Source organism: Patagioenas fasciata, unplaced genomic scaffold (assembly GCF_037038585.1).
Source record: "Patagioenas fasciata isolate bPatFas1 unplaced genomic scaffold, bPatFas1.hap1 Unplaced_17, whole genome shotgun sequence".
Classification (NCBI taxonomy): domain Eukaryota; kingdom Metazoa; phylum Chordata; class Aves; order Columbiformes; family Columbidae; genus Patagioenas; species Patagioenas fasciata.
This window is the reverse complement of record NW_027288588.1, coordinates 414,719-557,993: the sequence shown is the minus strand read 5'-3', so window position 1 is coordinate 557,993 and position 143,275 is coordinate 414,719. Positions and strand designations below refer to the sequence as shown.

At 51.9% G+C, this 143,275-nt stretch overlaps 1 pseudogene; it reads left to right on the top strand.

Moving 5' to 3' along the window:
• Window positions 1-38,824: 38,824 nt before the first annotated feature.
• On the top strand, window positions 38,825-115,000 carry LOC136113000 (dynein axonemal heavy chain 9-like; annotated as a pseudogene).
• The last annotated feature ends 28,275 nt before the right edge of the window (window positions 115,001-143,275 follow it).

Here is a 143,275-nt window from a genome sequence, read left to right as displayed (position 1 = left end):
AATTTCTGTTCAGCCATCCCTTCCTTGCCCTTCAGGTGCCTGGAGACATGGACTATCTCCTTCCCAGGGATGGAGGTAGGCTGACCAGCCCATAACTCTTCAAATTCTCCTTCCGGCCCTTCTTGAAGATGGGTTTGACATCTTCATTTCCACCAGAACTCAGAACTTCTCTGATTCTGCTGTCACATTTGAGAGCACAATCCAGAATCACAGGTAACCACTTGCAATGAGCCTGTCCCAGCAGCTGAGATGAATCTCACAGGGCCACTGAGCTTTGTTCCTGAAGTCACACACAGAAATGTCATCATTCCATCAAGCATCCATGTCTGAACGGGACTTGTGAACTTCTTCTGCACCCGGGGATGTTAAGAGACAGAATCTTTCCAATTTGCACATAGAGGCCATGGTCTCAGTTTCTCTTTGGCTTCCTATTGTTACTCCAAAGTGATAGGAGGCACTTCAGCCCTGTGGTGTGTCACCCTGCTCTGCGCTCATCTGAGATGTCCCACGTCATGAGGAATGGACATGGAGACATTGGTTAAAGGAAGCATTTAACAGTGGGCGGTTTCCCATGGGCTGTTACACCCAATGTGAAGTGACCTTGAGACACTGTCTGACCCAAAGGCCTTCATGGAACCCGCAGGAATAGCTGATGTTGTTTGTGCTAACTTGGGTTCATCTCACCTCACATACATGATGTGCGTACTCACATCTCACCTGTACAATGCAAACATGGATTGCTGACCAACTCATTCAGTGTCTCTCCATGGAGGGAAGAACAACCTCTGTGAGCTGGGGTGAGAGGTCAGGGCTGGGAATGGTGGTTGTGAGGGTCTACTCCATGACGATGCCCTTGGACAGCTTTTGAGGGGTGTCCAGTGCGCAGGGGCACAGCCCAGTCCCTGCATTGCTGGTCCTGCAGGTCTCTGGCAGGAGGCCTGGCTGTGAGAGGACACTGCTGTGTGCCAGCCCTGCACACACACACGGTTCAGCTGTACCCTGGGCTTTGCATCTGTGGCCACATTCATGGGCGTATTCTTTAGAGAATCTTTGGAAGAAGACCTAAAGCTTCACACCCTGCCCTGAGAAGATCACCCTTCTATCTGGAAAGGCTGTTTTGGGGCCAGTTCTGTCCCTGCCTGCGCTCACAGCACTGACACACAGCAGGACGGGGACCAAGCTGCCAGAGCACTCAGGCCTTGCACCAACACAAGGGATGAGAAGGACAGTGTGGGAGTGGACTGAGAACACCTCTGGAAGACCAAGCGCTGGTGCTCCCTGGCAGGGCTGCCAGGCTGGACTCTTTTCCCCTCCACCCATGCACAGGAACTGTCCCTGCAGCACTAAAAAGGCCTTGCAGGAAGGATAAAGTGAAAAACAAGTCACTACAGGACCATTTATTTTGTTTAGAGACAAGGAGAACACGGCTCCTCACACAGCCAGCGGTTGTAAAACAAAAGCAGACAGTGAATTAAAAAGGGGCTGATGACATTAACGCAATAAAAAAACCCAAAAATAAGAACAGAAAATCCAGCTGACAGGCTGGACTTGTAATTAGCTACATTAAAGCTCCTATGTAGAAGCAAATGGGCAGTTTATTGCTTCAGGAAACTATAAGATATGAGTTTCCACAGGGCATCCTTGAGCTCCTGGTTCCTCATGCTGTAGATGAGGGGGTTCAGTGCTGGAGGCACCACCGAGTACAGAACAGACACCACCAGGTCCAGGGATGGGGAGGAGATGGAGCGGGGCTTCAGGTGGGCAAACATGCCAGTGCTGATGAAAAGGGAGACCACGGCCAGGTGAGGGAGGCAGGTGGAAAAGGCTTTGTGCCGTCCCTGCTCAGAGGGGATCCTCAGCACGGCCCTGAAGATCTGCACATAGGACACCACGATGAACACAAAACACCCAAATGCCAAACAGACACCAACCACAAGAAGCCAAACTTCTCTGAGGTAGGAGTGTGAGCAGGAGAGCTTGAGGATGTGGGGGATTTCACAGAAGAACTGGTCCACAACATTGCCCTTGCAGAGTGGCAGTGAAAATGTATTGGCCGTGTGCAGCAGAGAATAGAGAAACCCAGTGGCCCAGGCAGCTGCTGCCATGTGGACACAAGCTCTGCTGCCCAGGAGGGTCCCGTAGTGCAGGGGTTTGCAGATGGCAACGTAGCGGTCGTAGGACATGATGGTCAGAAGAAAATATTCTGCTGTAGCACAGAAAACAAAAAAAAAGAGCTGTGCAGCACATCCTGTGTAGGAGATGGTCCTGCTGTCCCAGAGGGAATTGGCCATGGTCTTGGGGACAGTGGTGGAGATGGAGCCCAGGTCGAGGAGAGAGAGGTTGAGCAGGAAGAAGTACATGGGGGTGTGGAGGTGCTGGTCCCAGGCTATGGTGGTGATGATGAGGCCGTTGCCCAGCAGGGCAGCCAGGTAGATGCCCAGGAAGAGCCAGAAGTGCAAGAGCTGCAGCTTCCGTGTGTCTGTGAACGGCAGGAGGAGGAACTGGGTGGTGGAGCTGTCGTTGGCCATTTGCTACCTGTGGGCATGAGGACCTGTGCAAGGAGGAAAGGACAGTGACAATTAGGGGGAGACTTCTATGAGGAAAATAAACGTGCTGTTTCTCAGGGAAAACCCCCTCCCTGATGGAGGGATGTTTCAGCTCATACTGTTTCTATCATCTGAAAAAAAACAGTTCATCACAGCTTAAACTGCAGCTTGGACATCTAGTTTCCATGAACACAGCTCTGGGTCAGGACCCCCTGAGCTGGCGTCTGAAGAAAAACTGATCCACACTGCCACCCCAACCCCAGAGAGCAAGAGCTCCAGGGACAGGTGGAGAAACAGGGAAGGACACTGCAGTGCTACCAGAAAATAAAGCAAGGACAGGAAGGCAGACGGGCATGCTGTGGAACCTTCTCCTTACCCGGCTGTGCTGCTGCCACTCACATAATGACATAATGACACTGTAGAGCAAGTACTTTAAGCACCTTATTTGTGTAATACGTTCCAGGAACCCTTCCCCTGGAGGTCCAGCTTCTGAGGTGGAGACTCGTGACCTGGACCCCATGGTTTTGGGGCAGAGGCTCTGCTGGGGAGGAGAGGAGACCAGGGGTTGCACTGAGAATCATGTTTGCACTGCAGGGGATGGCAGGGGGGTCCTTAATCCCCTCCTCAGCATTTCTGGTCCATCTCCCTCTCCCTGCCCATGCCTGTGCTGCCTGCAGCTGTGTCTCTGTCCCTGGGTCTGCTCCCTGTCAGTGTCACAGACCCCGTCCCACCCGCTGTGTGCTCAGCTCTGTTCTGCTCACACCTCCTGGCACTGCCCAGGGGCAGCTCTGTGTGTGCAGGGGCTCAGGAGCAGCTCAGACACATCCTAACGAGAACTGGGGTCTCAGTGTCTTCTCCAAAGAGAGAAATAAATCCCCATCTCCCACTGCACACTCAGACAACCAAGAGCGGAAAACTGAAAGCACAGACTCCTTCCCTTGCAGCTGTTGCTGTCTTGATGTTGTTGTTCAGAAGGAGCCTCTGCCATGTCTGTAGGGTTGATCTGGAGCTCTGAGCAGCCCTGACCCACACAACACCCTCCAACCCCACAAGCTCCCTGCCTGCCCTGCCAGGGGTCGCTTCTTCCCCCCACAGCTGCTGCCATGGGATCTCCCCGGGCAGGCTGAGCGCTGACCCTGGCAGGCGGCAGAGTCCCTGCCCTGGCACAGCCCTGGGGTGCAGGGACCCTGCTCTGCAGGACAGCCCTGGGCACCCCTGGGTGTACAACTTGCTTCTCAGATTTTCAAAGCTGCTGAAAAAGATCCCTGCCCTGACAGATCCCACCAGCTGTGCCTGTGCCAGTTTTAGGAGATGCCTCCAGGAGCTACAGCTGCATTGCCCAGCACCCAGAGACTTACCATGGCAAGGGCTGCAAAGGTTTCTCCTCCAGTGAGCTCTCAGTCATCCTCCCAATCCTGACCACCTTTAATCTCTCTCTGCCTTGCTCGCATCCCTGAGATCCCCAGGCAGAGCCCTCAGCCCTGCTGCGTGTGCAGAGGAGCTGCTCCTGGGCAGAGCTGTCTCTCTGCAGCGCTGCCGCTTGCCAGGAGCTCCCTGTGTCCCAGGAGCCCAGCCCAGCTCAGCAGCACAGGAGCAGCCCAAGGCGCTTTAATGACCCCTCTGGTGGCTTTGGTGCTGAGCCCATGAACTTTAGACCCTGAGGAGAAGCTGAAGAAACTTCTCAAGAAGTCAAAGTCAAATTCAAACTCCAAAGTTTCTTGTAAAGCTAATGGATCCCATTGGGGAACACTACTGAGGAACTGTCCCCAGGGTTGGTTAGAGCAGAAAACTGGAAGCAGAGATGACAGGTCAGGTAGAGCAAAGCAAAGGTCTGTTGGAAAGTAAAATGTGGGAAAGCAAGATGTGCGGTTCCAACCACCTGGATGATAAAGGAAGATCAATACTAACATGATCATCCAGATGGTCGAAGACATAATAGTAACATAGTAAAATATAAAGGTCCTTGGACAGATTACTTTGAAGTACGTTTCTCGTAACTGTAAAAAGTTATAGCCCAGACTCGTGAGAATGGTATCTCGGGCCGGATAACCGCCCCCAAGTGCATGGGATGTGTGAATGTCCTTGGGCCTGGTCTGTGAATGAGTGGAAAAACAAGTGAGACAAATATCACTTGAGTTTAGTGTGTTCTTAATAACAATTAGGGGAAAAACACCTTTTTGTAAACATCTTAGTCCATGCCTGTATCTGTAAATCCTATAAATTGTCAATGGCGAATAAAGCAAGCAGCCTAAGCCTAGGCCTAGGTCAGCTCTCTGCTTGGCCAGGCTCTGCGCTCCTTCCTGAACAAGATCTCTGCCTCTGCATGAATTTCTGTCTGCGTCCCGGTATGTGTCGATCCTAATTGCCGCAAAGGTCTCTCTGATGCTGAGTAAACCTGGATGTGTTTCATTAACCAAGGAGCCAAGCCCAGACCTCCAGCCCCTGGGAAGTCAGATCTGTCCCTCACATGTTGCCCAGGGCCCTTCCTGGGACAGTGTGATGTGGGGCTGTGCAGGGCCAAGGGCAGGACTATGGTCCCACACCTCCCAGGTTCCTGGCTGGGGACAAGGAGACCATGAGGCCCCTGTGCTGGAAGGACAAGGTGTCTCCTCACAGGCATCAGAGGTGCAGACAACAGCCATAGCCAAGGGGAGAAGGAGCTCATGTCTGGTGGGGCTTTCAGCCTCTTTACATCCCTTGATCACCTCCACCACAGCCTGTCCTGTGCTGTGGCATCCCCTGCACCTCTTTCCCTGCAGGCTGCAGACATCCCCCCTGCTGCCCCACCTTGCTCTGGTCTGAGCATCTTCCTTCCTTTGCTGAGATCTCTGCATCCTCCCCAGCTGTTCCTTGGAGCACAAAGCCTTGGGCTGATGCAGACTCCCTGTGCTGACCTGCTCCACCACAGCACTGCCCTTCCAGTCACATTCCTTTCTGCTCATGTCCAGCCTGGACCTCCCCAGCTGCTCTTTGTGCCATTATTTCTTTCTCAAGCTCTTTCCCACTATGAAGAAAACCCCCACCACCTCTGAAACCACCCTTCAAGCACTCTCAGGCTACTCCTGCACTGCTGCAGCCTCCCCAGTGCTGCTGGGCCAAAGCAGCAGAGTAATGTTACAGTGCTTGGCAGATGGAAAGGTAGGGCTGAAACTGGGCAGCACGAGAGTGAGCAAGCCCTGCTGTCCCCAAGGACAGAGAGAAACAGGCTGGGAATGACAGACCCATAAGGAAATGTGTGTTTAGTCAGTGGTGTCTCTGCTGCCTCTGAGGTACTTGGGCAGACGTGTCACTGATCTGTGGGAATGACAAAGTGCTGCTGACAGGCCCAGTGTGACAATGGTTTGTCTGTGCCTTGATTGTGTTATCAAGACAGTGAGAACAGGGTTGTGAAAAGAATGAAAGGAAATTTGGAAATGTAGCTATACCCAAGGACACCCCGGTGTGATGCGCTTCCTATTCATGGGCTGCCCTACATCTACTGGACAGAGAAGGGGCAGATCTTGTGATGCTTCAGAGGTGGGAACGAGTTTCTCGCACAAAGGCACTGAATCTGTCTGCAGTGCTGTCTGTGTGTCTGTCCCACACTCACTGTGAATGGGGATTGCTACCCTGGACAGGACCATCGCTGTCCCTGCCTAATGCATGTAGGGGTGTGTGAGAGCCTTGGCAACTCATGTAACACTGCAGGCCTATAACTCACATTAAAGGGAATAACTGTCCTGAATTCCATTTGTCAATAGAATTATAGAATAATTTCAGCTCTAAGAGACTTTCAGGATCATCGAGTCCAACAATAACCCAACTCTAGCACTAACCCATGTCCCTAATAAATCCATCTAAACATCCTTTAAACCCCTCCAGGGATGGTGACTCCACCACTTCCCTGGGCAGCCTGTTCCACTGCTTCACAACCTTTTCCATGAACAAATGTCTCCTAATATCCAATCTGAACCTTCCCTGGCACAACTTGAGGCCATTTCCTCTTGTCCTATCACTTGCTACTTGGGAGAAGAGACCAACTCCCACCATGCTACCACCTCCTTTCATGTAGTTGTACAGACTGATAAGGACTCCCCTCAGTCACCTGGGCACACGTTGCCTCATGTTCAGTTGCTGTCAACCAACACCCCCAGATCGCTCTCTGCCATGCAGCTTTCCAGCCACTCTTCTTGAGCCTGTAGCGGTTGTTGTGACGCAAGTGAAGGACCTGGCACTTGGCCTTGTTAAACCTCAGACAACTGGCCTCAGCCCAACAATCCAGCTCATCTGGATCCCTCTGCATGACCTTCTCCCCTCCAGTGGATCAACACTCACACCCAACTCAGTGTCATCTGCAAAAGGTAAGTGCACTCAATCACCTCATCCAGATCATTGATAAACAGATTAAACAAAATTGACCCCAATACTGAGCCCTGGGGACACCACTCATGACCGGTCACCAACTGGATTTGGCTCCGTTCACCGCAACTCCTTGGACCCGGCCCTCCAGCCAGTTCTTTATCCATCGCAGATGCAGCATCCAGGCCATGAGCTGCAGCTTCTCCAGGAGATGCTGTGGGATACGGTGTCAAAGGCTTTACTGAAGTCTAAGGACACAACATCCCCGTCCTTTCCCTCATCTGCCAGGGGGTCACCTTGTCATAGAAGGAGATCAGGTTGGTCAATCAGGACCTGCCTTTCATAAACCCATGTTGACTTGGCCTGATGTCTTGGTTGTCTTGTATGCGCTGCCTGATGTCACTTGGGATGATCTGTCAGACTGACAATTCTGTAGTTCCCTGGATTGTCCTTCTGGCCCTTCTCGTAGACGGGTGTCACATTTTCCAACTTCCAGTCAACTGGGGCCTCCCCACTTAGCCAGGGCTGCAGCTGAATAATTTAAAGTGGCTCAGTGATCACCTCCGCCAGCTCCCTCAGCACCCTTGGGTGTATCCCATCTGGCCCCATAGACTTGTGGGTATCCAAGTGGTGTAGCAGGTCGCCAACCATTGTCCCTTGCACTATTGGGGCTTCATTCTGCTCCTTGTCCCTGTCTCCTGTCTCAGGGGGCTGGGTACCTGGAGCACAGCTGCTCTGACTCTTAAAGACTGAGCCAGAGAAGGCATTTAGCATCTCAGCCTTTCCCTCATAGCTGTCACTGTGTTTTTTCCCACACACCAGAGGATGGAGATGCTCTTAAATTATCCTTTTGTTGCTGATGGATTTATAGAAGTATTTTGTGTTGTCTTTTACCGCGGTAGCTGGGCTCAGGTCTGGTTGGGCTTCAGACCTCGTTTTGTTCCTGCATAACTTCACAGCATCCTTGCAGTCCCCTTGAGTTGTCTCCCAAAGGACTCGGCCAACCAGCCCCTTGAACAGGTCCAAGTCTGCCCTTGAAGGCCAAAGTACCAGTTCTGCTGAGCACCCTTCTAACTTCTCCAAGGATAATCAGCTCAATTATTTCATGATCACTACACCCAAGGTGACCTCCAATGAGTTCTTCTCTATTGACAAACAACAGATCCAGTGGGGCTCCTTCCCTGGTAGTCTCACTGACCAGCTGTGTCAGGAATTGTCTTCCGTACACTCCAGGAGCATCCTGGACTGTTTCCTCTCTGCTGGTTTGTACTTCCAGCAGACACCTTGTAGGGTGAAGTCCGCCATAAGAACAAGGGCTGGTGATCAGGAGACTTCTCCCAGCTTTCTGTAGAATATTTCATCTGCCTGTTCATCCTGGTTGGGTGGTCTGTAACAGTCTCCCACCAGGATATCTGCCTTGTTGCCCTTTGCCTTGATTCTTGCCCATAGACACTCAACCCTATCATCACCCTCATAAAGTTTCAATCAAAACCCCCTCTAACATACATGGCTACCCCACCTCCTCTCCTTCCTCGTCCGTCCTTCTGAACAGTTTATCACCATCCATTGCAGCGCTCCAGTTCTGAGAGTCATCCACCATGTTTCTGTGAAGACAATTAAATCACAGCTTTTGTACCTCACAAGGGCTTCCAGCTCCTCCTGTTTGTTGCCCGTGCTGCGTGCATTCGTACAGATGCACTTCAGCTGTACCATTGATTGCACTGGGTTGGCAGACCGAAGGCCCTCAGATGCCAGCATGTCGCCCTTGGCTGTGTCTCTGCCACATCTGGTTTTGTCTCCTCCCCCTTCAAATCTTGTTTAAAGCCCTCTCAATAAGTCCTACTAACTTAATATAGGGGGTCAATGGGGGTCAACGTGAGTCAACGGGGGTCAATTGGGGGCAAAGGGGATCAATGGGGGTCAATGGGAGTCAATAGGGATCAATGGGGGCTGATGGGGGTAAATGAGGGTCAATGGGGATCAATGGGAGTCAATGGGAGACAAAGGGAGTCAACGGGAATCAATGGGGGTCAATGGGGTCAATTGGGGGCAATGGGAGTCAATAGGGGTTAATGGGGGTCAATGGTAGTCAATGGCGGGCAATGGGGGGCAATGGGGATCAATGGGAGTCAACGGGGATCAACGGGAGTCAACGGGAGTCAATGGGGATCAAGAGAAGTCAATGGGGGTCAATGGGGGGCAATGGGGATCAATGGGAGTCAACGGGGATCAACGGGAGTCAACGGGAGTCAACGGGGATCAAGGGAAGTCAGTGGGGGTCAATGGGGTTCAATGGGAGTCAATGGGAGTCAATGGCGGTCAATGAGTGTCAATGGGAGTCAATGGTGGTCAATGGGAGTCAATGGGGTGGACAATGGTCCATAAAATAAGACTAAGAATCACTTTTTTGTGGTAGTTTTGTAACACCATCTGAATTTTGGTCAACAAGAGGAAGCGTGGTTGACAGAGTCTGTTTTCTGAGAGCAACGTGTTCCTGCACCTTTCCCGTCTTTCTGTGGTGAAGGATTCCTTCCCTTGCAGAGAGGACTGCGAGACCCGCTCCTGTCAGGTGGGACTTTGCCTCCAGACGTGGCGCAGCCTCTTCCATTGTGACATCACCCACTGCCGCTGATGTCACAAAGCAGCGTCAGCGCTGAGGTCGGCACAGCAGGGTATAAGACCAGGGGTCTCCCTGCGCCTTGGTCACTCTCGATCTTGAGGGAATCGAGATCGCAGAGTTTTTGGCTCACTCCTGAGCGAGCGAGATGCTTGTTATCTGCACCTCAGCAGGTACCAAGGGACACCCAGAGAAGGCTGAATTTCTGAACGGGTATGTTTGAAAAATCCTCCTCCCCTTTCCCCAGGTGTGTTTTCCACTTCGTCAGCTGGGGTGGGTGGAGGGTGGACAGGAGAGGAACACGAGGGCAGCCTGAGAGCTGGGTCTGGAGCTGCTGGAAGGCAGCAGCCGCCTTTCAGTCTCTTCATGAACGTAAGGGCTGGGCCCAGAAAGGCTTTGATCTCTGCAGAATGAGGGACAGGTCCATTTTGAATCGCACGGAGAGAGTCCCAGGGGGTGGCCCAAATATAGTCTGCCGTAGTATCACACACCCCCCGCCTGGCAGCTGTTGAAATGTAGGGGCACAGGATGAACCTTCTCTTGAGAGGGTGGAGAACAGGATCAGCACAAGTGCCAATTGGATGGTGGGCAGGAGAAGCAGGCGTTCATTGTGTCCCTTCCATTTCCAAAGGATCCCTCTCCATCCCCACAGATGTGAAGTGTGGCCAAAGCCCTTGTTGCAACTCCTGCCCTTAATCTGGACAGGTACCGCCAGCTTCACCAGCCTTTTCTTTATCTGCTCTGCAGGAAAATGAAGATGCTGAAGGCAATGATCCTGGTGCTTTTTCTCGGTCTATTCTCTTTCGGTGAGTCTCTGCAGAGCTCCCACCTGAGGATGGTGCTTTAGGAGGTACTCGGGGCTCCATCCTGCCCTGTTCCACTTCCCCCGCTGGAGCAGAGGAGCTCAGCTGAGAGCAGAAAGTCCCTGGCAGAGCTGTGCCAGTCCCTGCTCCAGCGGGACGGGTGTGGGTGAGGAAGGGCTGAGTTGCCTTCCCCAGGTTGGCTGAGCCAGGTCTCTTCAGCCCAGGGAGAGGCCGTGGCTGAGTTCTCCTGCCTCAGGGGCTGAGAATCTTCTGCAGGACAAGGAGCACAGTCCAGGGCAGGGAACGTCCATCTATTCTGGAGCCCGTATGCCATGATGGCCCCTGTCAAAGGCAACAAGAGGAGAGACAACTATGGCACTTGGGAGAGACACAGAAAGGGGAGTGGGCAGCCCGAGGCATAACCCAACGTTAGACCAGGTTCTAAGCTCTGGTGTGTGTCTGACAGGTGTTTACCACGTGGGACAACTTGGTGCAAAAAGACTCTGGAGCACCGCAGGAGAGTTAGAAGTGCTGAGAGAAACCCTGCCCCTGCCAGACCAGCTCCGTAAGCTCCAGGAACAGCTTTATCATCTGCGCTGGAGCACAAAGGATGTGGCTGAGCAGGCTCTGCAGGAAGGTGTGAAGCACGCAAAGGTCCCAGGCTTTACCGGATGGGTAAGGGCACAAGGCAGAAGGATCTGCTCAAGGGTTTTATCCTCCCTCCGGCACGTATCCTGCTCCATTCCCTGTCACAGCCAGCAGGCTGGTGCTGCTGGAACAAATGCTGTCATGGCCACACTTCCTTTTGGGGAAGAGAGAGCGTGACGGGAATGACAGCTGTCTGAGTCGAACCTTCCTCTGCGCCCAGATCTCAGGTCCTCCTCAAGGGAGGGTTGGAAAGAAGGAATGGTCTCAGAGGTCCAGAGTTAAGCCAGGCCTATCTCATGCCCAGAAGGCTTGTCTGTCCGTGCTGCCTGGCCTGGGGCCTCTCCACAGGAAAAGCCCCTTCCCACAGCTCCAGCACTCAGAGCAGTGGAGTGAGCAGCCCCCCCTTTCTGATCCCATCAATCACAGCAGAGCAAACCTGGGAGGCTTCCAGGCAATGTGGGCGTTCCTTCCATCTGAGATGGGCCTTGTCCCCTTCACCTTGGCCGGCCTTGCAGGGGAGCTGCTTGCCCCGTTCCTTTCCCTTCTAACAGGTGCTCTTCTTTGTGTTCCTTCCCAGGCTGTTCAGGAGATCATCAATCAAGCCCTGGAGAAGCTGGAGGAAATCCAGGTCCCGATGCCGGATTACGCCCTGAAATCAGCAGGTACAGTGGCACTGTACAAACAAACCAGTTCCAAAGCGCTTCCTGTCCAGATTGACAAGATGGGCATTGGAATGTGCCCAGGGGTAGGAGAGAAGGGGCGAGAAGTCAAGGGTCACCTCATGCCCTAAAAGTGTCCCCACTGACAGAGCCTGTAACGGGCCAGACCCCATGGGAAGAACAGAAAGGCTGGTTCATAGTCTTGCCTATTTCCACGGCCAGATATGACAGCTTGATGACTCACTACTGTGTGTTCCAGAGGGGTCGTGCAAAGGGGAACCCACTGTAGGACATGGATGACAACTGAGAAACCTTTTCCAAGTCAACAGTGCAATATTCCTCCTGACACTGCCTGGTGATCATGCTCATGTTTGAATTTCCAGGGGCAGCCGTCATTTGGTCCAAGACTTCTCCATCCCTCCGGGATGCTAAAGCAAAGGTGTTCTTGTACTCCCTGCCGGTGATGGATTACATGAGGTCCCCTGAGCTGATTCTGGAGGTAGGAGCACCAAGAAGCAGTAAAACAAAGGTCGGGAGAATGAACCACACACGCTGCTCAGAGTTGCCTTTCTCCCTGTCTTTGCTCCTGGAAGCTTCTTCTCCTGTCCCCTTCTCACATGGACCTGCTCTCCTCCTGTGTCTCCCTGCTGAGTATTTCTTGTCCTTTCAGGCAGAAAATCATCCTGGCAACTGCTGGCCCTTCCCAGGGAGTCAGGGACACGTGTTCATCAAGCTGTCCGTGCCAGTCGTTCCCAGAGCCGTCACCATGGACCATGTCTCAGGGACAGCGTTCCATGGAGAAAGTCTCTCCGGAGCTCCCAAGGACTTCGCTGTCTATGTAAGTGATTTCTCTAGAGTCAGGGGCAGGGGGTTGCACAGCATTTCTAAGCAGAGGATGAAGATGGGTCAAAGATTCTGGTGGCCCGAAGCTTCCTCCTGGCTCTCAGAACAAACAGGCTCCTTGGTGTTGCTTCCTTCCCATTGTATTCCTCTTTTATTCAACGTACCACTCGAAGTTTCTGGGGCAAGATGCTACTCCAGGAGCCACAGGGAAAAGGAGCTGGACAGTGCATGGTCCTAAACCACCTTGGCTTCCAACCCCAGTGGCATTTGTGATCCTCAGGTCACCTCCCTCTCACTGGGAGCATCTGCTCCTTTTCTGACTGCCAGCTTGGACTCGTCGAGTGGGCAAGTGTGACATGCTGCCCACCTGCAGCTTCTCATCTTGTCCTTGCCCTCATCATCCTTGGACTACGTAGCTGAAATAACCCTGTACTTCACCGGCTGAAGTTCAGTATTCCATGGTGCACCAGACGCTCTTGTTTTCTCCACCCATCTTTCTGTAGGGCTTCAAGGAAGAACACGAGGAGCAGGGAACGTTCCTGGGACAGTTCACTTTCCTGGCGGCGCTGAATCCCAGTCAGACCTTCCAGCTGAAGGTATGGGGACACAGAGGGAGGGGAACTGTAGGAGAGGAGGAGAAATGCAGCTGGATGGGGAGAGGCTTCCCTGCCAAAGGGAACAGGCAGCCCTGTCCTTGAGCGTGTGCCACGCTGGCCTTTCTTCTGCTCTAACTTCCTGGTGGTGGATGCCTGCGCTGCCGCTCTTCTCTTTCATTTTGGGTTTAAACTTCAGTACTTAGGAGCATTACAGTTGAAGCTGGAATCAGAAGGCAACAAGACATGTTGGGGCTGCCCATTGGGATAAAAGCCATTTTTGGAGCTCCGCATTGGGATTAAAAGGCATTTTGGGGCTCCCCATTGGGATTAAAGGCAGTTTTAAGGTTCTCCATTGATCCCCATTGAACCCCATTGACTCCAATTGACTCTCATTGACTCCCATTGATTCCCATTGACTCCCATTGACCCCCATTGACTCCCATTGACTACCACAGAACCCCATTGACCCCCATTGAGAAATTTGTTGGTTTCAAGTCTCCCCAGAGCAAAATTTGTCAAATGCGAGGTGAAATTTGTCAGTTTTGAGTCTCCCCAGAGAAAAAAAAATGTCAGTTTTGAGGTGAAATTGTACACCAGCACTGGGTCTTCTGACTGTGGAAGCCTGTGCCCCAAAGCAGGCGAGAACTTTCCAGCGTATTTGCTGAGGCATCTGGTCGCTGCTTCTTCCTGTGCTGTTCTCATGGCCCAATGGGATAGAGCAGGATAAGAACGTCTGCACCACGACAGGTCAAAAGCCCCCGCGGGGCAGCAGGAAGGAAACTGTTGATGGAGCCCATCGCCGCAGTGCTTCTGTCAGTGCTCACGGGCCAGAGAGGAAAAGGTGACTCATTTCTTCTTGTCATTGCAGAACGAGCTCCCTGGGGTCGTGAATTACATCAGGCTGGAAGTGCTGAGCAACTGGGGCCACCCGGACTACACCTGCCTGTATCGGTTCAGGGTGCACGGGGATCCGCCCAAAGACGGGGGAGACACCGCAGTTTCATCTGTCAATAAATTCCATTAATGTTCACCCAGTCGAGTTCCTGTCTGCTTTGCCTGTGATGCTGCCTGGTCCTCCCTGAGCTCACTGGAGCTCCCCATCCTTCTCTAAATCCACCAGCTTATGGGAGACTTCAGGAGTCCACAGCAAGATTGTCCTTGTTAGGGAAAACAGGAAAACTCAGTCACAAATCTGCAGAAAGCCTGACATCCACACACTTGCTGCGACACAGGAACATCAGCAAGGCCCTGCCTGTACACCAAAGATTAAATTAATGGACAGGTTTCCTGTGCAGGAAGCAACTAAGGATGAGCTGAGTGTCACCATCTTTTGTTACCTGTTTTCACAAGAGGCAGATGCTGCTTCAGCTGCCATCTTCCAGTCTGTTGCCAATAAGAAAATGGAAGTGTGGGTTTTTGTAAGAAGGAATCCTTAATTGGAAAGTTGGTTCATGGACTTATTTGCCTCTCTGGGCACATATAGAGTTAATACCCAGGAGCTGTTACAGAGTGATTAGCAAAGCAATCCCAGGACACTTAAGAGATCCCATACCCACACCAGTCTGTCTTTCCTTTTCACCCGAGTTCCCCAAGCCCCAAGGCCATAGAGACTCATAGGGACCCATAGAGACCCATGGAGACCATAGAGACCCCTAGAGACCCACAGAGATCATAGATGAATGAGACAGGTAAACTGAGGCAGTCTGTAAACCTTCCAGTACCCAACCACACGATCCAACACGTCCTCACCAACCACCGCTCCCCTTCCCGCCCGTTGATGTCACACACAGACAGTTCCCCTCAGTCCATGCGCAGCCCCTGTGAAACGTCCATGAAATGTCACAACAGCCCGTTGAGCTCCCGGTGTCCGTGGCTTTGGGCTCCGTCTGTTCCGTGGCCGCTCTGGACAGCACAGGTGTCGTTCTGTGGGGTCACAGGCACCAAACCCAGCTCGGGTGGGAGCCAAGAGGGTCCCCTCATGTGCAGGGCCCAAAGCGCCATCTGTAGCATCTGCCCGTCCTTTGAGTGCCCAGAGCCTCCTCCTTGGGGCCAAATCCTCATGTTTAGGGTCCCAACGTGTCTTTCACCACCCACGGCCTCTGTTCAGAGCCCACAGATTCATTTTTAGGTGGAGCTCGTTGCCTGGCAACAACCACCCAGAAGTCTATGGGGAGTCAGTGGACCCAGGACAGCCAATCACATTTGAGGAGGCGGGGCAAGTCAAGTGATTGATATGTAACCAGCCAATCAAGCTTTGAGGTCTGCAGGAAAGGTAGGAAGAGGTGAATGAACTGGGCAGCGTTTAGGGGCGGGTTGTGCTAGCTGCGCCAATCACGCGTGGCGGGAGTGAAGCACACGGATGATTGACAAGTGGCCTGACCAATCACTGGATGGGAGGAGCTGGGGGAAATCCTGGACAGCCAATCAGAGGAAACATCACCTCAGGGCAGCGTGGGCCCCAAACCAGGGCAGAGTGACAGCCCAGGCAGCCAATCCCAGGCAGTATCACCTCAGGGCAGGAGACTGACAGCCCTCCCAACCAATGGTGGTGAGGAGTGATGAGAGCAGAAGGTGGCTCCGCGGGCGCCCAGGCCGAGCTCTGACATGGCGCACGTCAGGCTGCCCCGAGCTCCAGCAGCCCCGGCCCAGCCCCGGGGCCCCTTCCTCTCTGCCACCCTCCCCGTCCCTCCCGTCCCCCCAGCCGCCCCCATGTTCCAGACCCCGCGTCTCCGTGGCACCACCCGCTCACACAGTCAGGATCCCGGGCCGTGCCGCTGGAACGCAGCCAGGGGCCATCCGGCTAATTGCCACCGCCGCCAACCACGTCCAACCATCGTGGCCCTGCTGTACCGTGGGCCACAGCCCCCGCCGTGGGGCAGAGGCCCCGCCAGACCCAGCACCTGCCATCCTGACAGGGCCTGAAGAGGGCCCAGCATCTAAGAAGCTCCATCTCTGCTCTCTCACGGATGGTGGGAAATGCCCCGTGGCGCTGGTTCCGGCAGTGGAAGCGGAGCCGCTGGCAGCGCAGAGCCCAACCCATCTGGGCTGCTGAATCATGGAGATATTGCTGCCCGCTGGAGAACCTGCCTGTGAGAGTTTGCCACGGAGAACCCATGTGCCCGAGAGTCCGTCCAGTGAAGAACCCGATCGAACAACCAGCAGGGGGATCGAGCTGCCCAGGTTAAAGTGGCTGAGATAGATTTGCATGGGCAAGATGAAGGTGAATTATTGGTGGCCCATTGGGCCCACGATGCCCCATGTCATCGAGGAAGGGATGCAACATATACATGGGCTCATGGTTGAGGGGTGGACTCGACCACAGATGCTGCTGTTCATGTTATTCACCACTGTGAAACATGCGCTACGATCAAGCAAGACAAGCGGTCAAAGCCTGTGTGGTATGGGGGCGACGACTGGAGTGTCTGTATCACAGCGCCACAAACCCGCCACGGCAAGCGCTCTGTGCTTACAATGGTGGAAGCCACCACTTGATGGCTGGAAACATGCACTGTGCCCCACGGCACCGCCCGCAGCACTGTCCTGGGCCTTGAACAGCAAGTTCTGTGGCGATGCGGTGTCGCTGGGGAGTAATTTAGGGTTCTGCTCAGTGCAGAACAACACTTAGATTTCTTAAAGACAAGTGAAACTTCAAGAATTCAGTGGCAGGTTCACTCTATTATTTACTGCATGGGGGAAATACGCCAAGCCAAATGCTGCTGGCCTTCTCTGCAGGTGCCTGTACCCGGTCACGGAGCAAACTGCCAGGATTCTTGCCTCCCTGAAAACCGTTCGCACTGGGGTCCATGCTTAAAGCTCCAGTGGCAAACTTCTCTGATTCCACGTGGGCTTTGTTGTGTTGAGCTGTAGACATCGTTTATTGTCCATAACCTTGCAGGTGCTGTTTTGCCTGGACGCAAATTCCTTTCTTCTCAGCAAAGTGCAATATAGGCCTTATCTTGAAAGTGTTCAGTGTAGTTTGTAGTTGCTTTTGGTAGATATGAGCAGAAGTTTCCAGCTTAAAATTTTAGCAAATCCAGCCTACCAAGTAACATGAAGCAAAGAGTATATTAAAAATCATACAACCTTATGTCCCTAAATAATTCATTATATTTAGTGTGCATCTACTTAAGGTAAATGATTACTATTAAACTTAAATTGGGCTCATCCATTGACCTCTGAGTAGTAAAACCCTTGCCACACAGCTCACTTATTTAGCTGGGAGAGCTCAAAGCGGGCTCCTCCAGGCTGTCGCATTTATGGAGTGAAGTGGTTGATTCGTAGTCAAATTGCACACAGCAGGAAAAGTCTGCATGAGACTCCCTGTGCTCACAAGTTCCCGGCGTTCAGTTGCCGTTCTGCTTCCTTGTGGGTCTCCTGGCAGGAGTTCTTGGCCTGGTTACAGCTCAGGCCCTTCCCTCCTCTGCAGCCTGGACCAAACTGCTGCGGGTTTGGCTGGGGGTGATTGGGGGGTCGAGTGCATCTGCCACACATGGCAACCCAGAGAGAACTGAGCCAGCCAACGGGATCCTTTCCGCAACATCCTCATAGACACCTGGAGCAAGGAGCGTGGCATTGAGTGTGTCTGTGACACCCCCATCGTGCACCAGCCGCTGGGAACATGGAGCGGTGCAGCAGACTGTTCAAGACTCTGCTCAGAGTGGGATGGGTGGTGAACTTTTAGAAACCGGGATGGAAATTTAGCAGCCAGGTGCCCAGGGCTGAGCTGGCCTGTGCCTCCCGAGGGACATCCTGACCCTCCCCACCCAGGTACAGGGTCACAGTGGGGCCCTTTGTGACCTCACTTGGTGACACCCACTGCCCCGCATGTGATCAGCGCAGCTGTGGCCCCAGCCCACACTGTCCGACAGGACAGTGACGGGACAGGGTGCGAGCACGGAGCTGGCGAGAGCCCTGAGCGTAGCCCACGTCTGTCAGAGAATCAGAGAATTTTTTGGGTTGGAAGAGACACTTGAGATCATCGAGTCCAACCACAACCCAGCTCTAGCTGCGCCGGCAGACTCTCTGCTGCCACTGGCAGACTCGGAGCAAGGAGCTCCTGAGCTCAGCTCACGTCTTTCCCCAACGAGGAGCACACGAGCGCAGCCCACACCTTTCACCGCTGCCTCTGGCAGAGCTGCAGCACCGAGGAGTTTTGAGGAAGCGTCCGCCTTCCCCATCCTTAGTCCTTCCGTTTGTCTGCAAAATGGCGGAGAGGCCCCCCATCCAACCTAGGCTGGCCTGGCAGGAGGAGGTTGGGGCTCCCCAGGAGGTCAGATCTCCACCAGAGCCCAACCAGGTGGATGTGGTCCAGCCACTGCAGATCGGTGAGTGAGGGGCCCTGATTGTCTGGGCGGGGTGGGGCCCAGCGATCGCTCTCTGCTCCACACCAGGATCACGCTTCCCCTCACGCTGGCAGGGGGTTCCATGGCTGGTGGGCATGATGCTGCCTGAAATCCAGGGCTGCTCCGAGCTGGGAGCCGGCCCCAGCACAGCTTCTGCGGGCAGAGGGGACACAGCTCCTGCTGCAGGGCACGGGCAGCGAGAGGCAGCTGGGCGGGCAGGAGGCACCGTGCTGCGGGACGGGGACCTTTCCTGCCCGTCTGAACCGAGTTCCTCACCCACTGCACTGGGGGCTTTCCCCATCCTGCCTGGCTCCAGCATCTCAGCCCGTCTGCCGGGCACCCTCCAGCCCCACACGCACGGGGAGACTGTGCCGGGGCAGCGGGCACCGGGATGGACGTGGGGCAGAGCTCCTTCCTCTGCTCTCTCCTGCCTGCAAACCCTCTCTGCAGCCCTCCCTGCTCTCCTCCTTTATTAGATGCTGGCTGGTTACCTGTCTACCAATTCGAAAGGAGACGCGTGGACTCCATCGTGTCCTTCGTCAGCAGCCCAGAAAAGGTAACCGTGGCCGTTTGGAGGGCGGCTGAGCCGGTGTCTGCTGACAGGGGCTCTGCTGCGGGGCTGCTGGAGGGAGCTGGCTGGGCAGAGCTGCTGCTCCCAGGTCTCCAGTTGTCACTGGATCCCCGTGCTGTGGTGCCACTGGCTCTGTGTCCCCATCTCACACTCCCTGTTTGTCTCTCTGTCCCCTGGCTGCCAGGAGGAGAGTCAGAAGATTCCATTTCTTCAGAACATTTGTGACCTGTGCTACAAAAGCAAGCGCCACGGCCTCCCACAGGGCCTAGATCTCTTCTGCCAGAGATACGAGCTGGCAGAGAATATCAAGGTGAGGGGACACCTGGCGTCTCTGGGGAAGGGGGCGATGCCCCCGGCACCCTGTGAGGACAGCGTTGGGCAGGGCCGGGGGCTGGTGGCACTGGGTGCTGGTGGCACTGGGCGCTGGTGGCGCTGGGTGCTGGTGGCACTGGGTGCTGGCAGCTGCCAGGTCCCATCCCGGCTGTGTTCTGCAGGTGCTGCTGGAAGAGGAGCCCAGAAACAAAGTGCGCACGGCGGTGCGGTGGAACGCCATGCTTGCCATTGCCGAATTGAGGTACCTGCCCATCCCTCCCGCGGACCCCTGCACAAGATCTCAAGGCACTGCTCCAAATACCAAAGTGTGACTGGCTCCCCTCTCTCTGCAGCGCGGTGGAGAGGGCGCTGGAGGGCAAGGAGGCAAGCCTCCTCCAAGCCTGCTTCTCTAGTGTCTTCTTGCTTCCTCCAGAAGAGAAAATGCAGGATATGGGCCGTTATCTCTTCTTAAAAGTAAGTGCTTGGTGAACTACGGGAGCCCACAGGCCCTCTGGCTGCTCCCTGTTCACCCCGTGCTGATATATAACCAGAGATACAAGGCAGGGTTGGTCTCAGCTCTGCTTTCACACCCTCGTGCCTTCGTCCGCTGCCAGTTGTCCTGGCCACATCCAGTGCCAATTGCTGCTCTGCCTGTAGCACATTATTTGCCCCTGAGTCTCTCCCAGGCACAGCAAATCAGCACAGGAGTTGCCTCTTGGCACTGGGAGTTCAGATCAGTCCCCCGTGTGTGAAACAGATGGCAGGAAACACGGCCAAAACTCGTTGTCTTCTTGCAGGCCATGGAAGCCATGGACAACATGCTGCAGGCATTGGTGCTCGGCTCTTCAGCCTCCAGAGTCAGCGAGCTGCTCCAGAATATCTTCCAGGTCTGGCGTGTGCAAAGAGTGCGCTTCACAAGGGCTGTTCCTCACTCTGGAGGTGACAGTGCCACCCGTGCCGTGCAGAGAGCGCTGCCGGGAGGGTGCCCACCTCCCCGGGGAGCCAGGGGCTGCCCGCCAGGCTCTTCCGCAGCGCAGTGGCCACGGAGGGTGGCATCTGCCTTCCTGCCTGGCCACGGGGCTGGCCCGGGGCGTTTGTCCCAAGCCTGCGAGGGGTCCGAGGGCAGGAACCCCACTACAGGCTTTGCTCGAGAACAGAGTCCAGCCCAGGAGTTGAGCGGTGCTGCTTCTGCTGAGTGCTGGCTGCTCCCAGGGCTCACCAGCAGCTTCTCTCTTCCCAGATGCTCTTGACATACACCAGCTCTGAGAGAGAATGTGTGCAGGAGAGGGCTGTGGGGAGGATAGAGAAGATGAGCTCTGCGCTATTCAGACATCCCACGCTGGCGGTAAGGAGCCAGGCACCCTCCAGCCGGGCCGTCTCCCCATCCCTGCAGCCCAGAGCGGCCTGCAGCTCTCCCCACGCGGGGCTGCTGCCCAGGCAGCTGCTTTGGGAGCTGTGGCCGGCACGGGCCTGCAGAGCCCTGACGGCCCACAGAGCCAGCCCTGGACACGCGCTTGGGTTCAGGGCTTTGGCACCAGTATCCCAGCAGCAGCCCCAGTCCCGCTGGCCGCCAGCAAGCCCTGGTTCACGGCAGGGCCAGCACCCTGTGCCCATGAGTCCAACCCTCCTCCCTCACCCCGGGCCTCTCTTCTCACCCTCCCCGTGCAGCCACTGCCGCCCCTGCTGCCAGTTTTGCTGCGGGCTCTGCCACCAGCACCGTCGGGCATCTCTGCAGGGCTGCTGGCACTGCCTGGCTAAGCAGCAGCACCAGGGCACTCGGTGTGACTTGGCTTCACTTCCTTCCTTCCTTTCCTTTCTCCCATAGTCCTGCGCAAGACACCTCAGAACTTCTGAGAGGACAGACATCGTCCTTGTGTTCATCGAGGCGATGAGAGACGCCAGCATCTTTGACAAGAAGCGGGCAACAGACTTGCTGGACATGGTCATGGAATTCCCTGACTTCTGGCTGGTGGATGTAAGTGGCCTGTGGCTGGATTGCCCTGCCAGGCTGGATTGCCCTGCCCTTCAGCCCTGTCAGGCCTTGTTCCTCCCTCCATCCCTCCCCCGCAAGCCCTGGTGTCTCAGGAATCTGAAGCCACACGAAGGTGGCAGAGAGGGATGGAAGGGGCAGCTGAGGAAGTGGCTGCACTCCAGTGGCAGTGCCATCCTCACCTGTGTCTCCTCCAGCTGCCAAAGATCATGAGATGCATCCACATAAACCTGGACAGCATCAGCACAGCACCAGCCCGGCAGAGCATGGCGTCCCTGCTTCTCCTCATGGCTGACAGGAGACCCGGGGAGGTGCTCACAACGCTGCTGAGGATCGCTCCACCAGGAGACAGGTACTGGCCCCAGAAGCCATGAGGGCTTGTTCACTGTGGGGACAGGGGCACAGAGCCAAGGAATCCTGCAGGACACCCCCAAGGAGCAGGACCCTCCATCCCACCACGCTTTCCAGCACTGGGGGTCAACCAGGCCCGCAGCAGCCACAGCTGAGCGAGCCAGCCCTGAGCCCCCCACGCTCTGCCAGCCCCACGGGAGCACCAGCTCAGCCTCTGCTGCTGCCCAGGGCATCCAACCATCCTGCAGCGCTGAGCCCGGACACGCTGCTGTGGCCCAGGCTGCCCTGCTGACAGCGCTCTCCTGCAGGACTGCCCTGGACATGTGGGACATGATGATCTCCACACCCCAGCCTCTGAAGAAGATCTTAAAGAACTTGCGCGAAAGACTCCTGGTCATAGACTCCACGTTTCCCGGAGGCGTCATCAGTGGGTCAGAAAGAGCTGACATGGTGAGCAGGGCAGCATCAAGAGGAGCAATGTTGGCAGCTGGGGCTGGGGCATTGGGGGAGGCGGTGGCTTGGCCTTGGCTGGGGGTCAGGCAGTGGCTGACAGCTCCAAATGCCCTCCCTGCCGTGCTGGGGCCTGATGGCTGCCTGGGGAGCTTTCCAGGCACGGAGTCTCTCCAAGACATCTGCCCACGGGGGCCTGTGGGAAAAGGGGCGGCTGAGCAGGGCACAGGGAGTCACTGCTTTTCTTCCCTCCCTGCCCTGGCCCTGCTCTCCTGTATCTCCGTGGCTGTGCCCATGGCCACCACCTGCCAGGAGGCTGCCACAGAGATTCCTGTGCCACCACCTGCCACGGAGCTGGACAGGAGGCTGGTGCTCAGTGACCGGCTTTTTTTGCCAGGGTGGTCTTTGACCCTTTCACAAAAATGAAACTGTTTTTCATACAGGCAAGAAAAATACAGTCCCTCCTGCCACAAGTTGTGGGGTTGCTCGACTACGGCAACACAGAAATGAAAAGGAAAGTCCTGGCGTTCTTCCGCAGCGTGATGGGACATCTGAAGAGGGAAGAGGCCAGACCCGCTGTCGAGCAGCTGGAGGAAAAGCTCCTGCCCCTCTTCGACGATGTAAGGCTGATGACGGAGCCTGAGCCCTGCGGGTGGGCAGCCTGCAGTGCCAGCTGCCCTTCGGCCCAGCCCCGTGGGCAGCACTGGGAGCAGGCTCTGCTCCCCGGGGCTCTCGTGGGATGGCTTCTGGGCTTTGCAGCCCAGCACAGCTCCCTGCTGCACAACCTGACCATGGAGCATCTCCCCTCATGTCAGCCCCGATACTGCCCCTGCTCACCATGGGCAGAGAGCTGCTGGGATTGAAGTCCGCCTTTCTTCCTTCCTCCCAGGAGTCCAGCCAGCTGCGAGAGCTCTCCATCCGCCTCTTCCGAGAGCGGGTGCAGTCCGTGATGGCGCACGACAAGAAGAGGATGAAGAGCTACGTGCACCGTGCGCTGCTCCCCCTCTTCTTTCGTTTGAGCGACCAGAGCAACAACGTGGCCAAGGTACAGATCTCCACGCTGAGCACTGAGGCACAGAAGGGTGTGCTGGCAGCACACGGGTGGCCTGGGCACCAGGGGACAGGGCTGCTGGCAACTGGCAGCTTCCTCCAGCCCATAGGAAGGGTCCCTACAGACCCAGCACGAGTAGCAGTAGAGAAGCTGCCATGGCCATTTCCACCACCTGCCATACCTGGTCCCACAGGGCTCAGCAGCAGCCCGTGGCCACCGAGGCCTAAACAGGCGCATCCCTACGGGCTCCTCAGCTGTCCCTGCAGGCGCTGGGTCTCGAGCTTTGAGCCTCAGTCCCTGTCCCCCAGGGCTGTGCACAAGAGAGCCCCAGATGTTTGGGCCAGGGCAAGTCGCTGGCCCCAAAGGGCAGGTGTTCCAGGAACAAAGCCAAGAACAGGGGGACACCAGGTCTCCTTCCGCAGATGGTGGGTGCCATGTCCCATCTTCTGCTGTCCCGCAGGCCGCCAGGGAAGCCCTCCTTGGCGCAGCAGAGCTCCTGGAATGGAAACAGCTCCAACACCTGGTGCGGACTCGGCAGACATGGAGGACTGGAGAGAGCTTGGTGAGAACAGCTAAGGCCCAGGCTGGCTGAGGGCTGCCCCACATGTCTGTGCTGTGGGCTCTGCAGATGTGCGTCGCCCGCCCTGCTGCAGCCCCGAGCTGCACCCTTGTTCCCTGTCCTCAAGAACAGAGCCCCCAAGGGCTCTCCCCTCTGCCCCATGCCCGGCGGGAAGGAGGGCGCTCAGCACCCCTGGGACCACTCTGCCTGTGTCTGTCTCTCAGCCTCAGCCCCACAGGGCTCCTGGCTGGGGGGCAGGAGAGGCCTGCGGGGAAAGGGGAACCTGGGTTACTGGGAGGAGGGACTGGTCCAGCCAGCTTGGGGTGGGGTGCAGACAATGACATGCTCACACCTTTGTGCCCTCTCCAGGTGGAGCAGGACAGGAGCAGGGCTCAAGAATTCTTGAGTCAGAGCCTGCCATACTTGAGGGATGCTCAGGCCAGCTTGCGAGAGGCGGCCGTGAGGTTCATCGGTGAGTCACAGCCCCCGGGTCCCTCTTTCAGCAGCCTGACCCCAGTCCCCGCCGCTGCCCTGGCGCAAGGAGCAGCCCTGTGGCTGCCAGAGCCCCGGCCTCCCCGTGCATGGCCTTGGCCTCCCCTCCCAGCCCTGCCCACATGGGTGGCCTTGGTGGCCGCCTTGCTCGGTCCCGCTATGTCAGCTCTGGGCTATCCCCTGGGGCCAGCTCTGGTGAGGGGGAGGCAACAGGGGTCTGACGGAACTCTGTGCCCAGGGCTGGCTGCGCGGCCCCTGAGGGACCGAAGGGAGGAGGAGAAGCTGGCTGAGATCTGCAGTGGTGAGTAGGGAGCTTGCTCAGGAGGGGATGCCTGGGGGTCTCTGCAGATGCGGGAGATCATCTGGGCTCTGCTCCTTTCTGTTGCAGCCCTTCAGCCCTTGGAGAAGGACAGTAAACCCTCCACCCGCTCCCTCGCTACTCAGACCATCCTCATCCTGAGCAGCCCAAGGGAGCAGCCACGATCGCGATGGTCCCTGCAGGCCCTGTGCTGCTGGCGTCGCTGACCCAGGTGGAGGAGCAGCTCTCCTTGGGGAAAAACAGCTGCATTTTAATAAAGAGCCCTTCTTGAAGCTGGGTTGGATGTCTGCCTTTCCCAAGGACCCCAGAACCTCTCTGATTGCTGTGGCACTTTTGAGAGCACAGCCCGGCATCATGGGCAAGGGTGACAGAGCAGACAGGAGCACTTGCAATGAGGGCAGCTGAGACGAATCTCACTGGGCCAGTGGGGTTTGTTCCTGGAGTCACACACAGAAATGTCAGGGTCTGCCAGGCACCCACATCTGAGCTGGCATCCTGCACTCCTTCTGCACCCAGAGATGTGCAGAGACAGTCTGTCCCTTTTACACACGGAGGCACGAGTCGCAGTGTCCGTCTGGCCTCCTGTTGCCACTCCCAAGGGACGGGCGGCACCTCAGCCCTGTGGTGCGTCAACCCTGCTCTGCACCCATCTGACATGTCCCACATCATGAGGAGTGGACACGCAGACACTGCTTAAAGGAACCACAACCCAGCGCTGATTTTAGGCAGTTTGCATGGGATGTTACTCCCAGCGCCAAGCGACAGTCACCTTCCTTGTCTGGCTGGCAATGCTGTGCTGGATGCACCCAGGATACGGGTCCCTCTCTGCTGCCAGGACACACTGTTGGTTCATTGTCAAGGTTTAAGGCAAGGTGACAATAAACCATGGCAGACGCTCCCTGTTATCCCCTCGTTTCCCGCGACCCCTTCCTTTAGATCAGAAAGATGATTGGGAAGAGGAAAGGAAGAGAGACTTAGACTTCAAGTTGGAGAGTTTTAAAGGGTTAATACAAAATATACAAACCCAATGTCAAGTGCTGGATGTGGAGCTGGGTCACTCAGCAGAGCTGGGTGTGCGGGGCTGGCGGCTCCAGCAGCTGCAGGCCAGGCGCCCGGAAGTCATGGGTGGGACTGCACAGTAACCAGAACCTGGGTGCAGGGTGCCTGTAGATCTCAGGCAGACAGACAGACAGGGTCCTCTCCAGATGCCGGCCATGGCCGAAGAGAGCGTGACCCTCGTGATCACCCTCTGATATAGGGGGTATGACGATTACGGGATGGAATACTTCCATTGGTCAGTTCTAGTAAGCTGTTCATCCACCCCTCCTCAAACACACCCCTCTCACAACAGAACGTGGGAAAACTTATCAGTCTTTTCTAGCTACCACAGTAATAAATCTAAACACGAGCTTCTTCAGCATTCTGTTGCTCTCTTATCAGCACTGAGTGCAGCATCCTAGGAAAAATACGCAGGCTAAAACTCATAAAAGTGCAGCCACCTAGAAGAAGTGAGCTGAAAGAAAAAATCACTGAGAGAGAACCGGTCTGGTTTTTAATGAAACGAGGACACCTCCCTATCTGGTTATAGTCATCAATGTCCCATTGTCATAGCAGCCAAAACCCTTAGGACACCACCAGCCACAAAGCGTGGAGTTTATGTGCATTATACATCTATTTCACGGAATCACAGAATCCCAGAATGTCAGAGGTTGAAGGGACCTGGAAAGCTCATCCAGTGCAATCCCCCCATGGAGCAGGAACACCCAGCTGAGGTTCCACAGGAAGGGGTCCAGGCGGGTTTGAATGTCTGCAGAGAAGGAGACTCCACAACCCCCCTGGGCAGCCTGGGCCAGGCTCTGACACCCTCACTGGGAAGAAGTTTCTTCTCAAATTCAAGTGGAACCTCCTGTGTTCCAGTTTGCACCCACTGCCCCTTGTCCTGTCACTGGGTGTCACCCAGAAGAGCCTGGCTCCATCCTCCTGGCACTGCCCCTTTCCATATTGATCCCCAGGAATGAGTCCCCCCTCAGTCTCCTCTTCTCCACCTCCAGAGCCCCAGCTCCCTCAGCCTTTCCTCACACGGGAGATGCTCCACTCCCTTCAGCATCTTGGTGGCTGCGCTGGACTCTCTCCAGCAGTTCCCTGTCCTTCTGGAGCTGAGGGGCCACAACTGGACACAATATTCCAGGTGTGGTCTCCCCAGGGCAGAGCAGAGGGGCAGGAGAACCTCTCTGACCTACTGACCACCCCCTTCTAACCCACCTCAGGTACCATTGGCCTTCCTGGCCACAAGGGCCCAGTGCTGGCTCATGCTCACCCTGCTGTCCCCAGGACCCCCAGCTCCCTTTCCCCTACACTGCTCTCTAATAGCTCATTCCCCACTTACACTGGAACCTGGGGTTGTTCCTACCCAGATTCAAGACTCCACACTTGCCCTTGTTATATTTCAGTAAATATTTCCCGCCCAACTCTCCAGCCTGTCCAGGTCTCTGATGGCAGCACAGCTTCCAGTGTCACCACTGCTCTCAGCTTGGTGTCACCAACAAACTCGCTGACAGTCACTCTGTTCCCTCATCCAAGTCATTGATGAATACATTGAACAATACAGGCCCCAGCACTGACCCCTGGGGCACTGCACTGGATCCAGGTCTCAACTGGACTCTGCCCATTGACCACGACTCTCTGGCTTCTTCCCTTCAGCCAGTTCCCAGTCCACCTCACTGCCCGCTCATCCAGACCGCACTCCTCAGTTCAGCTGTGAGGATGCTGTGCAGACTGTGTCCAATGCCTCACTCAAGTCAAGGGAGATCACGTCCACCGCTCTGCCATCATCCATCCACCTCGTTACGTCTTCATAAAAGTCAGTGAGGTTGGTCAAGCACGATTTCCCCTTGGTGAAGCCATGTTGACTGCCCCTAATGACCCTCTTATCCCTTGTATGACTTGAGATGGCACCAAGGATAAGTTGTTCCATCGTCTTCCCAGGGGTGGAGGTGAGGCTGGCCGGTCTATAGATACCTGGATCCTCCTTCTTGCCCTTTTTGCAGACTGCAGTGACATTTGCTTTCCTCCAGGCCTCAGGCACCTCTCCTGTTTCCCACGACTTAGCAAAGATCATGGACAGTGGCCTAAAGTGACCTCAGCCAGCTCCCTCAGCACCCACAGGTGGATCCTATCTGGACCCATGGATTTATGGATGTCCAAATTGTTTAACTGGTCCATAACCCAGTCCTCATGAACCAGCCTCCTCCAGCCTCATGGGGGAACACTCCACTTTCCCCTAATCTGCCCGAATCTGGGGGCACATGGCAGGTGGGAAGGAGGTGTCGTTTACAGTGACACCCCAGGTGTCTGGGCTCCCTCAGTCACTCTGCTCATGGCCATGGTGTGGCCAGAGAGGACCCAGGTGTCCGAGTGCTGGCACAGCAGTGGGAGCATGGACACGGACACACACATCCACACGCAGGCGTAGCTTTGCTGAAGGGATTTACTGATTAGGAGAGGGAAATGGCCCAGGGCTCCCAGGGGATCAGATGGGGTCATCCAGGGATGCTCATCTCCTCATGCCGCTGGAGGGGGACAGGACACGGCTGTCGCCATCAGTTTCAGTTCTGAAATCAGAGCCCAAAATGAGACCTCCAGTGTCAGCTGGGACACGAGGGGAGGCTTCTCCCCACCGTCTCTCTCTGCAGAGACCCAGGGAAGGAGAGAAGAGTTGGAGCCCTCAATCAGCCCAGGACAAGACTTGGTTCTCCTGAGATCCACGTGGCACCCAGAGCTCCTTGGCCAGTGTGTCATTAGCCCCAGATGCCCCTACATCTCCCAGAACCCTGCCCAGCCCTCAGGGTGATCCTTGGGGTCTGTAAGGTCCCAGAGCCCCAGCCTGGCCTGCACGGTGACCCTCTGGGTCCGTAGAGCCCCACTGGGTGCAACAAAAGTCATGGGGGCAGCTCTGTCCAGCATGGCCTGGGACACAGGGCATGGACAGTCTCCTCTGTTTGCTTCTAGATCCACGTTCTGCCCACCCAGGACCCTTTGTGGGGCTGGAGATGCCCTGATGCTGCTCACCAGCAATGGAGGAGATGGGTGCACTAGCACTTCAGCATCTGGAAGATCTGGAACCTGGTGTTTCTGCTGCAAAACATCATCCACCCTGAGAGACAGAGGGAGCTGGGGAGAAAGGTTGGGTGAGGGACACACTTGGGTGCACTGGGAGGCAGGGGAAAGCGATGGGGTCCTTGGGAAGGTGACTCCAGGGAAAATGGGGTGCGTGAGCTTGTGTGGTGGGGCACAGAAAGCAGTGGAGGTCCTGGGGAAGGGGCTGTGTCCTGGGGTATCGTGGGGTGCACTGGGCTGTAGTGGGTTGTGATGGGATGGAAGGGAATGCAATGGGAGCCCTGGGCAATGGGGCATCCCTGGGAAAACACTGGGGAGCAGGGATGTTCTGTGGGGCTGCAGGGGGTGCATGGGAGTGTACTGGGGCACACTGGCATGTTCTGGGGAACACTGGGATGCCCTGGAGTTTCGTGGCCGTAGGAGGGAGGGTGTGGGGCAGCAGAACTTGTGACACCTACCGCAGCCCTCTTCACTCGCCCCAGTTTGAGTCCCTGCTGTAGAGAGACCATGAGACCTCACTGGTCACTGGGATGTCCCAGCCTGAGCAAGGGAGGGGAGGACCAAGGTGCCCTCCAGTTCCCAGACTGGATGTCCTCCAAGTCCGCCCCACTACTCACATGCAGGAGAGACCCTCCACTTGCTTCCAGCAGTGTTCCTGGAAATGCCTATGAAAGAAGAGAAAGGGGTTGCTCTGGGTTGGAGACAAATGGGGCTGTGGGTGGGGCACAGGTGTCCCCAGCCCCACCCAGGCCCCTGGATTCTCCCTCATCTGAGCGTGAAAATCCCTTCTGCTCCCCCCAACCTCATTCCTCCAAGTTTCACCTGGGATACCTGTTCATGGCGGACCAGGGCTTGGGTTGGAGAAAAGGATAACATGGGAATTTGGGGCCTCCAAGGAGGACGGTGGCTGGGGGGGACCCAGAGGCAGGGCACTGTTGTGAACTCGCAGAACCCAAGGGACCGGGCTGGGGGTGCTGGAGGGACAGGACTGCATGGGATGCAAGTGAGGGGTAAAGAATTCAAGGGGAGGGGACATGGGGAATTCAGGTGAGGTTGTTGGTGGGGGCAGGAGGAAGAGGACAGCAGAGGAACAAAACACGGGGATCGGGAAAGTGTTTGGGAGGGGGTGTTCAAGGAGGGGGATCTGGGGGCACTACCGCAGTGGACAGGGTGAAAGGCAAAGGACGGAGTGGAAAGATGGAAAGAAAGGCATTGGCATCCATCAAAGGGAGAGCATTTGGGGACCCTCTATAGGACACAGAGGAGATCCTGAGGAGGAGATACCTGAGGGGTCTTAAAGGATGGAATGGGGAGGCCCAAAGAAGAGGGGTGTGGGGGCACCAAGACAAGAAACCGGGAGGGGCCCTCACTGGAGCCTCACCTGCGCATCCTCTGGGGTGCACAGCAGGATGGTGAAGAGCAGGGCCACGCTGAGCACTGCGACCTTCATCTTCCTCTGCGGTGCAGCGAGTCCTGGGTGATGCCAGAAAAGGTGAGGGCACCTTTATCCCTCCCAGGACGACTCCTTGCCCCTCCCCACGCCTCCAGCCCCCAGGGCAAAGCTTGGCAGAGACACCCGCCCTGGCAACCCAGCCTTGGCACAGAGTCACTCCCGCCTTGAGCACTGATCCAGCTGCCTTCCCTGGCATCAGTGCCGCTTCCTGCATGGGGCAGCTGCACGGGGAAGGGCCCGGGCATCCACAGTGGTGAGGGGGGACAGCAGTGTGTCCCTGACAGCCAGACACCCTATGGTGATGACCCACTGCTCCAACTCGAAACCATCCTGCAACAACCCCAAAAGCCTGATCCCCCCACCTGCCAGTGCCCCTCACCTCCCAGCACCACCATCTCCCAGTGCCCCTCAACTCCCAGGCCAGTCTTTCCCTATGGAACCCCCCCTAGAGATGACACCAGCCTCAAATCTGGGGTCTCTAAGCACAATTATCTCTGAGCCCTTTCCAGCCCCTTAAATAAATGAGGGGCTGGGAGTCACTCCTCTTCTTGGGGCACCAGGGACCCCAGGATTAGGGAACTCTGGGAGGTGGGAGGACAGCTGGAGCAATGTGGACAGCTGGTGACCGGGATCCTCAGTCACTGGTGGCGCTGCCAATGGGGAGCACTGGTGAATCCTGGGCTCTGGGAGAGGAGGGCTGGGCTTGGGGGAAGTGCTGGGGTGGTGTCAGTGCCCAGCTCCAGCCCACCCCATTTCCCTTGCACCGCCAGCCCCCAACTGGTCCAGTCTGCAGCCACAGCTGAGAACAGAGCAGAGGGAACATCCCCTGCCCTGGCTCTCACCTGTCCCTGTCCGGGGTCACTGTGCCCTCCCAGACAACCCGGGTCCTGCCCTGTAGAGCTGATCCCACATGGTGGGTCCCAGTGTCCCTGTCCCCAACAAGGCTCTGGCTCCAGCCCTGTCCCTTCCTGGGACTTGGCCACAGCTCACCTGTAGTGGCAGAGCCCCCCCCGCCCCAGGGGGATGGGGTTGTCCCCAGCCTGGCTGAGAGGTGAAGCCAGAGACAAAAGAGACTGAAGGAGCACCATTAGAAGGTAATAATGAGTGAGCAATCGCCGGACACATGCGTGCAGAGCGCGTGGACGGTACATGCAGCCTATCGTGTTATTGTATAGCACGAGTTACAACCAATCACGTTGTTGTAAGGCGCGTGGACAGGGCAGCTTTGCTATAAAGCCAGCCCGGTCCGACAATAAAGCGAACTCTGTGAACATCACATTGGTGTGTAAGGTTCCGTGGCTCGCACGGATAAAGCAACACTTTGGTGACCCCGACGTGATACTTCGTATCGAAGCAAGATCGCCGGAAGTGAAGACGCGAGGACGCCACCTGGGGGCGACACCAGCCCAGCGCTCAATCATAGCGGAAAGTAGGCCTACGAAGAAGCAGGTGGCATGGGAAACACGGCATCCGTGGAAGAAAAAATAATAGTGAAAAGTATTCTGCAGATGGCTGCAAGAACAGGAAGAATTTTGGAAAAAGACGCGGTGGAGCGCCTTTTACTATTCGCCCAGCGTAAGGGCTGTGTTCGTTCGACGGACGAATTTTTTTCTCCCGGTACATGGGAGGACATAGGGACCGAACTATGGGAAGCGGTTACAAGGGGGAGCCGCGAGGCTTGCGATCTCGCCGGACCCTGGCGGGAGGTCAGGCAGCTGATGCAGGAAGTCTCAGAGGAGCCGGAGCTGTGTGCCGTCCCCTCGGAGCCGCCCGCTGCGAGCTGCCCACCCTCCGAGAACTCCGAAGAATCAACACCGCTGGTATGTCCCGTATCAGATCTGGAGTTCTGGGGCGGAGAGCAAATTCTACCCTCTGCGCCCGTTGAGCCATTGCCTGGCTCCGACAACGAATGGCAGCAACCGGCAAGTTTCAACAAGCCAGGACAAGTTAATCCAGCCGACGTGCCTTTGCCGGAGGACCCGATGGAACACCAGGACGGAGCACCGCAGAATCGCCCTGACTGCCAGGAGGAGAGCCACGTGCAGAGCCTGAAGGACTTACTGAGACGGCAGGAGAGCCAGATGCAAGAAGTTCTAGAAGCTATGAAACGACTAGATGGCGGTAACAGTAAAACTTCGCGGTTAATAGCATATAAAAAGGCGTCAGATGCAATTAAGGACGGGCTGGAGGCAATTGGCAGGGAATGTGAAAAACGGGGAAAACAGGAAAGGGAGGGGGTGGAATTAGACCTCACTCCGGAGGAGCTCCGTATCAAAAGGGAGCGAATACAAAAATGGGCTAGACAATGTGTTGAAGATGGGATGTGGTCTGTAAGAGAAGCAGATGAATATTTGAGAGCGCGATATGGAAAAGGGCTGGAGACTGGGTTAGCAGATCGGTTTGCAAATATGCGTCGACTTACTGATCCACAGGGAAACACAAGGGAATTGTATAGCAGTGATAATAATGATAATTTGGGTGCTGCCCCTGTGCATCAGGGTAGAGATATTCCTCGAGATCATTCTTATAATGCAGGGCAACGTTGGCAAGGGGTAATCAGAGATGCAACTATTGAAGGGATCATGTTACCTGGTAGTATTACAGCAATGCCAGTGCACATAGATAATAGAGGACAAAGGCAGTGGTCGCCTTTTGATTGGAAAACGGTTAAGCAATTGCAAAGTGCAGTTATGCAATATGGTATGGATAATAAGCATGTGATGCAGCTAATCAATTCATTTTTCAAGGGGCAAGTACTAACTCAAACAGATATTAGGGCATTGATGGAGTTATTGCTTCCTCCAACGGGGTATTTGCTGTTCTTGGACACGTGGCAGGGGAAAGTGGAATTGGCAGTATTAGAAAATGTTCGTTTACCAGCTGATGATCCGTTGCGGTTAGCGAGCATGGACCAGTTACTGGGTCGTGGGCAATATGCGGATGGTGCTACTCAGGCAGCACTTCATCCAAGGATTTTGCAGCAAACGCAAGGGCTTGCCTTGGCAGCAGTGAAAGAATTGCCAAATATAGGTAACCCTGTGCCACCCTATTCTACAATAAAGCAGGATCCTGGGGAACCATATATGAAGTTTGTAGATCGTTTGAAAGAAGCTATAGATGCCTGTCCTAACTTGACTCCAGAGGCAAAAGCTGCTGTGGGGAAAGATTTGGCTATGATGAATGCAAACACCCAATGCCAACAGATACTAGCCGGTTTGGGAAAAAGTGCTTCTTTAGCAGAGATGGTGGAAGCTTGCACACGGGTACCAATTATGCAACTGGAGGTAGAAAAAGCAAAAATACATGCTCAAGCCCACGCTGCGGCCTTGGCTGCAGCACTTAAGCCTGCAATGAAAGGTCGAAGCCCTTCTTCTCGCGGCCTAGCATGTTTTACTTGTGGACAAACAGGACATATTAGAAGAAATTGCCCTCAGTATACTCGGAGAGGGGGACCTAGTAATGGCACTAGTCAGTCACCAGCCCCTCTCAATAATTTGCGCTTTGATGGCACGTGCAGTCGGTGTGATAAGTATGGACACCGAGTAGTGGAGTGTCGATCAAGATTTAAAAAAGATGGGACACCGCTGCCGGGAAACGGGAGGACCAGCGCCAGGGGCTGGGGCGCGATGACACCACAATACCAGCCGAGAGGGGGAACAGCCATGGTTGCTTGTCCGAGCTCAGGGCAGCAACCTCAGGAAGCGCAGGCGTCGATCTGGCCGTGGGAACAGACGTCACAATAACAGACCGGTCTGTACATGTAGTTCCATCTACAGTAACAGGGCCCCTAGGGTATGGATTGAGTGCACTTTTAATAGGTCGTTCTTCTGCTTCAAGACAGGGGTTGTTTGTTTTGCCAGGATTAATAGACTCTGATTATGTTGGACCCATAGGTATTATGTTGCAAGTCTTAACACCCCCTGTGACTATTAAACAGGGGACCCGTATAGCACAATTGGTACCTTTTAACGCATGTGTTCCAAAGGCTTTAAATACAGAAAGAGGTCAGAAAGGTTTTGGTTCTACTGGAGCCCCTGTGGTTGCTTTCACGGAAAAACTGACTTTGGACAAACCATCTAGGGTAGTTTCCATTATTGGGCCTGGCAGTGAGATTAAGAGGAAAAGAATGCTTTTAGATTCAGGCGCAGATGTGACGATTATCTCTCGCACTGACTGGCCTTTGTGTTGGCCTTTAGAAGCAGTAAATACCATGGTAGTGGGGATAGGGGGGGCCACTCCCACCCACATCAGCACACATATGGTTAAGATAAGGGAGGAGGGCGAGGGCTTAGAGGCATGGGTACGACCTTATGTTCTAAACACAACAATTGCATTATTGGGAAGGGATGTGATGTCTCAGTGGGGAATAGTTATGCAGTCACCTTTTTAATAATGGCCATTGCAGCGAGCGACACCCGGCCATGTATGAAGCTGAGTTGGGAAACAAATGATCCTGTCTGGGTGGATCAATGGCCATTACCAAAAGAAAAGCTCGCACATTTAGAGGAGCTGGTTGAAGAGCAACTCAGTCTCCGACATTTGGTCCCTTCCACCAGCCCGTGGAATACACCTGTTTTTACTATCCAGAAGAAATCAGGGAAGTGGCGTTTGTTACAGGACCTCAGGGCAATTAATGCAGTAATGAAAGATATGGGGGCACTACAACCAGGTCTTCCTACCCCAACCATGCTTCCAAAAGATTGGGATATAACTGTCATTGATCTGAAGGATTGTTTTTTCACGATTCCTTTACACCCAGAGGATTGTGAAAAATTTGCCTTTACTGTTCCAGTGCTTAATCATCAAGCTCCCACAAAAAGATATCATTGGGTAGTGCTACCTCAGGGAATGAAAAATTCTCCTACTATTTGCCAATGGTATGTAGATTTGGCTTTAAAATCATTCAGGCAACAACACCCTCAGATGATCATCTATCATTATATGGATGATATCCTTTTGTGCAATAAAGAGAAAATTAGTAAGGACATAATAACTCAGTTGACAAAGCAATTAGGTCAATGGGGTCTGGTTGTGGCACCAGAAAAGGTACAGCAAACCGCACCATGGAAATATTTAGGATATGAACTAACTCAGGCCATGATTAGACCTCAGAAGCTTACTGTGAAAGCAAAGATAGCAACCCTTCACGATGCAATGAAGTTAGTAGGGGACTTACAGTGGATAAGAAATGTTGTGGGTATTACAAATACAGATTTGCAACCGCTGTTTAGTCTCCTCCGTGGGGGACGAGACCCCCAAGAACCACGGTGCCTCACACCAGAAGCACAGAAAGCGCTTGAGCAGATTGCAAGAAAAGTTTCACAGAATACTGCTCAGCGGGTAAGATCAGAATTGCCTGTTACTCTCTATGTCTATAATACCAATAAGGAAGTGGCAGGACTTTTGGCCCAGTGGAGCACGGAAGAAAAGGATCCATTGGTAATATTAGAATGGATATTTTTAAACAGCCAAAAACAAAAAACCATCATTCAGAGGTGGGAAGCCATTGCCCAAGTGATAGTGAAAGGACTAAGCAGATTTCTGACATTGTCTGGACTATATGTTGCTAAAATTGTGATCCCTATTTCCCTCAATTTGTTTGAACAGATCCTTCTCAAACATGACGATCTTGCCTCAGCTCTTGCCCGGATTCCGGTGCAGGTGGACAATCATTATCCACCACATCCTATATTTAAGACCAACCTCCCCTTAGAGCCTATGTCAATTTTTAGTGAGCATCCACTAGATGCTATAACCATTTTCACAGATGCGAGTAGTCGCTCATGCAAAGGAGGCTTTGTATGGTTTGAGAATGGTCAGTGGCATTCACAGATTGTCATAGCTGAAGGATCGGTTCAAATTTTAGAATTGCGAGCGGTGACAGCAGCATTGCAAAAATGGCATAACTCTCCAGTTAATCTGGTAACAGATTCTCTTTATGTTGTGGGAATTGTACAAAGAATACATAGAGCACTTTTGCAGCGAGTTTCCAATTCCTTATTGTTTGAAGCATTGTTAGATTTGTGGAACGTATTAGATTATAGGACAGCACCAGTATTTATCATGCATATAAAAAGCCATACTAACATACCAGGTGGTCTAGTAGAGGGAAACAGCACCATAGACAAACTTGTGGCAGTAGCAGATATATCCCCTTTTGAACAAGCCAGACAAGCTCACGAATTCTTTCATCAATCCTCAGCAGCACTCCGAAAGCAGTTTACAATTACAAAGGAACAAGCTCGAGCCATTATCGCAGCTTGTCCTGATTGTGCCCGCATAGTCCCTCTCCAACAAAAGGGAGTAAATCCTCGGGGCTTGCAGCCAGGTCAGTTATGGCAAACTGATATTACTGAATTTGCACCATTTGGCCGACAAAAGTACATTCATGTCTCCATAGATACCTGTTCAGGACCGCTGTGGGCTACAGCCTTGACCTCAGCAAATGCAAAGGCAGTAAAACGTCATTTACTACAAGCTTTTGCTGTCATGGGTGTCCCTACACAAATCAAAACAGATAATGGTCCTGCATACCACTCTGACAGACTTGCAGCCTTCCTCACCCAGTGGAAGGTACAGCACCTGTTTGGAATCCCTTATAATTCTACTGGCCAAGCAATTATTGAGCGTGCACACCGTACATTAAAAATCTCTTGTCTGTTTTGAAAAAACAAGGGGGAATTGGTGTGAGCCCAGAAGAGGTATTGATGAAGGCATTGTATGTGCTGAACTGGCTTAATCCTAAAAGTGAAACTGAAATGGAACCGGTTGTTATGCACCAAATCAAAAATGTCAAAGATTTTTCCGAAAATGTGCCTAAGGTTAGTGTGTTTAATCCGACAACACAACAATGGGAAGGTCCTATGTCACTAATAACCTGGGGAAGGGGATATGCTTGTGTTTCTACAGGTAACCACAAAAATTCATGGATCCCAGCAAAGTGGGTGAGACCTTGGCTAGCTAACAGAGAAGAAACCCATTGCAGTGATGACAACCCTTAACCTCAGACATGTTATCGCTTTAAGCAATGAATGTAGCCAATGTTGAGAATACCACTTTGTAAAACAGAGCAGCAATTAATTTTTTGTTATTGGACATGTTCACAGTTATGAAGAGTTTGATTGTATGTGTTGTTTGAACTTAAAAGTTAAAAAGATAGAAGATTTGCAGAACAAGAAAATAACAGAAGATACTGGGTTTTTTGGGGTGAATGCCTTGTTTGGTTAAAAGGAATATTGAAAACAGGTTTGTTCTTGTTAATTGTAATTGTATTAGCCTTAATGTTCTTACCCTGTATTTCACACTGTATTTAAAGCATGATATGGCGTATTGTTAATATTAAATAAAAGAGGGGGAGATGTAGTGGCAGAGCCCCCCCCGCCCCAGGGGGATGGGGTTGTCGCCAGCCTGGCTGAGAGGTGAAGCCAGAGACAAAAGAGACTAAAGGAGCACCATTAGAAGGTAATAATGAGTGAGCAATCGCCGGACACATGCGTGCAGAGCGCGTGGACAGCACATGCAGCCTATCATGTTATTGTATGACACGAGTTACAACCAATCACGTTGTTGTAAGGCGCGTGGACAGGGCAGCTTTGCTATAAAGCCAGCCCGGTCCGACAATAAAGCGAACTCTGTGAACATCATATTGGTGTGTCAGGTTCCGTGGCTCGCATGGATAAAGCAACACCTGGGCAGTGCCAGGCGGTGTGAGCAGGACAGAGCTGAGCACACAGCGGGTGGGACGGGGTCTGTGACACGGACAGGGAGCAGACCCAGGGACAGAGACACAGCTGCAGGCAGCACAGCCATGGGCAGGAAGAGTTAACTGCTACCAGAAATGCTGGGGATGGGATTTAGGAACCTCTCTCACATCCCCTGCAGTGCAGACACATTTCCCAGTGCAACCCCTGATCTCCTCTCCTCTCCATCAGAGCCTCTGCCCCGAAGCCATGGGGTCCAGGTCCTGAGTCTCCACCTCAGCAGCTGGACCTCCAGGGGAAGGGTTCCTGGAACGTGAAACACAAAAAAGGTGCTAAAAGTACTTGCTCTACAGTGTCATTTCATGTGTGGCAGCAGCACAGTCGGGTAAGGAGAAGGTTCCACAGCATGCCCGTCTGCCTTTCTGTCCTTGCTTTATTTCTCAGAAGCACTGCAGTGTCCTTCCCTGTTTCTCCACCTGTTCCTGGAGCTCTTGCTCTCTGGGGTTGGGGTGGGACATGCAGCTGAAATATTCCCATGGTATGCATGGTCTTAGGAGCAAAGCACCGTGACTCAGCCTAAGTAGATCTGCCGCTTATTCTTTTGTACTGCCAGCAGATTGTGGAAGTAGAGTATAAAACCCATCCTTATGGAGAGATCTGTGCATTTTAGGCTTACTCTAAGTAAGCGGGACCGGCGGGCAAGGACTGAACCGGACCGGACCGCACCGGACCAGCGGGAAAGGACTGAACTGAACCGGACTGCACCGGACTGGCGGGAAAGGCCTGAACTGAACCGAACCGAACCGAACCGGACCAGACCGCTGCGGGACAGTGTACGCGACTCTACGAGTCGAGCTTTTCGACCCTCGCGATCCGTGCACACGCTCGGCGAGTCCGTGTCTGGAGTTTCGGGGCTCGCGCGTGGCGTGGGGATGCGGGTTTCGTGGCGGTGTTTTTTTTTTTTTTTGGTGGGGGTTTATTTCGGCAGGGGCGGCGGGGTCGTGGTGGTGTCGTCGTGCCCCCCACCCGCACCTGCCGCCGCCGTATAATTTCACTTCGTGTTCCGGCTCAGACTGCACGGCGAGCACAAACACCCCCCCCCCCGCCCGCACCCCAAAGCGCGGTCTCTCCCGCCCTCGCCTTGCCCCCCGCCCCCTCCGGCCCACCCGCGGGAAGGGCCGGAGGGGGTCGGCAACTGCGCGCGCCGCGCATGCGCGCTTTCCCCGGCAACCGGCCCCCTGCCCCCCGCCAGGTGCCCAACGGTCAGTCGCTCGGAGTCAAGCCCGTCGGGCGGGCGGTCGCGGGGAGGCCAGCGCGGGAGCGTCTTGCCGATCGGCCGAGGAACCCCGCGCGCGGGTAGGCAGGGAGGCAGGCGGGCCGGGACGGGGAGACGGGGACGGGGACGCGGTGTCTCTATGCCTCCCCGGGGGGAGGCAAAGCCGCTGGCGGGGTCGGTTTCTTCTTCAGCCCGCGGCCGGGGCGGGCAGCGGGCCGAGGGACCGAGCGAGCGAGCCACCGAGGAAGAAGCGCGGGAGGCGGCAGCACGGGCAGGTGAGGGGGTTAGGCCTCCGACAGCGGGGCTGAGAAACCGCGGGACGCCCGCGTGCCCCCCCCCCCCCCCCCGTCCCCCCCCCCCCCCGCCGTCCACCCCCGTCCACCCCGGGCACGGAGCCGGCAGGGACGCCCCGGCTTCCCGGGGGGGAGGCGAACTCGCTGGCGAAAGGCCGGGGCGGGGGGTGGGGAGGAACTCTGGGCGGGGATGGGCGGCCGGGCTCGCTGCGGCGGACTGGGGCGGGCAGGCGGTGGTTGGGGCCGGGGAAGGCCGCCGGCTGTGCTCTCATTGCCCCTCCTGGTACAGTGTTATTTGGAGCACAGAGTTTAGGGGATGGACAGTGAGCAATGAACGGTTATAGAGTTGAAAAGAAAAATGACCCTATCTAAAGGACAGTCTCTCCCAGGATGTGAGTCTCTGCAGTGCAACCCTTTGCTAATTGCAAGGCAGAGAGCAGATGATTCAGTAAGTGGGGTTTATGGATCACAAATAGACATTAGTAGAAAAGATGCCCTGGGAAGGTTCAAAATATATGGAGGTACAAATGCCTGGGTAGAATGGATCAAATATATGGTGCAAAGCCTAAACGAGCAATTGCTATGCCTGTGCGGCAGGAAGGCCTGTGGCCCAAGTGGTACCCTTCCCTCTGGGGTGGAGCGAAGATTGACAGGGGATGGAGTGCGTCTTAGCCTTATGCCAAGACTCTACGGCGTGGAGAAATAAGTCGTGTCATACTCTCTCCCTACTGTTTCCAGCTTTGCAGGGAAAAATATCAAAATCCCCCTGGCATTTTCAGGAATAATTGAAAATCATACTGCCTGTCTCTCACGACGCGGCAGGAATGATACCAAGTTCCTAGGAACATGAGTAGGTGTGCAGAGACACGGGAAGTTGGTCCTCATATGTCCTCAAATGCTTCTTGAGTGGATCTTTGGTGGTACTGTGGGAAGATGACACTTCATTCCATTTTATCCCCCACTGGGAAGGTACCTGTGACGTCGTACAATTGGAAATTCCTTTTACCCTGGCATTTGAACACTGTGATCCATCAGGGCAACAGAAAAAGGAGTTGAGGGCTTTCCTCTGATGACAGGGTTTATTTCAATTAGATTGGGGTCCCCAGAGGAGTCCCCAAGGAACACAAAGCAAGAAGTCAAGTTAGCTGCGGGTTCTGAGTCCTTTTTGTTTTGGTAGGTAACTACAAACAAGAATGTAGACGGGATAAATAACATTTATTTATAAGTTATACTAGACAAGCAGTTAAATGAATCACCAAGCAATTAGATGCTACTAGTAGAATGGCATGGGAAAATAACATGGTCCCAGATACGATGTTGGCAGAAAAAGGTGATATATGTCTAACCACAGCTTCAGCAGAAGAATTGGCTGAGAATTCAGGTGTAGATAGTCCACTCATGGGATTGTTAGAATCTTGGTTTGGAATATTGAGAGAAATTACTTCTTTAATCGAAGTAACAGAAGCACTGATTTCTATAGCATGCTACATCATTCCGTGTCTGCGAGGACTTGTTCAACACCTTATTGGACAGCTCTATCAAAGCAAGTGCCTTTAGGGCCACTGCCATGCTCAGATAAAATGATCCTGCTAAAAGAAGGGGGGTGGTGCTGGCAGTGTGGGACAACAGCCTGCGTGCTTCAGGGTGGGGGCAGCAGCTGGTTCTGTAGTTAACAAAACAAGAAAAAGGCCCCTCCCGTCATGGGGTTGAAGTTTCTTCTGTCCAGGTTTTCATTAGTGTTGCCCCCATATCTACCAAAAATTCTACTTGTTTGTTCTTTTGGGTTTCTTCTTCCCAATGCGGGAAGCACCACCCAGGCTGGTCCCCCAGAAGGACCAAAAGGTGACTGTGAAAAACAGAGTTTTCCAGGTTGCGCCCGGGTTACCCTCCGTGGTGTTTCGCAGGCTTTCTTCACTCTAGAATGGCGAATCCAGGCATTCTGTTCTCTGATATTGGGAGCAGTCAGGGGGTCTTGAAATGGACCTTCCTGTTATGGTTTCAAAGTTTTCTGCAAAAGACTTCACATACTCGTCAGTAAAATGTGGCCCTCAATCAGAGGATCTAACAGCTGGGCCTCCAAGCCTTGGTATTATTTTGTGTATCAGTGTTGTAGTCACCTCCTAAGCTTTTGCTGTCCTGGTAGGGAACGCTTCTGGCCAACCTGAAAAAACATCAGTTAATACCAACAAATATCGGTACCCCCCTTTTCCTGGGAGTTCTGAACAATCAGTTTGCCGTTGTGGTCCAGGCCCATTCCCTTTCCCCATTTGACCCATTTCTAGCTTGGGCATATTTTTGGGATTAGTCTGGAGGCAAAGATCACACCGCTGTCACCTCTTCCACAGTGACAGACAAATCTCTAGCTCCTGTCTCCCTAATCAAATGTTTGCGTAGTGGTTCTAGTCCCCAAGGCCCCTTCTTCTGTTCTTCCCTTCCTAAAGGCCAAACCAGGTGGGAGAAAGCCCCACTGTGTTTGCTTTTTCAGGAGAAAAAAAAGTGCTAAAAAGCCACTTTGGGGGTGCCCAGGTGGATCCAGTGGTATCCAGACCCCCCCCAGAGGGAGCATCCCCCAGCACCCCCAAGTCCTTCGCAGGGCTGCTCTCAGGCCCTCCATCCCCAGCTTGTGTTGATACCCGTGGTTGCCCGGGGCAGCTGCGTCTCCCAGGCGAGCTGGGTCCCGCCCCGGCCCGCCCCCGGCTCCTCGCAGTGTCCCTTCCCCCGGGCAACGCGGCTCTTCCCCGCCAACACCCGCCGGTGCCGGCCGGATGGAGCAGGCGGTGGAGCCGGTGCCCGGCGCCGAGCGGCTGTGCCGGTGCGCGGCGCGGGGGCTGGGGGTGCCGGCGGAGCGCTGGGAGCGCTGGGCAGGCGGGGAGGCGGCGGGGCCGCTGCTGCGGAGCTTCCTGGCGGGGCCGGCGGGGCCGGCGCTGCTGCTCTGGCGGGGCCCGGCCGGGGAGCTGGAGCTGGGGCCGCCCCCGCCGCCCCCCGCCGCCCGCCGCAAGGGGCTGTTCTTCCTGCGGGCCCCCGGCGCCGGCCCCGGGGAGCTGCTCTGCGGGGACCTGCCCGCCGATGCCCTGCGGCACTTTGCCGCCCTCGTGGAGGAGGTGAGGATGAGGGGCCACGGGGGCAGGCTCAACATGAGGAGAAATTTGTTTGCTGGGAGATGGCAGAGCCTGGCCCAGGCTGCCCAGGGCGGGTGTGGAGTCTCCTTCTCTGAGACATTGAAACTCGCCTGGACCCACCTGTGTGATCTGCTCTGTGACCCTGCGTGAGCAGGGCTTGGACTGGGGGATCTGCAGAGATCCCTTCAACCTAACCAGGCTGGGATCCTGTGAGGCCTGGGCAGCCCCGGAGGTGCAGAGGGAGCCCTGGCACCCATGAGTACCGGGTGCCCCTCGCACATGGCAGCGGGGAAGGTGTCCCCTCCTACAGACAGGCTCCTTGGCCTCCCTCCCTTCTCTGCTGATGCACTTGTACCCTTAACTCTGCCCTTTGCAGTACCATGGACGGCTTTAGAACTCATATAAACCACCTGAATGCTGATCCACATCAGCTCTGTCTATCAGTGGGGTCCTTGTGGGACTGATGTACCCACAGGTGCTGGAGAGGACATCTGCAGGTCACCTACTCCAAACCCCTGCTCAAGCAGGGCCATCCAGAGCCAGTTGCCCAGGGCCATGTCCAGGTAGCTCTTCATTATCTCTAAGGATGGAGACTTCACAACCTCTTTGAGCAACCTGGGCCAGTGCTCGATTACTCTCATAGTGAAAAAGTGTTTTGTGATGTTCAGGAGCCTCCTGTAGCTCAGTGTCGGGTTATCTCAGGTGGGCTGATGTTTTCTTAAAGAGATCGTCAAGAGGTTCGAGTGCTTTTGCTTTGCTGTGTTATTAGCCTGAACTAGACAATGTTGTTTCGGTTTATTCCTGATGGCTCCTCACCTGGAGAAGTCTCAGGAATGAGGCTGTAATGGGAAAGCAGAGGAGCTGCTGGATTTGAGAAGCTCTGATCATGATGTTTGGTATATTAAGATGGTGACTGATAGATTGGATTCCCAAGAGCAGGCTGCCAGACTGGTTATCCTGGTTTTGTGAGAAAACACATTATTTATACGGGGAGCTTTTGTTTTGATGAGCCCCGTGGTCTTGCGAAGTCTGCACAAACAGTGGTTTTGCATCACGGCTGGCCAATAGCATTGCAAGCACCGTCTGCTATGGGTAGATGGTGGGGTAGGAACACTTTGGCAGATCCTGTTAAATCCTGTTTTCTGAATGCCTTTGGGAGCCGGGATTGTGCGTCCCAGCTGCGTGTTTGCAGGCTTTGCTCTCCCCTGTGCAGACATGCAGTATTTCTGCAGGGAGCAGATTGTGCCTGGTTTTCATCCTATTTTCCTCTCAAGCTTCACTTGAAGGCAAAAGCAGCGGTGGTGCTGGGTCAGGCAGATGGGGTGGGTCTGCGTGAAGGTGAAAAAGGTCTTGAATTTCCTGGGGTTGGGGTTGTGTGTTCCTCTGCCCACACTTTGTCTTTATTCAGTGAGGGGTCACAGCTGGTGACCTTGTCCACTTGTTGCTTCACTCCTGCGGTGCCGAAGGGAACACACCTGCTCTGTGGGCTGGGGCTTCATCCTGAGTCCAGTTATCATTTTAACAGTCAGAAAGAAAATGAACGGCTATCATTTGCCTGGTTACAACATCACTGGCATTAGCAGTCCACATGCTTTAAGTAATAGAGACACATCTTGCTAATAATGCAGCTAAAACTGCTGAAGGTGAACTCGTCAGCACCTGCCCGTGTGTTCCCTGGGGTTGTGCTCCCCCTTCCCACGGCTCCCTGGGCACGAAGGTGGCTGGTCGGGTCTTCTTCGGGTCTACAGAGCCAGCCACAGTTCCAAAGAGTCTTCAGCATCCTGGGACAGCACCATGGAGGTGCTGAGCTGCTTTATTCCGTTTCAATTTTATGTCCATTTGCAGCTATTTTTATGCCTTTAGTCACCTCCCCCCCCTCCCCTACCCCCACCCTGAGTCCAGTAACACAAAGGGCTGTTGTTTGTCACTAGGGACAACCTGGCTTTGTTAGGCTGTTGCCACAGGCTGGTCCCAGTGCAGAGCCAGCCAGGATAGGTGACAGACACGGTGTTGCTGTCACAGCTCAAACAAGCCAAAAGCAGCTCAAATCTGGGCAAACCCCGACCAGCCCCACAACCCCATGCTGCCGGGTCAGTAAAAGTGCTGATAAAGGCAAAGCTCCTGTTTGGTGGGCTGCAGCTGGGACCTGGGGGACCCTCACCACCAGTGTATCCCAGGGGGTACCAGCAGACCTTCCCTTGCAGCACACTGAGCTCAGCCCAGCCCTGGCAGGCTCAAAGGGCAGCCTGACGGCTGTGCCCATGGGCAGGGACATGGGGACCAAGCACCGGGGACAGTTGTGAGGGCAAGGGACAGCAGCCCATGGGGCCATCTCCAGTTGCGGGCTTGAAAGGCTGGGAGAGCCTGGGGATGGGGCTGCTCACTTTGCCTACTGGCTTCCACCCTCCTTGGCTGCTTGGATTTGGGGAAAAGGGTGTTCTGCTGTATAAAGTGGGCCTGTAGAGATGCCCATTCATCATCAGCTGCCTCTATTTCACATGGGAACTGCTTGAGACAGCAATGAATATGGGTCTCCAGGCTTGGCCAAGCACAGACCTCAGAGCCTGGTGGCCCGTCCGTCTCCTGCTGCACTTTTTTCTCCATTGGTCTTCCGTGACTCCCGCTGTAGGTGATCGTGCCCATCCTAACGAACAAGAAGAACCATCAGGGCTGGCCACAAGTGGTGTCACAAGACATCGTGCGTCATGTCCACAACCTCAAAAGTACCATTTTCACAGTTGTTGGCCAAGTAGACGGCAAGACCTTGCTGCCTCTCCCAGCTGGCTCAGAGGGAATTGAGGACATTGATCTGGAAAATGAGAAATCGTGAGTACCACCCCAAAATAACAGGTTCTGGAAGGTCCAGAGAAGCAGATGCGTTTGTACATCAAGTTGTCATCGTGTCTGGGCTGCGTGCGTGCCCCTGTGGAACCCCAGGAGATGTGTGGGTGCAGTGGAATGAATCACTCCTCAGACAGGACGTGGTGCGGGTGGGATTTTGTGAGAAGTTACTGCTTCCAAGGCAGTGGGGTGACCTGTCCTCAGCTTCCCAGCCCACTTGGTGGTGTTTCTTGCTGAATTAAGTGAGTTAATGACTGCAGGGATGTAGAATATTTTGAGGGAGAATGGTATGGGGAGAGAGAATCTTGCTGGATGTGTGAGTCTCCAGGTCAGATCCTGAACCTGAATGGATCTGATGTGACAATGACTGGCTGTGCAGAGAGGTGGCGACTGGCTCTTCATTTCCACCATTCACTTTATGAACAGTGTTGTTGCCCACACTGCTGCAGACATTCAGCCATTTTCTCCAGAGTGTAATTCCTATATTAAACCAGTGACAAAATCTTATGGGGTTTGATTGTTTTGTGGTTTTGAAATGTGAAACCCTGTAAAATCCAGCTGCCCACACGGCCATTGGAAGTAGATCCAACTGAGCAATGCACATCAACAAAGTTAATCACGTACTCTGTTTACTACAGCATGGAACGGATAGATAAATCTCTGGTGTATGCCATGGAGTCGGCCATCATAGACTGGAGCCACCAGATCCAGGAGGCACTGAAGAAAGAGTCTTCAGAGCCTCTCCTGCAAGGCAGCAATCCGAACCCGAAGGTGGAGCTGGAGTTCTGGAAGAACAGGTACCCAGAGCAGCCTGGCCAGTGCATGGTGCCCTGTGGTGCTGGTTTTGTGTAGAGGGAGAGTGCTGGTGGTGGAGCTGCTAATTCCATGAGTTGAGAAGAACAGGCCACCTGGGGTTCATGTAGGCTTCAACTAAGGAAAATTGCTCCCGCACAGAAAATCATCATGATCTGCAAAGTGCCTGGGAGGTCACTGGGCAGCTGGCTGTGTTTTAACTTAGCCCCACCACAGGGGCTACACCTCAAGGGACTTTTTTCAGAAATGCCCTTTACAGGATCCCAGGCTGGTTGGGCTGAAGGGCCCTCTGCAGATCCCCCAGTCCAAGCCCTGCTCACGCAGGGTCACAGAGCAGATCACACAGGTGGGTCCACGCGGGTTCGAATGTCTCAGAGAAGGAGACTCCACACCCGCTCTGGGCACTCTTTCGTCACTGTTCACTAGGAGCCATCCACAGGAGTAATTGCTGATGGACACCTGCTGGGGGCTGTCTGGAAATGGTGCATCTCAGCTGGCTGCTGTTCATCTGTCAGGGCCAGAGGGGCTTTGATGCTCAGGAGCCTGGGAGTGGTATTTCCTCCTGCCCTTTGAAAACCTTTGTGCTGTACTGGTTCAGGCTGACTCGGGGCAAAGCCCTGCTGGCTGGAGAGCTGTTGCTAATGCCTGCAGAAACACGATGGCTTTTTTTCAGCGATGTTCTGTCAGTAGCAGAGCTGCTGTCATGCTGAACTCAGCACTTTCTGTCCTGTAGGGTTTGTCTGTGCCTCATGCAGCTTTCTCCCATTTCCACAGTCCATGTGTAGCTGGAGGAAGCCCTGAATCAGGCCCAGGGGAAACAGATGATGTTGGGGGACAGCTGATGGCCCAGTGTAGGTGGGTAACATGGCCACCAGCATCCTGGTGTGCATCAAGAACAGTGTGGCCAGCAGGCCCAGGGCAATGACTGTCCCACTGTACTCAGCGCTGGGGAAGCCAAACCTCAAATCAGTTTTGGGCCCCTCAGGCCAAGAAAGACCTTGAGGTAGTGGAGTGAGTTGAGAGAAGGGAATGGAGCTGGTGAGGGGCTGGAGCACAAGTGTGATGGGAGCGGCTGAGGGACCTGGGGGGTTCAGCTGGAGAACAGGAGCTGAGGGGAGACCTTCTGATCTCTGAACTGCCTGAAAGGAGCTTGGAGCCAGGGGGGGTCGGGCTCTGCTCCCCAGGAACAAGCGCCAGGAGCAGAGGAAACGGCCTCAAGTTGCGCCAGGGGAGGCTGAGGTTGGATATTAGGAAACATTTCTTCCCAGAAGGGGTTGTGAAGCATTGGAACAGGCTGCCCAGGGCAGTGGTGGAGTCACCATTCCTGGAGGGGTTGAACAGTCACAGAGATGACATTCTCAGGGACACGGGGCAGTGCCAGGGGTTAGGTTATGGTTGGACTCGATGATCTTGAGGGTCTCTTCCAACCAACTGATTCTGTGATTCTGTGTCTCGGTTGCTGTAGGTGTGATGACCTGGAATGCATTTACAACCAGCTGACAACGAGGAAGGTCAGGAACATGATGGAGCTGCTGGAGAGAGTTGAGAGCAGCTACATCCCAGCCTTCGAAACCATGCTAATGGATGTTGAGGCAGGTGAGATGCTGGGGCAACTTTACCACAGTGCTGGCTTCTGGCCTTTCTTCATGGCCTGGTGTGACTGATTTCAAGCCAAATCTTTCTAGTTTGTGAATTGAGACTGGGCTGCTTGTGCTTGAGTCTAGGCTTTTGTTTCCAGGCTGGGACAAGCTCCATCGCTGGTCTGTTGAGCCAGACTCTTGCCAAAGTTCAGGGTGAATGGGTTTGGGAGTTTATTCTGCTGTAATAAAGTGTTTGCATTACTCTAACAGGACTCACCTCAACTTCCACCAGCTCCTCTGGTGTTATTATGCAGGAACGGGAGTTCAGACTAAGAGGACAGATCTTGTACCTAAGACTGCTTTGTTAGAGCGCTGCTTCTCAGGCTTTGGCCACTGCAGCCCGAATTTCCTTGCTTTGCTTTGCTTAGGGGAGTTGAGCGCAGCCCAAGGAAATATTGCAAATCCCTGTCTGTAGTGAAAAACAGTGTAGTCCTGCTGGTCTGTCCCTGCAGACCAACACAGCTGGACATCCATGTCCAACCCAGCTGCTCTCTGGCACAATGAAACCATCTAGACTGTGTTAGCTGTGCACGTGCTGGCAGAAAACACTGTTCTTCACCACTTCACGTGCAAACATTGAATCTCTTAAGGATCTGTGTCACACTCTGCATTGTGCCGTTTAAATGGGCTGGAGAAACACCCCTTATATAAGGAGCCAAGGGTTCATTGTTAAACTAATTAATACTTTAAGGGTTTAATCAAAATACAACAAATATTTGGTTTTAATCCGGCTACAGCGATACTAACCCTAATTGGATAATTTGGACTATAATTGTTAATTTCCATTACAGCGCAGTTCAGATTTGTGTGCACCTGCTTTTAAGTCTCTGCCCCTTTCCCTGGCATTGTACTGGTGTGGCTGCTGTTGGTGGATTTGCTGGGAGGGTGATGCTGATAGTGGGAGTCTCTTCTTCCTTGGTCTTGGGCCTTAGGGGTTATTTTTGCATGCATTCAAGCACTTCTGTCACTTCTTGTTGGTCCACAGGTTTAATTGCACAACGATCTGGTTTTATTAATGCTTGCGCTCTGGGGTAATTCTTCAGGGTAAAACCACACAGCTGTACAGAGCTAAGCTAAAGCTTTCGACGAGTCAGACATCAGTTGCTTTACTGTTGACAGGTTTTCTATTACAGTCAGGACTGGTGGGGCCGTCGTCATCTGCCCACTGGACAAGGAGTTGCTTGAGCCAAAACTGAGCTAAAAAGGGCTCAGGCCAAGGCTGTACAGCCTGTCGTGCTGTACAGCAAGGCCATGGCTCACAGCCATGGCAGCACTGTATTTTTGGTGCTGTTGGGCAAATTCCGTGTGACTTTTTAGCAGTTGTGGACTCAGGCTCTCCACGAAGCCCTGTCCCAGCTCCCTGTCCCCTGCCATCACATCAGCTTATTTCTGTTCTGGTTACTGCCGCAGGTGAGTGATGTTCACGAGTGAGTGACCTGCAGCACACAGGTGGCTGAGGGTGCTCAGTGCTTGTCAGGACAGTTTCTTTTCCCAGGCACTTTTCCATGTGGTGAGGCCAGCACCTAGCTGGGAACCCAGCACACCGCAGCTGGGTGGTTCTTACCGCTTCTCACGTCTCTCAACACAGCTTTGACTGAAGCTCAGGACGTTCACCTGCACCTGACACCCCTCAAGCGCCGCTTGGAAGACGTAGAGAGGGTTGAGTTCAGCGAGGTGAAGCCTTTCCTGCTCCCCCTGCTCCACGTGGTGTGTTTGATCTGGGTCACCTCCAAGCACTACAACATGCCCGTGCGGATAGTGGTGCTGCTCCAGGAGATCTGCAACCTTCTCATTGAGCAGGTCTGTGGCTGTGATGCCTGTGTTTGCAGTCCCCTGTGTCCCCTCTCCCCTTCTTCCTATTGTCCTTCCCTGGAAAAGTGATTCTTTAGGCAACATTTAACTTAATAAACAGGTTCAAATGTGTTCAACACAAGAAGTCCTTGTTTTCCATGATGGCAGAAGTGACCTCTCAGGTGTGATTTTGCTCTTCCAGGCCCTGGTGTACCTGTCTCCAGAAGACCTTCTGAAAGGGGACATGGAGGAGAGCCTGGGCAAGGTGCGAATGGTGCTCGGTATCCTGAACATGTTCAAAGAGGCATTTGAGGAGAGAAGGGAAAAACTGCACATGTATTATGAACCAGGCCAAGAAGTGAGGGAGTGGGACGTCAGCTCCACGATGGTGTTTGCGAGGCTGGACACCTTCCTGAAGAGACTGGAGATGGTGGAGGTGAGACTCTGGTCTTGAAAAACATTGCAAACCGTCAGGAGAACTCTGTAGCCAGGAGATCACTTGCTGGCATCTTTCCTTTCTATAGCTTCACCTGATACCAGGGAATGGGGCCACTCTTTTGCTGTTAGGTCTCCTGTTACAGCGAGTCTAAGACTGTGTTTTACTATGTCCTGCTCAGTGCATATGTAAGCTGGTCAGGTTGATAGGTGTGTTTTTTGCTCTCAGGAGTCCCGTTGGACTCCTTGCTCCTGTTGGGGCAAGAAAAGGAGGATTACTGGAGGTGTGGTTTGCACAGCTGTAAATAAAGCAATGTAATCTCCCAGGTCTCCTGGTGCCATCAGAGACAGATTTAGGTTATGGTTGGACTCAATGATCTTAAGGGTCTCTTGCAACTGAAATGGTTCTATGATTCTATGACACCCTAGAGCTGGGTCCTGCCTGTCTTGGAGAGGCCAGATGGCAGGATCCCCTTGGCTGTGCCACGTGGGCCTGGGGAGGAGCAGGGACACGTTCCTCACCAGGTTGTCCCTTCGCATCCTCATAGTCCATCAAACTGGGGTGCTGTGGCTCAGGGGTGTCCCTGTTTGCCAGATCTGTCACCTGAGGCAGGGACATTGGGGTGTCATCCCTGAGCTCCCAGTGTGGCCAAGGGCTCCTTGAGCCACAGGAGATGTTCTGCAGAGAGCAGGTCTGAGTGTGAATGTGGGAGCTCCCTATGCTCTCCTTACCACATGGCTGTGTCTGGAGACCACAGACATACGGACACCATATGTACCTGTTATACAGACACTGTATATACCTCTTATACAGATACTGTATGTACCTCTTGTACAGACCTTGCATGTACCTGTTATCTCTCACGTGGCTAACCACACACATTCATCTGCTCTCCACACACATCCCAAATGAATTTCTTTGTTGATTGTTGCTGCGTTCTCAGTGTGTAGGGTTGGATGGCCAGTGTACAGGTTGCTGGTGTTTGCAGTTTTACTGCTTTAAATGTGCCATATACTTTTATGTGTTCCTTAATTAACTATGTTGAAAACTGTCATGGCTGGTGCCTATTTTAAAAGTATTCATAATGATGGTTTCCAGTAGGGTTTGATGTGAAATAAACCAAATTATGCTGGTCGGTGTAGAGAGGAATATAAATAGACACAGGAATAACTGCAGGTTATCATGAGGACAGTGTTGGTGACAGGTTTACTGGGACCCTGTAAAGGCTCTGGGGCACTGACTGCTGGGATTCCATGGATGCCATGGGCACACTGTGGATATGGGCTGCAGACAAAAGCCAGTGGGGAGGTTTTGAGCTGGGGCACTGTGCGTTTTGACCAGTGTCTGTTTCCTCCTTCCGTGGCTGTCCCACACTCCAGGGACAGTAGAAGCTGCAGTATCTGGAGTCAGAGGGAGAGCCTGCGGAGTGAGCTGTAAAACAATAATTAAAAGCATAGTGCACACCAGCCTGTTAATGAGGAAAACTGCTGCATCTCTCTCCGTCTCAATTTCCCCTCATCACTTCATTTCAAGCAACCTTGCAAGACAAAGCAAGGGACAACTGGTATTTCCACATTATTTTTTTGCCTTACTAGGTATTTGTTCAAGCGGATGTGCTGGTGTGTCGAAGTGAATATGAATGCATATGTGCATTTGTTTTCGAATTTTCATAAAAGCTGCAGTTACACTGGTGCATGGGTAGCCCATGAGCACGTGAAGAGGGAAGGATCCCTTCCCTTTGGTTCGTTGCACTGTTTCATATTACGTGTCTGTGGTAAAACCTGCTGCCCTGCTCGGGTGGCCCCAGGACAAGTGCAAGCAGAGAGTGGCCACCAGTACATTCCTGTGCACATTTCTCCTGGTCCTCTGAGACAATGGATGTTCAACCAGCCCTTACTTGGCCCTACCTAGGGAGACAGATGAGGTGGGATGGCAGCAGAGCTGCCCAGTGCTGCCACCACCACTGGGGGAGCGGGACATTTTCCCAAGAGGTGACACTGCCAGGCTGCAGAGGATGGGAAGGGAAGGGAAGGACCCGTGTGCCACCTCAGCAGAGAGGGCCAGCGGGGCAGGTGCTGCAACACCCACTTGGACACGTGGAGGTTTGACTGCGCAGGAGCTTTGGACAGTTTGGGTACCTGTAAATATTAGAAATCTGTCCTTGGTTGATACCTATAAAATTGGGATTCTTAGCTATGCTGGATGACATATAAGAGTCTCATATCCTGCTTTGGATCTGTCCTTTAAATACACTTAAAAGCGATTTTACAGTTGTCATGGTATTTCTAGTGGCTGCAGCAGGTCTCACTGGGCAGGGACGTGTTATGAGCAGCCACTGATGCTCAGGACAGGCAGATCAGGCTCCCCCCTTCCCATCCCTGCCACCCAGCCTGAGCACCAGCGCTGTGCTTGGGAAGGTCCCTCAGCAAGTGCAACTCTGTCGTGACAACTGTTGTCATCTTCTTTTGTCAACATCATGACCTGTGTCTCCCTCCGTTGACTTTGAAGGATCTCCTGGCAACTTCCTTGGACTTGATGAAGCTGGAGAAAATTGAATTCAGTGGGATTAAAGGGAAGACCCTGGGCCAGCAGGTCCTGGACATGTATGAGGAATTCCAGGAGGCATACAAGGTGTTTTCAGAGCGAACCTATGACTGTCTTGACCTGACCAACACGGTAGGTGGGACCAGTTTGCGGGAACATCAGGAACATGTGCATGTTTCCAAAGCAGCAGTTTCCTGCTATCTTCTTCCCAGCTCTTTCCTCCTTTCATTATGATCTGATCTGGTACTGGAGGGAACAGGGAGCCGCTGGCCTTTCCTGCAGAGATTTGGGACTTCTTGCACGTCTATATCTAACATATCTTGCTAGATCAGCACCTTAGATCAGTGCAGCTGGGAAACTGGGATTTCCATGAGTTATGCACAAGCTTTTGCTGTACATGGTGCTTGCTGAGGTATAAGAGCTATACCAACACCCACATCTCTTTGCTTTCCTGCTCTTGGTATTTACCATGTTTCCCCAAAAAAAAGACCTACCCCAAAAACAAGCTATAGCATGATTTTTCAGGATGCTTGAAATATGAACCCTATTCAAAAAATTAGCCCTAGTTACAGTTCATAAAAAAGTCAATTTAAATAGGGTCCAGGCAGCTATACATGTAAAAAAGTAAGCATCTTTTGCAGCAAAAATTAATATAAGACTCTGTCTTAGTTTTGGAAAAACAAGGTAGTTTGCCTGATGAGGGCCAACTCAGATCATCTCTGGGATGTGTTCGCTCCTGCCTAGATGAACACATGGCATCTGGGGCTCTCAGAATTCAAGGATGCTCTATTTTATTATCAGTAGTGCTTTAATTAAAGGAATATTCCCAGCCCTCTGGGACCTGCCTGGTGTGGGGATGGGTGGCTCGTGCTTTGCTTCCTGCAGCTCCCAGTACATCTCTGCAGGGGGTGGCACGTCCCCAGTGTTTCTTGCTGGAAAGCTGCTTGCTCCATAGCACCCCTCCTTCAGCAGGGCAGGCACAGAGGAGAGGTGACAGTGGCTCTGCAGGAGGTGGCTTGGGTTTGGTGACCCCATGGCCATTTGTGTGACTCTGAGTCATGTTTGTTCTTTCAGTGCTCTAGTTTTGCACCCTCTGCCACTGCTGGAGCCGTTTTTTTTAGCTAAAACATGGCATCTGGATCTGCTGGAGCTCAGCAGTAGCAATAGTAAAAGCTATTTCCTTGCACTTTGTCCTTTGGAAAAGAGACACATGACCTCATTTTTAGTGGTTTTGTCCAAGCTAGAACAGAAGGACTGTCACGGACTGTCAAGTTCAGTCTTTGATTTGGACTCTTTTACGTGTAGGAAAACAAATATAGATGTTACTCTTGAAGTTCAAAGGATTTATTACAATTGAAGCAAGAAAAGCAGTGCAAGGAGATGATGGAAATTACAGAAACCCAGTACTGTTGAGTTTGAAAAGGACCTCTGGAGATCACCCAGTCCACCTTCCCTGCTCAAAGCAGGCTCAGCTAGAGCAGGACTGTGACTGGTCAGGTGAAATATCTCCAAGATTACCTATGTCCAAGTGTGGAGACTCCACAGCCTCTCTGGGCAACCTGTGCGAGTGTTTTGAAACTGCCTCACTCACAACCAGCTCACCATGGAACCACAGGCTTGTTTTGACTTGAAAGTAGGTTGGATTTGGGACTCAGCAGGTGCATCCGTGGGTTTTCTGGATGATGGTGTGGTCTTCAGGCCAAGTGGTGGGGGAGAGGGTGTGGAAATAGTCCATCTTGCCTGTAGGCTGAAGATAGTGCCATGTGGGCTGTGGAAAGCCCTCAGGACCAAAGGGTCCCTCCCAGAGAAAGGGCCAACATCTCAGCCATGGGACAGCACAGAAATGTTCTCAAGCTTCGTGAGGACTTTGCCACGTTGCGATGGCTGAAGATTGGCCAGAGGAGTGGCTTAGTTCACGGTGAATAAGAGAGGGCATCTCTGGATCGAGGAGTTACAGGTACCTTCCTAGTGCCATCTTGCAGCCTCACAGCTTGTGTTTTGCCTTTGTGCAGGACTTTGAGCAGGATGCCTTTGGTTTCCAGCAGAAAGTAGAAGACATGGACCGTCGGCTGGGCACCATTTTCATCCAGGCTTTTGATGACGCCTCCAACTTGGACCACGCCTTCAAGGTTTGTTTATCGCTCCCTTGCTCTTCCCTAAAAGGGAAATCAGGGCACCCGGCTCGGTGAGAATCACGCTGAGGAGACCAGGCAGTGCTGGAGCCACAGGCACATGGGGCTGGTGTTTGCTGGTGGGACAGTGGGACTTGGAGCTTTTGGGCTGCTCTTGGTTTGGGATGCTCAGGCTGGTGGGTCCCTCACAAAGCTTTTGGATGCCAGGAGATATATTTGTGTCTCTCTCTGCAAGTCGGGGGAAATCATGCTTTTTCTAGGATTTCCTGGTGAGAATTGATATTGTTAGTATCAATTTGTTAATATTATTAATACATGGATCTGTTTCAGTTTTGGAAACAGGTTTTCTAGAAACAAAGCTGGTTTATTTATCAATTAATCTATCTTGCAGAAATAATAAATGGTATTTTTTTAAAAAAATCAATATAAGCATTTGTAGAAAAGACTTTAGCAAGTGACAGTGTTTATCTTTGTGAGTTTTTTGAAAAAAATAGAAAATCTTGAAGCATTTGAAGAACAACAGTTGGAATGTGGTCCAACCCCAGAGAAAGTCTGAGAGGCCCCGTAACAAAGGGAGCAAATTTCCTTTTTCCAAAGTGCCCATCGGTGCGGACAGTATTGAAGCCTCTGGGCTGGGGAGGAAGGTCCCAGCTGATCTCTCTGCAGGAGTCGGGGTTGTAAATTTTTCCCCTCTTCTTTTCCTGCGTGTTCACCCCAACAGCTGCTGGACATGTTCGGGAGCCTTTTGGAGCGACCGGTAGTCGCTGCAGATGCTGCTGGCAAATACTCCGTCCTCATCAGCATGTTCAGCAGGGCCCTGGACCACGCCAGGCTGATCTACTCCCGGCACATCCAGGCAGAGCTGAAGCTCGGTAGGTAGAACGTGCTGAGTAAAATGGGTTTTACAGGGAGTTTGATTGAGATTAATTTGGGGGGGAAATGATTTATTTTTCTAAGGAACCCAAAACTTTACAAATTGCAGATGTTTTCAGCCTCTGTAGCTCCTAGTGGCAATGGAAATGCCTGGGAAAGCTGTGTTCTTAGTATTAAAGCAAATAATTGGTTAGGAGTAAAAATACCCTTTTTCAAATGTGTATGCATGATATGTGACTGGGAATGGAGACACATGCCGAGCTTTTCTCCCAGCGAGGCTGTGACAGGAGGTTTCTCTCCACATTTGTGTGCTGCCTCCAACACCCCATGGGACCTGCAAACCCACTCATGTGCTCCTCAGAATGAATTTATTTTGTTTCCCTTACAATGCTTAAAATGCAAAGTATGCGAGTGGGACTTTGTAACCAAGGGTTTAATCAGCCTTTTCCAAGTTTATTATTCCCCGTGACTGTTGGCACAGGGGGGAATGGGTGGATTTCTATCAGATTATGAGGATTCAAGTGTGTCATTTTGAACAATAACCTATTTACTTGCCTCAGAAAGATCATACTGGAACGAGACAAGTCCTGGACTGGAGAGAATCATGGAGAGAATCATTTGCTGTGAATTTGTGGTTATTGTTCTGTGGCTGTTAGATAAGACGGACAGAAGTAACTCCTGGTCAGAAATCCCTATGTCAGTGTTTGTGAGGGGCGGGGAATGTGTCCCAGGCAAGGGACACCTCACATCAGCTCAGGTTTGGACATAGTCTGGGCTTCTCGTTCGATCTCAGCTCCTTATTCAAGATCCAGAGGCACTTGCCTTGGTCACAGACCTACATCAGTGTGGCAGATGTTGGATTTAAGGAAGGAAGCTGGGAAATCAGAGCAGTTTTCTGCAAATGAGGTTCTGTTGTTGCATCTTTGGGGTTACAAGTGCAGTGTTCAGTCAAATGCTGTTCCAATGTGCCCTCCCCAGGATCCCCCCTGTGCACAAGAACATGCCGCCGGTGGCTGGAGCGCTGCGCTGGGCGCAGGAGCTGCGAGCGCGAATCCAGGTGCCGTTTGATCACTTCAGGCACATCCCACATCTGTGCGTGTCTGTTCCAGCTAAGTTGCTTTATGACCACCTTGCTATCTTCTCTGTAATCAATCTGATTTTCTTTCTGTGGTGAACATTATCCCATGGTTATAGCTGAAATAATTCTTAGTCAAAGAGGTGTGAAGTGGTTGCACTGGTGCTTTTCAGCTTCCTTGTGATCATTATTTTTTTTAAGAAACTCATTAACTGGATTTGTTTTGAAGCGATTAAGAGGCACAGTGGGCTATTCAGCTTTCAGACATAGTTCCCGGGTTGCAATTGAAAGAGGTATCAGAACCTTTCCTGCTGCAATCCCACTCAGCATGTTCTCCAGGACCTCCTCAGCTGCAAGTCCTGGTTCTGGCATCATCCAAACTGTGAATAGCAGAGAAGTGCTGGGCTGGACTCAGCTGAGATGGGTCGATGGAGCTGGGTTTGCATGTTGGGGAGCAGACGAGCATTTTGTTGGGCAGAAGAAAACTTTCTCAGCGTTAAACAAAGGAGCCATCTCCCAAGATCAAGGAAAGAAACCAATGCTGGTATATTTATCACCCAAATGCTTGTTATAACGGATGGTGTCAGGGAAGTATGGCCTCATACTCACAGCTGGCACCACATGAGACAACATTTAAGAGCTCTGTAAGCAAGGCAGTGTTGGACTTATGACAACTGAGGATGTTCTAGGGACTGCACCTGGTAGCTCACAGGAATGGCTTCACGTGTGCTGGTCAGGATTCTGTGTAAATGGATCCACTTTTTTAATGTACTTGACCAAAATAACTTGACCGTCACTGTACCATGTTTGTAACCTTCTCTCACTGTATCTTGCCATTAAGTGTCTTTAAGTGCACAGTTATTCTGCAGCAGCAAAGACATTGGTGCAATGAAACAAACTCTTGGGCTGTTCCCAGCACAGAGCCCAAGTTATCATGTCTGATTTGAACCTAAATGGCAAATTTTTGTCCACCATGAAGGACCCAGATCTGCATTTCACACTGATTTTCTGTCCTCTGTTTAGAGTAGTTAATAACATGCTCTGCAACGGTGGTGACATGATGCTGTTGAAAGGGAAAAAGGATTAAAAAGGAGAAACAAAAGTGGTTTTGCTGGGATTTACTTGGATTTGCTCAGAGGACTTGTTTACTTCCAGCAGGTTTCTCAGCACTTGCCCAGCGGTGACTGCTCAGGCGCTCCTTTTTTCCAGCTTTTGGTTAAGTTAATTCAAGTTTTGTCAATATGTCCTCCAAAATCAACAACCATCTTGAGGAAAACTTGGATACTGTAGATGAAACAGTGGGGAAAAGACAGCATGATAAGAATTCCTCTGGCCTGCTGTTCCCTGGGCTGTACAGCCCTGGCAGCGTGGCCAGGGCTCTGCCTCCCGCACTCTGGGACACCTTTGCTCTTCGGTTTGAGGGGCATGAATTGGGCACCGCCAAGAGCTTCATCTGCCGGGAGCCACACTCTGCTTCTTTCTGTGCCTCTTTGACCTCAGAAAGTGGTGGCTGGTGAGCAGAGGTTGCCCTGCTCTGTGCAAACACCGGAGCATTGAGTATGTTACGGAGACCAGTGTTCCTCCAGCAGCTCTGGGCCCTTGTTCTTCCCCCAGGACGTGGTTCTCATTTGCCAGTTGCCATGCAAACACCCGCAAAAGGGCGCACTGGGGCTTGGAGAGCTTTTGTGCAGTGAAATGGTTTTGGGCGATATGGTGGGGTTGGAATGTAAGATCCCCAGCCAGGCTCTGCCTGCAAGGTGGTGCGTGGTTTTGGGAAGGGGTAAATAGAGACTGCAGCCTCACAGGGCTAAATGTAACGCTGAGCTTGTCTGTTGTGCCACCAGCTGCTTGGACTCTGCTGAAGGAAGAAGGGTGGTAGAGAAGTATGAAGAAATGATCCAGCTGCTCGACAGGTAAGTGGTGGCTCAGGCATGACTGTAACTATATGAAAAAAAGCCAAACCTTATAGAATCATAGAATTGTTTTGGTTGGAAGAGACCCTCATGTCCATCCATTAACACAACCCTGGCACTGCCCCGTGTCCCTGAGAACCTCGTCTCCACGTCTGTCCACCCCTCCAGGGATGATGACTCCACCACTGCCCTCGCAGCCTGTTCCAATGCCCGACAGCCCTTTGGGGAAGAAATGTTTCCTAATATCCAGTCTGAACCTCCCCTGGTGCAACTTGAGGCCATTTCCTTCTCCTTCTCTAAACCACCTTTCAGCACATTTGCAAGCCCAGGGCCTGAGAATGTCTCTTTCTAAGCCAGAAGGAATTTTGTGATGAGAGAGGAGGAGGAATCCTTTGCTACACACCACAGTCTTTCTGTGATATCTTGAAATGAGAAGTTTGCATGGGAGGGACAGGGGCTGTGCAGCCCAGCAGAAATGTTGGAACGAGATTCTTTTGGATGTAGGAGATGCTGTGGTAGAAAACCTGAGCTGACCAGAAGTCTCAATCCACTTGTGCCCATTCACAGTGTACTTACCGTGGCTGTAATGTGTGTGTTCCACAAGTGGGAGTGGGATTCGTTGCACCTCACTTAATATCTTAATGTTTGATGCTAAAACTGAACTGATTGCTCTGAGCTTTTGAATGTTTGTCCCCAAATTTGAATCCTCTGCTAAGAATGGTACTTGGGGGATCTTTGTTTTCCTGACTTGATGCTGTCACTGGTTTTCAGGTGTTTGTCTTTGAAGCCAAGATCTTTATGGAGGTGGTGTGGGTGGGTTTTAAATATTCCTTGATGTTCTTCAGCCCTCAGAAGTGGACTTGGCTTTTATTTGGTTCTATGTCTTGGTGTGCGGGCTTGGCAGCTACGTGGTGGATGTTTTAATTTGTTTGTTTGTTTTTCGGCAGGTATCAGGAGAAGCTCTATGCAGACTGGTCCCAGACAGTCTCTGAAAAATCACAGTACAACCTTACTCAACCGCTTATCCGGCGAGATCCAGAAACCAAACTGATCACAGTTACTTTTGATCCCCAGGTAAGAACTAGCTTTCCTGTCTGCTGGAGGGCACGTCTCCAAGCTGTGCCCCACCGTGCATGGCAAGTCTGGTGGGATCGCTACTAGATCTGTTCTGCTGAGGTCCCTGGAGCATCTGTTATGGGTGACATGAATTAACCATCCCCTTTGTGGGCTCTGTCTCCTGGTAAAATATCAGGATTACAGTTTAAGCAGCGCAGATTGTAATTAAAGCCAGAAAGTCTGTGAGTAGCCAGATGTTAACTGGTGTCAACATCTCCAGAGCAGGTTGGTTTGACGCTGGTGTGGGGAGCGTAGGAGCATCATCCTACAGACGTGGGTTCGTGTTATGTTTACCTGAAATCTGAGCTTCCTGAAAGGGTATAAAAATCCCAGGAAAGGTTTGTTTCGTTACTTCAGTGTTGTGGCTGTTGGATTTCCTTAATTGTGGTGCAGGAGGCTTCCAGTAGGTCTCTGTTCCCTAGGGCTGCCCTCTCCAGCACAGGGAGGCCTGACCATCCCCCTGCCCAAAGCAGAGGCAGGGTCCAAGCCAGCAGAGTGCAGAGGTGGATTCAAAGGTTCTGGGGCCTGATGAGAGCTGGGGCCTCTCAAATGTGAAATGCCATTTGCTGCGGAGGTGCTGAATCTCAGGGGCCTGGGAAAACATCAAACACTTCCCCCTTTCCCTGGGACTTGCTGCTGTTAGAGAAAAGTGTTGAGGTTCCAGAGCTCATTCCAGCTTGGCTCTCAGACAAAGGATTTGTCCAGCTCCTTGGAATCTCCTTGCTAAGGTGGGAAGCAAATGGCCCCAGGGGATGTTTTCCACCCTTCACCCTGGTGCCAGGGTTTGGAGCCTGTGACGTGCTGAGCATGTTCTCAGCTCCAGTCTCTGAGTGCTTCTGCGCTGCTCTCAGCTTTCCGTACTGAGGACTGCCTCATGTCCTCAGGTGCCTGCTTAGCAGCCCCTTCATGCCCTTCAGAGCAGATAGGAGCACCTCATTTTGCCTAAAGGGAGGATGTATTTGCAACCCTTCAACATTAAAGAATCTTCCAGAGCTCACCTTCCATGGAGGAGAGGGAAAGAGGGTAAGACATCCTTGACACCATGGTGGGGATGTCTCAGACATTCCAGTGCATAAAAGGGAGGGGAGTTTGGTTCTATCTCACTTGGCCTCCTGCTCCCTCAATCCCCTGCTTTTCCCTTCCTCCCATCCCATCCTCTTCCATCCACCTCCTCAAACTGCTCCCTTCACCCTTCTGCGCTCCGTCTTTCTTTCCTCTTCTTGTCATTGTGGACATAGTCACTTTAGTATTGTAGATACTCCTCACCCCTGCCATTGCCCATACAATATACTGAATTTCTGTCACCCAGCCAAAATGTGCCGTTTCAGGAGCATTTTCCCTCTCACAAGCCACTAAACTGAGCAAAGATTTTTTTTTTTTGTCTTAGAAGTGATATATTGCGTTGGAAGACCTTGCTGCTCCGTTTGTTGCAGGGACTCACTTCTACTTGGGTTTATAGTTTAATAACCCACTCAATCCCGTTCCATCACAACTCAAAGATGCTTTTGGTTGTGCCTCCTCCTGCAGGCACAGTATTGCTGAAAGACTGTATTGATGAGGAGAGCTGAGAAGACCAGAGATCATCATGGCTTTTAGAGGCTGCACAGGGTTTGCTGGCTGGGTAGTTAACAGAGCTAGATGTCTTTGATTGGGAAGCAAATCAGAGGCAAAGATCAATGGGAGGGAGATGGTCTGGACTAGGAGGCGTCCAGGCCCTTCTCAGAGCGTACTGCTTTGTGAATAAAACAGCAGGAACCCCCTAAGATCCCCAGAATTGACGGGAGGGTGTCTACCAGGTGAATGGGGAGGATTGTCTCACATTCAGCTCTCTGCCTTGTTTCTGCAGCTGGTGTCGGTGCTGAGGGAGGTGAGCTACCTGTCTGGCAGCCGGCTGGGAGCCATCCCACCCACGGCAGCAGAAATCTATTCCTCCAAGGAGTCATACCGGCAGCTGGCGGCCAACTTGGAGCTGATGGTGAACAGATACAACAAGGTCCTGAAGACAGTCCTGGAGGTCGAATACCCTCTCATACAGGAGCAGCTGTGGGATATTAACTTGAAGCTGAAGAAGGCAGAAGAAACACTCAACTGGAAGATGGAGGGTGAGCTAGCTCTGTGTTAGGGCAAAAGAGGCCGTACAGGATTTCACAGAATCCCAGACTGGTGAGGGCTGAAGAGACCTCTGGAGATCTCCCAGTCCAACCCCCCTGCTCACGCAGGGTCACAGAGCAGATCACACAGGTGGGTCCAGGCGGGTTTCAATGTCTCAGAGAAGGAGACTCCACACCCGCTCTGGGCAGCCTGGGCCAGGCTCTGGCACCTCCCAGCAAACAAGTTTCTGCTCATGTTCACATGGAGCCTCCTGTGTTTCAGTCTGTGCCCGTTGCCCCTCACCCTGGTGCTGGGCACCACTGAACAGAGTCTGGTCCATCCTCTGACAGCCACCCTGAGATATTGATCCCATTGATCAGATCCCTCTCAGCTTCTCTTCTCCAGCTCAACAGCCCCAGCTCTCTCAGCCTTTCCTCAGAAGAAAAATGCTCTAGACCCCTCAGCATCTTGGTAGCCACCGCTGGGCTCTCCCCAGTAATTCCTTGTCCTTCTTAAACTGGGGTGCCCAGAACTGGACACACCACTCAGATGGGGCCTCACGAGTGCAGAGCAGAGGGGGAGGATTCACCTCCCTCGACCTGCTGGCCACACTCCTACTCACGCAGCCCAGGTACCATCAACCTTCTTGGCCACAGGGCACATTGCTCATGGTTAACCTGCTCACTTGGGTCTCATCAGATTCCTCCCATGTCCCCAGCCTCCATCACCTGGTTCCCAGTGACAGTTCACAGCAGGGCAGGGGACTCTCCAGCAGAGCCAGCACTGGGGAGACAAAGGGCAGCCCCCAGCCTGCCTGCTCCTTCCCATCTTACCTTGATCTGCTTGGGCTGGGGACAGGATCCTGATCCCTTCAGCTTCCCTCTGGGCTTTTGGGGAAGAGAGGCTGCCCTGTGATGCTGAGGAAACGGCAAGATTGGGGTTTGTGAGAGCTGGCAAGGCTGGGGTTGAAGAGTCTGCTCCCTGCCCGTGCCAGCCCAAGTGACCCACTGTGTGGTCATGTCCCTGTGTCCCCAAGGCACTGCTTTCTCCCTGAGTTGTGCAGGGACTGGGACCCCTTGGCCCAGCCATCTGGCTTGGGACAGACTTCTCCCGGTGGGGGCCAGGGCCACCTCGTTATCCTTTCCAGCCAGATGAAATACTGTGGTTAGTGGTGAGGTTTGTGCACCGTGACTTTGGGATGATTTAACCAATGTTCTTGCTTGATCAGTTTTAACTGCAAAGCAGAATGGAGGAAGACAATTTGTTTCCTCTTGGTGAAAGCAAACTGCTCGCTGTTGGAATATATATTTCTGTCATCAGGCTTGTGGTATGAACAGGAACAAGTGTCCTCCCTTGGGAACTTGCAAAGCAGAATTCCTCATGCTGAAAAACTCTTTCTCCATTGCACAACAAAGATGAAGGGACTTTCCTGCAGATGAAGTTCCCTGAATCTAAATGCAGCCCTCGCTGGTACCTTGGGCTGTCACAGCCTGTGTTTGTGGGGCTGTGGGTCCCTGCTCTAGTGACAGTGGCAGGAACACTCAGCCTGTTGTCCTTGTTCTCTCTCTGGTAGCAGATTAAATCTGGGTACGGGAAAGGGGGAAGTGTCAGACGTCCCCACGGTGCTGGTGCTCCTGGCAGAAAACAGAGGCTGCAGCTGTACCATGGATTGTTGGGGTAGGAGGGAGCTAGAAGTGACTCTTTTGGTTGAGGTGGTAAGTCTCTTGTGTTAATGATGGGTGAGAAATACATGAAACCGTGGGGGAAAAGTCTTATGGAGAGTGCACAAGAGCTTGGCCATGCAGCTCTGAAAAAAAGTAGTCAATCATCTCATTTTTTACCAGGTGTCTGGGATCACATCTCCATGGTGATGGATGATGTCCATGACCTCGAGCAGAGGATACAGAAAGCCAAAAACAATGTTGAGGAGATCCAGACCATCGTGGGATCGTGGGCGTCGCCCATATTTGTGAGAAGAGATTGTAAAAGAGAATCGCTGCTGAGCCTGGAGGACTGTCAGGACCGCCTGGAACGGCGTTACAGCCTTGTCCGAGAGTCAGGGCAGAGGATTCATCTGCTGGTGAAGGTGAGGGGGGACCTTCTCCAGGGGTTTGTTGACTCTTCATAGGCTCTGGGTGTCTCTCCGCTCTGGTGAAAATGTCCAGAGCTGCTTCACCTTAAAATTAACTCCCTTAACTCATTTGAAAAACTTACCCGTTGTTGATTAAGGAATACTTTGATGGGTGAGCTGGTACAGCTGAGTGTGCGGGGCTGCTGACCAGGCACCGAGTTTGGAGCAGGAGTGGGAGCCGATGCAGCCCAGTCTGGCTCCCAGTCCTGGTTCTTGTGAAGCCACTAGAGGGGAGTCGTGCATCAGGCTTTGGGATCCTGCTCAGAGGAAAAACTCCTCCGAAATATTCACCTTAAAATGGAGAGGCAGCTGGCTGTGGCTGACCTTTCTGCTTTAGGCTTGTTGTTCCTCTGTGGGAGCAGGAGGTGACGCTGTCAGTCCAGGGAGAAGCTGAGTAACAAGAAAAAAGCTGCTGTCTGAACCCTGGGTTTTTTCCAGTGGCTTTGCCAGAGCTGAGAGTCCTCTTTGCAGAGCAGGAGAAAGCCCAAATCTCTGCGCCTCACCTGCCCAGAGGTTTTAGCGTGTCAGGGACAGCACCTTGGCTGGAAGGCAGATGGATTTTAGGTCCAGCCCACTCCTGAGGGTCACCATCTGGCCTTGGACTCTGGAGAGACTGGGCTGACCCTCTCTGGGACACTGAGCCCTTGTTGCTCACCTTACTTCACTGTCTGCACTCAGCCTTGGGCTTCTGACCCACTTCTGTACCCTCTGAACCCACGGCGAGGATTTTACTATGCCCACGTTGTCCTGCTGCTACAGCTGTGACAGGCTCAACCACCTCCAGCTACACCCAAAAGATGGGAACACTTCCTAAATTGACCGGAGAGAACATGGGGCTGTGGCCAAGGCAGAAGGGCTGGCACCGCTGCTCTGGTGGCTCACAGGGCAGGACCAACTGCAAAGCAGCATGAAGGTCCTGGGGAGGGAAAGGCACCGTGGCCCAAAATAGGATGTCCCCATGCCTCTGTCCTGCTGTGCTGGTCAAACCTGGAGGAACAGCAGCAAAGGGGCCAAGAGCTGGTCTGCTGTGTTTCCCTTGGGTGTTCAGGTCTTCTTTTGAGCAGGTGAGTCTTCAGGCTGCTGAGAGAAGAGCACAGAGAGTTTGGGTACGTGCACCCACAAGCACAGGCAGGACAGTGAGATGCTGGCTTGCATTGCCCTTTTGCACCAGGATGAGGCCTCTGGAGTAAAGGTTCAGTAGAACACCAGTGACAAGGGGGCATTGTCAAATACAAGGGCATGGGACGGTGAAGAGGGGGTGGTGCTTTCAAATGGGCATTCCCATAGTGTTCAGTCCTGTGAAGTTCCCCTTTCTCTTGTGTCAGCAAAATGTGGAGGTGAGTCTGCAAGGCACCAGAGCCCTGGCTTGCTCTGTTAACAGTTTAATCACTCAGCGTTGATGTGTAAAGTTGGGGAGCAGCAACTCTGGGTTGACTCAAGCCCAGTTGGCAATGCCACTCTATCTTGAGGAGGCTGAGGCCAGACCTTCTTGCTCTCTGCAACTGTCTGAAAGGAGGTTGGAGCATGGAGGGGGTTGGTCTCTTCTCCCAAGTAGTAAGAGATAGGATGAGAGGAAGTGGCCTCAAGTTGCACCAAGGAAAGTTCAGATTGGATATTAGGAAAAAATAATTCACAGAGAGGATTGTGAAGCTTTGGAATAGGCTGCCCAGAGCAGTGGTGGAGTCACATCCCTGGAGGTGTTAACAAATGTACAGATGGGGTTCTTAGGGACATGGGTTAGTGGTGGAGTTAGGTTATGGTTGGATTCGATGATCTTGAGGGTCTCTTCCAACCAGAATGATTCTATGATCTCATGTGTGCCAAGCTGCCATGCCACTGGGAATGGCACCCTCTCCTGTGTCCCCAGAGATGAAATACAGCCAGCTTTGAACCCCTGGCAGCAGACTGCAAGCTGGACCTTACGTTTTTTTTGAGCCCGTGCCTGTGTTGAGAGCCCCTGGCAGGCTTAGGAGAAAGAGCCCTCAGAGGGCATAGCAAGGCCGGAACAGGATCACGGCAGAGCCTGGGAGGTGCAGGGGATGGATACCCAGGCTGGTCTTGTGGGTGTGGAAGAGGAGACGCAAGAAGGATGGGGCCATTCTGTGGCCTAGAAAACCGTGAATTTCCTGACTGTGAACTTGCCTGGAGGTAAGGAACGCAATAAGCTGAGAAGGGAGGCTGTAAGCCAACCCTTTGTCTTCTGATCCCAATCTTTAACTATTTTCACTTGGTTTATTTCAAAACCCTTTTCTGAATTTTAAAGTTCTCTTGTTTTGAGATGACCATTTGTAGGGCAGAGGTGTAAGCAGTCCACTTGGAAGGACTCATCCACCCAAGGTAACATTATACAGGCCACAAGGACTGAGGCTTCATGCATTGGGATGAGCCTTTGGCCCAGGTCTGCAAAGCAGCCTTGAGCCCTTTGGCCTCAGAGAAGAGGGAGGAGAAGGTTGCAGGGCTGCTAAGTCTCTCACGCACTCCATTTTTACCTTGTGATTATTTTGAGTTGCTTCAGATGACAAAGCAGCCCTTGACAGAAGGAGAAAATTGTGGCCATGCTACCAGCAGCAACATCCGTCTGTCTGGTTTCTCTCCCCCCGCAGGGCTGGTACCTGTGTGCTCATTGCCATGAGTCCTCAGCTGTGGGCAGCTCTTGTAGGACAGACTCAGCCCCGCTGTATTTCAAAGTGTCGTCTTTTTCTTCCAGGAAAACCAGAGCCTCTTACTTGCAGACCCAGCATCTGACATCCGGAAGGCCTATGTGGATTACGTGGATGAGATAGTTCTGGATGGATTCTTCACTGCCATTGAGTGCTCACTCAAGTACCTCCTCGAAAACACAGGTAACTGCTGGTTCCTCAGCTCTGGCCGTGATACCATCTTCAGTCTCACCAAAAGGAAGTTTCTGTTTTGTGCTTTGACTTGTGGTGGTCTTTCTACTCTGCCTCTTGCATTGTCTACAGCAAGTGCTGGAGGAGCCTCCAGACTCAGAGGGTAACTCTGTCCCCTGGTCACTGGAGCAAAGCCTTGCTCAAGGGAAGGGACAGAGATGACTGTGCACCATTTGCTGGGATTTGTGAACAGACAAAATTGAGGCATCATTCCAAGTCTGTTCTTGGGCATCAGCCATCTCCTGACCTCCCATGCACAAAGCATCAAGGTGACACAACCTTTCGTTTGTGGAGAGTCTCAAGAGTTGGTTCTGTGGATGAAAGACATGAAAGAAAAACCTCCATCACTGAGGAGTGAGGAGAGGGGTCACCAAAGCAGAGCTCCTGCCTAAGGCTGCCACGGAGGGTCACTCTGCTGAGAGCAGCTGTGTCCAGCTAAAGCACATCTTCAGAACGCTTCCCTCCTGGATGTGGAGGCACACTGAGCTGGAGAATTGCATCCAGTTCCTCACCATCTTGTTAAAAACAAGCACATAATTTCACATCTGTGAAACCAGTTGGTGTTTTATTTTTTCATGCCTTTCTCCACTAAATTAAAGAGCCTCTTGGTTCCTGTTGTTTTTCTCCTCTTTAAGTACTTATGCGCTGTAATTGTTCAGCTCTCAGACTCCCTTTTGATTAGCTGAAGAGCCTGGTCTCTTTAAGGCTTCCCTCCACAGCATTTTTCCGGTCCTTAAATCACTTGTGTCTCATCTGTTCTCCAGTATCTCCTGTGGGTACCAGAACACCAGCTGGTTTGGCAGCCTCCCCTCTGCGTTGTATGCAGACACAATGTCACTGGACCCAGCGAGTGGGTGTCCCACCTGCCTGGTGTCCCTGTGGGGCATGTGTGTGTCTTGTGGTGGGATGTTAGTGGTGGCTCTAGATCACTTTTCTCCCCTTCAAAAATAACCTGGCACCTCTGTTCTTCCCTACCAGATCCCAAGGCAGGGCTTCCTCCCCTGTTTGAGGTGCAGCTGGATTTGGTGATCCCAGATTTGATATTTCAACCCTCCTTGGACCCTGGCACAAACGATGGCTTCTACGACGTGGTGGAAGGTCTTCTCAACGACATCTACCGGATCTCATCGCTGGTGCCCAGGCTGGCTGAGCACAGCGGCTTCCTCCACTACCGGGTCCGTGGCTGTGGAGCTCCCTCACGCTGTGTGGCAGTGAGGAGGTGCCACGCTGCCCCCGCATCACTGCGAGCTCCTCTCCTCTTCTCTCCAGGCTGACATGGAGGACATGGCTGACCTGGCCGACATGCGCCATGAGCTGATGGGGCGTGTGCAGGCCGTGATGGCGGCCTGCTGTGATTACCGCAGTGCCTTCGACCACTACTCCTACCTGTACGGGGAGGACAGAAAGGAGTTCTTCCGCCAGTTCCTCCTCTACGGGCACATTCTCACTGCGGCAGAAATCGAGGCCCATGCAGAGAACGGGGTCCCTGAGTCACCTCCCACGCTGCAGCAGTTCCGAGAGCAGATTGACTCCTACGAGAAGATCTATGAGGAGGTGAATCGCATCGAGCCCATCAGCATTTTCCAGAGTTGGATGAAAGTTGATGCTCGGCCTTTCAAAGCGTCTCTGCTGAATGTGATTAAACGGTGGAGCTTGGTGTACGGTGGAGCTTGGTGTTCAAGCAGCATCTCATGGACCACGTCATGCACAGGTAGGAACCGTTCTACCTCTTCTTCCCAGAACCAAAGTGGGTTTCTCTTGTGTTGGCTGGGCTTTATCATTTCACACTGATAAGCAAAAGGCTAATACAGGAGCAAGAGGAGGGGGCACACACCCCCTGCCAGCTCCATCGCATCTCTGCTAACTTTCATCCCCTCGTCTCTGCTGGGAGCAGCTGGTCCAGCTGAGTGTGTAAAGTGCAAACAGTTCCACGAACTCGGTACCATCGACATCCTGCGAGCTGATGCTCCTACGACCTACTGTGTGGTGTTGGACAGGATGTCTGTTTGTCTGTTCATCCTGGTCCAACTAATCTAATCTCTTCTAGGGCTCTATGCTTATTTTGTTGAATTTGCCATCAGTAAAGCTGCATTAATGCCATGAGATACTTGCTCCGTTTCTAAATGCAGTGCTCTTTTGAGTGCACTCTTTGTAAAAAAAGTAATTTGGGTTGCCTGGCATGAGCAGTCATGGGGAGGCAGTTTCAAGGTTACAAAAAGGAGGAGCTTTGGATGTAAGTTTTGAATGAACATGTGTTCCCTGCTCTGAATAGCTGCTCAGCCGCCTGGTCTCTGCAGGATGATGTGTTAGGTGATTTATTTGAGTAGTAGCAGCTGAAGGATGCCACAGGGCTTGGATGCTTACGAAGAAATATTTACAGACATATGTACTAGTGAAGGCTGCTGCGTGTGGTGGCTGCTGTGATCTCTTGTGTTCTTTTCAGCACGATAATTCCTGTGCAAAGAGGTTTTTGCATAGGTTAGAACAGGCATTTAGGAGTTCTTATTAAGAGCTCCTGACTCAGCAGTTTAGTCTTTAATAGGTGAAGTGTTTAGGGCTATGTTTTGGTCCAGCAGCATCCACAGAATTTAAGCGGGCACTTCAAAAGTAAGCGTTTTGAGAAGGGAAGAATGGAAAGGACCAAAGATCCAGGAGCCCATCAAGCTCTGCTAACAGTGTCCAGCAGCTGGTGAGATCAAGAAGCAGGTAGGGAAACTTCCCCCAAATAGTCTCCTTGTCTCTAACCATTCATACCTGAGGACTTTGAGAGTCATGGGTTGTACCTTTGTATCTAAAGACCTGGATGGATTTTTTTTTCTCCCACAAATGTTCGGTTGCTTTTCTGAACCGCTGTGAATTTTTAACATCTGCATCCTTCTGCAGCAGAGACTTACCCTCTGAAATAAGGCAGCGTGCGAAGAAGAATCCCTGTTTGTTGTAGCTTTACAACCTACCAGGTTCATTTGTTGAATTCTTGTATTGGAAGAGATGACATGAAAACTGTCCTTTCAAATTCACTCTCTTCAGACCACAGACCCGAGCTCACAGGTCTCCCTTATAGAATCATAGGATAGAGTCATAGAATCTGTTTGGTTGGAAGAGACCATCAAGATCACAGAGTCCAACCATAACCTAACTCTGGCGCTACCCCATGTCCCTGAGAACCTCATCTATATGTCTATCCAACCCCTCCAGGGATGGTGACTCCACCACTGCCCAGGGCAGCCTGTTCCAAGGCCCGACAGCCATTTCTGTGAATAATTTTTTTCCTAATACCCAATCTGAACCTCCCCTGGAGAAATTTGAGGCCATTTTATCTTATCACTTGCTACCTGAGAGAAGAGACCAACCCCCTCCATGCTCCAGCCTCCTTTCAGACAGTTGCAGAGATCAGGTCTCCCCTCATCTCCTGTTCTCCAGGCTGAACAGCCCCAGCTCCCTCAGCTGCTCCTCGTAAGACTTGTGCTCCTCAAATGCCTTTTCTCCAACCTGTGAAGTCCCAACCCATTTATCCGTTCCTCACAGGAAGCTGTACCACATCTATGGATCCCTGTGAGCATGAACTGTGGTTCTGATGCCCTCAGCATGTTGCCATGTGATGGGCAGAGTTAGCCAGGCCTTTCCCTCTCCGTGCCAGTCCAGCTGCCTGGATGATTCCGGTAGGAACTGCTCTCATTTGGTGCTTTCCTGTTTTGTGTTCTACAGCTTGTCTGACCTGGACGAGTTCATAAAAACTGCTGACAAAGGTTTGAGCAAAAAGGTTGAAAAAGGCGATTATGATGGTTTGGTGGAGATCATGGGGCATCTCCTGGCCGTTAAGGAAAGGCACAGTGTCACCGATGCCATGTTCGAGCCCCTGAAGCAAACCGTCGAACTGCTGAAGACGTATGAGCAAGAGCTGCCGGAGGAAGTCTATAAGCAACTGGAGGTGGGTGAAAAGCTGCGGTGGACACGGCGGTTTGCCAAGTAGCCAGCGTCAAAGAGCATGAGCTTAAGAGCATTGCAGGAATATTTAAAGCCCCACTCCCTGTCATTAGAGGGCCTCAGTGGATAGTATTTTACTATTGTGGGATGTGCCTTAATAGCTCTAAATTTTGGAGTTATATTGAGGTTTTTCTTTTAAAGCAGAGATTAAGCCTTTTGCTATGTATGAAAAACATAGAATTGCCTGCTCCAACTCTCAGCGATTACTCTTGAAAAAAATTAATGCATTTTCAAATACATCTGTTAATTAGTTTGAATTATAATTATTTTTAAATAAGCCAGTTCTTGGCAACTGTGGAGATGGGAAGGATAATGTTGGCAGAGGAGTCGCCTTCTCATAGGACTTCAGTCCTCCACTAGGTCTATAACACCCAATCTGCTTGACCCAAAGGACATCACTGGGAGCACGTTATGAAAGTATTTCAGCACCTTTCCACATCTGGCCCTGATGAATCAATTTTTCTTTGGGGAATTCTTCTCATTTCTGGACAGGGGACCATGAGGTGAAGGTTGGAAAAGCCTGTGGGATGCCCAGCCAGCCTTGGGGAACTGGCAGCAGTCACCATGTTACGGTGGAGGAGCGTGTGGCTGCGTACTGATGGATACCCCTTAGTCACGGGGCGTTGTGTGCAGAGGGCTCTGTGTAGGACACCAGGTTTAAGGCAGAGCTTTTTGGGGAGAAGTTCCTCCCTCTGCTGCAGGCTTGGATGGGACCTGAGCGGGGTTTAGCAATCCCCCAGTTTTCTGCTGGTGCAGCCGTGATCCACGGATGGTTGTATCACCAAATCTGACACGGGTAAGGGTCCTAAAGATAACTGGATTCCTACAGACACCCTGAAAAACAGAAGAGCTGCATTAAATGAATGTTTTGGCTGCTACAGCAGCTTCAGTTCAGCATAAAAAATGGTGCTATGGGGAACCCAGCTCTGCTGATTCCTCTGCCCAAGAGCTGCTTGCTTGGTGCCTGTTTGTGCGTGTAGATTTGAACAACTGATTTATTTCTCTGACAGAAGAAATGAGGTATGCAGGGCAGCCATTCAGATGTAGGAGATAACAAAACAGTTTCGTTCTTTCTGGCAAGTGACAGCAACACATAGTTGAATAATTCATTCACTGCTGTACACAGTAGGAAAACCAAAGTAAGTTCCTCCAGGTACCGCTCCCTCCATGGCCATGAAGATGGATGGGCTGGAGCTGATAGTTTGTATGAGAAGGACAAGGAAGCAGCTCCATGTGTGCCCTGCTATGGTCATGGATAGTGATTTCTACAGAGACTGGAACATGAAGTGCCAGAAAGAGACCCCTCAGGAGGGACTGGCCCTGCTCTGGCCGCCTCTGCTGCCTCCAGGTTATTTCGCTTCTTTGCATGGTGTTGGTGCATCTCCATTAGTCTTCTCAACTATGTGCACTGGGATGAAAAGAAGCCCAAAGTCTTTCCTGTAGGCTGGCACAGTACCTGGGGAAGTGGGAGAGCAAAGCTGTGGGACTTGAGGACAGCAGAGCCCTGGCTGGTGTCACTGTCTGGGGTGAGGATTTGGCTCGAGAAGTCTAGTGAGAAGAGAAGAAATCAAATCTCTTTCTAAATAAAATCCCAGGTGCAAAGGGTGGATTGTTAGCAGTGCTGTGCACCAGCAGCTTGGATGCAGTCCTGAGAAAGAAACTGTCTTATTTAGTACTAATATTATACAGTCAGGCTGGAGGGATTTGCCCCAGAAAGCTCTGTAGAAGTCCTTCTGGCATAATATCTTCTGCTCTAAGAGCTGGCTGGAAATTTCCCAGGCTCTGTTTCTTAATTAGCTCTGGGAAGCCGGACGATCTGATGAACTTGCATCCTCAGCCCACCCTCCTGCCTCCAGCCAGCTCTGGGTCCTGCTGGGCTCGGTGTCAGGAGAACTGTGCTCTCTCAACCACTGAGCCATCCTGGGAGCCCAGGATCTGGTCTGGGACCCTTCTTCTGAAGTTATTTAACATGTTTTTGCAATCAGAGCAGTCAGTTTTAAAGTCTCAGTCTTCATTCGTCTTCAAAATTGTGGATAACTGATAAGTTTTATCCCAAATTGTGTTTAGCTTTTGCATCACAACAAAACTTCCTTGGAATCTGTTGCTTTTCCTGTTCTGTGATTGTCCATAAACAGATCAGTCACATCTTATATCAAATAGCAAATACTGCCTACCGTCATTTAAATTTTGCTTGCAGGAGCTGCCAGAAAAATGGAACAATATAAAGAAGCTGGCGATAGCTGTGAAGCAGCATGTGGCTCCTCTGCAGGCGAACGAAATGACAGTTGTGCGCAAGAGCTGTGCGGCGTTTGATGTTGAGCAACACAGATTCAGAGAGCGATTTCGGAAAGAAGCACCATTCAGGTACAGTGAAATTATAACATCAGAGAAGCCCTGAGGAAGAAAAGCTTCATGGGATCATCTCGGAGTGTCCTGAGGATGTGTTCTTGAACCCTTGCATACATTTCCTACCTGCTCACGGTGTTGTATCTGTTATGCCCTGGGTGTTTTGTCCCTGCAAACACTGTAAGGTGTTAGCAAGAGATTCAATCTGGATGCTGAGTGCACAATATTGCTTAAAGGGGTTGTCAGCAGTGCCATGTGGCTGCACCATCAATGGGTACTATAGATGTATCATGTCTGCTTTGTGTCTCAGAGGCACCATTTGTTTTATGTTTTCTTTAGAAGTTGTTACAATATCACTTATGAAGAATAAACATTTCTTTCTAGGTTTGACACCAAAAAGCCTTATCAACTGCTGGATACAAAGCACATTGAGATTAAACAAACGGAGTCAGCCATGACCTCGATTTATGAATCAGCTGGTCTGTTTGAAGTCATAGTGCCAGACTATAAACAACTGAAGCAGTGCCGAAAGGAGCTGTGTCTTCTCAAAGAGCTCTGGGATATGATCTCCCTTGTGGGCACTTGCCTTGATGACTGGCAGACCACCAAATGGGCGGATATTAACGTGGAAAACATGGATCTGGAGTGTAAAAAGTTTGCAAGAGAGATTCGGAATTTGGATAAGGAGGTGAGGGCGTGGGATGCTTTCACTGGGCTGGACAGCAAGGTGAAGAACATGCTGACGGCCCTGAAAGCTGTGGCAGAACTTCAAAATCCCGCCGTTAGGGAAAGGCACTGGAATCAGCTGATGCAGGTGACGGGTGTGAGGTTTGTGATGGACTCGGACACCACGCTGGCTGACCTCCTGAAGCTCAACCTCCATAACTTTGAGGATGGGGTTCGTGGCATTGTGGACAAAGCGGTACGAGAAATGAGTATGGAGAAAGTCCTGAAGGAGCTAAAAATGACTTGGAGCACCATGGAGTTTCAGTATGAGCCTCACCCCCGGACGAACATCCCGTTGCTGAAGTCAGACGAGGAACTCATAGAAACTTTAGAAGACAACCAGGTGCAGCTGCAGAATTTAATGACATCCAAATGTATCGCTTTCTTCTTGGAGGAAGTGTCCATATGGCAGAGGAAGCTGTCCACAACAGATTCCGTCATTTCTCTCTGGTTCGAAGTGCAGCGTACGTGGTCTCACTTGGAGAGCATATTCATAGGCTCAGAAGATATACGGGCACAGCTTCCTAAGGTATGAAATCCCAAATCCTATTTTTCCTGTGTGGAAAGCGTTGAAGAAGAGCCTCCATTACACAGAAGAAGGTTGTCTATATTGCCGTGTTCCCCCAAGCAGGACTGTTCTCTTGCTGCATTGCTTTCTTGGAGGCTCCCTTAATGCTACAGCAGTTTCCCCAGTGTTGCCCCAGGATGTTTTTGTACTGTTGGTTGTGCCTGAACCCTGCTGAGAAACTGTTTTTCCTCCCCTCCACCATTGCACAGCAGATGCAGAGTTCCTGGAGGCTGAGCAGGAGGCTGCTGGCTTCCTTCAGTGATACAGGCATGTTCCCTCTTTCCTTGGAGGGGAGAAGACGGAGATAATTACTCAGATGGTGCAAATTGTCAAATCAGAGCTGGACCAGGCAGCTTTGCAGTATCCGCTTCCCTGCCTCCAGTGCTGGTGCAGCAGGAGAGCAGCTCTTCTCCCACTTCAGCTTCAGAAAATTGAGCAGAGTTGTCACTGATGCCCTCCTCAGGGTTGTGACCTCCTCAGGGCTGTCTTTGAGTCCAGCTTCCAGTCTTATTCCCTATTCTCTTGATTATTTAGAAAGTCTTCCAAGCTTGTTCCTGGCCCCGCTGGACCACTCGCAGCCCTGTGGAGGAACCTGCCTTTCACTCACGAGTGACCCACAGTTGGCTGTGTGACCCCCGTCCCTGTTCACGAGCAGCATCGCTGACAGCACCACTGTGGGATGAACACCCACGAGGGGATGTGCGCAGCCCATTGACCCCTGGACAACACACTGTTCTGTCTCCAACCCTGCACTCTGCTCTGCTTGGACTGTTCCTCCATCTGCTTCAGAGAGCACGCTGTGCTGAGTGTCCTGGGGGCAGTTTTTGGCCCCTCACACCAAGAAAGCCCTTGTGGTGCTGGAGCAAGTTGAGAGAAGGGAATGGAGCTGGTGAGGGGCTGGAGCACAAGTGTGATGGGAGCGGCTGAGGGACCTGGGGGATTCAGCTGGAGAACAGGAGCTGAGGGGAGACCTTCTGATCTCTGAACTGCCTGAAAGGAGCTTGGAGCCAGGGGGGGTCGGGCTCTGCTCCCCAGGAACAAGCGCCAGGAGCAGAGGAAATGGCCTCAAGTTGCGCCAGGGGAGGCTGAGGTTGGATCTGGGGAACAATTTCTTCCCCAAAGGGCTGTGGGGCATTGGAACAGGCTGCCCAGGGCAGTGCTGGAGTCACCAGCCCTGGAAGATGTATAGATGAGGAACATGGTTTAGTACTAGATTTAGGTTATGGTTGGACTCAGTGATCTCAATGGTCTCCTCCAGCTAAATGATTCTATGATTCTGGGCACACCTCGCTCACTGGGCAATATATACAGGTGCTGATAACCAGTGCCCTGAGGCTGTACCATGTGCCAGCAAGCTCTTAATATCCAGGAGCTATCTAATGTCATGTATGAAATTGCATCATGATTTACATTTGCATCCTGCTGGGCAGCTGTCTGCATCTCAGTAGCTGTCTGGCAGTGGTATGAACCATAGAACCATAGGATGTCCTGACTTGGAAGGACCCATCAGGATTGTCAAGTCCAACTCCTGTCCCTGCACAGGACACCCCACAATTCACCCCATGTGTCTGAGGACGTTGCCCAGTCTCTCCTTGAACACTGTCAGGTTGGGGCTGTGACCCCTCCCTGGGAGCCTGTTCAGTGTCCAGCACCTCTGGGTGAAGAACCTTTTCCTCATGTCCCACTGCCCTCCCTGGCACATCTGCTGCCATTCCCTGGGTTCTGTCACTGTCACAGAGAAGAGCTCAGCCCTGCCCCTCCTGCTCCTGCTGAGGAACCTGCAGCCCCATGAGCTCTGCCCTCAGTCTCCTCTGCTCCAGCTGAGCAAACCCAGGGACTTCAGCCGCTCCTCATACGGTTTCCCCTCCGAACCCTTCACCAAGTTCATGTCCCTCCTCTGGACACCCTCCAGTAGCTTTATCTCCTTTTCTCCTGTGTCCCCAGCCCTGCACACAGTGAATGCTGCAGGTGAGGCCGCCCCAGCACAGAGCAGAGCGGGACAATCCCCTCCCTGCCCGGCTGGCCGTGCTGTGCTGGATGCACCAGGACACGGGGCCCTCTTGGCTCCAGGGACACAGGTGGCTCAGTCAGCAGCTTCTCTTCCGTAAAAGAAAGACTGAAGCTCAAAGTCTCTGTAGCTGAGCACCCTCAGGATGCATCCAGGGCTGGGGGGATGTGCTGACAGGCTGTGGGATGCTCACCTGGAGCTGGATCTGTGGCGTGAGTGTAGGGAGGGCTCAACCTTCCAGATGGAGCCTTGCTCCTGGGGCTGAACACAGGGTAGCGTGGAAGTGTTACCTGGACTGCTTGGAACACTTGTTCAGTGTCCCGCCTCACTTAGGAGGCCTGACCTGGGAAGAAGGGAGGAGCAGAGATGTTTTGAACATAGCTTGCTTTATTCTTCAGTGTTTAGCTCCAGAAATTCAGAGTCCCTGTTAGATATGGAGCATAATTGTTGATGTGGGCCTCCGGTGCTGACGTGGGGTTTCCATACCCTTATTGAAGGCAAGGAAGGGCTCTCCTCTACAAGAGTCATCATACCCGTTTTGTGGATGGGTGTTGGGATTCCTGTGCTGTAGCAGGAGGGGAGGAGTGCACTCACATGAGGCTGGTAGCCTTTCCACGGTGTGGGAGCATCTCCTGCTGCTGCAGCCAGGGAAACTTGGCACTTCACCTGGACATGGGAGAGAGAGATTTATGAGGTTTTCCAAGGGGAATTAAATCCCATGAAAATGGTTGGTCCTAGACATTGCCTCCTGCATGGAGCACTTTATCCACAACCCCTTTGGGATACAGTGACAAGAAGGCAAGTGCCTGTTTGCAGACTAGTTTCAGGCAAGTCAGTGGAAGAGCCATTCTGGAATGGTGGAGGGGTCCCTGTCTGCACTGGACAGAAGGTTTTCCCCTCAACCCAAAGACAGCACCCAGAGGATGGAGACCTTTAGCACAAAATCCATGTTTTACCATGAACATGTTTGTGTTGCTTTTTAGGACTCCAAACGCTTTGAAGGGATTGATGCGGACTTTAAAGAACTGGCCTATGAAACTCAGAAAACCCCAAATGTGGTTGAGGCCACCAATAAACCAGGTCTGTCCCAACAACTGGAGGACATTCAGAGTAGGTAGGTACAACTTCAGTCCCAGGATTTTGTCAGAGACTGGGATCAGCTCTAATAAGTTGGTTTAACCTGTGCTCCAAGGCTTTCCTTCTGGACTGTGCGTTCTTTGCATTCACACATTGAGTCTTTTTATTCATGATCCATCACCCTGAAGCCCCCAAGGTGGATTCTGGCTTTGCGTATGTGCAAACTCTTATCTTGAATATTGATTTGCACACATACAAAGCTAGGCACTCAGTTGGTTTTAATAACATGTGGCCTCACTGCCACCCCAAATTTGGTGTCTTAAATATCTATTTAGCAGTCCAAGCAGGGATATCTGCAGCAGAGCTGATCCCGTGTGCTTTAATTAACAAAATTATCTTTGTGTGTGTACCCTTCACAGATGGTATAACTAAACTCCCTGAGAAAGACCTTAATGTCCAGAGATGGATACAGTTCTCACCTAACATATGAGCTACTCTACCTGGAACACACCTAACAAGTTAACGTGAGAGCTGTTGTGTCAGTAATAACTATCCATTTAAAATAGAGATCTAATTTTACTTCCTAAACAGATAAGGCCCGTGTTCCCCACAGAGGACTAACTGCATGTTATTTATGAACTTTGAAAGCTCAGCAGCAGTTTAACATGTAAACACTGAGAGATTCATTTTAGAACGGAGCAAACAAGTTTCTTTTCAGGCTTCACAAGCACAAAAAGCTGAGTAGGTTTGAATCAGACTTTAAAATGTGCTCATTAGAATAAAAGCAGTTTTGGAAACTTTCATCCTAGTGTGAAATCACCTGTGGCAGTTGAGAGCTTGTCTAAAACAGTAAGTCAGACTGCAAAGCCTTTCTAGCCTCTTCTTCCACCTGTGTTTCTGCTTTTTGGTGAGGATTCTCTGACTCTTTGTCTGTTTGACCCTTGGGAGTGGAGAGAGATCTATGAGTTACTATGTGCTTTGTTATCTATTTGGAAAATGCTGTAAAGGACCAGCCTGCAGGCTCAGCTCATGTCTGGCATTTCCCCATGGGAGGGGAGAATCTGCTCGATAACCCAAACTGTAGCACGACACATTAAAGGATATTCACCCGCCTGTCCTGGGCTCTATTTTTCTGCTCTTCTCCCCAGGTTGTCCCTGTGTGAGAAGGCTTTGGCTGAATATTTGGACATGAAAAGATTGGCCTTTCCCAGATTTTACTTTGTTTCTTCAGCAGATTTATTGGATATTCTTTCCAATGGCACCAACCCACAGCTGGTAAGCCTTGCACTATGTCACCTTCACATTTTCCAGCTGTCAGTAATGTCAGGGTGGAAGATGCTGTCTAGGGACTCAGCTGTAGCTTATCCTTTCTTGAGTGCCTTTTCTCCCACCCTCACTTGGATTAACAATAACTCTTTCACTGCTGGCCTTCATCTGTCGTCTCTGAAAGGCAATGCGCACACTGTATGTTGTCCCATCTGTCCCTGGTGATGCTTGCAGATGGTTCTGAAAGCACTGCACAGAGCAGAGCTATGTTCTTGATACCATAAAAACAGTGGGTTTGTTTCTGCTGGGATACAGTGAGGTTGGGGGAAACCATTTCTTGAGGATCTCAGCCAAAACTTGTTGCTGAGCTTGGTTCCCCAAGCTGGGATGCCAGCAAACAGCATCTGTTGTTGAAAGAGCCACAGACCGATCATTCAAATGTGACAGTGTTGACAACCGAGGGCTTGGAGACGTCTCTGTTTTTAGGCAGAGGAGACATCTGCTAGTCAGCCACTTCTTCCTTCCCCCATGCAAAGGTCTTTGGGATGGCCTGTTTACAGGGGAAGAGCAGAACACAGCCTGGAAGAGGTAAGACAGCTGGTGGTCAGACAGTGGCTGTGGCCAAGGCAGGACTTCCTTGGGTTGCCACCCACCCCTGCACAGCTCTGCTTGGCCTTGTTTGGGACGCATCTTTTATTCAGAGGTTGGTGCATAAAACCAGTCAAAACGTTCACAGCAAAAGGCGAGTGTTGGATGATGAACAAAGTCCTAATTCTGTCTTTTGGTAGCGAGTATTTTCACTTTCTTCAGGCTTTCCACCATTTTCAGTATTGATGTGAGCACAGGAATGGAGCAGGTTTGCATGTGTATTTGGAAATGCTGTTGTTTACCTCTAACCTTTAACGCTGCTTCTATCTGTGTCTGCTGCTGGGTGATTTCAGCCCACAGAGTATCATAAATACATAGTTGATTGATATTTAAAATGAAGAGGAAAAAAAAAACACAGGAAGCAAAGATACTGTGTTGAAATGCTCTATTGAGTAAGAAGAAATTCCTGGTGTTTTCTGTTATTCAAAAGTATTTGCAGTAAAATCAAAGTAAATGTCAAGCAGTATCATACATAGATACACTCTCAGCCTTCCCAATGTAGTTTCAAAGTCTGATGATTCCTAAAGGAGGATTAAATACACAATGACATTATCCTCGTGAACTGGGTGCTGAACTTGTGCAGATTCAGGTGCGTTCGGGCTCTGGCAGCAGGATCGCAGCAAGTGCTGGGGTTGTGTCCGAACCCTCCAGACTGGACAGGGTCTGGGAAGGGGCAGCTGGGGATTTGTGACCAGAAGCTTCTACATGTAAGAAAAAGTTTCTACGGTTTACTTACAGTTTGAAAAGAGATAAGCTTATGGCCTCAAGATACGCTTAATGGCCTCAAGTTGTGCCAGGGGAGGTTCAGATTGGATATTGTAAAAAAATTCTTCCCAGAAAGGGCTGTGGGGCATGGGAACAGGCTGCCCAGGGCAGTGCTGGAGTCACCGTCCCTGGAGGGGTTTAAAAGACATTTAGACGAGGTTCTTAGGGACATGGATTAGTGCCAGAGCTAGGGTATGGCTGGACTTGATCCTGAGGGTTTCTTCCACCCAAAATGATTCTGTGATCTGGGGGGATGCTGAGTGCCCTGTGCTTCTCAGAGTCACTTAGCACCTCCCAGGGTTTGGCCCTGCTTGTATGTGTGTGAGAAGCTGCGTCCACTTGCAGCACAGCTCATGAGAGGGAGGGTTGTAGTTCTTTGTGAGTCAGTGAGTCAGAATTAGATGGACAAATCCACCTCCACCCTTCCTTCTCTGAAAGCATCAGAGCATTGGGCATCTCACGCAGAATCCCAGAATGTCAGGGTTGGAAGGGACCTGGAAAGCTCATCCAGTGCAATCCCCCCATGGAGCAGGAACACCCAGCTGAGGTTCCACAGGAAGGGGTCCAGGGGGTTTGAATGTCTGCAGAGAAGGAGACTCCACAACCTCCCTGGGCAGCCTGGGCCAGGCTCTGCCACCCTCACTGAGAAGAAGTTTCTTCTCAAATTTAAGTGAAACCTCCTGTGTTCCAGTTTGAACCCATTCCCCCTTGTCCTATCACTGGTTGTCACCGAGGAGAGCCTGGCTCCATTCTCCTGACACTCCCCCTTTATATATCTGTAAACATGAATGAGTCCCCCCTCAGTCTCCTCTTCTCCAGCTCCAGAGCCCCAGCTCCCTCAGCCTTTCCTCACACGGGAGATGCTCCACTCCCTTCAGCATCTTGGTGGCTGCGCTGGACTCTCTCCAGCAGTTCCCTGTCCTTCTGGAGCTGAGGGGCCACAACTGGACACAATATTCCAGGTGTGGTCTCCCCAGGGCAGAGCAGAGGGGCAGGAGAACCTCTCTGACCTACTGACCACCCCCTTCTAACCCACCCCAGGTACCATTGGCTTCCTGGCCACAAGGGCCCAGTGCTGGCTCATGGTCACCCTGCTGTCCCCAGGACCCCCAGGTCCCTTTCCCTCATTTCTCATCTCCCCTATGGGAGTTTTTCTACCTCTCTGCTGTAATTGAGAGAGGCAGCTCCTGTCTGGGACTGCTTTGGGAGCTTCCCCTTTCTGTGGGGACGTCAATCCTAGGAGAATCTCACCTTCATTGGCGTGGGGCGCGCAGTGATGCAGTTGTGTGTTACGCAGTGGTCTGGAAGAAGTGCTGGTGACCTGCTCAGCTCCCAGCAGGCAGATGCTGATGTTGAGAGCCCACAGCATCTCCCTGTTGGCTTTGCAGACTCAGATGGAGGTGAACAGGAAAGAACTGAATTATTCTTTTCCTTCTGGAAGAGTGCTTTTGGTGAACATGGTTGTTCTATAGGAGGTCTGGGCTGTTTATCATAGGTCTTAGGCAGAAATAAAGATCTTTCTTCTCCATGAAAGAGAATTTAGGATATTTCACTAGCACAAAATCAGTTTCTAGTAGTGGAAAAACAGGAAAGTTCATAGTGAAGAAAACTCCACGTTGTGCTGAGAATAGGATGAGGTGGAGAAATGGCTACAGACTTCTCATCACTACATGTAGGGAAATTTGGGGTAGGAGTCATGAGGTGTTTCAATGTTTTCTATGCTTTTGCTCTGTATGGAAGATTTCCCAATGGAGAAACATGATTTATTAAGGCATGTCTGTTTTCTAAATTACGTAGAAATAGGTGGAAGTATTACAAGAGACAGCAAGAGGCTTTTGTTGGCAGTATGTTGGCCACATTTGAGAAGATGTGGTGCTACCTAAATATCCAAGATATTTTGTTAACATGATTTTGCTTGTGACATGTATAGTGATCTTCATTCCGCTCGTCCTGTCTCGGTTGCTTTATTTATACAACCCGTTTTGCAGGTGCAACGTCATCTTTCCAAACTCTTTGACGGCTTGGCCAGGATGAAATTCCAGCTGGACTCTGAGCAAAAGCCAACCAAGGTTGGCCTGGGAATGTACAGTAGAGAGGAGGAGTACGTCAGCTTCAGCGAGCCCTGTGACTGCAGTGGGCAGGTGAGAGGGAAGTCCTTGTCTATCAAAACTGTCCGGTGGAGTCTGCTCCCCTGCCCCTCGTGTGAGATCCCTTGCCAAGACGTCATAGAGCTTCACTGCTCTCCCTTGGTGCATGAGAAAAGCTGGAAGAGGTGGTGATTTAGTACCTCCTTACACCACAACCTTTCGTGTCACTCTGGATAGGTCCTCACTAAGGGGGGACGTGGATGTCGCAGTCCACTGTGAGAGAAAGAGCTGTGCCATTTTTCTGACTAGGTTTTTAATTTGATTTTTTCTAAGACCTTTTGAAGGTTAGTCTTAAAGCTTGCTACAAATATCCTCGGTGAGGGAGGGGATGCAGACTGAAAAGAGACTAAGCTATTCCATAGTACCTCTGCACGGGTGTGTTTGGCAGGAGAAGGCCTTTTACCTGTTTCTCAAGTCTTCATTATTTCATACCACGAGTGAAAGTATGAAATGTAAGAATCAAGCTACTGCTCAGCTTATCTATCCTGGTAGTTTCACCTTTCTGCATGGTCTATTACAGGAAGCTAAAGTACGTAATACCGGCTACTGAGCTCCCCAGCAATGGAGCTTGCTGCGTTCAGTCTGTCTTCTTGTTGAGGGCTTTGCCTGTGAAATATGAAATTCAGCAGGAATTGTGTTCCCAAGTTTGGCAGCATCTTTCTTCTGCTGCTGGCAGACTGCCCACATCCCACCAGGGATTCTGTCATGGCCTGGAGGTGGAACACACCTGACCAAATTATTCATTGACGGAGTTCATTTTGGTTCCTCCTGTAGCTAGAGTTCAAGAAAAAAATCTGTCTTCTGTTCTTGGTGTCTGGAAGTAGATGCTAATCCTACAGTACCAGAATTAGCCAAATCTACCCAGTCTGAAGGAGGCTGTGAGGTTTGGTTAACTCATAGAATGTCCTGAGCTGGAAGGGACCCACCAGGATCATGGAGTCCAAGTCCTGTCCCTGCAGTGACAACCCCACAGGTCACCCCGTGTGTCTGAGGGCGTTGTCCAGTCTCTCCTTGAACACTGTCAGGTTGGGGCTGTGACACCTCCCTGGGAGCCTGTTCAGTGTCCAGCACCTCTGGGTGAAGAACCTTTCCCTCATGTCCAGTCTAAAGAGAACTGAGATGCTTGCCTCATTTCCTATCTTCACTAATTACCAAAGGCACTTAAGAAGAGCAAATGTGTTACTGGGATTTAATCTCTTTTCCAGGTTGAAGTCTGGCTCAGTCATGTACTAGACAGCATGAGGGCTACTATGAGAGATGAGATGACAGAAGCCGTCATGGCTTATGAGGAAAAACCAAGGGAACAATGGCTCTTTGACTATCCTGCCCAGGTATCTGCCACTGCTTCTTATCACCACTCAGGCTGGCTCGTGGAAAGGTAGCTCTTGGGTTCCCCATCAGTCCTGCCCTTCCCTTCTTTCAGCAGCTGTGGACAGGCATGTTTCTGGCCTCCACCTTGCTATCCAGGAGAAAGGGAGGATGAGTTGTCCTTTATCCTGGCGGTCTCCTGATGGAGTTTTCAGGCTGAGCTCCATGCTCTGGTTGGGGCTCTTGGTTGGGTGACAGAGCCCAGGGGCTTGGGCAGTGCAGTCTGTACAGCCAGAGCAGTGAGAGGTGCAGCAGGAAGGCAAAGTGGTGAGGCCTGATAAGAGTGAAGAGCCCCTCAGATGCACCTCTGACAACCTCGTGGTCTCCAACTCTTCCTCCTCTGCTGTGTCAGGCATGTGAAAGGTGCTGATTTACTTATAACTAGCTGCTAAATGTGTCTATCACTGATATGGTGTTTTAAATGAATGTCATGGAGCAGATCCTTGTTGTACTGTCTGCTGTGACTACTGTATGAAAAAATACTTAATTTCATGTCACGGATGTTTCATCCTTGATCTCCCTGTGGATCCGACACTCTTGAACATAAGGAAGCTTTGGTATTTTCCCTGATACTGAACCAGCCTATTTCCCTAGGTGGCGCTTTGCTGCACCCAGATCTGGTGGACAACCGAGGTTGGGATTGCCTTTGCCAGGGTGGAGGAAGGCTACGAGAATGCGATGAAGGAATATCACAAGAAGCAAGTGACCCAGCTGAACACCCTCGTTACCATGCTGATCGGGCAGCTCTCCAAGGGCGACAGACAGAAAATCATGACCATTTGCACCATCGACGTGCATGCTCGGGATGTGGTGCCAAAGATGATAGCACAGAAGGTTGGTGTTGGCAGTTCAGCACAGTTCTGTGGGTGCTGGAGAGGGGGCTTCAGGGGGCCCAACCACTGGCCATTCAGATCACTGCCGGTCTCAGTGGGAGACGTATGACTAAATTTATTTCTACAATGTTTGTAGTAAGTGTGCAGAAAGCCCCTGTAAGCCTGCAGAGCTGTGCTGTGTCATGGCCCTGCAACACCAACTTGTAGTTGCTGCAGATTCACACCAGGAGTGAGAGCGCGGCACTGCGTCCTGGTGCCAAGACATGTGCTGGTGGATGATGGTGGTGTGTTGGGAGGCTGCTGGACTCAGTCTCAGTTTTGACTTTAGAAAGTAAGAAAAAGCATTCAAGCTTTGTTCTTTGTAGCGTCCTTTGTCTGGTGTGGGGCCACAGGGACTTATGTGGGACTCCCTTCTCCTGCAACACCTCTCCCACACTACTCCCCTGTCCCTGACACCATGCCAAGTGTTTAGCCTTGCAGGTGGGTGGGAAGATGCCCTGAATGTATTGGGTTGTGGCTCTTCCCTCATCTGTGTCATCTCAGAGGCAGCCAGGCTGCTCACAGGGTTTCTGTCTTCAAGGCTCAGCTGGGCTCAGTGGTGCCTCGGTCCAGCCTGGGGTGAAGTGATGCATCTGGACCTGCCTGCTGGTTGTGCAGAGAGCGCTGGCCATGCCTGTCTTTGTCCACCTGTCCCCAGTCTGTTTCCTTGGTGCTGTCTGCAACCTCTTCCTTGTCTAGATGGCCTCTGCTCCTTCTCTCACTCTGGTTGCATTATGAGACCTTCTTCATGACTTGCTGCTTCTTAAATCTATTCAGGAGTCTTTTTGTAAGGCTCTTTCTCTTGGCCATTAATTTTTTCCTCTCCCACCAATGTGGTCACTAATTTGGTTCCCCCCCTTTACTGATGGGAGATGGGGAGGTGACATTTCTCACCGCATTGCAAGGAGGCGGCCTTCCTCACCACACCTGCCTTGCAGTGAGGACCAGTCATCCCCCATGAAAATTTTATAGCAGTCGCTATTTTGGCCCCCGAGCTGCATGTGTCTGGCATCCCCGGCCTTCCTGTGATGGTGTTTGTGGGTGTGTTGCAGGTGGACAATGCCCAGGCCTTCATTTGGCTGTCACAGCTCCGGCACAGATGGTCAGATGAGGAACGGCACTGCTTTGCCAACATCTGTGACGCACAGTTCCTGTACTCCTATGAATACCTTGGCAATACCCCTCGGCTTGTGATCACTCCGCTGACCGACAGGTAAGTCCCTGGGACACAATGTCATAGCTGGGCTTTGCCACACAGGTAGAGAGAGAGATGCCAACCAAAGATGGATTTAGTTCAGACACCTGTATCCCTCTTGTTCTGTCTCCATGTCCCAGCACTCCAGTGGTCGAGCTCTAACTCTTATCTGGTTTTTGGTGGTACCCTCTGGGGAATTTGTACATCAGATCCCTGGGTGGGATTCAGCTCACACATTAAAACACTTGTGGGTGTCTTCCTGTGCACAAGATGTCCACAGTCCATAAAGCTGGTGAGTCTAGAGAGCTTTCATCCCATCTTGAAGCAGACATCTACCTGGTTGCCTCAGTGGGGACACCTAGGGTTACTTGAGATACTCTGTGTTGTCCCACCTGGCTTCCAGCTGCCAATCCAGAAGTGTAAAAGTCTCCTATGGACCCCTTGTCATATCTCTCCACCCTATGTGACATTTCAGCAACCAAGAGCATCTCAGGTGGCTCTAGTCACCTGTGTTAGTCAGCTGCGTCAAGCCCCCAGGTATCATCAGGTTTTGTTGGCTATATTGACTACACCTCTGTGGCTTATACAGGTAGTATAGATACTCACATGTGGACACCACCCCAGTGTCCATCATCAACATGATGGAGAAACTTTGGGACTTGCTGCAGCTTTGAGTTGGGTTCACTCATAGGCCACCTGAGCAGGTTTCTGTCAGTGACAGGTCTTCCAGAAAAGCTGTCCTTTTCTCATACTGCCTGAGATGTGCCCAATATCCATGAGTTGTATGAGGATCCAGAGAGAACACAAGCTGGACATGAAGAGGTTTGGGCAGACCTTGGTGGAAGATGAGTATCTCTTGGAGAAAACAGAGCTGAGCAGAGGTGGTAATTAATGCCAAGAAGGCTTTCAGCTCAGACATGACCCCTGCTCACGTACAGCTTTTCAGAGGAGAGGCTCTGCTGAGTGCAATGCTCTAGTGCTATTGCCCTGCAGCCCACAGTTGACCTATTGGACATATTTCCTTTTTTCATTCATCATTCACTGTGGAAGATGTTACATCACCCTGACCCAGTCACTGCACCTGACCATGAGCGGAGCACCTGCAGGCCCTGCGGGCACTGGCAAGACGGAGACTACGAAAGATTTGGGGCGAGCCCTGGGCATCATGGTGTACGTGTTTAACTGCTCCGAGCAGATGGACTACAAGGTATGGCTCCCACCTCGGCTGCAGTGCGGTCACATGGGGCTGGGGATGCTCAGGGCCCGAGCAAACCTGAAGGATGAGAGTAATCCAATGGTACCTGGGGTGCATTAGGAGAGGTATGACCAGCAGGTCAAGGGAGGTTGTTCCTTCCGCTCTGCTCTGCCCTGGTGATGCCACATCTGGAGTTGTGTCCAGTTCTGGGCTCCCCAGTTTAAGAAGGAATAACTGCACAGAGTCCAGCAGTGGGCTACAAAGATGCTGAGGGGTCTGGAGCTTCTTTCTTGTGAGGAGAGACTGAGAGAGCTGGAGCTGTTGAGCTGGAGAAGGGAAGCTGAGAGGGATCTGATCAATGGGATCAATATCTCAGGGTGGGTGTCAGAGGATGGACCAGACTCTGTTCAGTGGTGCCCAACGCCAGGGTGAGGGGCAACGGGCACAGACTGAAACACAGGAGGCTCCATCTGAACATGAGCAGAAACTTGTTTGCTGGGAGGTGCCAGAGCCTGGCCCAGGCTGCCCAGAGCGGGTGTGGAGTCTCCTTCTGTGAGACATTGAAACCCGCCTGGACCCACCTGTGTGATCTGCTCTGTGACCCTGCGTGAGCAGGGCTTGGACTGGGGGATCTGCAGAGGTCCCTTCAGCCCCACCAGGCTGGGATTCTGTGATCACCTCTCTCCAAATCCCTGCTACACTCCTTTAAGCTGAATGCCTTTTCCTTCTCGTCCCGTTCCTTCTCTAAGATTTGCACAAGGTTCTTCAGGAGGCAGAGACCCGAACTATCTTCTCTGCCTCATTATGCATTTCCCTTCCTTTCTGGAGTTAGATTTCATGTGTAATTCTTCAAAAATGTTGGTCTGTTCAGTTGAGACCAAGGCTGTGCTGATAGTTGGACCCTGGTCGTTTCTTCTCGGCGTGCTCGCGACCTGGCAGCCCCTGGCACGGGGAGGGACCTGTCCTGGTTTTCTCAGGATCCTCTCCCAGAATAAACCCAAAACATAGTGAAGCTTCAGCCGCTACAGAGCACTGAATCATGAGGCTGAGTCTTGCTCTCTGCCAGTCTGGCACGGTACAGTGATTTTGGTAGCCTCGGATCATATTTCATTTAGCTTATGGGCTCTCCCAGGAAACGGGACCATCAGTAATTCAGCACAAGTGACCTTTAAATGAAACTGGTGCACAGATATATCGAGAAAGTGCAATTAGCAGATAAAGTGGCAAGCTGCGCAGAGCTATAAATATTATAATTGAGTTTTGCCTGCTGTTTCCATGCACTTTTCTAAATACCCACAATAGACTGTAAATTGCTATAAATAAACAGGCTGGGAAATAAAATCAATTTTTTGCTGGAGTTGATTCCATTTATGATTTCACTCTTGTAATCTTTGTTTTTGTTTTGTTTTTCCAGTCTTGTGGGAATATTTACAAAGGCCTTTCCCAGACGGGAGCCTGGGGCTGTTTTGATGAATTTAACAGGATCTCAGTTGAGGTCCTTTCTGTGGTTGCTGTACAGGTGAGTGGAGAAACACTCATAAATAAATACAAACAGAGCAGAGCCATTCTGCAGTCTTTGGAGCAAGGGTAAAAATGGCAATTGCATATTGCCGGTTTCAGTTCTGTGTGTAGGCAGGTGTGGGATTAGATCTCAAGATTAATCACATGAATATCACAGCACTGCCAAGATGTCGCAGTTACGTGCTGCAAAGATATTTGTCACTTTTCTTGCCCCAGTTACAGCATTTGTGCCAAGACAATTCTTTGTAGCATCTTTTCCCAGACCACTACGCACCATGGCTCTGTACCTGTTCCTCCTCAGGAAAGCACTCGTGTCATTAATCTGCTGTGAGATAATTGCAGCACATCGTTTCAAGACAGAGAAGCTGCCTTGACTTGCGGCTGCTCAGTCTGCAATGTAGGGAATAATTTTCACAGAGGGGAAGAGGGGTGTTTGGGGCAGATCCGCTGGACTTCTGGGGGTTCCTTATCACCCCTGGTCAGGCACAGGTTGTGTGTCATACTCAGGAAATGGGAATACATTCAGGATTAATTTTCTTAACCTGTCTCCAAAACTATATGGCTGTGGATTTAGTTCTGGTGTCTGTAACGACAGCTCTGCCAAGTGGCTTTGGAAGGTATTCCTGGCCAACTGGCACCATTCCTTGGAGGAATGTGTGCAGCCCCGTGGTGCTCCCAAAAGCCAGTGTCAGCTGGTGACACTCGGGAGCTGGAATCTGGGGCAGATCTGCGGCCCTTGCTGACGCGCTTGCCCAGGGTACCCTGACACCGTGGGATTAAACCTGGGACAGAGCTATTGGAGCGGTGCCCAGCTGGGCATGGGTGTTTCCCCTGGCGAATGGTTTCTCATCTCCTCTGTAGTTTAGCTGCTCAGTGCATTGTGTTGGTGAGTCTCGTGTGAAGCGCAGCAGCATCCCTGGAGAAGGGCTGGAAGGGAGACTGGCCTCCCCATCGTGCCAGAAAGTCCTGTGCTCTCGTGCTTATATATATAATCTGTCACTTCGCGTCCTCCTTCCCCTCCTCTTACCAGCCCATGAGGAAACCTGGCATTATTTTATACAGGGGAAGCCTTGGGGGGCTTCAGTGCAGAAAACTGAGGTGCCAAAGTGCCCAAGTTCTTCAGGATCCAACTGTCAGCTGAGTGCGTGTTTTAGGATCCTAATATCTGATTGAGGTGCTGAATTGTTCCTGGACTCCCTTTTGGGCTCAGTGTTATAGAAAGATATAAAGCTCAGAAGTTTCTACACTTCTGTAAATGTTTCGGTCAAAGACATTGTTCTTAACCCCTGCATGAACTCCTCATTCTTCTCATCTGTTTCACTCATAATTGGTACCTTATGTGGCATCCCAGAGAAGCCCCAGGCAGGTACAAGAGTTTATGTATCATTCCCTCTCAATTTCTCTTCCGTCAGGTCCTAGTTTAAAGTTGTCATTGAAAAAAAGTCTTTGAGGATCTTGAAATAAAAAGGGAAGCTGAACAAAAGAAGCCCAGGAATGACTCAACTGCTGATGGTTCCCTCGCTCCTGGCTGGAGCGTGGCAGCTGAAGAAAGCGGCACGGCCGTCATTCCGTCATGGTGTCTCCTGGCTGCTATTAGGAGTGTTACCATGGCGATGTTTAATTGGCTGTCTTACTCATGCAGCTGATGTCGATATGGTTCCTTACAGGGAAAAATTCCTTTAATTGCTTTACTTTGAGATGGCAAACAGTCGTGAGGTTAGAGCGGTGAATAGAGAGAGATTTGCCCCTCGCTGAGGTGCTGTTTGCAGAGAGGTGAACTCTTCGGAAGGAGAGGAATGAGCAGAACAAAGCTGCAATCAGGCAAATATAAAAAACAATATAATATTAGTGAGTGAAGGTGTTAGGAGAGGTTTTACAGCTTCTGCCTTCTGGTTTTGGTTTTAAATCAAACATCTGATGTCCCAAAATCTTTAAAAGTGATATCAAGTGGTCAGTTTACAACTGAGCTGAGGCCAAGCTTATTGGGAGGTGCTACCCCTTCTCTGGGCCTGGTCAGGGAACGGAGCAGGCACAGGAGGGTTTTGGGATGTCCTGAAGAGCAACGCTGTGTGGGGAGAGGTGAGATGGGTAAAGGGAATAATGGGCCCATATTGTGATAGACTTTGGGGAGTGCGTTTGGGTGTTGGCTGTGTTGTGGGTACCTGTACTGCCCTGTGTCTCTCTCACACATCAGACCTCTGCTGGGCTGGCTGGTTCAGAGATGGTGGAGCCTTTGGTGGTGTTTTTGCTGTGAGATGTGCTGAGCAGTGTCCCACAGGTGATGTCAAAAGCCAAGGTGAATGCAGGCAGTGCTGGGGACATTTCCCGCTCCTGAGTTGCTCTTCCTGACCCACGTTCATCATTGTCTCATGGAGCAAAGGTGTGAAGTCTTGCAACTCCTTTGCATTTTGACTTTCCACTCTCTTCAGCTCTTTTTTCTGCTTTGCCAGAGTTTGACTGAGATGGGAAATTGATATTGCCATGCTGATGTACTCCAAACAGTGTATAAAGCTTTGTGCTGCCGGTAAAAAATAAAACAGTGATTAGCCCCATTTGTCACGAGGCCAAGAGTAACGAAGGAAGCACCGTTGTCTGATGTGTTTTTCATAAGTGAACGCTGATACTATAGTACTGTCTTGATTTCTAGGTGAAGAGCGTGCAGGATGCAATACGGGAGAAGAAGAAATCCTTCAATTTTCTTGGAGAAGACATCAACTTAGTACCATCAGTAGGCATTTTCATCACCATGAACCCTGGTTACGCAGGGCGAACAGAGCTACCTGAGAATTTAAAAGCTCTCTTCAGGTGAGTCCAGGTCAGGGTTTGTGACCTGGCAGAAACTGTCTTTTGGAACATCCAGGCTCGACCTCATGTCCTTGGGGAATTCACTTGCATAGGGCATTCGCAGGTAGTTTAAGCCTTGCACAACAGGCCTGGGTCTGGGCACGCACAGGCAGGGCAAAGGAGCTCTGTCCCTTGTCGTGGGGAAGGCAGAGGGTGACCTGGCTCATAAAAGAAGGCCTAGAAGATGAAGCTGCAAATGCGCTGCCTGTAAGACCTGTAGTCAAGAAATACTTGTTCTGCAATGCCTCCTCACCTGTCATTTTAGGCCGTGTGCGATGGTTGTGCCAGACTTTGAGCTGATCTGTGAAATTATGTTGGTGGCTGAGGGATTCATCGAGGCCCGGGTGTTAGCCAGGAAGTTCATTACTCTCTACCAACTCTGCAAAGAGCTCCTGTCCAAGCAGGTGAGCCTGGTTCTGTGGCTGAGTGGTATGATGAATCTCCAAAATCAGCAGAAACATGGCACTGTGCTGCTCAGCTCCATGGCTAACGTTTCACAGCTTTTATTTAATGACTGCATTTGCACTGGCTGCTGGGGGAGGAGAGGGTTGGTGATCACATTCCTGTGCGACCTCACCTAGGCGTTCCTGCTCCAGCAGGGGGATTGGACTAGATGATCTTTTGAGGTCCCTTCCAATCCCAAACATACTGTGATACTGTGATACTGTGATCATCGGAGCAATAAAATTTTCAGACTGCTTTACTGGAGCATCTGCAGGGACAAAAGCATTTGACCAGCTGCATTAATGGGAGACCTTTCAGTGAGTTTAAATGACACCATGTTTGGGGTAGTATTCAGTGACCTTTTGCTTTCCAGTCTCTTCCTATTGATTCTCCTGCCTGCAAAGGGTTTATGGTGTCCCTCTCTGAGTTCAGCCTTAGGCTGGTTCCAGGTCTTGTTAGAGTTACTGTCAGTGCAAAGCAAATCAGATTTTTCCTTGTCATTATTTGTGTAGATCGAAGCTGGGTCCAGAGGAGACCTGAATCAGGATTCCTGATGATACAAACCTGATCTTGGCTGTGCCAGCATGAGGCTGGGTGGGATATGCTCTGTCGCAGAAACTTGGTGCTGTGCCTTGAGGGGCCTGGTGGAAGCCATGGCCTCCCACACAGAGCAGTCAGCTGTCGAGCTGTGCTCTGGAGGGTGTTAACGGGACAGAAATATGAACAGTTGTTTGTTGGCTTGAGAGTTCTTCTCATGCCGTTTTGTGGTACTTTTTCAGCAATGTCTTTACTGACCCCTTATTCCTGGACCTCCTCTGAGACCAAACAGGCTTGTCATCTTGTGATGGGCAGGGTGGAGAAACTTGGGTCTTTGGGGCCTCATAATGGACTAACAAGCCTTTCACCTTGGTGGCTCCTGCAGATGCAGGGGGCTGGCTGGCCTTGCTATAGGTGCTTTATGATTTAGGTGAAACAAATTGCTTTGGTCTCTGGAGTGCAAATCCTGCTGCTGTCTTACTGCCAGCTGTGAGCCCATGTGATGGTCTGAACAGCTGAATTATTTGACTCTTTAATACTGTCCCTGACGGGAATCTCACCTACTGAGATGGAAACCAGGTCACTCAGGCTGGAGAAGGTCTCTGGCCACAATGCAAATAACAGATTTAGATGTATTTTCATTGCTTACTAGTCTGGCAGTTTGGGAATGGTGGTTCTTCACCCTACATGGTACTGTCTAAGCATAAACTCATGCCTCTTTTTTTTTCTTCCTCTGGTGTAGGATCACTACGACTGGGGCTTGCGTGCCATTAAGTCAGTGCTGGTTGTTGCTGGCTCCCTCAAGCGAGATGACCCAGAGCGACCCGAAGACCAGGTTCTGATGCGCTCTCTTCGTGACTTCAACATCCCCAAGATTGTGACGGATGATGTGCCGGTGTTTATGGGGCTGATTGGGGATCTATTCCCTGCACTGGATGTGCCTCGGAAGCGTGACCTGAATTTTGAGTCGTTTGTGAGGCAGGCTGTGCTGGACCTCCGGCTGCAGGCTGAGGACAACTTTGTGCTCAAAGTAAGACCAAGAGATCTTCTGCTACACCCACGTCGCCATCAAATCATTTGGGTTTTCTCAAACAGCTTTGCTTCTACAAAGAGAGCTCTGCACAGCATTGTCCTTGCAGGCAGATCTCGCTGGAGGGCAGTCAGCTGTGCTGGGTCTGAGGCAGTTGCACCTGCTCCTGAAGTCAGCACTGGATCAGTCTCTGGGCTTCCAAAGGGGCCAACTTTTGTAGGCTCATGAAAGTGTAGCCCCTGGAGAGCAGGGCCTCATCAGGTGGTGGTTGTCAAGTATAAACAGCGCTGAAAGTTTATCTGCAGGCTGAGGATTTCACCCATTGTGATTAGAGTGGCTGGACCAAACTCAATTGTCAAATCTGCTTGTGTCTCAGGGTCACGTCTTTCTAAAGAGGTGGCCCAGTGGGACCTATTTTATAGACCTGAACTTCAGTTTGGCATCTTTGTCTAAAATTTGGGAGTGTTTTTCTCAGGTGGTGCAGCTGGAGGAGTTGCTGACGGTCCGGCACTCTGTCTGCGTGGTGGGTAACGCGGGCACGGGCAAGTCTCAGGTGATGAGATCCCTGAACAGGACTTACCAGATAATGAAGCGACGTCCTGTCTGGACAGACCTCAACCCCAAGGCAGTCACCAATGATGAGCTCTTTGGCATCATTAACCCAGCAACAAGAGAATGGAAAGACGGTAAATGTCATTTCATGTCTGAAATATGTAGATAAAGACGGGTATTTTTAATGAATTTCCCGAGCAGCAGCAGGGTGACTGGTTCTTCATGTGCAGGTCTGAGAGCCCAGGTGCTTGTCTGCTGCCTACAGCCACATGACAGTTTGTTGTTGAAAGGATACACAGGATATTTTAGCTCTTTGATCTTCACATGGGAAATATAGCATAAGCCTACTTGATCCTATTGCCCTAAGAATAATTTTAATGCCCATTAATACCAACACTTACCAGTTCCTAAGTGGGGCAGGCAGTTTTTGGGAGTTGGCTGGACCAGTGATGGAAGAGATGTCCCTCCTGCACTGTGGTGTGCACTGGGACCCCAAAAAATGTCCCATCCCCAGGTTTTCATTGCTGATAGCACGCACAGCAGCCTTAACGTCAGTTTTTCCACTCAGTATGGCTGCCCGATCTCTGTAGCACACCAGCGTTTGCCAAGCTGTTGATCCTGCTTACTCCTGAGGAACATTTCAAACTTGCTGGAAGATTACAGAAAATCTGGAGTGGAAATGTTGGGTTGTGACTGATACATAAAGGCAGCTTCGATTTACGTGTGCGGCGGGTTTGGGAGGTGTGGGGGAGGTGAGGGAAGACATTACCATGAATCATCCACAGCAGCAGATGAGCTGCCACCCACCTCCCCTGGCCCCGCCATGGACCCTTCCCGACCCCCTGCTTTGCTCCAATGCCAGGTTAATTTCTTTCTAATTGTAATTAGGGAGCCTAAATCAAAGTGGCAGAGGGACGTGCAGGGTACAGCCTGAACTGTGCAGACTGGCTGCAGCAGTGGCTGCAGATCGAGGGCAGCGGTGACACCGAACAGCAGGAGGGACATTTTACAGGTGACTGTCCAGTGGTTTCTGGCCTGCGATGGTTTAAATGAAATAGTGGCACTCCTCCCTGAGCTTTCAAGGCAGATATTTTCTGCAGTAACCATTCCTGAAAATGTTGTTTCATGTTGTCAAAGACCAGCAAGGCAATCTTCACCACAGCCTAGCAAGAGGTGACCTGTTCCCTTACAGATCAGCCCCTGCTTTTCCGCTCCCCAGTTTTATCCTGTCACATTATCAGAAGTTGAAAAGGTCCTACATGTTAGGTGGTAAAAGGTCCCATATGGGAATCCCAAAAGTGTTCTTTGCAGAACAAAACTCTTCTTTTAAACCCCAAGAGAGCCGTGTGCTGTGGATGCACAAGGTCAGGACAGAGGCGCTTTCCTCTCCCCGCTGCCGCGGTGTATCCGAGGGAAGCCCTGATGCCCTGAGACAGCAACTGTTTCTGATGCTAATAATGTCGGAGTGGTTCCCAAGGCGTGTGTCCAACACGTAAGGAACTGGCTGGAGGCAGAGGCGCTGAAGCGTTATTTTTGTTGACCCGGTCTCGGGATCACACACCTGTTCCAGGTGAGCCGTTCTGCATTTGCTGAGCACAAGCTTTGTCTTCAGTCAGATGGTGCCACTAGCTGTTCCTGATCTGGATCACAAAGAAATAGCTTGTCCTGGAGAAAAAAAGAAAAAAAAAAAGAGTTCTTGTCACAATTCACTGGAAGAGAGGCTTTTTTTTAATGTTTGCCTGATGTTTTTTCATGAAGACCAGCATCTCCCGAGGTATTTTCACATGTAGAGGAGAGCAATAGTTTTGTGGAGTTTTCATTTGCTCTGCAGTGCTGCTGCTCTATTCCCAGCCTTCGTGGTCTTCTTAACATTCATTATTTACTCCCCTTGAGACTCTGTATCCTCTCTCTCCTTGATTTTACCAACATTTTGTTCTGTCATTCAATGTCATTCTGTGCTTGTTCTCCCCTCAGTCTCACTAAAGCCATGACCCAGCGTTTAATGCATCTTGATTGCCCTGATATACTTTGAGCCACAAAAAAATATTTATAAGGATTTCCTAGGCATATTCAGGTGGTTTTCTCTGCATTGTATAACTCATGCCGCCTTTTGCCTTTGAGTAGCTACTCTACATTTTTCTTATCCCTTATGATTCTCGGTGGGAATGAAGCTCGTGCGTAGGTCTGCAATCATTTTCAGTAGTGATAACTGATAACCCTTTTTTCACTTTAAAGCAAACTAGAACCGTATTGTGATATAGTAATATTTACGTATAGGCACATAGAGTTTTGCATGTTTGAGAGGAAAGCATTAATTAGAGTAATTTTTACTGTGTTGCTGGAGAAAACCGTTAGAGCAGGTGTCAAGTTCAGTGTTCATCACCATCTTCCTGTCACCCTCCCAGGCCTGTTTTCATCAATCATGCGAGAGCTGGCCAACATCACGCATGACGGTCCCAAGTGGATGGTACTAGATGGAGATATTGATCCAATGTGGATTGAGTCTCTTAATACTGTGATGGATGATAATAAGGTAATGAATATAAGTTAAAGAAGGAGATATTCTTTGACTGCATGGCATGGTTCAGCCTAAAAATGCAGATGCTGAAATAACACCTCCTAGAATAATGCGGTTGTGTTTCTTCAGATACACCAAACAATATCACATATAGAAAATGGTGCATGAGGGGAAATAGCTCAAATCATGGTTTCATTGTAATTTCCCTTCCTGGAACTGGGCTCGTGGATAATCACAGATGTCCTGATTGTAACTCCAGGCCCTTCAAAAATAGGGTGGGGTCATAATTCCACACCTTTTTCCGCCGCTCGAAGGGAGTGCTGTTCCTTTGAGTCATGGAAGACAGTTCTACTACCTGCTGGAAATCAGCTGCATTCCCTCAAGGAACTGTGCTGGCAGCAACCAAGCTTTTTAGTGCAAAGTGCTGAATGCTTTTCATTCCTGTTCCTGGGGAAGATGTCATTCTGTCTGTCTGTCTGCCCAATGCAGGTGCTGACCCTGGCGAGCAATGAGAGAATCCCTCTGAACCCAACGATGCGGTTGGTGTTTGAGATCAGCCACCTGCGCACAGCCACCCCAGCAACCGTGTCCCGAGCGGGTGAGTCCTGGCCTGAGCTCCGCACTGGGATTTGCCGTGAACCCAGGAGGATCTAGTGCCATTAACCAGTCTTCTGTTGGCCAACTTGACTCCTGTTGCAAGTACCCAACCTGAGATCACAGCGGCCGTGGGTGGACAGGGCAGGTTTCTGACAGACAAACTGAGGATCCTGACCCCAAATGCACATGTGGAGCTGTCATCATCCTGGAGATTTACCCAGAGCACTCTGACTGTTGGTGGGTGATCATGGCTTCAGCGTTGCTGAGTGCTCCTGTTGTGCAAAGCCCTTTGCATGGACTTTATGAGGAGAAGGACAGTATCTGTCTCAAAGAGTTCTTGATCTTCTGAAGAAGTGCATGAAGTATGGGAGAAGGGAATGGAGGTGTCCCCTAGTTTTACACATGGGGAAATGGGGCCCAGAGCAATGAAACTGCTCAGACAAGACAATGTTCTGAATTTAGGGCAAGGTCATGAAAAGCGCCGTGGTTTCAAGGGTGAAGTTTCTTCACTGTTCATGTTTCTACTCTGCAGTGGGGCAGGAAAAGGGGGCAGGTAATGGGACGTCCCGTCATATTTGATAGGGTTTTAGTTGTGTGAAAGTACCTGGTAAACTCTGCTGGAAGAAAGGAACAGTTTCTGCTATGTCTTTACTATATGTTCTCTCTTACCCTGGGCCTAAAGGGATCCTGTACATCAACCCGTCGGATCTGGGCTGGAATCCTCCAGTGAGCAGCTGGATCGACAGGCGAGAGATCCAGTCCGAAAGAGCCAACCTGACCGTTTTGTTTGATAAGTACCTGCCCATTTGCCTGGACACCCTCAGAACAAGGTACCATCTGATGAGTGATTGTGTCACCCGTGGTGAGGGCATGGGGACCCCTGCCACTGTCCAGCCCAGCTGTGCTGCGCTGGGTTGTGCTGCACATGATCCTCCTTGCCCCTGGAAGCCCTGAGCATCATTGGCTTAAGCTCAGAGAACCAGCAGGGCGAGGTGGGCAAAGTGACGCTCCTGCCTGTGTCGTGTTGGTCAGATCTGGTTTTCATCTGATTTTGATTTGATTTTTATTGTATTTCCTGTATCAACTCTCTATCTCTTGGAAAATAATTCCGGCAGATCCCAAAGAGAAAGCTTTTCAGCCTCCTGATGTGTCAGGCTAGACCTGAGCCCACTCCACAAGTTATTTTTCATTAAGAACTTGGGTATTTGGAAGGGTCCTAGTGCTTCTTGGCTTGATTTGGCTTTAAAGCAGTGTCCACAGGGAAGTCATGTGGTTCTTGCTTATCATCATGTGAAACCATTCTCTTTCTCATACTGTGGTGAGGACTGGCCAAAGTAGAGTCCCAGAAAACTTAAGGGAGCATCTCCCATCCTCTACTTGCTTCCTATAGTTGCACTTTCCTTTAAAAACAAAAGAAAAATCAGTGAGCATGGGAGATGTCAGCCAAAAGGGGGATGTGTCAGAAGGGTCTGGAATCAGGACTTAAACATTGTGCTAGGGAACTTCTCTCTGTGGGACCAAGTTGGTTTTGACTGTTGGTAGCAAAGTCAATCGGACGTTTCCCATTCTGTTTGCTGAACATTGTCTCAGAGCGTGAAATCCACGGGATTAGCTGCAGGCAACCCTGAGCTGAGTGTTTTGGTAGCTTGCTTAATTCAGAAATCGTAGAACCAACCTTTCAAATAGCTATAATTACTTTATGGAGGACTTCAGTGCAGCTACAATATTAGTTTGGAATTCTGTAAGTGTAGCTTAAATGAATGTAAAATGGCAAGATGAAAGGGTTTATTTTATTACTCCTCTATTTGACCGCTTTTGAACTCATCGTGCTCGCAGGAAATCATTGCCTTTAGCAAGTCTTCCATTCTGCTTCTTTCAAGAAGATCAAAGTTTTAAAATGCTTGAAACTTCTGATTATTGTTATTACTTGTGTATGTGCCGGTGCCAGCGGGTCTGAGTGTGAGAATGGGTGTTCTCTTTATTGTACCTGGGAATAGGACACGTACCGCTGACAAGCAGAATGCCAGTATTCTGAAAGAGCATTTCTAGTCTTCCTGGGTTGTGATGGACGTATTGCTTTCTAATTTCCATCCCTTAGATTTAAGAAGATTATTCCCATTCCTGAACAGAGTATGGTTCAGATGTTGTGCTGCCTCCTTGAATGTCTCCTGGCAGAGGAGCACACACCTCCTGACTGTCCCAAGGAGCTTTATGAACTTTACTTTGTCTTTGCTGCCGTCTGGGCCTTTGGTGGATCAATGTTTCGAGATCAGGTAAGACGGAAGATGCCTCTTCAGCATCTTTCACACAGTTTGTTTGTGTGGTTTTGTGTTGTTTTGATTTCTTCATACTTTCTGAAACATAGTGCTATGCCAGTAATGCTGTTTTCCTGGGGCTCTCATATAGGTGATAATAAACTAGAAACACAACAATTCCTTTTACGAAAGGCCTCGTTATCCAGGGTGTAACACCACCGGAGAACAGCTGAGGGGTCAGTGGTAAAGGTGGAGGGATGTTTGCTTATGCAGATGCATTTCACTGGGGAGAAACATAAGGTTAACTTATAGAAGCCTGTGGATGTGCATAATGTGATCAAATTAAGACTGATTTATCAGATGGATGTATCAGTGGAGCAGTCTTTCAGCCTTCTGACTGCACAGGTAGACGTGCTACATAGCACAAACCAGCCGGTGTTTTGTCACCAGGGCAGAGCAGAGCCGGAGGAACAACCTCCCTTGACCTGCTGGTCATACTTTTCCTAACGCACCCCAGGTGCCATTGACTTTCGTGGCCACAGGGGCACACCTACTCTTGGGTGGTTGCATCCCCTAGCCAGAGGACGCCTTATCCTCAGATCTAAAGTGTGTAGTCCTGATGTCTGGGTCTGCCCACACTGCACTGCTGTCAAGGGCTTGGAGATCCACGTCTGATCTCCGCTGGGCTTGTGTCAAACTCTGTGTTGTCTGGACTATGCGGGAGGTCTCTCCACGAATGTAACACCAGACACCCCTCCCCAGCTCGGGTGGAGGCACTGCCGTTCTTGATGGCTGCTCAAGTGCTCCCAGGGGTCTCTTTGTGTGTTTTCATGTACCTTAACGCCAGACCTAGAGTGTCTGCTGGTCTCTTCAGATTTGCTCCATGCCAAGGATCAGATGCTTCAGGAAGTGCTGAACAACACAGCTCCAGCTCAGCTGGGTGCTCACTTGGTGCCATCACACCTTGTGACCATTGAATGAGCTGTGCGAGACCAGCTTCCTTGGTCCTTGTGGAGCCTCCATTTCCCATGTGCCAGCTGGGAAATACTCAGCCTTAGTGTTGCCAGTCTAGGATGACTTAAAGAAACAAAACAAAACACAATAAAGCCTGGGAAGCACTACTTGTCTTTGCTTCAGCAGTACAAGCGCAAGTATGCTGGTGTGCGGTGCTGTGGCAGCTGGCCGCTGTGTTCCCCGTGCCGCACAGTCAGTCTCGGGTGCATCAGGCCGGGCTCCTGCCTGCGGTAGTGGCTCTGGGTGGGCTGCAGGAGCAGCTGCAGGCACAGCGACCCTCCGGGAGGCTCCGCCGGGAGCCTGGCTGTGCGTTACTGCCCGCGATGCTCTGTAAATGTCAGAGCTGAGAGTGCGAGGGTACAGCAGTCCGAGCAATGGGGAGCCTGATGAAAAATGATCCAATATAAAATCTGTTTATTGCTTTCCACCGAAGGTGCCCTTCGCGCTGACCTTTCGCGGCCGAAATGTCAGGAGAAACAGTCTGGGAGGCTTCCCACTACTCGGTGCTTGTTGGTGGGTAGCGGGGCCCCTGTATAAAAACAGATGATAGATTTGCCATTTCCTGGCTCTGAAATTAGCGGTAATCCATATGGGGTTTTTATTAAGGAAGTGGTTTGAATTCCACACCGTTCTGGCAATAGAGCTGGGGCTGGAGTGGCTCCATTTAACCGCGGGGTCAGGGAGGGCGGGCAGCGCGGCACAGCGCGCTTGCAGGCGGTCTGGCTGTGGGGGTAAGGGCACCCTTGTGGGAAAGCTTTTAGCAGCACGCACGTCCCGCTCCACTGCGGGCGACTCTGCTGCCGCTGCTGAGAAGTTATAACAACAGGAGAACGGAGAATTACAGGGATTCTGCCTCTCTGAATAGCACGAGTCTGCAAAATCGTGGATACTGTTAATGTGTTTTTCAAATCCACTGGTCTTTTGAGGGACTGTGGCTCAGGAGGCTTTATGGAGGACACTTGGTTCAGTTCAGCAACAAACCCAGGTTTCCTTATGGAGGCCGAGCAGCCTATGGACAATGTGTTGGTGACCCCACATTGTATGGCTATGGGGAGGAGAGACCCGCAGACACCCCAGGAACAAACTGTGCTGTTAAAACGGGCTAAATGATGCGTCCGGTATTTCACAAACATCTTTCTCACAGCAGTTTTCCTCTCCTCCTCCCCTCCACCTCTCTCCAGTTCCCATTGTCCACATGGGAAGGTGTTTGGGCAGAATGGCTGGCCCAATGTCATACAGGAGACCTAGGGCAGAGGAGGGGACTAAGCACATTTTGTGAGTCCTGACCCAGCATCTAAAGCAAAACTGTCACCCCAGTTGAAAAAATTCAGATGCTCCAAAATCTCCATGTGTAGAAAGATACAATGGGGAAAAGCAAGGAAACGGGTGCTTTGAGGGGAATGTGGCAGCGCAGAATCACGGCGGGGTCAAAGGGGCAGACCCTCGCTGCTGCTTTGGTACGCTGGTGTCTGCAGTCCTGCTTGTCTGAAACGTTGTGGCTTGAAAAGAAGCCAGAAGACAACAACTCACTCTGAATAGAGTGGTGTGATTGATGAGGAAAGGCTTTGGTATGCATGCTGTGACTGACCATGAGCACAGATGTAGACGGATGTTGTGTCCTTGTCTGTTGGAAGAAGTAGGCACCAAGAATCAATCAAGTGGTCTGTTTAGTCATAGGCACGTATTTCTCTTTTTCAAATTGATCCATCTATCTAGTCTCAGACATACCAAGAGTGATCAACACAGAGGATGAATTATTTAGATGAATAAATAGGACTGATGAGCAGAAATGAAGAAAATGAAAAATTAGGCTTAATAGCAGGAAAAATGATAAGAACTTTATGCTGTGGAATATATTTTAAGGACTAATCCCGCTCTGGTGGACTGGGATAGATAACATTCTCCATTACTAATTAATTGATCCAGATTAGTGTATTTTCTCCACTTTTTGTCTTATAGCTTGTGGACTACAGAGTGGAGTTCAGCAAGTGGTGGGTGGCAGAATTCAAGACTATCAAGTTTCCCTCTCAGGGCACAGTCTTTGACTTCTACACTGATCCAGAAACGAAGAAGTTTGAACCTTGGTCTAAACTTATTCCTCAGTTTGAATTTGATCCAGAAATGCCCTTACAGGTATGTGAACCTTGCACGTGTTTTGTCTGGGAAGAGCACGTGCATTTTAGTGACTGTATGCAGGCATTTCAATTGAAGTCTCATTCGAGGTCAAGCACTTCATAATAAGAATGGCATTCCGTCCTGGTTTTGTTAAAAACAAGTTTCTCTTTTAGTGAATTTGCCTGTCAGGTAAAACCTTCATATCAGCTGCGTTTTCCTGGAGAACCAGATCCATGTTTTGGTAAACATAGCAATGGAATGTGAGGTTGTTGATAAGGACAGATTCGCATCTCGCGAGAGGGGCAATGAGAAACAGGTGACCAAGAAACTGACAAACAGAGTATAACATCCCATTCACGTGAATACTTCATATAAAAGTGGGAGATCCCGAGGATCTCGTCCATTTTGCTTATGGCCGAGATTAGGAGAGGACCTTGCTGGTCGTCCCTGCGAACTGAGGCCTCATGACAGACTGAATCCAGCTCCGGTTGGCTGCACAGTCCAGTCCAGGACTTCAGGTGCCAGCTCTGCAGTTGCTGGGGCTTTCAAGATTGGTTTTGTATATTTTGTATTATTTTCTCTATTCTTATCAGTAGCATTAGTAAAACATTTTTAATTTTTCCAATTCTCTTCTATCTATCCTTCTTTCCCTCCCAATCACCTGTCCTGAGTGGGAATGGGGGAGAGAGAGGGGCTGAAGGTGGGGGAGAGGGGGCTAACAACACATCTGCCATGGTTGTATTGTCACCCCACAATCAAAACCCTTGACACATTCTTTATGAAGTACAACTCAATTACCCATCTTTCTTTACTGTACTTTGACTGTGAAGACTCATCCTCCATCCATCTTCCAGAGCTGAGTGATGTACATGAGGCGCAGGCTCAGAGACACCTATGAGCCAGGGCTGGTGTGCCCAGGGTGCGGGATGGAGGTGCGTTTGGCCTGCAGAGAGAAGCAGGATGTGGGACAACGTAGTGACAAAGTCCCTGAGACACCATCTCGTCATTCTGCGTGGCTGAAAATAGGGTTGTTTATATGATTTGGACGAAAAATGAGAGTTGCTGCAGGTAGTGAATTGCGTTTGCCAGCTATGCCTTTCTTTCCTTTTAGAGGTGCCACAGTGAGCAGATGACTTGTAAAAATTGTTACCATTTTAGCAAAATGTGTGTTTGCGGGGAGATCCAGATGTTGCTCTCAGCATCCCGCTGTCATTGTTTCGTCTGTACAGATAGTTTGACTTGAATGGTTGGTAGCAGTGTATTGTTCCCTTCCTAGCGCCATCTAGAAACTCAGGTCACCGCACTCATTCCTGGCTCTCCCAGTTTGATGTCTCCTCAGAACATGGCAGTGGGGTGGTGCCACAGATGGGTACACTTACCTGCTCGTTTTGCCCCTCTCAGGCTTGCCTGGTGCCCACCACCGAGACGGTCCGTGTGCGGTACTTCATGGACAGGCTCCTGGAGCGCCGGCGCCCCGTGATGCTGGGGGGCAACGCCGGCACGGGGAAGTCTGTGCTGGTGGGGGACAAGCTCTGCTCACTGGATACAGACGCCTATGTGGTGAAGAAGGTCCCGTTTAACTACTACACCACCTCTGCCATGCTGCAAGGTAAGACAATGGCTGAGATGTGGGACTTCTGCCTGGCAGGTCACCAAATTCCTGGGGTGTCCGTCGGGGTTTGGAGCTGGGTGTGCACTGTGGGCACTGCACTGGCACCCACTGACTCTTAAATCCCACTGTGAAACTCACTGGTCCGCAGACTCCTGGTTTTATGGAAAATGGCATTTCCCAACATGAGGGATTGAATTCTGAACACCACGACTCTGGTTCAGGGCTGTGCAAAGCACACACTTAAATCTGCTGCTGTTCTCTACAGCACACAGCTCGTACTTGACTTGAGGTGTGTCTTTAATACGCTTGAATTTAAGCCCGTGCTGAATAGAATGGGTTGCTTGGCTGGGATCTAAGCTGTCCTCAGAGTGCAATGATGGGAATTGCATCCCAGTTGTCGGTGAGGACAGTGCTAATGGGGATGTGCAGGTGCTGCTGGTTCCTGGGCTGTCCCCCGCATCCTGATGCAGCCCCGTGTGCTCCCACGGAGCGGGTGCCACATCCCACCTCCCCAGGGGACACGGCTGCTGACCCTGGGAGGCTCTGACCTGGGGAAGCCCATGAGAATATCTTTGATGAGGGTTTTGGCACATCAGTGAAAGATGAAGTTTGAGACCAGGATAAGGTCAGTTCTGCTGTGTAGTCTTTTCACAGATGAAGAGAAAGAGGGAATTGTTGAAAAGTGACTCATTTTGGAATGGTATTTTCACTTTCAGTTGACCTAAAGAGAGAGGATAATTTTCTACATGTATTTATTAATCAGGAATGAAACAACCTTGCTTGTTTTGAGTTGAACAACAGCTGTGGGTCACTGTAAACCAAAATAACTTCCTTTATGGAGTTTGGTCTGACCCAAGTGTCCTGAAATCCCTTTACTCCCTCTACAGGACCAGCACCAGTGAGACCAAGGTTTTAACCTTCACCATGTGGGTTTTTCCTGGCCAGGTGGCCCTGGGGCGAACACGCTCACGGCCATGAGCATCACAGCCCCTGTCTGTGCTCTGCTGGGCTCCCGACACTGCAGATGTTTTAAGGAAGGTGTCAGAGTTTAAAGTTGCCCTGTGGGACTGATCCACTCGCAGAGGTGACAGCACAGGCTCAGCCCACGCTGTGTCACCTGGGGCTGTGTCGTGGAGTCACGGCAGCTTTCTGGGGCAGGTCTGAAGGGTTTTGGGTCTTGCTAGTGTGTGATGGCTGCAGTCTCCCTCCTCCCTCCCAGGTGCCCCTTTGCTTTTTTCCCTGTGTTGGGGTCTCTGCAAAATGCCCTTGAGCTGCTAAATGGGCTGAGCTGTCTGTCTGTCTGTCTGTCTGTCTGTCTGTCTGTCTGTCTGTCCAGCTGCCTGGGTGGGGGACAAAGATGCTGAGGGACCTAGAGATTCTTTCTTATGGGGAGAGACTGAGAGCTCTGGGGCTGTTGAGCTGGAGAAGAGAAGCTGAGAGGGATCTGATCAATGGGATCAATATGTCAGGGTGGCTGTCAGAGGATGGACCAGAGTCTGTTCAGTGGTGCCCAACGCCAGGGTGAGGGGCAACGGGCACAGACTGAAACACAGGAGGCTCCATCTGAACATGAGGAGAAACTTGTTTGCTGGGAGGTGCCAGAGCCTGGCCCAGGCTGCCCAGAGCGGGTGTGGAGTCTCCTTCACTGAGACATTGAAACCCGCCTGGACCCACCTGTGTGATCTGCTCTGTGACCCTGCGTGAGCAGGGCTTGGACTGGGGGATCTGCAGAGGGCCCTTCAGCCCCACCAGCCTGGGATCCTGTGATTCTGTGAATGTGCAGCCGTTTGTCTCCAGCTGGATGGGCGAGTGTGTGCAGGTGTTATTTGTACAGGCAGACCTGGCACCGTGTCCCTGGTCATGAGCTGTGGGCTGAGTCAGTGATTTTCTTCCCCTGCACAGAGGAGCAAGTTGTCTTGTGTGTGGATGAAGATGTGGTGGTGAGATTTGCATTGAGAAGCATGATTTATACTGCTTGGCCTGGATCCCTGCTGCTCATTTTTTAGAGTTAATTTGTCCCTTTTTGTGTAGTTTGTCACTTGGCTGCTTTATTCTTTTCCCCAGCAGGCACATCTTTAAATTTGTAAAACATGGGCACAAAGTAATTTTGGATTTTTTCTTACTTAAAAAAGATCCTAACCTGAGTTCCAGTAGTTCCTTAGACAAGGTGCCTGTTGCTGCAGAGATGTATAAGATGCAGCCCTTAGGGGAAGCAGAGTTGTTGTTCAACCCATCCCTGCATCCTGTGGCTTCCAGAAGCGCCATGTGCACAGGGGTTAAAAGGAGCCCAACACTCTCTCTGCCTGAACCTGGGGCCAGTTTGGGGATTTTCTGTAGTTTATTGTGACTAAATACCACATTCTGTGGCATTTGCCCTGGGCCTCGCTCTGCTTCGTGCCCTCTTGGGCCTCTGCCCCTCCATCAGATGTAGCCCTGACTTCTGTCATTCAGAGAAATTGCAATAAATCTTGTGGTTTTTTTTGTTTGGGTTCTTTTTTTCCCTCTCCCTTGCTCACCAACCAGAAGGTACGAGGTGTCCAGGCTGTTTCTTTGAGGTGCTGGTTTGAGTATGTGTCAGGATCTCACACAGACACACCGCCCCTTATTATTATTGTGAGATACGGCTTTGAATTAAAATACCACTTCCACGAACATGTCACTTGATCCCCAGTAATTGCATTTCAGTGTGATGAATCTCTTGCGTACTTGTTTAACCTCAAAAAGGGCTGATTTTATATGTTAATTAGGGACTAATTAAATTTAAATTAAATGCTTATTTGAAACACTTAATTTAACTTGCTACTAGAAATTTCAAATATTGTGGTTTTATTGAACGGGGAGAGAGGCTCCGCTGAGGAAAGATTCATCATTTTTCGTAGCACAATCCATTCCTTTGTGCAGCAACTGTCTGTGACAAGAAATCAGCTGCGTTTTGAGTGGTGAGCAAGGCGAGCTGTCTGCAGTGCACCCAAGCAGGAAAAACCCAGCGTTTTGAAAGGTCTGTGATCTGAAACAAACCAACGGAATATAAATCTTCCTTAACAACTTTTGCATGTGATAATAAATGGCTTAAAAAAACTCCCAGTCCCGTTTACATTTGCCAGTCTTCCCTAATTACAAAGAATTGCTACTTACCGTGTGCTGCTTTATAGCACCTTATAGGTCTGTTGCCAACCCAAAACTGCTAATGAAACAAATTCTTCGAGTAAGCACAGGGCAGAAAACCCACCCGGGGTCTGGGCAGAGGAGCGTTGCTTCCGTTTGCTTTTCCACTTACTGAGACAGTAAAGGTTGCCTGGGCTGCAATCAGAGGAATCAATAACCTATAGAACATGATGTGCAGCGACGTGGGGTGATTTTTATTAAATATCAGCCCAGGATTATAAATATTCCCCACGTTTTATGAGCTAGAGCAACATATGACCCCAGCCTTCTGCTAAAACAAATTAAAGTCTTCCAAGGCTTTGAAATGCGAAACTGTTCTCTCCGTGCTTTCCTTTGCGTGTGCGTGACCCTACTTGAAACTAGGTGGTAATTTGACAGCTCGTGTTGGAATTAAGTCTTGTCACATTATCTGGAGGGTTGGGTAACGCTGGTGAGAAGATCAGGGAACTTATGATTATTTGATGCATTTAAATAAAAGTGTCATGTTGGTTGTTCTGAAGATGTCCAGGAATTTGGCCCTGAGATCGCCTATTTTTGTCTAACAGGGTAAAAGATGCATATATTCACAAAACCAGCAGCTTTGCTCGTGGGCTTCTGTGCCCACAGCATCCATCTCCCTTTCTCCATCGCAGCGCCCAGTGCCTGCTGCCCTGGCCACGCTGCAGTTGCCGCATCGCCGGGGCAGGCAGCAGGGGATGCTCACTGCTCTGGCACAGCCACCTCTGCAAGCAAGATTTCGTTTAAAAAATTATGCAGAAGAGATTCAAAAGGCTTTATCTTGCATGAAAAGCTCTTGTTTGCTCTGAGGTAGACATGTTTTGTAGCAGACGAAGTTTGTTGTATTTTTGTTTGGAAGGAAGAGTTGAGAGCTTTCTGATTTAAGTCAAACCAAAGTGCTGACCAAGGGTCCCTGCAGGGCTCCCAGCTGCACTGTAGAATCATAGAATCAGTTTGGTTGGAAGAGACCTTCAGGATCATCGAGTCCAACCGTAACCCAGCTCTAGCACTCTAGTCCCTGAGAACCTCATCTCCACGTCTGTCCAACCCTCCAGGGCTGGTGACTCCAGCACTGCCCTGGGCAGCCTGTTCCAATGCCCCACAGCCCTTTGGGGAAGAAATTGTTCCCCAGATCCAGCCTCAGCCTCCCCTGGTGCAACTTGAGGCCGTTTCCTCTGCTCCTGGCGCTTGTTCCTGGGGAGCAGAGCCCGACCCCCCTGGCTCCAAGCTCCCTTCAGGCAGTTCAGAGATCAGAAGGTCTCCCCTCAGCTCCTGTTCTCCAGCTGAACCCCCAGGCCCCTCAGCTGCTCCTCATACAGCTGCAGCTGGGGGACATCTCAGCTCCTTGAGGGGCCGCTGTAGCTACACACAGCACAGCATTGAGCTGGGCTGAGAAATCATTTTTATTTTGCAGCAGTTGCTCTCCCAGTAGATGAGCTTTGCACCTCTGCCTCCCTACAGGTATGCTTGAGAAACCTCTGGAGAAAAAGGCTGGTAGGAATTATGGCCCTCCAGGTACCAAGAAGCTCGTGTACTTCATTGATGATCTCAACATGCCCGAGGTGGACGCTTACGGGACAGTGCAGCCCCATACGCTGATCCGGCAGCACCTGGACTACGGCCACTGGTAGGAGCCTGCTTGGGCTTGGTTGTCGGAGACCTTTTTGTTCAGCTCCAGTGCTGGGGAGTGGGTTTGAGAGAATCTCAAAGCGTGGGTCCCTCTTCCCATTGCATACTGCTGGGCTAGAGCTGGTTGGGAGGCTCTGGGTGAACTGAGAGTTGAGCACCCTCAGGGCTTCCCCTGTCCCCAGCAAACAAATTCACTTAGAATCACAAAACGTCCTGAGCTGGAAGGGACCCGCAAGGATCATCGAGTCCAGCTCCTGTCCCTGCACAGGACAACCCCACAGTTCACACCGTGTGTCCGAGGACGTTGTCCATCGCTTCTTTAATACCGCTTGATTGCTTACTCATAGCTGGGTTGAGAGGAGCTTTGCTCTGCTCTTGCTGTGGCTTGTGACTGTGGTCCCAGTGCAAAGCCTGCGAGGGGAGCGCGATGCTCGGCCTTGCTGCCCCGCGACGCTGAGAGCAGAGGCGGCTGTGGATTTGGCCTCAGCTGGGGTGAACCCCCTGCTGTGAGCACCTAACATTGTCTTCTGTCAGGCAGCAGCAAACAACCATTATCTAGGCAGAGGTGATTTGAAGGAAAAGCAGTGACTGTTTTGGAAGGAGATTGGTGTGTTTTACACTTTAGCCAGCAGCTCTGTGTGGGACATGAATATTTGCATCTCTCCACAGGGAATACAGGGCAGGGACGCATTGCAATTTCCACTCTCCTCAGCTGTGTGCATGCCTGAGCTCTGCCAAAAGCTTCCGAGGAACAGAGACAGTGGAGCGGAGGCAGAAATCTTGGGCTGTGGGTGTCAGGGAAGTCAGGCAGATAGAGGGTGAGGGAGCTGCGAGGGAGCGTTGGAGGCACAAGGGGCTGCAGCGAGGAGTAGGGGGATGCAGTGAGGCGCAGAGGGATGCAACGAGGTGTGGGGGATGGAGTGAGGCATGGGGGATGCAGCGAGGTGCGGGGGGATGCAGCAACGTACAGGGGATGCAGCGAGGTGCGGGGGGATGCAGCAACGTACAGGGGATGCAGCGAGGTGCGGGGGGATGCAGCAACGTACAGGGGATGCAGCGAGGTGCGGGCGGATGCAGCAACGTACAGGGGATGCAGCGAGGTGCGGTGGGATGCAGCAACGTACAGGGGATGCAGCGAGGTGCGGTGGGATGCAGCAACGTACAGGGGATGCAGCGAGGTGCGGGGGGATGCAGCATGCCATGGGTCCCCTCCCAGACACATCGAGGCCTTCTGCCCATGTGCTCAGCAGTGCCCACTGGGCACTGTATTGCATGCAGGAAGTTATCATCTCACCAATATAATAGGCTCAGGTAGGATCTCTCAGCAAAGCATATTTTATTAACGATTTTGCAAGGTTGGGTGTTCCACCTAAAGGTAGGCACACAAAACAGGGCAAAAAGCCACTGCTTATATCCACCCCTAATCCCAACTGCAAATTCCCTCCCCAGTTCCCCATTGGTTGAGTACGGCAGGGTTTACAGACTACCTGACACTTCCTAGCTGCCAAGGCTCAGTTTACCTGTCTCACGACTCCATTCTAATAACCCTTCCCATTATTTCTTTATTTTCATTGAAGGTGTGTTTTCTTGACTGTCTGAATTTTAACCACTGGAATGGTTTTCAATTCCTCCACACCCGCTCTGGGCAGCCTGGGCCAGGCTCTGGCACCTCCCAGCAAACAAGTTTCTGCTCATGTTCAGATGGAGCCTCCTGTGTTTCAGTCTGTGCCCGCTGCCCCTCACCCTGGCGTTGGGCACCACTGAACAGAGTCTGGTCCATCCTCTGACACCCACCCTGAGATATTGATCCATTGATCAGATCCCTCTCAGCTTCTCTTCTCCAGCTCAACAGCCCCAGCTCTCTCAGTTTCTTGTCACAAGAAAGGTGCTCCAGATCCCTTAGCATCTTTGTAGCCACCGCTGGACTCTCTCCAGTAATTCCTTGTCCTTCTTAAACCAGGGAGCCCAGGACTCCCTGTCCTCCCCCGGCAGCAGCAGCCTGCTGACCCTTGTCATGTCCCACCTGGCGCTATGGTTGCGGGAAGTGTGACTGAGATTTGTCAGTCCCCTGGGTTGGAAAAAAGTACATACAATCCTGAAGGTCCACAAACAAAAGACCTTTATTTTTTGTAGCTTGGTCCAGTTGGCAAATGACTCAGTGGGAGAAGGATTTATGTTACTTAAGCTCAATCGATAAACAGTTTAGCAGCGAAAAGATTCACATGAAAGAGTTTTGTGGCACAAGTGGGGCTCTAAACCTTATGTTACTGTATTACTCACAAAAAGGAAGGCAAAGAAATAGGAATATAGGAAGGAAAGAGAGAGGAAGAAAAGAAGGGGAAAGGAAGGGGGAAGGAAATGGGAAGGGAAGGAAAAGGAAAGGGAAAGGAAAGGTCTCACCACCCTTAGGGCTCCGTGGTGTGTTTGAGGGGTTTGTAGTCTCAGGTCCAGTTCCTATGCAGGAATGCTTGGGTCTGTAGTCAGGGTTCAGCACCCTGTGGTGTGTGGTTCGGTTCCCGTGGTCAGCCCGGTGGGTGGAAGGGTCCCCAGGGTGGCACCCTGCCCGTGCTGGCACAGGTTTTATAGGGTTTATAGCCCTCGGGATCACCTGGGCTTTTGTGCAGGCGTCACTGGGGGTGATTGTGGAAGATGGGGGAGGCCCGGAGGGTCTCTCAGCCTGGGCCTTGACACCGTGTCGGGCCTGTCAGCGCACAGGCTGCGTGTCCTTCAACACAGCACTGCCTGTGTCACCCAGCCTTTGTCTGTGGCTGTCACCTCGGCCTTGACATGTAAATCACCATTCACCTGCTCACGATGGCCCGTCTCCCATGACTGGGTGTTGCAGGGCTGGGTTTGCCACAGTGTTTGAGAGTCACCCTTGTAGTCTCTCACACCCTGTCCCGGGTTGGGATCAAACCAGAGACACTCCTGCTGTTTTCTGCCATTTCCATGCAAGTGAAGAGTATGGCCCAGGGGCTTTGCTCAGTGCTTATTACTGATAGAAATATTAGCTACAGGTTGTTGAAGCTGAAGGATTTCCACCAGGAGCAGGACTCGCGTGTGCCAGGCCGTGTACAGATAGGCCGGCAACCTGGGCCTGGGCCTCATCTTGGCAAGACGCAGAATTTGACCCCCTGAAGACAAGCGGCCTCTGGCAGCCCAGGGACACGTACTGAGAGAGGCAGTGGCCGTGGTCACTGTGCTGCTGCTTGTGTTTTGCCCGAAGGTACGACCGGACCAAGCTGTCGCTGAAGGAGATCACGGACGTGCAGTATGTGTCGTGCGTGAACCCGACGGCGGGGAGCTTCACCATCAACCCTCGGCTGCAGGTAAAGCCCTGCACAACGGCAGGTGCATCGCTGGGTTTATTTTGGGTGGATCATTTAAACGTGAGGTTAGAGGAGAACCACTGGCAGATCCTGCTGTTGTTTTATCAGTACAAATGGCACGAATCTGTCGAGTGACTGTGATTCCTAATAGTGAAGCACCGAACTGGGTCCCTTATTCCCTTGTTTGTTTTTCCTCGCATTCTGCAGCTCCGTCGGAGGAGGAAGTCAAAAGTTGCCAGCCAGCTTAACACCTACTTTCAGGACAACCTTCTGGTCCGTACAGGCAGATTTTGCCTTCATTTAGCTCGTATTTAGCTCTGAAGCATGGTGCATTAACGCCGCCTGCTTTCCAGAATTGTCTGCTGCAGCTGTCAGTAAAAAGAGGTGTGGGGGAGAAACCCAAACGAAGAAAACAGACAAAACTAAAAAAAAACCCAAGCCACACCAAAACACAACAACAACAAAAACCCCAACAAACCCCAAACCAAGCAACCAAACAAAACCAACAAAACAAAGAACACCAAAACCAACCAACCAACCAAATCCCCCCAAAAACCTAACCGAACAAAAAAACCCCAAGCCAAACAAAAAGCAGTTCAAGCGCTGCTGATAACAGAAGATTTGGGAAGAGATCTTAAACATTAGACTTTGATTTTTGGGAGCTGCCAACCGATGGAGGGACTGGGTAGCAGTGAGCAAAATTCATTTCATCATGGAGAAACCTAATGACCAGAGTCAGCTTGGACCCTGGCTCCTCTTCAGCAAGGTGTGGAGTTAAAATGAAGTGTCCCATGGGCAACTTTGCAAGTTCCAAATTAGTAAAGAGGTCCTCTGGGAGATGGCACCTTCCAGGGGCTGCTCTTAATAGAGACAGTGACTGGGCTTTGTCAGAGGTCGGTGGGACCTTCAGAGCCCTTTGGCTCTTCAATGGACTGCACTTCCAGTGTAGCATTGGTGAGATGCAGTTGAAAATCCCTGGTTTAGTGAGCAGAGTGATGTCACTTCCCACCTGAGCTCTGCTGGCAAACTGGGAGAGGGAAATAACCTTGTTCAGGTGGACTGCAAATCAGAGAATCATAGAACAACCCAGGTTGGAAGGGACCTCAAAAGATCGTCTGGTCCAGCATTTCATGGGAAAGGGAGCCTAGATGAGATTATCACAGCAAATCCCCAAGGGCATTTTGCTTGAAAGGTGTTTTTCTACCTCTCTGACCTTTCCATGCCTTCCTTTCTCTCCCTCAGCGTCACTTCTGTGTCTTCGCGCTGTCCATCCCTGGGCAGGATGCCTTGTCCAGGATCTATAGCACCATTTTAACGCAGCACCTGACAAGTGGAAATTTCTCGGGAGCTGTGCAAAAATCAGCTCAGCAGCTGATTGCCCTTGCCCTGGGACTGCACCAGAAAGTAGCCGCTACATTCCTTCCAACAGCCATCAAGTTCCACTACATTTTCAACTTGAGAGACTTCTCCAATATCTTCCAAGTAAGTGCAGTTGCTGTCCTGTGGGACTTGAAGCTTGTCCCGATGCTACAAGAGGCTGCGGAGCTGTGTTCCTCTAGCTCTGGTGGGCAGAATGCAGTCTCCTACCTAAAAATGACACAGCACATGTGTGCCCTGAGTAAAGTGGGTGACCTTAGGCCATTCCTTAATTCCTTGTTAGTTTTGGATGGATTCCAGAACCATTGCCCATGGCTTTGAGAAGCTTAGTTACTTTCCAGCCTCTTGTGGTCAGCGGGGAGGGATGAGTAGTTCCAGATGGATGTGCAGGTTTGGGGTGGGTTGAAACGCCCTCTGGCTGTAGAAGGGACCAGCTGAAGGGAGCTTTGGGCTTCCGACTTCAGCACTTAAATGACTGATGGTGAGTGCGATGGAGCTGCGCTCATCTTTGGGAGCCTCAGTTCCACACGTGTAAATGTGGGGATTAATGGCACTGTTCCACCACACAGGCAAATTATTTTATTGTACTGAAGCAGGTGGTGGATAGTTAGTGGGTTACTGGCCCTGAAGTTAGATCCAGCTTAGCTGGTTGGCCTGTACTGGCATGTCCTCTTAGCTTCTTGATGGTCAGATGCTCAGTATGTGCATGAAGGGTGGCATTTAAAAAGGTGATAATTGAATCAAACCCAGCTTTGACTTAATTGCTAAAACTGAATTTCCACCAGAGCCAGTTCTGTACCAAGGGGAAGTTGTTCAGATTTAGAAATATTTTCTTCCAACAACGGAGAGACTTTTTTTTCCCCTGAAATCTCATACTTTGAAGCAGTAGATATTACTGCTCAAAGAGCCTTTCAGAGTTTAAGGCTGATTAGTAAAATTTGAGAAGGTTCTCAGCAGCCAAATCGAGAGGTTTGGAACACCATAAACTCTTGTAGAACCCCGGTTTGTAACTTGTTGCTGTCCTTCTTAACACCTGTTCTCCTAAGTACGTACTGAAAGTTTGGTGCCTTGTGGTCTGGTCCATCACACAAGAACTGAAGTAATGACGTAGTGGGAAATGCAAAAACAGGGCCTTGAAAAAGTTAATAACTCTTTTGTGCCAAGAAAGAATCAGACCTGTCACTTATGCTCAGCTAAACATCAGCAGCTTTTGATGTTAGATGTGGGTCGTGTTAACTCCTGACTTCTAGTTAATCTGTGCTTTGAAAGGCAGAGAGAGAAAAGCAGCATTTCCATGGGAAGCTTTAATTTTAACTGTAACCTGCTTGAAAGGTGCTCAGGTTGTGGGATATTAGGAAATGTCCTGCCAGGTCTGGATGCTGGGGCAGGAGCAGCGACTGAGCTCAGGTGTTGTTTTGTTTATCACGTGGCTTCAGGAGTGGGGGAGTCTGGCTCCTGGGCTTCATAATGTTTATTGAAATAGTGGTCCAATTTTTCTTGAAATCCTTCCTTACCTTTTGGATTCATTCTTGATTATTCCTTCACATTAAATATTCTTGAGTTTTTGAGATCTCCTGATATCCTGTTTGTCCCTACGGGAACACAATTTTCTTCCTGAAATTGAGTGTGAAAGAAGCTCTGGACTCCGGGAATGCATTTCCATGTGTTACTTTCATTCAATCTTCATAAACTCATAATTTAGCTCACACTCTCTTGTCCAAACCCTTCTTGTGCAGTGCTGGCTTCAAAGTCAGGTCAGGCTGATCAGCCAAGTTTTGAATGTTTCCATGACTGGAGTTCCCGTAACCTCTCCGACCCTTGTCACACCACTAAACCCACTCCACGGTGAAGCTGATATATTTTTATTTCAGTTGGAATTTCCCTTCCTGCAGTTTGTTACCTCTTGTCCTTTTGCTATACACCTCCAAAAAAAATTGGCTCAGTCTTCTCTATAACTCCCTATTAGGTAGTTGTAGACAGAGTGTCGAGGGTTAAGATTGCGGGGTGACAATCAAACCCTGCCAGATGTGTTGTCAACCTCCTCTGCCCCCCACTTTCCCCTTTTGCCCCTCCCTCTCCCCCCTTCCCACTCAGCACAGGCGATCGGGAGGGGAAGAAGCACAGAGGGGAGAGAGCTGGAAAAGTTCAAGATGTTTTACTGATGCTACTGATAAGAACAGAGAAAATAATACAAATATACAAAACCCATCTTGTAAGTCTGAGCAACTGCAGAGCCAGCACCCAAAGTCCTGGATCAGACTCTGTAGCCAACCGGAGCTGGATTCAGTCTCTCACTGGCCTCCGTTCGCAGGGACGACCAGCAAGGTCCTCTCCTGATGTCGGCCATGAGCAGAAGGGAAGGAAAAAGGCAAAAGGGAAGGAAAAGGGACGAGATCCTCGTGATCTCCCGCTTTTATATGAAGTATTCACGTGAATGGAATGTTATACACAGTTGGTCAGTCTCTCGATCACCAGTTTCTCGTTGCCCCCCTCGCGAGATGTCCATCCGTGCTTGTCAATAAGTTTGCATTCCCTTGCTGGGTTTAACCAAAACATGTGTCTGGTTCTCCAGGAAAATGCAGCTGACATGAAGGCTTTGGCTGACAGGCAAAAATTCACTAAAAGAGAAACTTGTTTTTAACAAAACCAGGACATTCCACCCCTTATCATATGACATTCACTGAATACTTAAACCTTATCAATACAATCTATCAATACAATCTAATTAATCACTACTACTATATATATATATATACATATGTACATATATACACAGGAGTAATTAATCAGTGGACCATCCTTTGAAAAGTTCATTAAGTTCATTTTGTCACCACAGTCTCCCAGGGCAGGGAAAATGGTCCAAGTGCATCTCATGACCCCTGTTGGTGGGTTAAGGACACCAACTTCGAAGAAGGTGTCGGGCGCCACTCGAAGAAGCCAGCGCTGGTTTCATCACCATTGTCTTGATCTGAAAGACACTTATTAAACATTGTTAGTGCGGCAATTCACATCGTACAGTTCAGCATTGCATATTTTCACCTAAAATCCAATCCCCTTGAGGTGCACACCGAACTTCTCCATCCTTAAGCATCACCCACCAGGTGCTGCCAGGTCCCTGGGCAAAAACAATCCCACGAATAGGTTTGCCTGTGCCTGAGGCAGGAGGAACCCAGACTGCCTTTCCTAACATATTTTTCATGTGTACTACAGGGACTTTATCTCCTTCTACAGTCCATAGAATTTCTGATTGGGCAGGCCCGGCTCGATTGGTTGATCCCCTGGTGTTGACCAACCAAGTGGCTTTTGCTAAATGTGAATCCCAGTTTTTAAAGGCCCCACCACCAAGTGCCTTTAGTGTAGTTTTTAACAAACCATTGCACCTTTCAGTTTTCCCAGAGGCTGGTGCATGATATGGAATATGATACACCCACTCAATACCATGTTCTTTGGCCCAATTGTCTATAATACTGTTTTTGAAATGAGTACCATAGTCTGATTCAATTCTTTCTGGCGTACCCGGCCACCAAAGGACTTGCTTCTCAAGGCCCAAGATGGTATTTCGGGCTGTAGCAGGAGGTACGGCAGATGTTTCCAACCATCCAGTGGTTGCTTCCACCATTGTAAGTACATAACGCTTACCTTGACGTGTTTGTGGAAGTGTAATATAATCAATCTGCCAAGCTTCTCCATACTTACACTTTAACCATCGCCCCCCATACCATACAGGCTTTAACCGTTTTGCTTGTTTGATTTCGGCGCAAGTTTCACATTCATGAATAACCTGTGAAACAGTGTCCATAGTTAAATCCACCCCTCGATCACGAGCCCATTTTCATGTTGCATCTCTACCTTGATGCCCTGAAGCACCATGGGCCCACCGAGCTAGGAAAAGTTCACCTTTATGTTGCCAGTCCAAGTCCACCTCAGCTACTTTAATCTTAGCAGCTTGATCTGCTTGTTGGTTGTTTCGATGTTCCTCGGTGGCTCGACTTTTAGGCACATGAGCATCTACATGACCAACTTCCCCAGGCAGGCTCTCCAGCCGAGCAGCAATGTCTTCCCACAGCGTGGTTCCCAATGGTTTCACCTCTGCGCTGCCAGTTGCTTTTCTTCCATTGCTGTAGCCACCCCCACAAGGCATTTGCTCCCATCCATGAGTCAGTATAGAGACAAAGCATTGGCCACTTCTCTCGTTCAGCAATGTCCAAAGCCAGCTGGATGGCTTTCACTGCTGCAAACTGACTGGGTTCACCTTGTCCTTCAGTGGCTTCTGTAACTTGTCGTGTGGGACTCCACACAGCAGCTTTCACCTTCGATGTTTTCCTACAGACGACAGGATCCATCTGTGAACAGTGCACACTGCTTATCAGTCTCTGAAAGCGGATTATATGGTGGTGCTTCTTCAGCACGTTTTACTTCCTCCTCATCTGCAGACATCCCAAAGTCTTTGCTTTCTGGCCAGTCTGTAATCACTTCTAATATCCCTGGATGGTTGGGACTTCCAATCCGAGCTCATTGCGTGATCAGTGCAATCCATTTACTCCATGTAACTTCGGTGCCATGATGTGGAGAGGGAACCGTCCCTTTGAACACCCAGCTCAGCACCGGCAGTCGAGGTGCAGGAGGAGCTGTGCTTCAGTGCCCATCACTTCTGAAGCAGCTCGAACTCCTTCATATGCTGCCAGTATCTCCTTTTCAGTTGGAGTACAGTTGGCCTCAGATCCTTTGTATCCTCGACTCCAAAAACCTAAGGGTCGACCTTGGGTTTCTCCTGGTGCTTTCTGCCAGAGGCTCCAGGTAAGTCCATTATCTCCGGCTGCGGTGTAGAGCACATTTTTAACATCTGGTCCAGTTCGGACTGGTCCAAGGGCCACCGCATGAGTTATCTCACGCTTCATTTGTTCAAAGGCTTGGCGTTGTTCAGGGCCCCACTCAAATTGGTTCCTTTTACGAGTCACTCGATAGAGAGGCTCACAATGTGGCTGTGGTCAGGAATGTGCATTCTCCAAAAACCTACAACGCCCAAGAAAGTCTGTGTCTCCTTTTTATTAGTAGGTGGAGACATTGCTGCAATTTTGTTGATCACACCCACTGGGATCTGACGACGGCCATCTTGCCATTTTATTCCTAAAAACTGGATCTCTCGTGCAGGTCCCTTGACCTTGCTTCGTTTTATGGCAAAACCAGCATCCAAAAGAATAGGAATTATTCTCTCACCTTTTTTGAAGACTTCTTTCGCTGTGTCGCCCCATACAATGATGTCATCAATGTATTGCAAGTGTTCTGGAGCTTCACCTTGCTCCAGCGTGGTCTGGATCAGCCCATGGCAGATGGTAGGACTGTGTTTCCACCCCTGGGGCAAGCGATTCCATGTGTACTGGATGCCCCTCCAGGTGAAAGCAAACTGCGGCCTGCACTCTGCTGCTACAGGAATAGAGAAAAATGCATTAGCAATGTCAGTTGTAGCATCGCACTTCACTGCCTTTGACTCCAGTTCAAATTGCAGTTCTAGCATGTCAGGCACAGCAGCACTCAGTGTGCTGTAACTTCATTCAGGCCACGATAGCCTACAGTTGGTCTCCACTCATCACCAGACTAACGCACTGGCCAGATTGGGCTGTTAAAAGGTGAGCGAGTCTTACTGATCACACCCTGGCTTTCCAATTGACGGATCAGCTTCTGGATAGGAATCAAAGAGTCTCGACTGGTGCGATATTGCCGGCGATGCACCGTCGTGGTAGCAATTGGCACCTGCTGATCGTCAACCATCAGCAGTCCTACAACAGAAGGGTCATCTGAAAGACCCGGCAAATGAGACAGTTGTTCAATTTTCTCAGTGTCCACAGCTGCTATACCAAATGCCCACCTATACCCTTTTGGGTCCTTAAAATACCCTCTCCTGAGGTGGTCTATACCAAGGATGCATGGAGCATCTGGACCAGTCACAATGGGATGCTTTTGCCAGTTTTTTCCAGTTAGGCTCATTTCAGTCTCTACAACAGTCAGTTCCTGGGATCCCCCAGTCACTCCAACAATATTGATGGATTGCGTTCCTTTATAATTAGAAGGAATTATTGTGCACTGAGCACCAGTGTCCACTAAAGCTTTGTACTCCTGGGGTTGTGTTGTACCAGGCCATTGTATTTGTACAGTCCAATAGACTCTGTTATCCCTTTCCTCCACCTGGTTGGAGGCAGGGCACCTCTAATTCCTGTTTTGCACAGTCTCTGGGTGTGAATTAGAGGTTCCTTCAAGAGCATCACAATCTCTTCTGCTCCTTTTGTAAACTGGAGCAGCCACCTTCCTAGGAGTTTTTCCTTTTATCTCACGTACTCATTCTTGAAGTTCTGAGGTAGGCCTTCTATGCCACTTGTTCATGTTTTCTCCCTGCTCATGTAGGAAGAACCACAGTGAACCTCTTTTTGTGGGCTGCCTCTGCCCTCTCTCTCGAGATTGGAAACGCCTTCTCCTAACAGCTGAAACATAGGTTTGTGCAGGTCGTGAACGGTACGAGTCTGCTCTGAGCTCTTGGATTTCTTGCAGCAGCTTTTCAAACCGGTCATCAGATTTTTCACACAGTTTCTCCACAGCGGAGACACAAGCCCGTAGAGAACCAGCAAGGCTGTCCTCAAAGTTCCGGAGCTGCTCAATCACTTCATTAATTTCTTGTGCACCTCTAGCTGACCAGACCATTCCTGCCAATGACTTAGCATATGCAGGTGGTGCACTTTGTACAAATCTGCGCCACATAGATCGTGTACAATTGATTCTATCTGGGTCTGTCCCCTCTTGGCTGTTTGGTCCTAGATAGATGATCTCTCGCACAGCTCATTCTCTCAGGAACTGGATACCTCTCTCCATAGTATTCCATTTCCCTAACTTGGATATACAATCTTCCTTGTAGGGAAATCTGACTTTCATAGCTGCAGGAGTCGGGTCCACAGAGTAGCGGCGTTAGACTCTCTTGAAATTGCCCTATCAATGGTGGAATCTTTTGACAGAGATCCCAGCTGCCTGGCTTCACCACCTTCTAATTCAATTGTTTCTGCCCCGTTGTCCCAGCATCGGAGCAGCCAGGTTAAAATATTCTCACCTTCACGACGACTGAAGTCTTTTCGCAGGTCTCTCAGCTCACCTGGAGAAAAGGACCGAGTGGTGGTCACTTCATCTCCACCCTGTCCTGATGATGCCCCTTGGGTTGATGTTGGCCCTGTGCCATCACCTGCTGCACGGGTGGTCTTTCTAGTGACTTTCTTACAACCAGCAACTGATGCTGATATGGGTTCACCATCATCTGATTCATTTCCAGAGTCTGAATGACTGTCACAGTGATTGCTGTGGTTACAGCAGCAACAGTGCCCAGTGTGTGAAGGCGGGGGGGCTGCCTTGTCAGCCTTTGAGGCTGGAGAAGTAACGTTATCTGCAGCGCCCTTGGCAGAGGAGCAATGCGGAGGAGCTGGAGCTTCAGCCTGCGAAGCCGCGGTTGGGGGGCAGTGGCTGCAGCAGCAGCTTTGGCTGTTTTGCCTTTTCTCGAGCGGCCAGGAGTGCTTTTTGCTAAAGCTTCCGAAGGCGCACCGCAAATCTCAGGACTAAAAAGAGACGCAAACCTCCTATTGAACCTCATTTCTCTTAACAGTAACACAAACTGACACACATTCAGCAAACCAGATAACACCATCACAGTTCTATCAAACCCCCAAGGGTATTCAAAGTTCTCTAAAACATTTGCAAACTGTCCCAGCGAAATCACAAAAGTATTGTTAGTCAGCCTTTCTAAAGATTCGCTTGACCAATTAGCAAATATAGAGCCATTCTGCTCTTTAATCTCTCCTGGAGGTTTTTCAAGGTAAAGCAAAAACGAGTAAAAATACATTAGCGGCTGCAGTATAATGAAATAAACCAGTGCCAAACCACACAGGATCATCATCACGACTAAATAATATCCAAATCAAACAAACGCGCGAGTATCACAACTCTATGAGCTAGCACCGTGCCAAGAAAATTGGAAGGTACGTCAGAGCAGTAGAAAAGCCAAAAATCTCCAAATTTACCCCGTTCTCTGGCCCCACGTTGGGCGCCAATTATCTGTCGAGGGTTAGGATTGCGGGGTGACAATCAAACCCTGGCAGATGTGTTGTCAACCTCCTCTGCCCCCCACTTTCCCCTTTTGCCCCTCCCTCTCCCCCCTTCCCACTCAGCACAGGCGATCGGGAGGGAAAGAAGCACAGAGAGAAGAGAGCTGGAAAAGTTCAAGATGTTTTACTGATGCTACCGATAAGAACAGAGAAAATAATACAAATATACAAAACCAATCTTGTAAGTCTGAGCAACTGCAGAGCCAGCACCCAAAGCCCTGGACTGGACTCTGCAGCCAACCGGAGCTGGATTCAGTCTCTCACTGGCCTCCGTTCGCAGGGACGACCAGCAAGGTCCTCTCCTAATGTCAGCCATGAGGAAAAAAGGGAGAAAGGGAAAAGGGGCGAGATCCTCGTGATCTCCCACTTTTATATGAAGTGTTCACGTGAACGGAATGTTATTCACCGTTGGTCAGTCTCTCAGTCATCAGTTTTCTCGTTGCCCCTCTCGCGAGATGTCCATGTGTGCTTGTCAATAAGTTTCCATTCCCTTGCTGGGTTTAACCAAAACATGTGTTGGGTTCTCCAGGAAAATGCAGCTGACATGAAGGCTTTGGCTGACAGGCAAATTCACTAAAAGAGAAACTTGTTTTTAACAAAACCAGGACACACCCCCACACACTGCACCCCAAATCCTGCACCCCCAAATCCTCCAGCCCCATGTCCCAAACCCCCAAACCCTGCACCCTCAAGTCTTGCACCCTAATTCTGCCTCCCCAAGACCTGCACCCCCAAACCCTGCACCACTAAACCCTGCACCCCCAAACCCTGTACCCCAAATCCTGCCCCCCACAAGTTGCACCCTAAAAACCTGCACCCCAAATCCTGTCCTACCCAACCCTTCACACCAAACCCCTTCACCCCAAGATCCTGCTGCCCTAAACCCTGCACCCCAAAATCATCCCTCCCAACCCTGCCCCCCAAACCCTGTCCTCCTAAAGCCTGACCCCTAAACCCTGCTCCCCAAAACCCTGCTACCCCCAATCTTGCACCCCCCAACTCTGCACCCCCAGATTCTGCTGCTCCAAACCCTGCACCCCCAAATCCTCCAGCCCCACGTACCGATCTCCCAAACCCTGCACCCCACAACCCTGCACCCCACAACCCCTTCACCCCCAAATCCTGCACCCCCAGCCCTACCCAATAAACTTTCCACCCCCAAATCCTGCCCTACCAAGCCCCAAACCCCAAACCCCTGCACCCCAAGATCCTGCTCTCCTATACCCTGCACCCCCATATCCTCCTTCCCCAAACCCTGCACCCCAAAACACTGCACTCCAAACCACTGCACCCCTAAATCCTGCAACCCCAAATCCTGGCCCCCAAACCCGGCACCCCAAACTCCTGCGCCCAAATATCCTACTGCCCTAAACCCTGAACCCCCAAATCCTGCACCCCTGGAACCTGCAACCCCAGACTCTGCAGCCACAAATCAGGCCCCGCAAAATCCTTGCACCCCCAAATCCTGCACCACCTAATCCTCCAACCCCCTAACACAACCCCCTAACCCCTTGTCCCCAGGGTCCATTGTGACACCCTGGGGATCCCCCTTGTCCCCAGGGCCCATTGTGACACCATGGGGACCCCTTTTGTCACTGTGGTCCAATGTGACATCCCAGGACCTCACTTTGTCCCCAGGGCCCATTGTGACGTCCCAGGACCCCCCATTGTCCCCAGGGTGCATTGTGACACCGTGGGGACCCCCTGTGTCCCCAGAGCCCATTGTGACATCCTGGGGAGCCCCCTTTGTCCCCAGGGCCCATTGTGACATTTCTGGACCCCCCACTGTCTCCAGGGCCCATTGTGAACATCCTGGGGACCCCTCTTTGTCCCCAGGGCCCTTTGTGACATCCTGGGCTGCCCCGTATGTCACCAGGGCCCATTTTGACACCGTGGGGACCCCCTGTTGTCCTCAGGGCCCATTGTGACATCCCAGGACCCCCAATTGTCCCCAGGGCCCATTGTGACATCCTCGGGACGCCCCTGGTCCCCAGAGCCCGTTGTGACATCCTGGGGACTCCCCTCTGTCCCCTGGGCCCATTGTGACACCGTGGGGACCCCCTTTGTCCCCAGGGCCCATTGTAACATTTAGGGACCTCCCAGTTGTGCCCAGGGTTCATTGTGACATCCCAAGACCCCCCATTGTCCCCAGGGCCCATTGTGACGTCCCAGAACCCCCCGTCATCCCCAGGGCCCATTGTGACATCCTGGGGACCCCCTTGTCCCCAGTGCCTATTGTGAAATCCTGGGCACCCCCTTTGTCCCCAGGGCCCATTGTGACACCATGGGGGACCCCCTTCTCACTGAGGACCCATTGTGACACCATGGGGACCTCCCCTTGTCCTCAGGGCCCATTGTGACATCCTGGGGACTCCCCTTTGTCCCCAGGGCCCATTGTGGCACCATGGGGACCCCCTTTGTCCCCAGGGCCAATTGTGACATCCCAGGACCCCCCTTTGTCCCCAGGGCCCATTCTGACAGGGTGGAGATCCCCCTTGTCCCCAGGCCTGTTGTGATGTCCCAGGACTCCCCATTGTCCCCAGGGCCCATTGTGACACCTTGGGGACCCCCCTTGTCCTAAGGGCCCATTGTGACATCCTGGGGAACCCCCTTGTCCCCAGGGCCCATAGTGAAGTCCCAGGACCCCCTTTGTCCCCAGGGCCCATTGTGACATCCTGGGGACCACCCTTGTCACTGGGGACCCATTGTAACACTATGGGGACCCCCCCTTGTCCCCAGAGCCCATTGTGACATCCTGGGCACCCCCCCTTGTCCCCAGAGCCCATTGTGACATCCTGGGGACCACCCTTTTTCCCCAGGACCCATTGTGGCACCATTGGGACCCCCTTTGTCACTGGGGCCCATTGTGACGTGCTGGGGACCCCCTTTGTCCCCAGGGCCCATTGTGACGTCCCCGGATCCCCCATTGTCCCCAGAGCCCATTGTGACATCCTGGGGACCCCCATTGTCCCCAGGGCCCATTGTGACATTCAGGGGACAGCCTTTGTCCCTAGGGCCCATTGTGACACCGTCGGGACCCCCGTTGTCCCCAGGGCCCATTGTGACATCCCAGGACCCCCCATTGTCTCCAGGGCCCATTGTGACATACTGGGGACTCCCCTTTGTCCCCAGAGCCCATTGTGACACCGTGCGGACCCCCTTTGTCCACAGGGCCCATTGTGGTATCTAAGGACCCCCCAATTGTGCCCAGGGTTCATTGTAACATATCAGGACGTCCCATTGTCCCCAGGGCCCATTGTGACGTCCCAGGACCCCCCGTCATCCCCAGGGCCCATTGTGTCATCCTGGGGACCTCCTTTCTCCCCAGAGCCCATTGTGACATCCTGGGGAACCCTTTGTCCCCAGGGCCCATTGTGACGTCCCAGGACCCCCCTTTGTCCCCAGGGTCCATTGTGAAATCCTGGGGACCCCTCTTTGTCCCCACGGCCCAATGTGACATCCTGAGGACCCCCTTGTCCCCAGGGCCCATTGTGACACCGTGGGGACCCCCTTTGTCCTCAGGGCCCATTGTGACAACCTGGGGACCCCCTTTGTCCTCAGGGCCCATTGTGACACCGTGGGGACCCCCTTTGTCCCCAGGGCCCATTGTGACAACCTGGGGACCCCCTTTGTCCCCAGGGCCCATTGTGACATCCCAGGACCCCCTTTGTCCCCAGCCCCACTGTGACATCCAAGGGACCCCCCTTTGTCCCTAGGGACCATTGTGATATTCCAGGACCCCCCGTTGTCCCCAGAGCCCATTGTGATATCCAGGGCACCATCCTTGATCCGCAGGGCCCATTGTGACGTCCCAGGACCCCACTTTATACTGAAGGCCCATTGTGACATCCTGGGGACCCCCTTTGTCCCCAGGGCCCAATGTGACGTCCCCGGACCCCCCATTGTCCCCAGGGTCCATTGTGACATCCTGGGGACCCCCATTGTCCCCAGGGCCCATTGTGACATTCAGGGGACAGCCTTTGTCCCAAGGGCCCATTGTGACACCGTCGGGACCCCTGTTGTCCCCAGAGCCCATTGTGACATCCTGGAAACCCCCTCTGTGCCCAGGGCACATTGTGACCTCCCAGGACCCCACTTTGTCCCCAGGGCCCATTGTGACATCCTCGGGACGCCCCTGGTCCCCAGAGCCCGTTGTGACATCCTGGGGACTCCCCTCTGTCCCCTGGGCCCATTGTGACACCGTGGGGACCCCCTTTGTCCCCAGGGCCCATTGTGACATTTAGGGACCTCCCAGTTGTGCCCAGGGTTCATTGTGACATCCCAAGACCCCCCATTGTCCCCAGGGCCCATTGTGACGTCCCAGAACCCCCCGTCATCCCCAGGGCCCATTGTGACATCCTGGGGACCCCCTTGTCCCCAGTGCCTATTGTGAAATCCTGGGCACCCCCTTTGTCCCCAGGGCCCATTGTGACATTCCAGGACACCCGTTGTCCCCATGGCCCATTGTGAAATCCTGGGGACCTCCTTTGTCCCCAGGGCCCATTGTGACGTCCCAGGACCCCCCTTTGTCCCCAGGGCCCATTGTGACAGGGTGGGGACTCCCTTTGTCCCCAGGGGCCATTGTGATGTCCCAGGATCCCCCTTTGTCCCCAGGGCCCATTGTGACATCTCAGGACACCCCAATTGTTTCCAGGGCCCATTGTGACATCCTGGGGACCGCCCAGTTGTCCCCAGGGCCCATTGTGGCATCCTGGGTACCCCTTTTATCCCCGGGGCCCATTGTGACATCCTGGGGACTCCCCTTGTCACTGGGGACCCATTGTGACACCATGGGGACCACCCCTTTCTCCCCAGTGCCCATTGTGACATCCTGGGGACCCCTTTGTCCCCAGAGCCCATTGTGACATCCTGGTGAGCCCCCTTTGTCCCCAGGGCCCATTGTGACATCCCAGGACCCCCCTTTGTCACCAGGGCCCATTGTGACGTCCCAGGACCCCTCTTTGTCCCCAGGGCCCATTGTGACATCCCCGGACCCCCCATTGTCCCCAGAGCCCATTGTGACATCCTTGGGACCCCCATTGTCCCCAGGGCCCATTCTGACATTCAGGGGACAGCCTTTTTCCCAAGGGCCCATTGTGACACCATCGGGACCCCCGTTGTCCCCAGGACCCATTGTGACACCATGGGGACCTGCCCTTGTCCTCAGGGCCAATTGTGACATCCTGGGGACCCTCTTGTCCCCAGGGCCCATAGTTGCACCCTGGGGACCCCCTCTTTATTCCCAGTGCCCATTGTGACATCCCAGGACCCCCCTATGTCCCCAGGGCTATTGTGACACCATGGGGACACCCCTTTGACTCCAGGGCCCATTGTCACATCCCAGGACCTCCCAATTGTCCCCAGGGCCCATTGTGACATCCTGGGGACCCCCCTTGTCACTGGGGACCCATTGTATACACCATGGGGACCCCCATTGTCCCCAGGGCCCATTGTGACATCCTGGGGACCCCCCCTTGTCACTGGTGACCCATTGTGACACCATGGGGACCCCTGTTTGTCCCCAGGGCTCATTGTGACATCCCAGGACCCCCCATTGTCCCAAGGACCCATTGTGACATCTCAGGACCCCACTTGTCACTGGGGACCCATTGTGACACCATAGGGACCCCCGTTTGTCCCCAGGGCTCATTGTGACATCCCAGGACCTCCCATTGTCCCCAGGGCCCATTGTGACATCATGGGGACCGCCTTGTCCCTCTGGCCCGTTGTGGCACCGTGGGGACCTCCTTTGTCCCCAGGGCCCATTGTGACACCATGGGGACCCCTTTTGTCACTGTGGTCCAATGTGACATCCCAGGACCCCACTTTGTACCCAAGGCCCACCGTGGCACCGTGGGGACCACCCTTGTCACTGGGACCCATTGTAACACTATGGGGATCCCCCCGTTGTCCCCAGAGCCCATTGTGACATCCTGGGGACCCCCTTGTTCCCCAGGGCCCACTGTGATGTCCCAGGACCCCCCCTTGTCCCCAGAGCCCATTGTGACATCCTGGGGACGCCCTTTTTCCCCAGGACCCATTGTGGCACCATTGGGACCCCCTTTGTCACTGGGGCCCATTGTGACTTCCCAGGACCTCACTTTGTCCCCAGGGCCCATTGTGACGTCCCAGGACCCCCCATTGTCCCCAGGGTGCATTGTGACACCGTGGGGACCCCCTGTGTCCCCAGAGCCCATTGTGACATCCTGGGGAGCCCCCTTTGTCCCCAGGGCCCATTGTGACATTTCTGGACCCCCCACTGTCTCCAGGGCCCATTGTGAACATCCTGGGGACCCCTCTTTGTCCCCAGGGCCCTTTGTGACATCCTGGGCTGCCCCGTATGTCACCAGGGCCCATTTTGACACCGTGGGGACCCCCTGTTGTCCTCAGGGCCCATTGTGACATCCCAGGACCCCCAATTGTCCCCAGGGCCCATTGTGACATCATGGGGAACCCTCTTGTCACTGGGGACGCATTGTGACACAATGGGGACCCCACCTTTGTCTCAAGTGCCCACTGTGACATCCTGGGGACCCCCTTTATCCCCAGGACCCATTGTGACGTCCCAGGACCCCCTTTGTCCCCAGGGCCCATTGTGACATCCCAGGGCCCCACTTTGTCCCCAGGGCCCATTGTTACAGGGTGGGACCCCCCTTGTCCCCAGGGCCCATTGTGACATCCTGGTGACTCCCTTTGTCCCCAGGGCCCATTGTGGCACCATGGGGACCCTCTTTGTCACTGGGGCCCATTGTGACATCCCAGGACCCCACTTTGCCTTAGAAGGTCACTGATCGGACTACTGGTACATCCTGACTCTGCTTTCTCAATAAACATTGAAGAACACCTGGGGTTTGTTTGCTCCAAGGGAAAACTTCCCTGCCACGGTTCCTGGTTCCCGGTCCTGTTTCCCGGTCCGGTTTGGCTTCGCTATCAGAACAGCTGCTGCCTCCACAGCCGCGCTCAAAGTCCCCGTTGTGACACCGGGATGGCGGGAGAAGGGGGGTGGCGGGGGCGGCAGCGGCGGCGATTGGGGGGGGGCAGTCGGGGCTGGGCGGACAAGCGGCGGCTGCTGCGGCTCCTCAGGCAGCGACAGCAGCAGCGATCGGGGGGACGTGGGGGGCGGACAAGCGGCGGCTGCTGCGGCTCCTCAGGCAGCGACAGCAGCAGCGATCGGGGGGACGTGGGGGGCGGACAAGCGGCGGCTCCTCCGGCCGCGGCCAGGACGTGGCTTCGCCGGCACCGGGGCCCGAGACCGCGCGCTGTGGGGCTGCGGGGCGGGTGTGGGGCCGGGGGGCTCCGGGGGTCCCGCAGCGGCCGCTGTGGGGCGGGATGGGGCGGCTGTGGAATTACCTGTGGGGCACTCATGGGGCTGCTGTAGGGGTCTTAAGAGGCATGTCTGGAGCACTTATGGGGCGACTATGGGGCAGGTGCTGGGCTGCTACAGCGGGACCTGTGGGGCACCCAGGTATGTGCACCCAGCACCGCGTGCACGCACACGCAGCTACACACTGATGTGTAAGCAAACACGTGGCCACACACACGCACACTTCCACAAGCGTGCCCAGTCCCATCTATTGACAGAAAGACGTACGTGAAATGTACTGACGTGCTTGAGGGTAAACACGTGCGTGGATGTTTGGCACACTGCACACACGCACACGTCTGAACGATGATGCTCCAGCTTTAGCATAAATGGAGCTGACATCAAGGCACTCACATGTGGACAGACCAACGTTTATAGGCACTAAGGCTTTCGCGCACAGGTTCGTCCAAGAACAGGCACATACCTGCAGGCACCTCCGAATGTGTGTTCTGTGCATTCTCTTAAGGGACGCTAGATGGCAGCAAAGACCATGAAATTATTAACCTCAGTCTAACCCTAGGTTTATGACATTTTTTCTTACTATAGATGCGTTTGATGCTAAAAATTCCCCCAAATTGTAATGAATATGCGATAATTGTGTGAATACAAGCATCGCAAGAGCATCCAGTTTTTGGAGCACTTATGGAACATGATAAAGCCAGGCAGAGCCTGACAAAGCGCGACAGAGCCCAACAGGGCTTGACAGAGCCTGATAGAACTCAACAGGGGCCGACAAATCCCGACAGCGCCTGACAGCGAACAGTGGAGTCTGGCCGGGCCTGACAGAGGCTGTCAAAGCACGACAGAGCCAGAGGAGCCTGACAGAGCCCAGCAAACCCGACAGGAATAGACAAGGCCTGGGTGCACAGGCCTGGGTGCGTGTGGAAAGGTTTCTGCCTGTTTTCCAGTGAGGAATGGTGTGTGTGCACGTGGACAAACAGAAGGCGAAGCAGCTCGGTTCCAACACTGAAGAAGGCTGTACAGTCACGTAGACACGGGGGCTGCTCCGCTCCTGCTCTCTTGCTCTCTTGCAGGACACAGAGGCCTCAGAGCCCTGTTCAGTTCAGTTCAGTTCCATACAATGTTCACTGACTGCAAGAAAATCCCTCAAATCCCCCACAATGTGGGGCTCAAAAGGGAGTCCCCCTGAAAAGAGGGGGTCACAGTCCAAAAATGCCTGAAAATTCCTGGGGGAGGATAAAACTTATTAAACCCTGTAAATATGAGCGTGAGAATTTCAAACAGAGAGAAGTCTGTCGTTTGTATTTATATATTGCAGAATGGTATTCATGTAGATATAAAATGATTTTAAAATAAAACCCCTTTTCTACTCTGTTATATAAAGGATTTTAGAATGTAAAAAATTTCTGTTGATGGTTTTAAGAATACAAACATCTTATCTATTTGTAGATTAAAAAGTGAAGGACTTGAAAAAGAAAAAAATATCTAGATAGGAACTTAAAATAGAAAAAAGTGTGAGTAGGCAGAGCTCTGTATAATTACTACGTGTTACATAGTCTAAATAGGTAATAAATATCATCTATATATATCCACTCACACCCGTATACATACCTTTAATTTATTAATAAATGTAAATCGATATCCCAGTCTAAATATATATAATTGTAAATATGTCAAAATCTGTAAATTTGAAAAGATACCTGAGTGTTAAAATGGAAGTTTAAATGTATTTAAGTGTAAATAGACACTGGATCAGAGCGCAGCGCGGGGCAAACGGGGACGGGTGATGATAGGCGGAGAGAATGGAAATTGACGTGCTTAGCTGGCCAATCAGATTGCGGAGAGGGAAGAGAAGGGGCGGGCCGCGGGGGAAGGGTTGTCTCGAGGGCTTCCCAATGCGCATGCGCAGAAATGGGCGCTGCGAGGTGCACGGGGCGCTCTCGGCGGCCACGTGCGCGCACCGTTGGAGCCCGGAGCGGACTCGCTGCGCCGCTGTTTCTGCGAGGCCCCGGGGAGTGCCCGGCCCGGCCCCGCCCGGCCCGCTCCGCTCCGTCTCAGAGCCGCCTGGAGAGCCGGGTCGGGCAGCGCCTTCTCGGCTCCACCTCTTCCCGAGCTAAGCCACGCCCCCTTGGGGCCGTGCCATGTTGACCGCACCCTCTCCCTACCCCAAGAGGCTCCTCCCATGGGGGCGTGCCCCAGAGAATGCCCGCCCCCAGACCACCTCCCATGGGGCGTGACACAGAGGCTCCGCCCCCCCGAGGGGCTCCCCGTGGGCGTGCCCTCTCAGTACCCGCCCCTCGGCACTGACCCCACCCCATGTAGGCGGGGCCACACCCAGCTGCCCCCTCCCATCTGTGACCCATAACCAACCCCATAGCAGCCCTATGGCTGCCCCACAGGTCCCGCTGTAGCAGCCCAGCACCTGCCCCATAGTCGCCCCATAAGTGCTCCAGACATGCCTCTTAAGACCCCTACAGCAGCCCCATGAGTGCCCCACAGGTAATTCCACAGCCGCCCCATCCCGCCCCACAGCGGCCGCTGCGGGACCCCCGGAGACCCCCGGCCCCACACCCGCCCCGCAGCCCCACAGCGCGCGGTCTCGGGCCCCGGTGCCGGCGAAGCCACGTCCTGGCCGCGGCCGGAGGAGCCGCCGCTTGTCCGCCCCCCACGTCCCCCCGATCGCTGCTGCTGTCGCTGCCTGAGGAGCCGCAGCAGCCGCCGCTTGTCCGCCCCCCCACGTCCCCCCGATCGCTGCTGCTGTCGCTGCCTGAGGAGCCGCAGGAGCCGCCGCTTGTCCGCCCCCCACGTCCCCCCGATCGCTGCTGCTGTCGCTGCCTGAGGAGCCGCAGGAGCCGCCGCTTGTCCGCCCCCCACGTCCCCCCGATCGCTGCTGCTGTCGCTGCCTGAGGAGCCGCAGCAGCCGCCGCTTGTCCGCCCCCCACGTCCCCCCGATCGCTGCTGCTGTCGCTGCCTGAGGAGCCGCAGCAGCCGCCGCTTGTCCGCCCCCCACGTCCCCCCGATCGCTGCTGCTGTCGCTGCCTGAGGAGCCGCAGCAGCCGCCGCTTGTCCGCCCCCCACGTCCCCCCGATCGCTGCTGCTGTCGCTGCCTGAGGAGCCGCAGCAGCCGCCGCTTGTCCGCCCAGCCCCGACTGCCCCCCCCCAATCGCCGCCGCTGCCGCCCCCGCCACCCCCCTTCTCCCGCCATCCCGGTGTCACAACGGGGACTTTGAGCGCGGCTGTGGAGGCAGCAGCTGTTCTGATAGCGAAGCCAAACCGGACCGGGAAACAGGACCGGGAACCAGGAACCGTGGCAGGGAAGTTTTCCCTTGGAGCAAACAAACCCCAGGTGTTCTTCAATGTTTATTGAGAAAGCAGAGTCAGGATGTACCAGTAGTCCGATCAGTGACCTTCTAAGGCAAAGTGGGGTCCTGGGATGTCACAATGGGCCCCAGTGACAAAGAGGGTCCCCATGGTGCCACAATGGGCCCTGGGGACAAAGGGAGTCACCAGGATGTCACAATGGGCGCTGGGGACAAAGTGGGGCCCTGGGATGTCACAATGGGCCCTGGGGACAAACGGGGGGCCCAGGATGTCATAATGGGCCCAGGGGACAAAGAGGAGTCCCCAGGATGTCACATTAGGCCCTGGGGGAAAGAGGGGTCCCCAGGATGTCACAATGGCCTCTGGGGACTATGAGGGGTCCTGGGACGTCACAATGGGTCCTGGGGATAAAGGGGGTCCCCAGGATGTCACAATAGACCCTGGGGACAAGGGGGGTCCCCAGGATGTCACAATGGGCACCTGAGACAAAGGGGGGGTCCCCATTGTGTCACAATGCATCGCCAGTGACAAGGGGGTTCCCCATGCTGTCACAATGGGCCTTGGGGACAATTGGGGGTCCTGGGATGTCACTATGGGCCCTGGGGACAAAGGGAGGTTGCCAGGATGTCACAATGGGCCCTGGGGACAATGAGGGGTTCTGGGACGGCACAATGGGCCCTAGGGAAAAAGGGGGGTCCTGGGATCACAATGGGCCCTGGAGACAAAGGGGGCTCCCCAGGATGTCACAATGGGCTCTGGGGACAAAGGGGTCCCCAGGATGTCACAATGGGCCCTGGGCACAAAGAGGGGTCCCCTGAATGTCACAATGCGCCCTGGAGACAATGGGGGGTCCTGGGACGTCACAATGGGCCCTGGGGACATAGGGGTACCCAGGATGTCACAATGGGCACTGGGGACAAAGGGGGGGTCCCCATGGTGTCGCAATGGGCCCTGGGGACAAAGGGGGCTCCCCAGGATGTCACAATGGGCCCTGGGGACAAAGAGGGGTCTTCAGGATGTTCACAATGGGCCCTGGAGACAGTGGGGAGTTCAGAAATGTCACAATGGGCCCTGGGGACAAAGGGGGCTCCCCAGGATGTCACAATGGGCTCTGGGGACAGAGGGGGTCCCCATGGTGTCACAATGGGTCCTGGGGACAACTGGGGGTCCCCTGAATGTCACAATGCACCCTGAGGACAATGGGGGGTCCTGGGATGTCACAATGGGCCCTGGGGACACAGGGGTCCCCAGGATGTGATAATGGGTTCTGGGGACAAGTGGGGTCCCCAGGATGTCACAATGGGCACTGGGGGGAAAGGGGTGGTCCCCATGGTGTCACAATGGGCCCAAGTGACAAGGAGGGTCCCCACGGTTCCACGATGGGCCCTGGGGACAACGGGGTCCACTGGATGTCACAATGGGCCCTGGGGACATAGGGAGGTCCTAGGATGTCACAGTGGGCCCTGGGGACAAAGTGGGGTGCCCTGAATGTCAGAATGGGACCTGGGGACAAAGTGGGTCCTGGGATGTCACAATGGGCCCCAGTGGCAAAGGGGGTCCCCATGGCGTCACAATGGGCCCTGGGGACAAAGGGGGTTCCCCAAGATGTCTCAATGGGCCCTAGAGACAATGGGGAGTCCTGGAACATCACAATGGGCCCTGGGGACAAAGCGGGGTCCTGGGACGTAACAATGTGCCCTGGGGAAAAGGGAGGGTCCCCAGGATGCAACAATGGGCCCTGGGGACAAAGTGGGGTCTCCTGAATGTCAAAATGGGCCCTGGGGACAAGGGGGGACCCCATGGTGTCACAATGGGCCCTGGGGACAAAGAGGGGTCCCCTGAATGTCACAATGGGCCCTCGGGACAAAGTGGGGTACCCTGAATGTCAGAATGGGACCTGGGGACAAAGGGGGTCCTGGGATGTCACAATGGGCTCCAGTGACAAAGGGGGTCCCCATGGTGCCAAAATGGGCCCTCAGGACAAAGTGGGTCCCCAGGATGTCACAATAGGCCCTGGGGACAAAGGCGGTCCCCACGGTGTCACAATGGCCCCTGGGGACAAAGGAGGGTCCCCAGGATCTCAAAATGGGCCCTGGGGACAAGGGGGGACCTGCAATGTCACAATAGGTTCTGGGGACTAAGGGGGTCCCCAGGATGTCACAATGGGCCCTGGGGATAACGGGGTGTCCTGGGACGTCACAATGGCCCCTGGGGATAACGGGGGATCCCCAGGGTGACACAATGGGCCCTGGGGACAATGGGGGTACCCACAGTGTCAGAACGGGCCCTGGGGAAAAAGTGGAATCCTGCAATGTCACAATGGACCCTCAGGACAAGGGGGGGTCCCTATGGTGTCACAATGGCTCCCTAGTGACAAGGGGTTCCCCATGATGTCTTGATGGGCCCTGGGGACAATTGGGGGGTTCTGAGATGTCACAATGGCCCCTGGGGACAATGGGGGTCCCCATGGTGCCACAATGGGCCCTGGGGACAATTGGGGGATCCGGAGATGTTGCAATGGGCCCTGGGGACAAAGGGGGTCCCCAGGATGTCACAATGGGCCCTGGGGACAAGGGGGCCCCCAGGATCTCACAATGGGCCGTGGGGACAAAGAGGGGTCCCCAGGATGTCACAATGGACCCTGGGGACAATGGGGGGTCCTGGGACGTCACAATGGGCCCTGGGGACAAAGGGTTCCCCAGGATGTCACAATGGGCCCTGGGGACAATGGGGGTCCCCAGGATTTCACAATGGGCCCTGGGGACAACGGGGGTCCCGACGGTGTCACAATGGGCCCTTGGGCCAAAGGTTGTCCCCTGAATGTCAAAATGGGGCCTGGGGACAATGGGGGTCCCCAGGATGTCACAATGGGCCCTGGGGACAAAGGGGGGTCCTGGGACGTCACAATGGGCCCCAGTGACAAAGGGGGTCCGAATGGTGCCACAATGGGTCCTGGGGAAAAAGGGCGTCCCCAGGATGTCACAATGGGCTCTGGGGACAAGGGGGGTCCCCACGGTGTCACAATGGGTCTTGGGGACAAAGTGGGGTCCTGGGATGTCACATTGGGCCACAGTGACAAAAGGGGTCCCCATGGTGCCCCAATGGGCCCTGGGGACAAAGGAGGTCCCCATGGTGCCACAGTGGGCCCCAGTGACAAAGGGGGTCCCCACGGTGTCACAATGGGCCTTGGGTACAAACTGGGGTCCTGGGGTGTCACACTGGGCCACAGTGACAAAAGGGGGCCCCATGGTGCCACAATGGGCCCTGGGGACAAAGGGGGTCCCCAGGATGTCACAATGGGCCTGGGGAGAAAGAGGGGGTCCCCATGGTGTCACAATGGGTCCCGAGTGATAAGGGGGGTCCCCACGGTGCCACAATGGGCCAGAGGGACGAGGCGGTCCCCATGATGTCACAATGGGCCCTGGGGACAATGAGGTGTGCCCAGGATGTCACAATGGGCCCTGAGGACAACTGGGGGTCCCCATGCTGTCACAATGGGTTACCAGTGACAAGGGGGGTCCACATGGTGTCACGATGGGCCCTGGGGACAAAGGTGGGTCCCCATGGTGTCACAATGGACCCTGGGGACAAACGGGGGTCCCTATGGTGTCACAATGGGTCCCCAGTGACAAGTGGGGTCCTGAGATGTCACAATGGGTCCTTGGGACAAAGGGGGGTCCCCAGGAGGTCACAATGGGCCCTGGGGGCAAAGGGGGCTCCTGGGATGTGACAATGGGCCCTGGAGTCAAAGGGGTGTCCCCATGGTGTCACAATGGGCCCTGAGAACAATGGGGGTCCTGGGATGTCACAATGGGCACTGGGAAGAAAGAGGGGGTCCCCAGGGTGCCACTATGGGCCCTGGGGACAAGAGGGTCCCCAGGATATCACAATGGGCCCTGGGGACAACGAGGGTTCCGACGGTGTCACAATGGGCCCTTGGGAAAAAGGCTGTCCCCTGAATGTCACAATGGGCCCTGGGGACAATGGGGGTCCCCAGGATGTCACAATGGGCTCTGGGGAGAAAGGGGTGGTCCCCATGGTGTCACAATGGGCCCAAGTGACAAGGAGGGTCCCCATGGATCCACGATGGGCCCTGCGGACAACGGGGTCCACCGGATGTCACAATGGGCCCTGGGGACAAAGGGAGGTCCTAGGATGTCACAGTGGGCCCTGGGGACAAAGTGGGGTCCCCTGACTGTCACAATGGGAGCTGGGGACAAAGGGGGTCCTGGGATGTCACAATGGGCCCCAGTGACAAAGGGGGTCCCCATGGTGTCACAATGGGCCATGGGGACAAAGGGGGGTCCTCGGATGCCACAATGGGCCCTCGGGACAACTGGGGGGTCCTGAGATGTCACAATGGGCCCTGGGGACAAGGGGGATACCCACGGTGTCAAAATGGGCCCTGGGGACAAAGGGAGGTCCCCAGGATGTCACAATGGGCCCTGGGGATGACGGGGGGTCCTGGGACGTCACAATGGGCCCTGGGGACAATGGGGCGTCCTGATATGTTACAATGAGCCCTGGGCACAACTGGGGCGTCCTTAGATGGGGGGTCCTTATGTGGGGGGCGATGGTTAAAGTGTAAGTATGGAGAAGCTTGGCAGATTGATTATATTACACTTCCACAAACACGTCAAGGTAAGCGTTATGTACTTACAATGGTGGAAGCAACCACTGGATGGTTGGAAACATCTGCCGTACCTCATGCTACAGCCCGAAATACCATCTTGGGCCTTGAGAAGCAAGTCCTTTGGTGGCCGGGTACGCCAGAAAGAATTGAATCAGACAATGGTACTCATTTCAAAAACAGTATTATAGACAATTGGGCCAAAGAACATGGTATTGAGTGGGTGTATCATATTCCATATCATGCACCAGCCTCTGGGAAAATGGAAAGGTGCAATGGTTTGTTAAAAACTACACTAAAGGCACTGGGTGGTGGAGCCTTTAAAAACTGGGATTCACATTTAGCAAAAGCCACTTGGTTGGTCAACACCAGGGGATCAACCAATCGAGCCGGGCCTGCCCAATCAGAAATTCTATGGACTGTGGAAGGAGATAAAGTCCCTGTAGTACACATGGAAAATATCTTAGGAAAGGCAGTCTGGGTTCCTCCTGCCTCAGGCACAGGCAAACCTATTCGTGGGATTGTTTTTGCCCAGGGACCTGGCAGCACCTGGTGGGTGATGCTTAAGGATGGAGAAGTTCGGTGTGCACCTCAAGGGGATTGGATTTTAGGTGAAAATATGCAATGCTGAACTGTACGATGTGAATTGCCGCACTAACAATGTTTAATAAGTGTCTTTCAGATCAAGACAATGGTGATGAAACCAGCGCTGGCTTCTTCGAGTGGCGCCCGACACCTTCTTGGAAGTTGGTGTCCTTAACCCACCAACAGGGGTCATGAGATGCACTTGGACCATTTTCCCTGCCCTGGGAGACTGTGGTGACAAAATGAACTTAATGAACTTTTCAAAGGATGGTCCACTGATTAATTACTCCTGTGTATATATGTACATATGTATATATATATATATAGTAGTAGTGATTAATTAGATTGTATTGATAGATTGTATTGATAAGGTTTAAGTATTCAGTGAATGTCATATGATAAGGGGTGGAATGTCCTGGTTTTGTTAAAAACAAGTTTCTCTTTTAGTGAATTTTGCCTGTCAGCCAAAGCCTTCATGTCAGCTGCATTTTCCTGGAGAACCAGACACATGTTTTGGCAAACCCAGCAATGGAATGGAAACTTATTGACAAGCACAGATGGACATCTCGCGAGAGGGGCAACGAGAAACCGGTGACCAACTGTGTATAACATTCCGTTCACGTGAATACTTCATATAAAAGCGGGAGATCACGAGGATCTCAGCCCTTTTCCTTCCCTTTTGCCTTTTTCCTTCCCTTCTGCTCATGGCCGACATCAGGAGAGGACCTTGCTGGTCGTCCCTGCGAACGGAGGCCAGTGAGAGACTGAATCCAGCTCCGGTTGGCTGCAGAGTCTGATCCAGGACTTTGGGTGCTGGCTCTGCAGTTGCTCAGACTTACAAGATGGGTTTTGTATATTTGTATCATTTTCTCTGTTCTCATCAGTAGCATCAGTAAAACATCTTGAACTTTTCCAACTCTCTCCCCTCTGTGCTTCTTCCCCTCCCGATCGCCTGTGCTGAGTGGGAAGGGGGGAGAGGGAGGGGCAAAAGGGGGAAGTGGGGGGAGAGGAGGTTGACAACACATCTGGCAGGGTTTGATTGTCACCCCGCAATCCTAACCCTCGACAGATAATTGGCACCCAACGTGGGGCAAGAGAAGGGGGTAAATTTGGAGATTTTTGGCTTTTCTACTGCTCTGACGTACCTTCCAATTTTCTTGGCACGGTGCCAACTCATAGAGTTGTGATACTCGCGCGTGGGTTTGCTTTGGATATTATTTAGCGGTATTAAGGCAAAGTGAATTACATTGACTTAAAGATGTTGTGGCATGAGTTGTATCAGTTATTTTCTACATTGTGCTCGCTGATCCCATATCTGTGTTGGTGTTTCTTTCTGAATCGAAGTATTCATTATATAACAACAAGAAACTGGACAGCGGTCATGATGATTCTGTGTGGTATGGCACTGGTTTATTTCATTATACTGCAGCCGCTAATGAATTTCTACTCGCTTCTGCTTTACCTTGAAAAACCTCCAGGAGAGATTAAAGAGCAGAATGGCTCTATATTTGCTAATTGGTCAAGCGAATCTTTAGAAAGGCTGACTAACAATACTTTTGTGATTTCGCTGGGACAGTTTGCAAATGTTTTAGAGAACTTTGAATATCCTTGGAGCTTTGATAGAACTGTGATGGTGTTATCTGGCTTGCTGAATGTGTGTCAGTTTGTGTTACTGTTAAGAGAAATGAGGTTCAATAGGAGGTTTGCGTCTCTTTTTAGTCCTGAGATTTGCGGTGCGCCTTCGGAAGCTTTAGCAAAAAGCACTCCTGGCCGCTCGAGAAAAGGCAAAACAGCCAAAGCTGCTGCTGCAGCCACTGCCCCCCAACCGCGGCTTCGCAGGCTGAAGCTCCAGCTCCTCCGCATTGCTCCTCTGCCAAGGGCGCTGCAGATAACGTTACTTCTCCAGCCTCAAAGGCTGACAAGGCAGCCCCCCCGCCTTCACACACTGGGCACTGTTGCTGCTGTAACCACAGCAATCACTGTGACAGTCATTCAGACTCTGAAAATGAATCAAATGATGGTGAACCCATATCAGCATCAGTTGCTGGTTGTAAGAAAGTCACTAGAAAGGCCACCCGTGCAGCAGGTGATGGCACAGGGCCAACATCAACCCAAGGGGCATCATCATCAGGACAGGGTGGAGATGAAGTGACCACCACTCGGTCCTTTTCTCCAGGTGAGCTGAGAGACCTGCGAAAAGACTTCAGTCGTCGTGAAGGCGAGAATATTTTAACCTGGCTGCTGCGATGCTGGGACAATGGGGCAGAAACAATTGAATTAGAAGGTGGTGAAGCCAGGCAGCTGGGATCTCTGTCAAAAGATTCCACCATTGATAGGGCAATTTCAAGAGAGTCTAATGCCGCTACTCTCTGGACCCGACTCCTGCAGCTATGAAAGTCAGATTTCCCTACAAGGAAGATTGTGTATCCAAGTTGGGGAAATGGAATACTATGGAGAGAGGTATCCAGTTCCTGAGAGAATGAGCTGTGCGAGAGATCATCTATCTAGGACCAAACAGCCAAGAGGGGACAGACCCAGATAGAATCAATTGTACACGATCTATGTGGCGCAGATTTGTACAAAGTGCACCACCTGCATATGCTAAGTCATTGGCAGGAATGGTCTGGTCAGCTAGAGGTGCACAAGAAATTAATGAAGTGATTGAGCAGCTCCGGTACTTTGAGGACAGCCTTGCTGGTTCTCTACGGGCTTGTGTCTCCACTGTGGAGAAACTGTGTGAAAAATCTGATGACCGGTTTGAAAAGCTGCTGCAAGAAATCCAAGAGCTCAGAGCAGACTCGTACCGTTCACGACCTGCACAAACCTATGTTTCAGCTGTTAGGAGAAGGCGTTTCCAATCTCGAGAGAGAGGGCAGAGACAGCCCACAAAAAGAGGTTCACTGTGGTTCTTCCTACATGAGCAGGGAGAAAACATGAACAAGTGGCATGGAAGGCCGACCTCAGAACTTCAAGAATGAGTACGTGAGATAAAAGGAAAAACTCCTAGGAAGGTGGCTGCTCCAGTTTACAAAAGGAGCAGAAGAGATTGTGATGCTCTTGAAGGAACCTCTAATTCACACCCAGAGACTGTGCAAAACAGGAATTAGAGGTGCCCTGCCTCCAACCAGGTGGAGGAAAGGGATAACAGAGTCTATTGGACTGTACAAATACAATGGCCTGGTACAACACAACCCCAGGAGTACAAAGCTTTAGTGGACACTGGTGCTCAGTGCACAATAATTCCTTCTAATTATAAAGGAACACAACCCATCAATATTGTTGGAGTGACTGGGGGATCCCAGGAACTGACTGTTGTAGAGACTGAAATGAGCCTAACTGGAAAAAACTGGCAAAAGCATCCCATTGTGACTGGTCCAGATGCTCCATGCATCCTTGGCATAGACCACCTCAGGAGAGGGTATTTTAAGGACCCAAAAGGGTATAGGTGGGCATTTGGTATAGCAGCTGTGGACACTGAGAAAATTGAACAACTGTCTCATTTGCCGGGTCTTTCAGATGACCCTTCTGTTGTAGCACTGCTGAGGGTTGACGATCAGCAGGTGCCAATTGCTACCACGACGGTGCATCGCCGGCAATATCGCACCAATCGAGACTCTTTGATTCCTATCCAGAAGCTGATCCGTCAATTGGAAAGCCAGGGTGTGATCAGTAAGACCCGCTCACCTTTTAACAGCCCAATCTGGCCAGTGCGTTAGTCTGGTGATGAGTGGAGACCAACTGTAGGCTATCGTGGCCTGAATGAAGTTACAGCACACTGAGTGCTGCTGTGCCTGACATGCTAGAACTGCAATTTGAACTGGAGTCAAAGGCAGTGAAGTGCGATGCTACAATTGACATTGCTCATGCATTTTTCTCTATTCCTGTAGCAGCAGAGTGCAGGCCGCAGTTTGCTTTCACCTGGAGGGGCATCCAGTATACATGGAATCGCTTGCCCCAGGGGTGGAAACACAGTCCTACCATCTGCCATGGGCTGATCCAGACCACGCTGGAGCAAGGTGAAGCTCCAGAACACTTGCAATACATTGATGACATCATCGTATGGGGCGACACAGCGAAAGAAGTCTTCGAGAAAGGTGAGAGAATAATTCCTATTCTTTTGGATGCTGGTTTTGCCATAAAACGGAGCAAGGTCAAGGGACCTGCACGAGAGATCCAGTTTTTAGGAGTAAAATGGCAAGATGGCCATCGTCAGATCCCAATGGATGTGATCAACAAAATTGCAGCAATGTCTCCACCTACTAATAAAAAGGAGACACAGACTTTCTTGGGCATTGTAGGTTTTTGGAGAATGCACATTCCTGACCACAGCCACATTGTGAGCCTCTCTATCGAGTGACTCGTAAAAGGAACCAATTTGAGTGGGGCCCTGAACGCCAAGCCTTTGAACAAATGAAGCGTGAGATAACTCATGCGGTGGCCCTTGGACCAGTCCAAACTGGACTAGATGTTAAAAATGTGCTCTACACCGCAGCCGGAGATAATGGACTTACCTGGAGCCTCTGGCAGAAAGCACCAGGAGAAACCCGAGGTCGACCCTTAGGTTTTTGGAGTCGAGGATACAAAGGATCTGAGGCCAACTGTACTCCAACTGAAAAGGAGATATTAGCAGCATATGAAGGAGTTGGAGCTGCTTCAGAAGTGATGGGCACTGAAGCACAGCTCCTCCTGCACCTCGACTGCCGGTGCTGAGCTGGGTGTTCAAAGGGACGGTTCCCTCTCCACATCATGGCACCGAAGTTACATGGAGTAAATGGATTGCACTGATCACGCAATGAGCTCGAATTGGAAGTCCCAACCGTCCAGGGATCTTAGAAGTGATTACAGACTGGCCAGAAAGCAAAGACTTTGGGATGTCTGCAGATGAGGAGGAAGTAAAACGTGCTGAAGAAGCACCACCATATAATCCGCTTTCAGAGACTGATAAGCAGTGTGCACTGTTCACAGGTGGATCCTGTCGTCTGTAGGAAAACATCGACGGTGAAAGCTGCTGTGTGGAGTCCCACACGACAAGTTACAGAAGCCACTGAAGGACAAGGTGAATCCAGTCAGTTTGCAGCAGTGAAAGCCATCCAGCTGGCTTTGGACACTGCTGAACGAGAGAAGTGGCCAATGCTTTGTCTCTATACTGACTCATGGATGGGAGCAAATGCCTTGTGGGGGTGGCTACAGCAATGGAAGAAAAGTAACTGGCAGCGCAGAGGTGAAACCATTGGGAACCACGCTGTGGGAAGACATCGCTGCTCGGCTGGAGAGCCTGCCTGGGGAAGTTGGTCATGTAGATGCTCATGTGCCTAAAAGTCGAGCCACCGAGGAACATCTAAACAACCAACAAGCAGATCAAGCTGCTAAGATTAAAGTAGCTGAGGTGGACTTGGACTGGCAACATAAAGGTGAACTTTTCCTAGCTCGGTGGGCCCATGGTGCTTCAGGGCATCAAGGTAGAGATGCAACATGAAAATGGGCTCGTGATCGAGGGGTGGATTTAACTATGGACACTGTTTCACAGGTTATTCATGAATGTGAAACTTGCGCCGAAATCAAACAAGCAAAACGGTTAAAGCCTGTATGGTATGGGGGGCGATGGTTAAAGTGTAAGTATGGAGAAGCTTGGCAGATTGATTATATTACACTTCCACAAACACGTCAAGGTAAGCGTTATGTACTTACAATGGTGGAAGCAACCACTGGATGGTTGGAAACATCTGCCGTACCTCCTGCTACAGCCCGAAATACCATCTTGGGCCTTGAGAAGCAAGTCCTTTGGTGGCCGGGTACGCCAGAAAGAATTGAATCAGACTATGGTACTCATTTCAAAAACAGTATTATA